Source organism: Adiantum capillus-veneris, chromosome 12 (assembly GCF_014529385.1).
Source record: "Adiantum capillus-veneris isolate H3 chromosome 12, ASM1452938v2, whole genome shotgun sequence".
Classification (NCBI taxonomy): Eukaryota; Viridiplantae; Streptophyta; class Polypodiopsida; order Polypodiales; family Pteridaceae; genus Adiantum; species Adiantum capillus-veneris.
Genome location: NC_140942.1, coordinates 14,607,046 through 14,751,224, shown reverse-complemented (window position 1 = coordinate 14,751,224; position 144,179 = coordinate 14,607,046).

Sequence of the window (144,179 nt, the reverse complement as noted above, 5' to 3'; positions counted from 1 at the left end):
CAAATGGATTTTGTTTGATCATTACATCTCTCTCTCTCTCTCTCACACACACACACACACACACACACACACTCGGTGTGGTTTGAGGTTCTTAAGAGCCAATGGGTGTACAACGAGGTGGTGGGGCCAAATCATGACACTAGACACAAAGCCTGTGGGTAAGAAGTCAATAGGAAACAAGGCAGAAACATTGACTAAAAGCAAGAGGTTCAAGTTGCAACATGGGGCTCTGCATAACGTGGCAAGCTCTGCCATGCATATTTGACTCAAAAATAGCCTCAATATGAAGGCACAGAAAAAAACGGCTTTTTGTTTGCATCTAGGAAGTCAAATAGATGTGAGGCATGACATGCTTGAGACTCCATGGCTCAAATATCTCTCTCTCTCTCTCTCTCTCTCTCTCTCTCTCTCTCTCACACACACACACACACACACACACACACACAATGTAGTCCATCTGTGTCTGCATTAGCCTTTGGAGGGTTGATAGAATGAGGTTTTCTTTGAGCTAGGGTGTGCTCAAATGTTGAGACACCTTCGGTGATACAGGTAGTTGGAGTTCCCCTTTAAGGTTCCCTCATCATAGGATATGTAACTGGATGGATTTTTATTCATTTGACGTTGAGTTGACAGTCACAAAATAGTGGTTTTGTGCAGTACATGCCCAATTAGTGAAGTTGGCACATTTATGCATATTTTGAGTTGAGTTTTGACTCCTCATATAAAGGAGACTCTGCCCGATTTACTTCCCCCAAGTTGTGACTTTCATTGTTGGAACTTTTGAGTCTATTTTGGTTGAGATTTTACTCTCGATACAAAGGTTACTCTACCCAAATCTGTGCAGATTCTCGCCATAGTTTGGCACCTCTCAAACCCTCTTGTCAGTGATGGATTCTTCTTCAGAAAAGGAGGAGTATTTCATTTGCAAGTTCGATGGCAGCAACTTCACCATGTGAAAAGAACGCATGAAAAATGTTTTGACAAACAAAGGCCTATCAAAACCATTGAAAGAGCGTGCAGAGGATGATGAATTTAAGCAAGCTTAGTGGGAGATTTTGAATGCGAGAGCCATGGCTACGATACATCTACATCTAGCCGAGTCAGTGTTCTTCACTATCATAGGGAAGGCAACAACCAAGGAACTTTGGAATAACTTATGTTCAGCATGGGAGAGAAAAAGTGCATCCAAAAAAGTTTTTCTCATGAAAAAGCTTATGAATCTCAACATGAAAGAAGGTAGCATAGTTTTTGGTCACTTAAATGAGTTCAACTCCTTGTTCAGTCAGTTGTCTCAGGGCTTTAAGGAGTTTGACGTCAGACTCAAGTCTATATTCTTGTAATGCTCTCTACCCAGTTCATGGGACATCTTTTGCACATCCATTAGCAATTCAGCTCCGAATGGCAAGTTAGTGTTCAGTTCTGTTAGAGATGCATTGCTCACTGAAGGGATTCAACGTAAATCCCTTGATGGTTCTAGTCATGGAGATGCATATATGGCTGGCAGCTCAAAGAAGGCAAGATTCCATGACAGGAACAAATACAAAAGCAAAAGTAGAGAAAAAAAAACTCGTAGTCCAAGTACAAATAGGAACTCAAGTAGAGACCACGGTACCAAAAATGTCGAGTGTTATTATTGCCACAAGAAGGGCCATTACAAAATGGATTTTTGTAGTCTCCTAAATATCATAAAAACATGCAGAAGGATAATTTTGGCAAAGGAAAAAGTACAGTAAAGATTGAGGAGCTCAATGTGGTTGAGTCTCCCATACCTACCATTGTAGTAGAGGATGCTCCTCCTCCAGTGATGATCATTATGTCAAACAGAGATTCATCTAGAGGGACAACATATCCCTCAATTATTTTCATTTTCACTTCAGATCTTACTTCAGATGCTTTTGCTGCACGGGATGAGGGTTATGCACAAAATTGAATTCTTGATTTTGGTGCAAGTTTTCATGTGACACTACATAGAGTGGTTTTCCTCTTATGCATCCATGCATGGCATAGTCAATCTTGGTGACTCCTATGAGCTTGACATTATTGGAATTGGTGATGTGAAACTTCAGATGCATAAGGGCGCTATGTTTGTGTTGCAGAATGTCAGACATGTGCCCAAGCTTACCAAGATCTTGCTTTCTATAGGGAAAGTGGATGATTTTGGCTACACTACAATTTTTGGTAATTGTTCTTGGGTGATCTGCAATAACAATCTTATTTGATGAAAGGTCATAAAAACGTATCCCTGTACTCTATGTTTGTTTTAAGAGTCAACAAACACTCTATCTATGTTGTGGAGCTGCCATCTACTGAGTTGTGGCATGGCTAGCTAGGGCATATTAGCCAAAAGAAAATGAAAACACTTCAACATTTTGGCTACTTACCTATGTTAGATTACGCGGACTTTCCATTGTGTGAGCATTGTTTATACGGAAAACAGACTAGGTTGACATCTTCGCCATTGAACAAGAAACTAGGCAAACCCCTAGACTTAGTGCACACTGATTTGTGGGGCCCAATGCCACATGAAACTCTGGGGGGGAAAACTACTTTCTCATGTTCATAGATGATTCTATCATAAAAGTGTGGGTGTATCTCCTTAAGTGTAAGGAAGAGGTCTTTTCAACATTCAAGAAATTCCTCGCCATGGTTGAGAACCAATCAGGAAAAAATCTCAAAGCTTTTCGCACGGACAATGGTGGAGAATACGTCTCCATGGAGTTCAAGGATTTTTGCAATGGAAGAGGGATTCGTCTGAAGTTTACTGCTCCTTACACACCCGCAATGAATTGCATGATTCAAGAGCGAGTTATCTCTATGATGTATATGGCAAAGCTTACTCCAGATTTTTGGGGGGAAGCAGTTCTCATAGCAGTACACATTATCAACAGATCACCTAGTTCTCCTTTGAATTTCAAAATTCTAGAGGAACTATGGACTGGGAAAACACCAAGCTATGAGCATTAACGTGTATTTGGATGTGAGGCATATGCACATGTGCCCAAAGAACTTTGTCAAAAGTTAGATCTCAAGTCACAAAAATATATTTTTATTGGTTATGGTGCAAATGGAGAGATGGGCTATTGTATCTAGCACCCAGAATTCAACAAAGTCATTCACAGCTGATAGGTGATTTTCAATGAATAAAAATGTACAAGAAGCCCATTAAAGAACTTGAGTACAGACACATTCATTTATTGCTCTGGAGAGAGTAGAGTCTAGCAGTCACTCTGTAAGAGTATCCCGTGCGCTCGAGTGGTTTGAGCCGGGTATACACCACATTTTGGTCACTAACAGTAGAGATCCAACTTGCTACAAAGAAGCTATACAAATGGATGATAGCGTTAAGTGGGAGTAGGCTATGCAATTAGAATACAACTCGATCGTGGCTAATGAGACATGAGATTTGGTTGAATTACCAAAAGGTAAAATGCTTTACCTTGCAACTGGGTATACAAGAAAAAGGATACAACAAAAGATCTCGAGCCTAGGTACAAGGCTCGTCTAGTTGCCAAGGGTTTCAAGCAGCAAAAAGGTGTGGATTTTGCTGAGATTTTCTCTCCAGTAGTCAAGATGACTATACTTTGCATTGTGCTTGGCTTGGTTGTTATCCAGGACATGGAACTTGTCCAAATGGACGTGAACACAATATTTCTTCATGGGGATCTAGATAAAGATGTCTACATGAAACAACTAGAGGGCTTCGTATGTGAAACCCAAAAGTCAACAAGGGTAGAATTGGTTTCTAGACTCAAAACGGCACTCTATGGCCTCAAGAAAAGTTCAAGACAATGGTATCAAAAATTCAAAAAATTCATGGAGTCTTAGGGTTACATAAGAAGTCAAGGGGATCACTGCTTATATACCAAATGATTAAACGATGGTTCTTTAATTATCTTGAACTTGTATGAAGATGATATGCTTATTGCAGGCAAATCAATTGATGAGATCAATCAACTGAAAAAGATCCCAACCACTTGATTTTCCATGAAAGATTTGGGAAATGCCAATCATTTTCTTGGTATGCAAATCAAGAGAGCAGGCAACGTGGAATTCTTGAATTATCTCAGAAAAGTACATCCACAAAGTCTTGCAACATTTTAGTATGTAGGGGGGAAGTCACTGAGTACCCCAATGTAAGCATACTCCAAACTTAGCAAGGATGATTCTCCAAGACAATTGCTGAGGAGAGAAACTAGAAAAAATTCCATATTCTTTAGCAGTTGGCACTTTGATGTATGCTATGGTAGCCACAAGACCAGACATTGCACATGCAGTGGGAGTATTTAGTAGGTACATTGCAAACCCTGGCAAGAAGGATTGGGAAGCAATGAAGAAAATCCTTAGATATTTAAAGGGTACAGCTAGCAAGTGCTTACGCTTTGGAAATAGTGATGCATCTATTGTAGGTTACACGGATGCGTATTATGTGGGTTGTGTGTATTTTAGAAGATCCACATATGGCTATGTGTTCAAATTTTCCGGAGCAGCTGTCTCTTGTAGATCTTGTCTCCAAGACTACATGTCTTCATCTACCACTAAGGTAGAATGTGTTGTTTCATCTGACACAAGAAAGGAATCCATATGGTTGGCTTGTCTAGTGAGACATTTGGGCATTTACAAGGTTCCAGTATTGCATCGTGATAGTCAAAGTGCCATCGCTTTGGCAAAGAATCCGATGTTTCACTCAAATTTGAAACACATAGTGTTCAGATACCATGTCATAAGAGATGCATTGGCTGTTGGCAAGGGCATTGTGCTTGTAAAAGTCAACACTAACGACAACTCCGCAAATGCTCTCACGAAGAGCCTATCCTTGGAGCAATTTACATATTCCATAGAACTTATGGGTGTAGGATGAAGCCTAGGTGATGCTTCATCAACTTTGTATAGACTAACTATACTGATGCCACTATTGGCCACCATGACCTTCAAGTGGGAGGTTGTTGGGGTGTAGGTCAGGTGGCTGTGGGAAACCACACTAAATATAGGGAGGAAAGTGAGAGAGTTGACTACTCTCTCATTTTCCTCTCCACTAACCCAACTCCCTAGGTGTAGCTTCTCCTTCATCCCTTCCCCTTCTCCTTCCCTCTCTTACACTCACCTCACGGTATCCCCAATCTCAACAAAACAGCTATCTTGTGAGGTCCAAAACAAAAATACAAAACTTGGCCCCATACCAAAAGTGCTACATCAAAAGTTGGGCCGAGGAAACCTAGGGTCTCAATGTTAGCTTGGTCAATTGCTAATAATATCTCTTATTTGTTTGACTTGACTGAAGGCTCTTCCACAAGTAGCTCTTTGGTCCACCCCACATTCAAACGTGTGTCATATGTGTGTTGTGTGGTGGTTGCATCGTACACCTTCTGTTTGGTGATTGGAGGGATTGTCAAAATGTTGTCCATTCTCTTGTTAGATAGATGGATTGATGAAAGTGTCTTATCATACCTGAAGTGTAACAACCTAAGAAAATTGATATCTCAGGGCATCACTCTCACTCTGTGAGCATGAGCTGTGAGGACGTAGTTGTCTTGGAACACCTCGATCAGAAAGTCCTTGGCTGTCTTGTGGAGATAGCCCATCACACTTCTGGCCCACCAAAAATCCTAATTCGCGCTCTCACAAATCTAGCAAACTACTCTTTGGAAGGGTAACTTAGGACTAGCTAGAGAGATATGCCTCTGGACTTTGCACATCTCAAGCACAATGCTTTGGTTCTGCTGGTATCTCCGACTATGCACTCTTGTCCAAAGATTAGGCAAGGTTTTTCCTGCAACTCTTGAGGATGAATTTTGGTTGTCTTGCAAGTAAACCTTTATTACAGTCTTCTTCATGCAAGCCATGGAAACAAATGTCTATATTGGAAAGCTTTGTGGGGAAGAATAAGAAGAAGAATGAGCAATAAGAAGGTTACGTCACAAAAGAGAGGCGAGGACAAAGGTCAAACAACAATGGGATATACAAAAATACAAACATTATATAAGCACCAAGGACATCATCATCATTACTAAACATGGGATATAACATAAGGTGGTGGCCACAATTATTGAGTCACTCATCATCATTGGGAAGAGTGCATCACCGCATAAAAGGAAATGTGGCATACTGCATGTCAATTGGGGCACCAAGTCAACTATGTGGTTTTTTCACGGCACAATGCGAGAAGGGGGAGTGTACCACAACCATGCCTCCTTATTGCGTTGTTGTGCAACACTCTTGATGGCTCTCCACAAAACGATAAAGAGTGTCGCACCACAACGTGATAGGGACCAACCATGTTGTGGTGATGCCTTCCTATCACGTTCTGGCATGACATATGGATGTCGCATAACAACGCGATAGGGACCACCCATGTTGTGGAGATAATACCTATTGTGTTGTGGCATGATATTTGGATGGCGCACCACAATGGGATAGGGACCACCTATATCGTGGACACGCCTCTCTATTGTGTTGTGGCACAACACTTGGATGTCGCTTCACAATGCTATAAGGACCACCCATATTGTGGACGTGCCTCCCTATCGCGTTGTGGCACAACATTTGGATTCACAATGCAATAGACACCACCCATATCATGAACATGCCTCCCTATCGCATTTTGGAGTGCAACATTTGAATGTCTCATCACAATGCGATAGGGACCACCCATAGCGCGGCACATTTCTGTCGTTGCACAACGCGAGCATATCAATGGATGTGTGACATAAACCTCCCACTCGCATTGTGGTCCAACACATTTTGATAAAAGCTTTTCCTTATAATCAATAACCAAAAAAAGAACCAAAGAGGCAGAGACAAAGGAACAAGATATGAAGACATTTGCATTATCTTCAAGGGATCCATTACACAAGACTAAGAGGTGATGGTTGCACTATCTTCTTTGTCCATTACAATTATTCTTCTTCTTCCTTTAATGTTGGTGGTTTCTTGGCCTTGATCTTTGCAGTGCTGTTTTCCTCGGCCTTTGCCTTCTGGTTTCCTTTATTTTTCTTCTTCAACTCCTTTCAAAGATCTTTTTCCTTAGCTAGCCTTTTCTTGGCCTCCTTCATTTCCGCCATCATCTTTTGGGAAAGCTTCACCTTTCCTCTCTTCTTGTCCTCCATACGTGTGTTGTGTAGATATGAGTGAGTTTTGGAGTGTGCAGTCAAGGTGCTTTATATAGTTACGATACTCACCCAACCAGGACACGTGTCATAGGGATGGTTAAGCTTGCCTCGATCTTTGTGATGCATTCATTGCACCGTTACAAATGCAATCATAAAGGGTGGTTGTAATGACCTGGTCAAGTTCCTGAGGAGTCTATATATAGGAGTCCCATCACTCTCCCCTTTGTACTCGCTAGTGTTAGCAAGTGCCTTCCTACCTTTACCCTAACCAACAACACAAGTTTTCTTACCTCTCTCCACAAATGGATCCCTTTCAAATCAAGATAGAGGAGGAGCTAATGTCTAGCAACAATGAGAAGGCAGGATTCAAAAGACAAGCTCTACCATTTTCTTTATAGAATTGGGCCTATTTCAAATCAAGATAGAGGAGGAATTCAAGCATATTTCAATCCTGCCTTATCATTGCAAGAGTTTTTGGCTTCTACGTCACATTTCCTTGCACAGTTTCATCAGACATACAAGCAATAGACAATCAGCGGCACATTTGAGTTTGGGGGTTGTCGATATTTTCATATGAAGGATATCAATTTTGATTTTTTAAAGAAAGATATTTTCTACGAGAGCAGCCTGAATTTGCCACTACAATCTTGCAGGAATGACATTAGATATCCCGTACATAATCAAAAGTGTTGAAATGCAGAATACTATGCTAGGTTCATGCTATTTTTGAATGTTATTCTGGACAATCATTGCAGCACAATAGAGGAGGACGAGAGAAATCACCATTCAATCACTGGTGACGACTTGGTGGGTGCTTTGTGTGTTCTAGAAGGTGTTTAGTTTCCAGAGGAAGCTTTGCCAACAAATGTGCTCCCTAAGTTTCCCATTGGTGATCATCATAATGTAATGCTTAATGACATCATGGAGCTGTTTGAATTCAGAGGGGACTACTCCCTTGCTATAGTTGCTCAAAATCTACAAGAGGATGACAGTATAATTGACCATGCCGATGACAAGTGTTCTGACATGGATGCTCATGTAACAATAGGTATAATTGACCCTGTCGGTGACAAGTGTTCTGTCATGGATGCTCATGTAACAAGAGGATGACAATATAATTGACCCTACCGATGACAAGTATTCTGTCATGGATGCTCATGTAACAACAGGTGAGTACATCAAACCAACAGAGGCACTAGCAATGATATACATGGATGCAGCCGCATGTGCTCCAACGCTTCCAGCAGAGTCAGAGTTCATGGCGGTACAAAAAAGGCTTGGAATCAGAGAGATGGGGAGAATTTCTCCATCAACAACATTGACGCCTTCCTCATCCTCTGCAAACTAGAGTACACTTGAATTATGGAATGCTGCATTACTCGAAGAAGATGAAAATTAGAAGTATACTACTATGTAGATATTTTTTTGCTTCTCTGTATGAGAGTTTCATGTGTATATACGAACACTTGGCTTTTATTTCTTGTAGCTTGTAGTCTATGATGATAAGTTAATTTCTTGTCCTCGTGGATGAGGTAAAGGAGACTTGGGAAATAATTCCTCCCTTGTACTTGGAGAATTTGAACGCTCCAAACTTCCTCTTCTTCCATTCTAGCTTCTCCGGGGACAAGGCTGAGTTCCCTCTTTTTGTATTGAAGACACTCTCAAGATATCTTGGAGGCGCTGCCATCAGATGGAACACAGACAAGATGATGCTGAAAACAAAAGCAGCCAATCATTTCACTTCTAGAAGAGGCCCTGCAGGTTGAGGCATCTGATTAGATCTAGTTGCTCGACCTCAATGTGCTTGTGACGGATGCTAATGACGAAACACATCATTCAAAGAGACCAGGATTGAGTGTTTGGTGGATCCAACGATCCAACACATGATAGGCGGATGCACACCAAACCCTGAAACACTCGCACAATTTTTTGAAAGAAGTTGTGTAATTCAGCTAATGATGATTTGTAATTGTAATAAATTCTAACATGTCGGCTCAGCTTCTCTGAGTCTACACCCTTGTAAGTGGCCGAATGGCCATGGGGTTCCCTTAACCCTTAAGTCAAAACCCTTGTTTGAGACTAAAGAGATATCATTAGCTTGAAGGAGTTTTTTAAACGTTCACTCTGAGAGCTTGTTGCTGCTACAAATTGTAATCCTCTTTTCTACTGGATTGGTAATCAGAATTCATTTTCGAATAGCACATTGTGTTCCTTGTCTCTTGCTCTACAGTTTAAGTATAACCATTCTTAGTTTTGCTGTGGTTCGCGACATGTTTCTTGTGAGATAAATGCATTGATTTGAAGGTTTTTTGATGTTTTGACCATGCATAAGTGTTTCTATTCTTGAGGGGTACCTTTCCAAGTAGTTCTCTTTCAGTTTTCTACACATTTCTATGATGGATCGTGATTTATGTACCTTTCAAGATGGTTGTAAAACTTGGTAGGATTGTGCCCCTAGGTGTTGTAATACTTCTCCTTATGTGATGTTGCATTCCGAATTCGTTTGGATGTCGAAAAGGCGTGATGACCTAGAGCGCTGAGATTGGACGCATACTAATTTTCCGACTAGGAATTGGTTGATTTGCTTTTGTCGTAGAATGACTAGTCCACTGAGTTCACTTCGGTGAGATTGATACTCTCATTAAGTCTCCATGCCCCATCCCGAGTCGCTTCCTTGCAGATTGCATTATGTTAGTACAAAAAGCTATGCTGCAGACGTCCGTCACAGTGACCCACTAACATTGGCGTGGATACTGCGAAAACCGATCTTTAGGTGATGAGTGACTCAATGTACAAAAGAATTCATTCCAAAGCTTTTGACACCAGTCCCACTTACATATAGAGAGTGAAGAAGCTAGATGTAGGTTTAGTGCTTAGTAGAGACTAGAGTCCGAGACTAGCCAATGCTACTCCTTATAAGCAAAGAAAGTTGTGAGTGAAGTACAAGAGAGTATTTTGTTCTCTGATTTTCCCATGCTTGGAAAGTATTGTTCCACCACGCACTTCATTGGTGTTTTTGTACTATTAAATTCATTTATGTTTGCAGATTTGTTTCAGTTCATAGGAGTAGGTTAGGTAACAAATTACACCATCATTTGGGGCCAAAAGAATCAAGGAAAAAATAGTCAAAAACCTTATTTTGGTGTTGAAGACCATAACTCTAAAACCTTATTTTGGTGTTGAAGACCATAACTCTAAAACCTTATTTTGGTGTTGAAGACCATAACTCTAAAAAGTAGAAAAAATGATGGTCAAAACCTCAAAACTAAACAAAACCCAACAGAACCTTCAGAAAGGGGATAGAAACACTTGCTAAAAACAAACTGTGTAGAAAATTTCCAATTTGCCTATCCAAAATAAATCATGATCCAAGTACCTTTTGTTGGGGTATAGGCATCTATGCCTTGCCCGGCCGCCCAGAGTCTGGGCGCCCACTGACTTGTATACCTTACACATAGCATAAGTGTATAGGGGGCTGCTCACTCTTTGAGTCTCCCCACCCACATCGTGTCGTGTGTCTCCTTCTCTCTCATACTCTCCGTCTGTGGTGCTCCCCGATCCCCTTCAATTGGTATCAGAGCATACAATCTCTCCATGCCGCAAAGTCTGACGTATCAAACACGCGCATCTGTGAGAGGTCACAATCTGATGGATCACCTGTCTCTACCATGAGCACAAGTAGCAAGGTAGATAGCAAAACCACCTCACCAACAACACCTGGAAACTGTCTACAAATATGGCCAGAAACACAGTGTAAAACCTGTGAGACACACTCCAAAATAGAGCTCGCGCAATGTCAATACAAGCCTCGCATGCTCTAGTATCACACTGCAATCTGTGAGCTAATCACCAAGCCCACACTGTGTGGTATCGATGCATACACACGTAAAAATCTCCCACCTGCAGAAAACACCGCACGCAAATGATGAGTGCAACCTGCAATCTCTACCTAGATCGCATAAATGATACACATAAAACTCCTGGGAAAATTTCACCAGAGTTTCGACGCACAATGGCTATCAACACAAAATAACCATTGTCCTGCAAGCTCAATACAATGAGCAATCAATGTGCATCAAACTACACTCAACATACATCAACGGAGTGACTGCGCATAAGCAAATGCCAAAAGATTTGCAATCCGGAAACTTGATCAATGCGAAAACAATGCTCTCAAGAGAGCTTACCGGCACTTGAAAGTGCTCGCCAAAATGCATATATAATGGGCATCAACCATGTGCCATAACCATATGCAAACCATCCGCAAAGACCATGAATCCAAGCACAAAATCACTGCCAAAGTATCCTGTGAAAACCAGTGAAAGAAGCTCCACCTGTGTGCTCCAAAAAACCTGCGTCTCTCAAGAGACCGCTTCGGTGGTGTGTTAACGCCTCCGTACTTCGTTGCCCAAGTCTACCAAAAAACCCTCAAACCACAAGCTTAACACAAGCTGCAATTGCATCTTCAGCTCAGAATTTATGCACTCAACTTCAAGCATCTCCCGTGCTTCCAAAAGTGCATCAAAATCGTACACAATGCGACAACAAAAAATCTGGAATTTTTGTATACAGTCAGTCTGAGATGAATATCAGCAAAATGGTGAGGAATTTGCAAAAAGTTTCTTCTACAAAGTTGTAGACCACGTCGAAACGGATGGGATTACGGACAGAATTCTCAGATGTGCATTCTACAAGGAGAAAAACGAATCTGAAAACAGTGCTGCTGCGCACACAGTTTTAGGGCGGCACCTTCACTGACACACAATCTTCCACACTCCTTTCTGAGCTTCCACAAGAGCATACATCACTCTCAACTGAGCTCACAAGCTTCCACCGAAAGCGAGCTCACCATAGCCAAAATCTCACTTCTCTGTAGCACTCCATCTGTCGCGAAGCCAAAGCTCTGATACCAATCGAGATTGTCTTCAGACGATCTTATGTCTACGGATTGCATATCGGATTGCACATTGTCTTCACATGGGTTACTAGATTCAGATGCTACTTTCCATGTTACGTCGCATCGTGAGTGGTTTAGCACATTTTCTAGTGGGAGACTTGGTTGTGTGCACATGGCTGATGGTGCTGTGTATGACATTGAGGGTACAGGAGACATATGTTTGTCCTTGCCCAGTGGTATGAGATTTACCATGCATCATGTGCGTTATGTGCCAGATCTGAGACGGGATTTGATCTCAGTCAGACAGTTACGGGATAGTGGATGTCCGGTATCGCTGCTTGAGCGATCTTTTGCGTTGCATTTGGGTTCGCTAGTGATTGCGAGAGGTGCTAGAGTTGGCACATGGTACCCATTGCACGTAGTACTGGTGCGAGATGGTCGAGTCTCAATCTTGTTACAGCCATGCAGAGAGCAAGAGACCCGGACAGTCTCTTTTGCTCATGGGTTGCAGGATGCTTTGCATGGAGTGCAGAGTAGTGAGCTCGTTGTGCACACAGTTGGGGCACGACTTGAGCAGTCACACAGAGAGGTGACAAAGTCAAACATGCATGCTTTGCTAGTGACTGAGCAAAGCAGAGAGTCAGTTGTGCGAGATACTTCTATGCAGGATAGACAGATAGAGCGGTCTTGGTCTAGTGAGTCACGACAGGAGGACGTTGTGCAAGAGTCTATGAATACGGAGTTAGAGCATGAGAGCTCTAGTGAGTCACAACAGATTGAGTGGTCATGTTTACAGTGGATGATTGAAGAGGAGGCTGAGATTTCATCGATTATGTAGTCATTCCTTTCTATGCTCGACAGTGAGCATGGGGATATAGTTGTGCAGGATATGTCTTCCAGCAGACACCTAGAGCAGCTGGTTTGCTCTGAGGTTGCACGACAGGTTGATGCGTCTTTTGCGGACAGTCAGGAGATGCATGTGGCTGACACGCCTTGTCAGTCAGAGATGCCTATTGCCAGGGATATATATGTTGATGCATGCTCCGTAGAGCTAGCAGGGCCCGCTAGCATTGCATCGGCATTCGGTGGTCTCATGTATGAGATGCTGATCTTGAGACCGGATATCGTAGCTACAGTGGGAGCATTTGCAGTTGGGGTTGTCAGTCGTTTGTTGATTGATGATGGCATAGTGCATGAGGGAGATATGTAGGTATTGCGTACATACTTGCAGTACGTGTGTGGTACGTCTGGTGGTGTATGGACTTACACGGGAGCAGGACAGCCGGATGCACATGATCACAGCCAGCCAGTGGGCATCGGTTGAGAGCAGTTTTCTCTCGCCTTTGGTAGTCTTTAGACTAGGTTCTCTTGCTTAAAGGCACAGTCACCTTTAAGTGGGAGGTTGTTGGGGTATAGGCATCTGTGCCTTGCCCGGCCGCCTAGAGTCTGGGCGCCCACTGACTTGTATACCTTATACATAGCATAAGTGTATAGGGGGCTGCTCAATCTTTGAGTCTCCCCACCCACATCGTGTCGTGTGTCTCCGATCCCCTTCACCTTTTTGGCAAAATGTGCTAAAACTATTTCCTTTGCTTAGAACAGGATCTCAGGCATCAGAACCTTGAGTTTGGTAAAAAATAGAGTGCTAAAAGATCACTAAAATCAAGAAATTGGGTTGAGCAGACCAAACCCTTGGAAATTGAGGAAAATAAGGAAAAAATAAACTTTTACTTATTCAAATTCAAAAAGGAAAGAGATTTGGGATCAAATAGAAACAGGGAACCAACGGAACCAAAAATCATGACTAGATGTTTCCCAACATGGATCATAGTTCATGTTCCAGGTAGCCATCTGAAAGTGAAATTTGAGCAGTGCACTCCTGATTACTAAGGAAACAACTTTTCCAAAAGGAGCCATAGACAAAAAGCAAAAAAACCTGATTAAAATACCAAAAAAGAAGTTTTTTACAAAAAACCGCAAAACAAAAACAAAATCTTGCTTTTGACTTGGAAAGAGTTGATCAAATTCAAAAAGATTTAGGGAATAGCATCACCCGACCTTTTGTCACAAAATCACAAACTATCAATCCAAAATCTTGCCAAACATGGATCACAATCCATGTACCTTTTTGGAATTTTTGAGCTGATAATGGGCAAGTAGAAAAATGATAACATTTGAAGCACTTTCTCCCAAGGGACCCTTATTAGAAAAGTTCAAAAAGAGAGCAAAAGGGGTAAAAATCAGATCCAAGGGGAAACCACTAGAAGAAACCCTAAAACTAACTTTTGGTTGACCGAAAAAACTCTAAAATATTCAAAAACCATATAGCCAATATCAGTAGGCCAAGGACTAGCTGTGGGACAAGTTTCAATGCATTATGACACTAAGGGACATGGATTGTGATCCATGTTTGCCTGACAAATTTTGACACCAAACTTGCACCATAGCTATAGGGCATCACATGGAGTCTAGTGGTCCTTTTAAAATTTAATTTGGATGCAAAAAACCATACCAAAAGCCCAAAAGTTACAGGAACTCTAGCAAAGTGACAGAATTGACCTAGATTCCAATCCAGAGATCCATGTCTTAAAAAATTGATACCACAAGACCTCCTAATCATGGTGAACCTAATCGTACCAAGAAAAATCCATCTGGCTTCCAAACATGGAATGTGATCCATGTTTGTTTGAGTGAGAACAGAAGCAAAATTTCATCACACAAAGAGCTAGTCCACAGGACCCTGGAGGCTCTTTCAAAATTGAAATTGGACCTAAACTGTTGATGTTGTATGAGGAATTGTGTGCTATTGAAAAACCTAGTTAAATTTTGTCGATTAAAAGATAGAACTAAGAAGAATGACTGTAAGCTCACAGCTATAGGAAATTTTTGACAGGTTGCAGGTACTAGAGGATACTACCCAGCCAGTAAGATCAAACGGGGGATCCAAACTAGCTAATGAGGTAACTCGGTTTGGATTGGCAATACCAATTCTTCATGAATTTGCAATTAGGAAGATTGTACCAGAATAGGAATCCCAGCATCTTTGACCAAGGGAGCAATCACTCAACGGAAGAAAGCGTGAATCAGAGACCACTACCGCCTTTAAAACCCATTTTAGAGGAGAGCTTCTCTGACACTTCGTCACAAAGATCATCAACCTCATGACTGAGGATTCTAACAAGTCAAACCCTAAAGGAAGAACTTTGATGGTAGTAGGTCCTTCTCAACCTGCATCTGATGTAAAATTGATGTATTTGAAGTTTCAATTTGAAAATGTTCTTAAAGCTAAAATTTATGAGGATGGAATGGAGTGCGACTGTGTTAAGTTGAAAAATAAGCTGAGTGAGTTCAAAGATCTTGGATCTTTGATTATGACGTGTATATGTATTTCGACAGAGAGGGAATGATGTACCTCGTGGTTCATAACCCCTTTATTGTGGATACATGTTGATTATGAAGGATATAGGTATTTCGACAGAGAGGGAATGATGTAACTCGTGGTTCATAACCCCTTTATTATGGATAAATGGGGGATGAATGGAACCAAGGACAAGGGATTATGAGCTGACTGATCAGTCACCCAAAATGGAGAAGCAAAAAGCGGTGCTCAGATGCTCGAATGAGATAGAGTGCCTTAGTATAGACAACACGTATGTAGGGCAATATAAGTTTAATAAGGGAGAACAAACACTCTATTATAGATGTGACGAACCCTAAATCAAGAAATTGACTAACCATAAAAATCTGTATGTTTTCACGTACACAGAGGGGGGAAGTATTCAGGTGGTCATAATAGACAAGTACGACCAAAAGTACTCTTTAATGGATCGTAAGGAACTAGAGAGATACACATATTTTAGGGGACCACTCCACCAATACTATGTAAATCCGGAAGAGGTAAAAACCACAACTAATCACACAAGACCTGAGACTGTACATGTGAGCCTAGTGAGAACCAGATTGGAGGAGTCATTTGGACATGAAAAAGTCCCAAACACAGGGTCTTTAGGATCAACGGTGTCTAGGGCTTCCATGAACACACATAGGGAAGTACTATTCCTGATGTCACTTACACCACTAGAATCCCCCCGACTATTACACAAGATCGACTTGACAAACATATATCGGATAGAATACCACTCGTAGTACCAAGAGGAGATTTTGAACCTAGGGAAGCCACACCAGGAGGACCATGTGTTGTCAGTATGCTTGCGGAGGCCAGCCGAATGCGACCATCTCAAGTGGAAAAATGCATACCAAAAAAGTATAGTGGATCAGGAGATCCGTATGCCCATGTTTTGATCTTCAAACAAGTGTTGAGAGTGGAACATGTAGCTGATTTCCATACTCAATATGAAGGTTTTGGGTTGACGTTAGAAGGGACTGTTTTGACTTGGTTCCAACCATTAAACAGCTTAGAATTCCAAAGTATTGAGCAACTTCTTTGAGACTTTGCTGAGGAATTCTCAAAGAGGGAAATCAAGCGTAGTAGTGTCTGCCAGATCTATGCACTTAGGCAAAAAGAGAAAGAGAAAGTGAAGGAAGCATCGCTTTGTTTCAAGCAGTATATAGAAAGATGTCGTTCTCAAGAACTAACTTAGGATAAGAGACGGTTAGTCCTTTTCATAGAAGGATTGCAAAATGATACGCTTAAAGAGGAATTGCACTTGAAGGCATGTGTAACTTTTGAGCAAGTCACGAAAGAGGCGTTGTATCTCGTAGATAATTGCAAGGCATATGGAGAGGTGACTGAAAACACAGATCAAGGAACGAGTAGCACCTCTTCAACCATTAGTAAGTCCACAAAGAAATTGGGCGGGCAAAACCCCAACTATGCCGGACGTTGATCAAATTATCGAGGAAGTGATCAGAAGGATAAACAAAGGAAACAGGACAAACCTAAACACACGACAACCTTCCACAGGAAAATGCGAAACTTGTGGAGGAGATCATCCAACCTTGTGATGCAGCCATTAACAAAGGCGAGGAATAAATGCACAGCAAGTACTGAAGTGGTGTGATACCGAGCAAAAATGGACAAACCATGAAACTCACAAATGTTTCTATAATCGGAACTATGTTAGAGAGAGACTATACGGACCACATGCAGGGCAACAATTTCCACTCCCTCCAAGGTACCAAGTAGGGCCAAATAATGCAGTCCAAGGGAAGGAAAAACCTCAACCTGTTTTGGGACATCAACCTCCTTTACCCTAGTAAAATAGGGCCATGGTAAGGAGTTCTCAACCCATAGAACCACCTTCTGATCAGAGTATGGTCCAAGTAGTCTCATATCAGGAGGGGATTGGATGTGAATGCGTATGCTCTGGAGAGAAAAATTCCATGAATAATTCTTGGAGAGATGCCCGGGCCCTCATACATAGCACAACCAACTAAAAACCATTACCTTGTGGATGGAAATATACTTATGTTCATGGAAAACCAGAACTACAAACCTAGGGGGTATCCTCCTAGAGCAGGACAACCGATGGGAGCTCCACAAGCTTCTCCACCACCTATAGGACCATACTATGAATGCGGTGGTGACCACTGAGCAAGGGTTTGTCCAAAAAAAGGAGAACAGGTTAAATTTTTTGGGTTCTGTGATGGATGTACCACTGGTCATCTCATTCCACACTATCCAAAAAACCCTTACAACAAAGGGAAAGCAACTATGAACAAGATGGGGATTGTGCCAAGATTAAGTAAATCAAAAAACATTCCAATAAATGCGATAACTAGAGCTCAAGTACATGAGGCTATAAGGAATGCCCCAGCGAGTCAAACCGAGATAGAAAATTTGTCTGTCCGAACCCTTAGGAAATCCTAGAAGGCAAAACGAGACAAGATGAAAGCCAAAAGAGAAAAAGAAAAAACGGAATTGGAAACCAAATTACTGTAAAGAAAGGAACAATTGAAAGGGAAGGAGACCTTAACGGAAACAAGATGGTAAAAAAATCATCGGTTATACCATTGGGAGGATCTGTCTTGGTAGACGAGGTTTTTGAACCTTTGGATGAAATTCTAAAAGCTTACGATGCAAGGCTAAAGCCTAACCAAACCCAAGAGGATAGGTGGTTAACATATCCTCATCCAAGCTATGAAAAGGAGAGGCTAAAGATGTGCAAGGAGATCATCCAAGCCACTCAAGTGCTTATGGAACCACCATGCAGTTCCGATTGCTCAAAAAACGAGGTATTAATCCATGAAAGAATTCAAGAGTTAGAGGGGCGGGGAATTGAAAAGGAAGACCAACGTGATTCCGCAAAGAAACACCATTGGATACGAGGTTGGTAGCCAATACGACACACGGAATGTATTCTCAAGCACCACTGCCAATTTCGAAAGTGGAAGAACAATGGCCCTAGGAGCTACAGGAACAGTTTAGGAATAGAAAATATGGAAGTGCTACACTTTTGTTAGCTCCTATCAGAGAGATCCACTTAGAACACGAGCTCTACCCAAATGACATCGATCATTGTACGGTGATGCAGGTACATCAATATCGGAAGACAACAAATAGAAGTCATTGAAGACCTTACCTTCATTTGTTGGTAACCATGAAACCCGATTGAAAATGAAGAAAGTACCATCTCAATGGAAGGCCAATCCTAAGATGATGGATACCAAAACTCTTCATGAGCTGATGTCATCCCCTATCCGTTGTACGTTAACTCTGTCAGAGTTACTACAAATCAAACCACATCTTTGGGAGGAGGTCGAGAAAAAATTGGAAAAAATAGGGCTGATAATTTCGCCACCCAATGCTTCTCCAATAGCACTGAAGATGCAATTATCAAAACAAACTAAACATGAGCCAGTATCAGTGAACAAGGTAGGGGAGTATTGTGAGGGTGAAGAATAAAATACTACCCTGTCGGTGGAGTACAAAGAGGTTAAGTTGATAGCAATATTGGATAGTGGGGATGACATAGCCATATATACCAAAGCAATGGGGGAACTTACCTGATCTTTGAAAGACGAGAATGAAACTTCAATTAGCAGATGGATATCTGGAAAGACCAATTGGCATCTTGGAGAAGATTGTGGTAACCTCTTGTGGAACTGCATATAAACACACGTTCACTTATGAATTTCGACGAGAGCAGCAATTTCAACATCACATTGGGCAAACCATTCATGCGTCAGCTCAAAATGGTGCAAGATTGGGGTTACAACTATATCTATCTAAGGAGCAAGGATGTCACTATGAAAATTAGTGTCACGGATCATAGCTATAGAGATGTAGAACGAGCCCCAAGAGAAGACCTAAACTTCACAACTAACAAATAAGGCGGAATACCGGCTTGGTTGCAAAACAAAGTTCACCATTTGACAGGAGAAGATTCCAAAGGTGGTAGTTTAAAAAGGAAAGATTGCATTCTCGATAGGACTACACAAGACAAGGCATATATACTAGAGCCTTTTCCAGAAGAGATGTTCAAACCTTTTGGATGGCAACAGATACTAGCCACTCTTGATATTTGTGTAGACAAGGTGACCCTCACAAAATTCTGCAATGAGGAGGGATATGATATCATTCCATTCCATATGTTGGGTGTCAGCCTAGATCTAAAATTAGAATGGGAATTGCCTGAGGAGGAGGGGGTTGCCGTGTGTCGACGCATAGTGGATGAAATCTCAGTAAGAGACCTTGACCATACGGATGAAGATGATTTCTAGGACTTGACTGATAAGCTGTTAGAGGATAACGCTGATGATGACCTGTCTAATAGATCAAGTCAAAACATCAAAAGGAAGGATCGACGGGCAATCTACTATGATTTCCCGACTCGAAGATAGAGTAGATATCGGAACAAACAAAGGAACAAATGAAACAAGCCCAATAAAGACTCAGTACCTCTGTTAACCGAAAAAACGTGGTACTTAAGGTTAGGAAAAGCAACAAATTGCCTCAAAGACGGGATATCAAAGAAGTACATGAAACCTGACTCAACCATAACAAAAACAAAAAAGAAGAACACACAAAAACAAAAAAAAGAGAGCAATTCCGAGAAATCAACGAAGTTGTCCAAAATGGAGTGCAAAATCAAAAACAATGTACTGAAACGAGCCTTGAAGGAAGTTTGGACAACAAAAATGGAAATGAACGAGGAATCAGACGATAATAAATTTAATGCACCTTCCCAATATAAGAAGTATACTATTCAAGATAGAAAAATCGTTGTGTAGAGACCAAAACAAGATCCCAAAGAACTAGGAACTTCATGATGGGCCTGAAAAAGACAAATGTATCAACTTAGCAGATCCAGGCAAGGAGCGTAAACCAGCATACATCACCACGGACCTCACTGAAGAAGAAGAGAGACTTCTAGTCCATATGCTCATACAATACAAAGATGTCTTTGCATGGTCATACAAAGATCTAAATGGGATAGATCTTGAGATCTGTCATCTCACGATACCCCTTAAGAGTGATGTCAGACCACGCACACAACATCCTTACACATATAATGAGACTTTTACCAAGAAAATTAAGGAAGAGATAAACAAACTTAAGGATGCCGAGTTTATCTACAAGATTGAACACACCAATTGGGTGTCCCCTATTGTGGTAGTATCCAAAACAAATGGAAAATTGCGTGTCTGTGCAAACCTCAAACAGTTAAATGCAGCCACAATTAGGGATAACTATCCACTACCAATAACGGATCATGTTCTTGAGAGGGTAGCAAGGAAAGAGTCTTATAGTTTTCTGGATGGATTCTCATGCTACAACCAATTGACAATTAAAGCGGAAGATCAACATAAGGCAGCTTTTACAACATAGTGGGGTATAATTTCCTACAAGGTAATGCCTTTTGGCCTGACCAATGCCCCTGTTACATTCCAAAGACTATTGAGTCATACATTCAAGGAATATCTTAGACAATCTCTGGAGATATACATGGATGATCTTTGCGTTCATTCTCATCAAAGAAGTGACCACATAACGCATCTAGGAAAAGTCTTTGAAAAGTGCAGAACGTATCGGATTTTCTTAAACCCGGAAAAATGTGTCTTCATGGTAAGACAAGGTAAAATTTTGGACCACATTGTCTCCAAAAATGGAATTTCCAGTGATCAAGAGAAGGTACAAATTATTGCCGCTCTACCGAGACCAATGAAGATGAAGGAAGTGCAGGCATTTATGGGGCATTGTGGGTACTACAGTCCTTTCATATATATGTATGTTGTAATAGCTAAGCCGTTGTATGCCCTCATTGCTAAGTTCAAATGGATAGAAGAATGCGGGCAGGCTTTCCATAAATTGAAGCAATAATTAATTTCTGCTCCAATTTTGCAAGCCCCTGACTGGAGCAAAATATTTCATGGTCATGTTGATGCATGAGTCTATGCCATATGATGCATACTAGCCCAGCTAGGAGAGAAGAAAATGGAATTTTCCATTTGCTACTCTAGTCGACAGCTAAACAACACAGAGAAAAATTATACCGCTATGGAAAGAGAAGGTCTCGGAATGATATATGTTGTCAAAAAATTTAGACACTTCCTTCTTGCAAACAAGTTTGTTTTCTTCGTGGATCACCAAGCACTACTATATCTAGTAAACAAACCTTGCAACACTGGAAGAATGATTCACTGGTTTATACTATTTCTTGAGTTTTTGACTTCACGGTAGTCGTAAAAAAGGGGACTATACACACACAACCGGATCATCTTTCACGACCATTTCATGGGAAAGCACCTGAGGGTATCGATGATGACCTTCCCGATTCTTATCTATTTAACATAGAAATGTTTCCAAGGTGGAGTGAAGAGGTCATTCCTCTACTCACAATGGGGTCATTATAAGGTAGAAAGACAACTGCACGAACTACAAGTCAGTTTCTTTTTGAACACATCTTTACAAGATATGGTCTACCCATAGAAATAGTGAGTGATAGGGGAACACACTTTTAAAATGACATCATTGAAAGCCTCCTTGACGAATTCATGGTAGTCCATTGAAAATCAGCACCGTGTCAACCGCAAGCTAATGGTCAAGCACAGAGTACCAACAAAATCTTAAGCATTGTACTCACCAAAATAGTCAGTGACTCAAGAAATGATTGGGATCAAAAGCTACACACAAAATTATGGGCTTATAGAGTAGCTTTTAAAATTTCCATCGAGACAACTCCTTTTAACTTGGTGTTTAGGAGTAATGTGATCCTACCATTGGAACTCTTAATCAAAACCCTACAAGTGGCAACACATTTAGGAAGGACAGGCCATGAGCTATCGAAGATACTAAACACCCTCAAACAATTATATGAAACCCGACTTAGAGCATAGCTGAGATATATGCTAAAAAAAAAACAGATGAAGGTGTTGCATGATCAGCATGTAAGGTGTTCCATGATCAGCATGTGATTAGCAAGGAGTTCCAAAAATGGGATTACATTTTTATGTATACCCTCAAACAACACTCCAGAAAACTCAAAAAGTGAGGGATGGGGCCTTTTGTAATACATGATATATCACAAAGCGGTGCCATCAAGCTTGCAACATTAGCAGGTGAGGAGATGCCTAATTGGACAAGTGTCTATAGATTAAAGAAATATCTTCTTTCACTGACACCAATAGAACTCAAAACAATACATGTAGTAGCTCCAACGCAGAAGTCAAGCACAGGACATTCGGGAATAGGCACACCAGGAAGCCAAAATCAAAATATTAAAGCGCAAAGAGCAAGTAAACTTTCAAAGAAAAGCACAACAGAACGATTGTATTGATACTCCTTTGATAGCATCCATACAAACAAAAGCTACATGGTTCGGAGGAATGGATCTACGCATTAATTTACAACTTGAAAATGGCACCACCGAGAGAGCATTAGTGGACACCAAGGCAAGAGCTAATGTTGTTAACTACTCCACTTGCAAAAAACTCACAAGGGAACCTCTAATTCCAAACACGATGGGACTCAAAGTCGCAAACAAAGGCACAACGGACTATCTGGGACACATAAATTTACCAATCACTATTGATGGAATAGTTTATCCGCATCAATTTCATGTAGTTGACGATCATGATCTTAATGAAAGCAGTTATTCAGGGAGTGCCATGGATGTGCACTTACCAAGCCACGTCAAAATGACTGGACAATACCTTACAGCTTAGATAAGAGGACCAATCTTTTTCCATGCCCTTTGTACAAAGAGACCATGTACGGGAACCTCTACCATCACCACATGCACCAGTTCGGCGATCTTATCCAACCATGGTAAAGAAAATATGGGTTAAAAAATCCATCATGCAAACCAATCCGAAGAAATTATGGATACCCAAACGACAAAGAAATACAAATTAGTCTACATTGGCTCCACAAGAATCCGATCTCGCCAAACCACCCTACGGCTTTTGTCGGACAACCTACGCCAATCCAACACCAACATCAACATCAAAAGAATGTCAAGTGGGTATGGAAACAAAAAAAAACTCGCTCACATGATGTCTTTTTTAGGGAATCCACAAGCAAGCAATTTCATTGGCAACCAAAACAAAGCCCTCAATCAACACAACCAGCAGAATCATAACTTCTGTAGGTCACTGTCAAACACAGAGCACATCTTCTACAATTACTACTATTCGGACCATGCAGCTTTAACGTGACCTTGCCGTCAGCAACTGAACATATTGTTCAGCACCCCTCTCTTGCACATCATTTTGTTTCCCCATGCATATCCTCCATCAGCATCATAGAGCCACACTATATGGCTATTCATAGACACATACTTTGTTCCCATGCACTCTAACACATGTTTGTCTAGGAAGACTCACTCTAGGAAGGGGGGAAAATGAAGCAGGATTATTATTTGTATATATTACTATCATACTAATTATTATTTTTTTATTTTAAAACAAGCTTTCAAAGTCGTTTAAACTCTTAGCCGGCATAATCATGAGCCATACCGACACCATGTAATACCAGGTTAAGAATATGTATGTATGGGGGGTTACACTAATTTGGCTAATTTCTGGCCGACTAATATGATTGTAAATAAATCTCTTTTACTAAAAAGCAAAAAAATGACAAATAATCAACAAAAATTGATAAGTCGAGCCAGGAAAGTTGGAATTGACTTTTGAAAGCAAACGTTGAAACTTCAAAGCAAGGACTTTGAACATGGTAAATATGAGAGATTCGGCATAAGAAGGATTTTGAGCCAACTTCTAAAGGATCAAAACTACAAATTGAACACCATTTGTCAACTGAACATCAGAATGAAGTATGGTTCAAACTGTAGGTAATATGAACAACAAGATATGATCAATGGAGGTAAGTATGAATGGAGAATTCCAGGTAGACTAGGAACATATAGTCAAAAGGCGCAACATAAGCTCATTTACATTCACATAGACACACACACACACACACACACACACACACACACACACACACACACACACACACACACACACACACACACACACACACACACACACACACACACAGGGACAGAGAGAGAGGGGGGGGGGGGAGAGAGAGAGAGAGAGAGAGAGATAGAAGCATAAAGTTTTTGGATCTCTTTCTGCCGGCTGCAACCACCTCGGTAGCTCTTACTACACCGGTTTTGACATGTATGATCATTAACCTTACCAAAACATTTGTGTATGCCCTGTAATGCATCAACATGGCCAAAACAATAAATCAAAGCAGTACAAAGTCACAAAATCTACAAACTAACAGGGCCAATGGGGAATTCCAAAACTCATCAAAAACGAAAAACCTTTCACCAATAGACCCCAAATAGCTGACAGAATTAGGCAGGACAAAAATAGCAGCAAAAGGTGTTGGAACATGGATCATGATCTGTGTTCCTTAAACCCTAAAATTAGAAAAAATTTTACAAGATCACCCACAGGTGGTCAGAAACAAACTCCTATAGTTGGAATTTCAAAATGCATCCCAACATGGATCGCGATCCATGTTCCTTTTCACCAAAATCAAGGCAGGAGTGGTTCACCAGCTGGGGAAGGCCAAAATATGACTAATGCTGCAAAACAAATCACAAAAATTTCTCTTAAGATCATGAAATCCTCCTGGTTTTCTACCTTCAGTAGTCTACAAATGGTCTTTTGGCCATTTTCAGAGGCAAAAGGATAGGATTCTAGTAAAAACTCATGGAGAGGATAAATGGTAGGATGCCAACAAAACTCATTCTTGAGAGGTTTTCAAATTGCTGCTTAAGCCAGTCGGGAGACTTCACACTCTCCTCAAAGCCTATCAACAAGGAAATGTAACTTAAGGATGTTTGTAGGATCAAAACCAAGCAAAAGATTACTAGCAAAATGGTGAAATTTTCTGGAATCAATTTGTCTCCTCAAATGGATTCAAATTCAGATGGAATTTGATAGGGAGCTAGGCAAAGCTATGGACTATAGGCCCAAATCATTGGCAATTGAGGCAATGACAGATATCAAGCAAAGCATGTGCCCATAAAATGGTTCCAAAAAATAGATATTGTCAAAATGAAAAAAACATGGCCATAAACTAGAAAATGGGGTAACTAAGAAAAAACATGTCCAAATTTGAAAAAAATTCACTAGTGACCTATTGGAACATTTGTGCAAAGAAACTGTATCAAAATTCATCCTAACATGGATTGTGATTCATGTACCTTTTTGCCCAATTGAAGAAAAACCCATATCATTTGATCCAGTATGTTCAAGAAATCCAAGCCATGAACTTTCAAGCTAGTTCAACTCCAAAATCCACTTCAAAATGCCAAGATTCTCTAAGTCTGCAAAATATTTTCAAAATTTAGCCCAAGTGTCAAACCATTGATCCAAATCCCAAATTTATGGACCAAGGCACCATCTAGATGAACCCTACCAGATGGTATCATCAAAATTTTAAAATGTTATCCAACATGGATCGTGATCCATGTACCTCAAACCCTAAATCCAAAGAAAATTATGCAATAACATCTCCATATTCCCAGGAATAACTTTCCCTAGTTGGAATTTCAAAATTCCTCCCAACATGGATCGGGATCCATGTTTCTTTTTACCAGAATCCATTTGTTACACTATATCCTTGCGACTATAGTAATCTTAGATGCACTGGTCAAATTTGGTCAAATTTGGGGTAGTTTTGACAAAGTTATGCTTTTTTTTTAATGGTCAAGTTTGCAACTTTTTGACAATCCTGATTAATGGCTAAAACCTATTTTCAATGCTAAAACTGACCACCACAGGATGCCTCGAAGGAAAGCACAAAGGGAGTGAAATGTTGTACGTTATGAGATAACACGTGTCTCCTCAAATGAGAAGGCTCATATCACAGAACAGGTACTCAAAGCAATAGCGACTAACATCTTCATTGGAATGTTTCAAGCCGCAGACGGAGAAATAGTGAAGGGCACTATCTTCCCACGGAAAATGTGGACACTGCACTAAAAGCCAAAATTGCAAGCAAGGGGCCGATGCCTACAGTTAGATAGCTTCCTACGATTACCTCCCTAGGGAACTAGGATTCAGACAAGCTCATGAGGTCATAAGTTTTATTCAGTACAATTGGGAAGCGACCTTGACTGACAAAGATGGGGCAGCGGTCAAGGTTAAGATCACAGCATAAATTATCAATGATTTGTCCACTTGCAGTAAGGGACATACAATCTATTGCAAAAGACAAAGGCAATAGACAACGATAAAGATTTCCTAAAGCGAAGGGTCCAAAGCTGACATATCAAGATTTGATATACTCGGAAATTGAATTGTCGTTGCGCCTTATATCGCAGCACTTCAAAATGCAAAAGCCACCCAGATATACATAACCATTGTTGCTTGCCAGAGAGAAGAGTGGTCAGTTGCAACTTCGGAAGTTATCTTCTCGACAACATTGTCGAAGAAAACCTGAAGGGGAGCCAAAAAAGCAAAGCCTACGTGAATGCGAGACAAATGCTGACACGAATTGCCTATCAGGCACTAGGGATGATTGATGATCTACCACCCGTAGAAGTGTAAATAGATATGATTCACAGGTCTAAAAGAGTAGTAAGACCATTGGCCAGACCATTGGCCGGGCCTTCCACCAAGCCAAAACCATAAGCTAAGCAAACAAGGAAAAGTGTAACCATAAGGGATTCTGACAACGAAAAGACAGAGTCGGATGCTTGGAGTAGCCAGGAAGCTGGGTCCCAATAGAGAGACATTCCTTTTGAGTACCAGCCAATACTCACTGGGGTATACACGATTGAGGAAGAAAATTGCCTGCGTGGCAGAAGCCATCCCAATTACTCATGCTAGGAGGACAATGAAAGAAGCGCATGCATTGAGGGAAAGGCTCCACCAATAGAAGCACGAAGAAAAAAGAACCCAAGGAACAGAAGATTATGATGAAAAAGAGGAAGAAGAAGAAGAAAACATTCCATTGCTATGTAGGCAGACAACGGCTCTGGAAAGGATCAAGTAGTAGAAAAGTCAGGAAACCGAGAAAAAATGAGAGATTGCTAGTGGAATGTGACAACGAATCCATAACAAGCTCAAGTGAAAGATGGAGCTGAGGAAAAAAGAAGAAGCAAAGAAACCACTCGTTGATGATCTTGAATCATCTGACGAATCTACTCAAAGTAAAAAGGAGAAAGATAAATCACAAAGCAAGGAAGAGCAAGACACGCTTGACCAGCAGGGTCAGAAGTTTAATTCTCCCAAGGACACTAGGGTACCTTTAGAGACTGCAATAAAAGAGAAAGAGAAAATGGAAGACCTCCCAAATCAAGGAGTAGAGAAGAGGTAGTGGGAACAAAAGACCGATCAGGAAAAGGAGGCAACACAACCAAAGCCTACCATAACGTTACCAACTGTAGAAGATCTTAAACTAAAAGAAAAAACGATTGATGAGGCTGAAATGTCTGATCAAGGTCAACCAAGCCAACAAAAGCCAAGAGCACAAGCTGTAATGGAGGAAAGAGTGGAAATTGTCAAGTCATTTGACATTGATGCTCACTTAGAGAAGATCAAGCTCCAGTTTCAATGCCAAAGGGCTCTTTACAACCTGCGTGGACTAGAATTGGAAGATACTAAAAGAGATGCGTCTAAGGCAGTTGAAGATGCCCTGTAGCTAAAGCCAAGAATAGAGGCATTAGAGAAATCACAACTCCAAGCCCAATCTGAGTTGCAAAGGGAACAAGAAAATGTAGCCTACTATTACAAGAAGGTGCAACAATTTAACGAGGCAAACTCCACACTGCAAGTCAAGCAGCAACACCTTGAGGAGGAACTAACCAAAGAAAGGGAACAGAATGAAAAGCTGCAAGAGTTGTACACTGTGGTTAGCATGAATCTGACTTAGCTCTTAGCCATACAAGAGACTCCCACATCCTCAACTGTGGCCACAAGATCAACCTCCTTGAACCAAGAAGTTAAAGATCTAAAAGAGGCCCTGGCTCAAGAAAAATATGATAGAAAAATCATGATAGCAGGATTTAGGGCACTACAACAAGCCAAGGACAAATAAATTAAAGAATTGAGGAAGCAGTTTGCTGAGGCACGAGGGGACTTGGAGACTCTCACGGCCAATTAGGCAAAGCATCAACAAACAGCCCCAATAGAATTTGAGCAAGCAGAAGGGTTAGAACACTCCACATTTGAGGCTCACCAAACAGAGGTGCCAACTACCAGCACTGGAAAAGCAAAACAGGAATCTGTAGATCCAACCACGACATCCACTTCAGATTCAGCCAAGGACAAAATTTAGTGTTGGATCTCAAAAGTCAAGGATCCCTCGCACAAAGCATATCTTCAGTATGAACTAAAAGTGTTGGAATCGGTTGCCCTCCTCATGATTACTCTAGATGAGGTGGTAAAGAACCTCAAGCATGAGATGATCGACCTGCCCCCACTAATGCGGTAAGAGGCTAGATTATGGCAGCAAAGAATGCTTCCAAAAATTGAACCAAACATCCGAGGGGATTACAAAGATGTTCCTATCACTACAATTCAGATTCAAACCATCATTGACAATCAACCCCTCTGGGAAAAGAAATGATTTGAGCAAAGACCAGCTGATGAAACTTATTACATGAATGCTCCCTAACACCTCAGGATCGACCCAACTTATTGTCACATCAAAGAAGGAGATCCTGGGACAACTTTCACTCTTGGCAAAGCAAAAGGCCGACGGTTGTGAACTACCCAGGTATCACAAAGTGTTGGAGGATACACCGCGACGGACGTCAGCACATCGAGAACTCACCTAACAAGATTTGTCAGCTAAGGACGAAGATCGACCTGCAGGCGCGTGGAAGCAAGCATAGGGTGTCAACCTACACTCGACCGACTCTTGACTAATTCCTATATAGGTCTCTATCCAGTGTCTAAGCTACAGCCTTTAAGAGTGCATAAGAGGAGATTTCGTACAACTCTTCCAAGAGCCAAATACCCATCAAACGTTCTGGAAACGCCACAGAACTTGAAGGAGACCCTACTAACACCAGTAGGTTGCTCTCCCTAAGGTCCATGAACTAAAACCCCAACCCTAAACACCTGGTGCAAAATTACGTAGGATGTTTGGTCAAAATTTGCAGGTCATCATTTCCAAAAACTAAAGTGCCTAATGTGTAGCTCTACTCAATGCGAATGCGTGGATATGTTCAAATGCGAAAAAAGACAACGTATGCTCATCGAATCACCAGATGTCGCTCATGGGTCGAGTTCGCAAAACCAGACCATACACCCACAATGTAGATATCACCGTGTAGCTCTTGTCAGGGGCAACACGATGCACTTCTCCGCACTCGATTCCGACCACCGGTGCGCACGTAACGTCAAGATGAAACTCTCTCACTCTCTCTCGTACATAGTACGGTCACTCACAGACAGAACTTTTTTAAACTGACAAAGGTTTTTTTCATTAAGTTCAAAAGTGGTATAAATACCATACAATCTCAAACCCTAATGTTCCCATTTAACCAATCTAAATGTCAAAAATGGGATACAATCTGGAAGCTTCAGCAATCCCCACTATTTACAAGGTGAAATATCGGTCTTTCTCAATTAAAGAATAATTACAAAAAATAATACTTTGCTGAGCAATCTTTCTCCGTAGGGTGTGTCCAGCTGCTAACACTCCCCCCCTCCTTGTTCATGTCATCCCCGACATGGAACTTGAGCTGCTTCTTCAGTGTAGATTTCTCACATCTTTACAAGGGACTCATATCTCGCATGCTGAGCCAGTAGCGTCGGGCCGAATATATCTGTGCTAATGGTGAAGAAGCCAGTCTAAAAGGCTTCTTCGAATGCCTTGAGGTGATACATAGGCAAAAACATGATTCTCTGATAAAGCGCATGTATCACCTCATGAGAAGGCTGAGTAGACAGATTGCATGTATCTTGAAAGAAAAAGATATTGTCTGTCGCCTGGCTTGGTTTGAAGGTTTCGAAGACTGCCAAAATGGTTTTACATATTTTTCTCATCATGATGCAAGATAGGTCAGGCGATCCAGTGAACAATTTGATGGCACTTGTTAGGGTTTTCACCATGTATTGCTCATTTATTCTCTCGCCTGCCTTGAAGCCTGGCAGCTTAGGGTAATTGAGCCAAGTGGGTTGTCTTCTTTGCAACAGCTCTTGGGCTTTCCATGTCCTCATCCTTGGTAGAGAGCAAAAAATGAGGTTATTTTTTTTCACTTTAGGTGCCTCTACCAGATGGATTAAATATTGAGGATATTTTGTGAGCCATGCCTTTCTCCACCTAGGTTGAGAATCCACTATCAGCTTGACTCTTTCAGGCTTGGAGATATCTGCTTTGTACAATGGCACTGTTGGCTCCTCTTTGATCCGTTTTTTGATCGTAGCATCTTCATACTTTAGCAGAGGATATGGGAGAGATGGTTGTAGCCATTCACGCCGAAGGTTACTGGCATCTATCTTCTGAATGGTCATCAACTTAAACACCCTCTGCTCCCACTCCAATGCTTCTCTAGATGTGTATTTTACTGCCGCTTCTATGGCCTTCTGCAACTTTTCTTCTTCTTCTTGTGTCAGATCTTGGGGTTCTTGAGAGGTTCCCACAAGGATGTCCTCTTGCATGGTGGTGTCCACTGGATCTGACACATTCTCTATGTCAATACCCTCCATAGTTGTTGGCCCGGTGCTAAACTGTTGCTCTTCCGTTTGATGATGGCCTCTCAGCTCTTCTATCTACTTTTGAAGTGTCTTCTTTTCCTCTTCCCCTTGCTCTCCCATGTTTACTGGGAGGTCGTTTAGATCTGCATTTATCTTTTCGGCCTCCTCAAGCTTCCTCTTGATGGCTTCGTTTTCTGCTTGCCATCTCTGAAAATCCTCATCCATCTTTCTTTTATGGCTTCTAGCTCATTTTGCATGGCTTTGTTCTCTTCTTCCAGGCGGTTCTACATTACCATAGATCCCTCAGCCAGCATCAGCCTCTGCTTCTTCTCCTGTGTTAACTCCTATTGGAGCTCCTTCATTTGTTCTTCATATAGCTCACTCTCTGAAGTCATGCTAGCCGAGCTAGCATCTCGAACTCTGGCTGGAGATTCTCTTAGCCGTTGGATGGTCTGATATTTTACTTTTATCTGGTCTTTCAGTTCTATTACCTCATCCTCGCTTGCCTCCTGTTCTATCTCTACCTTTTCCTTGGCATTCCTCAGTGTTTCCACTTCTTTGGACTCTTCAGCAAGTTGTAGAGTCAGGTTGTCCCTTTCTCTCTCTGCATTTGTCAATGACTTGCTGATTTTCTAGTATTCTTCCTCTGCTCTTTGAAGCTTGTGTTCGGCTGCCTGATTCTCTCGTTCCATCTCCTGGAATCTTTGTAATACCGCGTCCAAACTAGCTTCCAGCTTTGTTTGTTTGTCCATATTCTCTTGGCTTTCTTTTTGTAGTGAGTCGACTTCAGCCTTGATCTGAACTTCATTGGTTTTGATATTATCAATCTCACTCTCCGTGGCCATTCATCTTGCTCTGAGCCCGCTTAGCTTTTGCATCACCACATCCCAGTCATTGGTTGGTGGCTGTAGGTCCACTGTATCAGTGGCCATCTCTTTCAATTCCATTAACTGGAGGCTCTGCATCTATTCCTTGGGCCTTGTTCTTGTCAACTCAAAGGCCACAATAGCTACCTCTTCTCAAGAGTAACCTGCAGCTAGTAGATGAAGAAATATTCTGAAATTCTTTTCTTCAGGATCTAGCTTCTCCTCTTTTGGTTCAGCTTCTTCTTTCTGCTCTTGCTCTTGGCTCTTCTCTTGCTTGGAATCTTCTTGTTCATCCTTCTTTTGTTGGGTTTGTGGAGGGCTAAGGGGAGGTGGTGATGGCGGTGTGCTGGATTCCTTGCTTGACGGTGGAGTTGCTCACTTCTTCTTGAAATCTCTGTCCACCTTGGTTTTTCTCTCTCTTTCTTGGCCTTCATGCTCTTCTAGCAGTTGCCTTCGTACTTCGTCCACTTCTTCTTCTGTAAAATGGACATTCGAGATATTTTCCATTGCAGCATCTAAAATCTCAAAGTTTTTGATGTAGTCTTCAAACCGATCTCGGTGCACCCTTCGAGATGATCCCAACATGGCTTCTACGGATGGCTTGCGCAACTCGCTTAGATCTCCCTTGAGTGCTCTTTCGGCTCTGAAGATTTCCATCGGTCTTTCGAGCCACGCTGATTTCTGTGACTTGGTCTCTTTGATTGGCACTTTTAGACTTTCTTTCTTTCCTTTCGTCGACTTTGGCAGCTCTTCTAGCACGGTCTCTAACCGGCGCTTCAATCGTGTGGCTACCCTGGGTGCTTTGGGTGGTTCCTCTTCTTTATCTTCTTTTAGCTTTAGCCAATCATTACATGAAGGAGGTTCAGGCCAGTTTCCCTTGGCATGCAGTGCTCCATAAAACACTTTTGTTATTAGCTCACCCTGTACAATGTAGGTGGGATTTTTGTTCCCCATCTTCACGGGTTGTCATGGATGTAAGCAGCATAATTGATCACTTTTGGTTTTCTTTTTTGCATTGCCCAGGTGAAGGTGGTAGCAATGGCTCCAAGTGGCATCCTGTACTTGTGTGGCCGCTTTGTACACATGTGGAAGTATTGGTTGTAGAGCTGGCTCATGATGGCCACTTTTGGGTTTGCAATATCTTCAAATGTGTAGTTGTTCTTCTTTTCTGAGTAGACTTTGACTTCATCTCTCCTCTTTGTCACACTATCTCCCTTGTTCGAGATGTCAAGTGTGGCTGCCACCACCCTCTCTATGATGACAATCATGGTATCTGGCTTGCCTTGCAGATCAGTGACTCGGGCCATTCCATCTTCTTTGATAGTGGTTACAAATTCCCATACTCTTTTGATGTCAATCTCTGCTGGCAAAGCTTCAAAGTAGTTGTGTATGTCTAGCTTCTCGAGGTAATCCCCCATCTTGCTTCTGACAGATTCATTGAGTTCCTGTGGTATCATGGGTAGCTCCACTGCATTTCCTTCAGGATCTTTGAATACGCCTTGGTAGATTTTCAAATCATTGGACTCTAGCAAATCATCCTGAATCCATGTGGTGGTGGGCTTCAGGGTTCCTTCTGGGATCACAAACCGCTCCACTTCTTCTAAGTAGTCTTTCATTGTCATCCTCTTCTTCTTTGCAGGTGATTTTGCAGCTGCCATAGATCCTGTTGTACTCAGTAGTCCGAAGCTAGCGTTTTTTCCATATTAGCTGAGAAACTGAGATCTAACTATCCAAATGACTTGAAAATTGAAAATAAAACTTAAAAGGAACTAGGGAAACTCTTCATGTGCTCATAGTAGCTTTCTGACTAAAATTTATCATTTAGACATCCTACGCGTAGGATGTCTACTTTGCCTATTTTTGGTGAAACTTGGTTGGCTGGTGGTCCTTGACCTGTGCAACATGGCTATGTGATTGGAATTGGGTTTGGGCATCAAAAAGTGCAATTCTGGGCAGATTCAGGCTTTAGGCTCACAAATTGGGTAGAATGTCCTCAACAGAGGAAAAATGATATTCAAATGGGTTGAAATTTGATATACAGACTTCTTGCACCATATTAATGGCTCCCATGAAGTCAGACTTTGCACAGTAGGTCAAAATCACACTAGAGACATCCTACGTGTAGGATGTCTTTTTCATCAAAATGACTTGAAATTGATTCTGGGGTTAGCCCTTAGCATGTGGAACATGGCTCTGGTCTTGGATTTTGATTTGGACAAGAATTGGTGTTGGTAAGAGCATGTGTAGTGTTTTTGGGCTCAAAAAGTGCATCTTGGAGGTGTTGGGGGGCAAATGTGATGGGAATGGCTTGAAAGTTGATACATGGGCTCATGAAGGTGTTATAGAGAGATTTGGAACTCAAAAATGCCAGCTGGGGGCCAAATTGGTCATTTAGACATCCTACACGTAGGATGTCTATCTCATCATTTTTCACATATGACCCCACAGATAGTTTGACAATGTGCTCATGAGTGTATTGTGCAAGTTTCATGTGATTTGGACTAGTTTTGGTAGATCTATGGCCCCTTATTGCCTCTATGCTTTGACTTTGCGTTTTTTGGTGCACATGAGGTCAATTTTTGTCCAAATGTGATGAAACATGGTGGCTAGCATGTACAGGCTATTCAAAAACTGTGTGTGATAAGAGATGTTGAGTTTGGTCCCCGGATTTGGCCTTGAGACATCCTACGTGTAGGATGTCTCCTGATGAAATTTACATTGGAGGTGCTACAGGTACCTGCCCTGAGCCCCCCTCAGTCCCTTTTAAGCACTATTTCAACAAAAAAGTCAAATAGATAGAAAAAAACTCCCTGTGTGGATTTCAGAGCCTCTAAGATGTTTTTTGACTCTTGGAGTGCTTTTCGGAGATGAAATTACTTGATGTTGGTCTCCATAACTTCACGGTCCCTTGGGAATCCTCGCCATACATGGTTTTTTTCGACTTTCGCTTCACTGGAGCTCCGTTTGGCAATTTGTCGCTCTGGAAGCACCTGTGGTTGCATTTACATGTCTTCGAGGACTTGTGGTGGTCTACCACCATAGGACTTGGTTGTTGATGGTCTAGGAAAGCCGCTCGTGAAGTTTGGTGGCAAACGGACATGCGGTTTGGCCGTGAGAGCTAAGTGACGCTTTATGTGTCCGATGCTGTTTCTGAAGCTTAGTGCCACTTCAGGTCGCCTTATGGCCATGTGGGATATATAGAATTGTCGATCATGTCAAGATGCCCCTATCCATGAGTTTTGGTAGCATTTGGGCGCGTCCCTGCCGATTTACCATTTGGTGGCCTCTTGCAGGGCTCTAGAAGTTAGGGTTTTTTCGGAGGGTTTTCTACCGCCTTTGTGCATCCAAGAGTGGTCTCCTATGCTAGGGTAAGCTATCGATGAAGCCTCATTGCTTTTGGGTTAGCCGTTAGGTGGCCACTTCTACCTGTAGGTCTCTACTGCCCTCTTCCCATGTGAACCCTACGCTAGTTTTCGCGACAAAACAACCAACATGCGCGAAAAGCTCAAGCTGGTGAGTCTACCTCTCATGTCAGGAGCCTGTCGGGTGGTCATGCACGTCGTAGAAGCCGCTGGAAGTCCTGTTCGCTCTAGGTGGCAAGAGCTCTCTCTCAAAAGGCAATAGTAGAAATGAGCTTAAAATGAAGTGGAAAAATCTTATAATGACGGTCCCTGAACCACTTTTCATGAAATTTGACATGTGCCCCCAACTTCTTGCGAGATGCGGTTTAGGCTCAAAAATTTCTTGATTTGGACTCCATCTGCCCAGTTTCCGAGAAATTTGACGTTTCGGTCAAAATCTGGCCAAAACATGCTTTCCGCTCCATTCACATAATTGCACTCCCATTGTACCATAGGTTGTCCTATAGTCATTGATTATCCCCATATTTTTTGTTTCTCATTACGACCGTTTTTTACCTGCTTTTTGTATTTTTGAAGTTTTTCTGCCGATAATTAGTAAAATTAAAAGAAAAATAGAAAATCAAACCGAGAAAATCCCCAAAAATCATAATAACTCAAAAATATCACCACAAAACACTATATACAGTCACATGCAATTTTTATGGCCGGATTTCTTCGTTTTACCAATATTTTGTCCAAAAATGGCTATTTTCCCCTATATACACACACCTAGCGGCTTGATTTGGCGTTTGGCCCCATATATTTGTAGATTCATGTTGTATAAGGGCATATGTACTTGGGTTAGTCTAGAAAAATTCTCAATCAAACGACAACCCTTTAAAATAGTCGAAAAACATGACCTTTTTTGCTCTTTTTTCCATTGGGTCCGCATTTGAGAATGCCTCCCCTCCTCCTAGCCGGAGTCCTCCCGGACGACAAGGTATCACCTTGGAGTATGTGCCGTGCATGGAGTGAAAAATTGTGCTAATGCTCGGCCATGTAATGTGGCCCTATATGATGCATACTCGGTCAATGCATGGAAAAATCAATGATGTGCAAGAGGAGGGTATAAGCAAGATGCTTATTGGAATTCGCCGATGAGGTTTCCTGTTGGTTGTTGATTTGGTCGGTAGATTTTCTTTGCGGGTAAAATTTGTAACTCCACTGCTCTCTGTTTGATCATCTTTCTGTAACTCCACTGCTCTCTGTTTGATCATCTTTCTGTAACTCCACTGCTCTCTGTTTGATCGTCTTTCTTGCAAAAGCTGTTTGGTTTGATGCTAAAATTGATATGGCCATAGTTGTCTCCTTGGAGAGAATTGTCGTGGCGGAATTGGCCATAGTTGTTGTCTTTTTTGCTTTCCATTGGTAGCTTTGTTTTGGAGGTCTTTGTAGGTTTATTACTACTTCCGTGGTTGTCATTGTTGTGTTGCTGATTGGCACCCACATAGATCGGTTGGCCAGTTTCATATGTTGTGTGTGTCAGCATGCCGATGTTGCTTGTACTGAAGGGAGTTCCTGTTGCTTTGGTTTCGGGATCCGAATGCAACTTGCACTAAAGTTGTTACTGAGCATTCTCTTTGGGATCCATATCTTTTTTATGCGCTTGTTTGTTGGTTCAACTCTTTTCTCCTTTTGATTCCTGCTGTTGTATTGTGGTTTGTCTGCCATGTCACCTCTATCCTTCCGCACCCATACTTGTTTTTCACGGGTTTCTAACCTTGATCTTTGTAATGCTGTCTGTGTTGTTTTCTGTTGGGAGTGAACATGGGTGGTAGTTCCCTGTTTGTTCGCCATGGGTATTGTGTTGTTCTTTAGCGGCACCCATCCTTTTGGTTCCTTATCCAGTGATTGTGTTGCTTCCATCTAGTTCTTCCGGGGTTGCTGAGCAAAAGCTATCACCTTTGTTCTTGTGCATGCTAAATTTTGACTGCATCCGCATTCCTATCTATCTGCACATTATACTCTTTTTGCCAAGGTTGTCCCAACAACATGGGGTGTTGTGTGCTTGCATCCTCTACCACATAAAACTTGTGTGGGTAAATATATTGATGTATTTGTACATGCAATATAGTCCAGCTTAATGTTTTCAACGAATGTGATGTACTACTTTCCAACATTTATGGAATAGGATGTAGTTGACCTTTGGGCTTTTGCTATTTGTATAACCTGTAAGAGATCAAATTTGCTTGAGCTCCAGAATCAAGCCATGCCGTTGATTCAACTTGATTGCTACCCACTTTGACTATACTTATTGGCTCCACTGTGTCTTCATCAAAATTCGTTAGTTGAATAGCATTTATTCACAACGGTGATCCACATTGTTGTTGTTGTCGTAGAAGTCGTCTTTTTGCAATGGGTTCTTTTGCTTCTACTTGGGCTTCTTCTTGTACCCTCTGTTTCTCCTTCATCCGTTGTTTTTCTTGATGGATTTGTTGAAGCATATCCTGTGTTAGTGGTAAATGATATTTTTTTAATCGGTACCCACTAATCCAATTTGGCATTTCTTCACCTGCTAATGTAGCAAGCTTGACAACTCCACTTTGTGATAAGTCACTATCACAAAGGGTCCCATCCCTCGCTTTTTAAGATTCTTGGCATGTTGCTTCAAGGTATAAATAATCACATAATCACCTGTTTTGAACTCTTTCGTGCGCACATGCTTGTAAAAAAACTCTTTTTGTCTTCTCTTTCTAGCATAGATCGAAGCTATAGCTCTTAAGTGAAGTTCATCTAGATTTTCAAGATCATCCACTATTGAAGAAAGCTCAAGTTTCGCTACTCGTAGAGTTGGAATTACAAACTCTATGGGTAATATAGCGTTTAGGCCAAACACCATGTTGTACGGTGTTGTTCAGATTGATGTTTTGTAAGCTACCATGTATGCCCATAGTGTTGAGTGTAGCTGTTGATCCCAGTCTGTTCTTGACTCTGATACAATTTTAGTCAGAATAGTGCATAGTGTTTTATTTGTGGCCTCAACTTGTCCATTTGCCTTTGGATGATATCGGGCAGATTTTCTATGTATGACCATGAATTCCTCTAGAAGATATTCAATGACTTCATTAAGAAAATGTGTTCCTCGATCACTGACAATTTCTATTGGTAACCTGTATCGTACAAAGACATTCTCATACAAAAATTGTACAGTGGTTCTTGCGTCTGCTTTTTATGTTGCCTTGGCTTCCACCCATTTTGTGAGATAGTCCGTAGCCACAATGATATATTGGGTATGGGTGTGATATGCAGGGGGTGAAATAGGCCCCACAAAATCAATGCCCCATTTTTCCAATGCTCTTGCTCCCATCATTGGCCTTAGTGGCATCTCATCTCTCTTTATCAACACTTTGGTGCGCTAACATGCGTCACAACACTCTACGAATTCCTCAGCATCCATATGCAATGTAGGCCACCATATTCTTGCGGTTAAGACAATTTTTACCGTCTTATCGCCTGAAAAATGGCCTCCACTTATGCCTCCATGTGCGTGTTCTAGAATCAACAGGTATTCACTTTTGCTTGCACAGATTCTAAGTTGATTATCCTTTCCTTGATTATAGAGTTGATTCTCAATTAAATTAAAGTCGTGAGCCTCCAGCTCTATAGCCCTTTTCCGCGCTTTTGTTATGGTTTTAGGAAATGTCCTTGTGGTTAAGAAATCAATGATATATTGACTCATGCAGGTGCAATGTTTACTTGAAACAATGTCGCGTGATCCTCTGGTCGTTTGGCACTACATATAGTATAATTGTTAACATAAGCATGTGTGTCAGTATACATAGTTCGCCAATAAACCCCTAATTTTTTCAGTCTCTGGTGTGTTTTCATTGTTGAACAATGAAATGCACAATCCTGGACATGTGCTTCTTCAAGATAACACTCGAATTCCTACAGATTTATATATAATTGTAGAATTTGGTCCGATCCTAGATGATACAGTCGTCCTGCAATCAACTGAAAGTTTTTTGTTTGTCGAATTGTTTGTTGTTTGGGTCTATCTTCCCTATTATCAAATCTACTTTCAAAGGAAAGAATGCTAACAATTTCCTGAGACCATTTGGGTATCATTTCAATATTGAAAAGATAAGCATCAGGTATGTCATCGTCTACTCCTTCAAGAGCTTCCCCATTTTGCAGCCTTGAAAGAAGATCCGCATGTAGATGAGTTTTACCCTTTTTGACTACCACTGTGAATTCAAATTCTAGCAATATAATAAACCAACGTACAATTATCCCAGTATTGCATGGTTTATTTTCTAGATACAAAAGAGCTTGATGATCTGTGAAGAACACAAATTTGTTTACGAGCAAATAATGCCGAAATTTCTTTACATCATAAATCATTCCTAAACCCTCTCTTCCAGTGGTTGTGTAGTTCTTTTCTACACTATTTAGCTGTCGGCTTGCATAACAAACTAGAAAATACATTGTTCCGTCTCCAGGTTGAGCCATAATACTCCCAATTACATATGCAAAAGCATCAATGTGAACATGGAATATCTTTTCCCAATCTGGTGCTTTAAGTACAGGTGCTGATACAAGGTTTTCCTTAAGCTTTTGGAATGAAGTTTCACACTCCTCAATCCAATCGAAACTGACTTACGATATAGAGGTTGTGCAATGACTGCATACATATATATGAATCTTTGATAATATCCACAGTGTCCCATGAAGGATTGTATTTGTCTCGCATTAGTAGGCATGGGCAAGTCTACTATGACTTTGATTTTGTCTAGGTCAGTGGTTATGCCATTTCTTGAGACAATATGTCCTACGATGCGGCCTTGCCTAACCATAAAAATGCACTTTTCCGGGTTAAGACAGATTTGATATGTTTTGCATTTTTCACATACCTTTTCTAAATGGTCAATATGTTCTTCTCATAGAAGAGAGTGTACACATAGATCATCCATATATATTTCAAAGAATATTCTTAGGTATTCTTTGAACGCATGAGTCATTAACCTTTGAAAGGTAGCTGGGGCATTGGTTAAGCCAAAAGACATAACTCTATACGCATTTATTTCCCATTTGGTGGCAAACACTGTTTTGTGTTGATCCTCTATTGCAATTTCCAGTTGTTTATACCCTAAAAACCCATCTAAAAAGGAATAAGCCCGTTTCCCAGCCACCCTCTCAAGTACATGTTCTATGATCGGCAAGGGATAATTATCCCTTATGGTGGCTGCATTTACTTTTTTGAGGTTCACACATACTCGCAGCTTTCCGTTCTTTTTGGGGACAACCACAATGGGTGACACCCAATCTGTATGTTCGATTTCATAGATGAATTCAGCATCCATAAGCTTGCCAAACTCCTCTTTGATTCTTTTAGCAAATGTGTCATTATATATGTAAGGACGCTGTTTGCTAGGTTTGACATCTGATTTCAAAGGAATTGTATGTTGGCATATCGATGTATCAACTCCTTTGAGGTCTTTGTAGGACCATGCAAACACATCTTTATACTTCTTGAGAAGTTGTGTTAGCTGTTCTTCTTCTTCAGGCTCTAAATCAGTTTCTATATAGACCGGCTGCGGATTTTCACAATCCTCTGATTTGACAAGCATCAGATAGTGAGTTTTATCTTTTATCCTGAGCATAGGGTTCTCTCTCATTTTGTTTTTTGCTTGTTTTTTCCTATAGCATTCCTGGCGTCTAGGGTGTTGATTGGCAAAATCATAAAACTTGATATTTGTTGTTTTCTCCCCATGCTCGCTTGAGCTGTCTGAACACTTATTATTTGCATCGTTATTTACCTCCAGATGCTCAGAGGAGTTATAAAACTCTTCTTGTTCTGGTGGTTCTACATTCTCATCCCCTACTGGTATAAGACTGACCATGTAATAGGGTAGCACATCATAGCCGTCCTTATCTCGCAAATTTTTTTCGTTGGGCTATCTGTAATGGCACAGACATCCAATGTTGCTAGTATGTGTTCCCATTCGAGAGGTTCTAAGGCATCTTCAGGAAAAGGTTAGGGAATATAATCCTTGTCCTAAATAGCTATTTCTAAGACGCATTCCTCTCTTTTTAAGTTCCCACAATGTGAAGCTCCGCACATCCATAGCTCTTTTTTTTCCCTAACCATGCTAAGAGTTCGGACCCTGCCAATGTAGCTGAATCAAACTCTTCCACTGGTGTCTGGTTCACATCTTTGTACCTATGGTCTTTCAGGTGTATTTTGGTTGTAGTCTTGCCATGTATGAGGTATATGTGGTCGAAACCCCAATCCTGGACCATCTTTAATTGTCTCATGAACGGTCTTCCCAAGATGATCTCGTAATTGTTCTTTTTGTTGAAATCGACTATTGCAAACATATGCTCGATTCCACACGATGTGACAATTACTTTTTCTAAGAGTCCTAGAGGCTTTTCCATAAACCCATTTGCCAAATGCAATGTCATTCTGGTAGCTCTCAAAGCCGGTTTTCCCATTTTTTCCAAATTTCCTTGGTGGCGATAGCGACTCCTGCTCCACTATCAAGAATATCTCTGGAAACTACTCCTTGGAATTCTACTAGTAGCGTGGTGTTTCCATCTTCTCCCTCGCAATACTCTCCAAAATTGTTTAAAGGTATTGTCCTAGTGTTTAGTTGAGGCTTGTCCAATTCTCTGATCCCTTCTTGAAGCTTCGAGGTGGGGTCTTTTACTCCAAATTTTTCTAAGCATTTTCCTATTGTGGTCCACATGTTTGGTCGTAACCTCAGGAGTTCGGAGAATGTGATTGTGCATGCCACAGCGGTGGACAATAACTCAATCAACCCTTGTGAATCCATCACTCTGTTAGAAGAATGTCTTTGAGATGGGATTTCTCTCACCTCAGACTTGGCTTCATACTCCCCTAGGTAAGAGGGTAGAGTTTTTAACGAGTCTGGTTGGCTGTGCCCCGAACTAATTGACCCCTGGTCTCCCCCTTGTGAATGTTTATCAAAGTTCATATGTGATCTTGCCTCAAATTCTTCAATAGGAGGTAAGATCTCATTTTTCTCTTTTCTCGTGCTATTCATGTGGTAACTTACCGTCTTAGCTTCCTTGGTATCACGGAGTTGCTTCCACAGGTTATCTAGAACGTTACAATCCTTACCCATTTCTACAATGTTTTAGGCTGAAATCATAAATTGTCTCATGTGTTGTATTTAGCACTATGATAGGCTCTCCCCTAGACTCGGAGGTAGTCGTGAGTCTCTCCTTCGTGTCTACTGGTTCCTTTAGAGTTGGTTTGATAGGGGTTGGAGCTGATACTTCATGCCAACTTGCACGTTTACCAAGCGGGTTTCCTATCAAGGATTGAGGTATTTCAATCATCTTTCGACACATTTCCAACAACTGTTTTTCTATCTCAGCATAAGTCATCCATCTTTGCTCTTGGGTTTGGTTGTTTTTGAGTATGGCTTCATAAGCTTTTAAAAGTGCGTCTAACTACTCATTTATCTTTTCTGCCAACATTGATCCTCTTGATCCTGCACTTTTGGGTTCGGCTATTTCCTTGGGTGCTAGGGTTGACGCAGTGTGTGAGCTTAGACTAGCTAGATCCTCTAACCGCTCTAATCTATCCTTTGTGTGTTTAAACTCCTCGGATAGAGCCGTTTGCTCTCGTTCTCTCCTGGCTTTGATACGCGCCTTTCTAGCTTTCCAAGTGCTTCTCTAATTTATCCTTTTTGAACTTGGGGCATTGGTTTTTGGCTCTTCAATTATGGGTTCATTTGTCATTCTTTGAGCTTGGAATTGTGTCCATGCCTGAATAGGTATTACTGTCTCGTTTTCCGACCCTTCACTGGAAGGCACTGCTTCCAGCATGTTCAAGGTAGTTTTTGATCCTTTGCTCGGGTTCTCAGGGAAATCAAGAATCAAATGAGTAATTCTACACTCGGTGCAATATGCGTTGGCTCTAATGATTTCTTCATGAGGACAGTCTCTTAGCCAATGGTCTCCACCACACTTGTATCAGGGTCCCTTAGGCTATTGAGGACCTGGTGCTCCTTGAGCTCCTCTTTGTTGTTATACATGTCTCTGCCCGCCCATGCCTCCGTTGGCTATGAACCACAATGTTCGTTCATCCAAGCTATATCTTCCTTCTCCTGCTACCTGTGCAGCTGTTGGTTGTCCTGCACTTCCTATCATACTCCATGGTTCTGGTGTTGAGGGTTCTTCCGTTGGATAATAGACAGGATTTGCAGCATATCCATTGGGATCTTTGTAATATGCATGTGTAGGCACCAAAGCCTTTTCTTTTGGTTTGGTTATTGTTGATGTGTATCTTATGCCAATTGGCCATAATCCTGGTAGGGGTGGTTGCTGCTCCAACACTGGTTGTGGTCTTTCTACACCTACAGGTCCTGGTAGATTGCGTGCTTGATACCTAGGCATCGACGGAAGTTGAGAAGATGCTACCCAAGCCTGGGGAGCATAAGGTCGTTCTCTCACATACCCCTTGTTATAATAACATTCCTCCGTCCCATGGTTTGTCCACTTTTGTTCAATAGCACACCACTTTGGCTGTTTAGCATGAGGCTTGGCGTACATGTTAATCTTTTTTAGCACTTCTTCCACAAGCTGCTCTTGGCTTATAGCTACTTCTCCTTTCGGTGTTGTCTTAGCGGACTTGATTCCACTTTGTTGTGAGGATGAATCGTCGTCAAGATCCTTGAATTCACCCTCCTTGTAGACCGCACATTTGTATACAAGGTAAAGATCCTCCTTAGTTAACTCGTTTAACGTCGTGCTCCTCTTCATATGTAAGTCCTTCTGGAGATCTGCGTTTCTTAGTCCTTGAATAAATATAAGCATAAGTCTCGACTGAGTTGGCAGTTCTTCCCACAGGGTAGAACTTAATATATCTTTTTAGTCGTAGGTCTACCTTTCGCACAGATTCCCCTTCTTTCTGTTTGAATTTATGGATTTGTGAGATTGTATTATGAGCTATCCCCCTTTGTGAGAATTCCTCAATAAACTCGTCAAACACCTCCTGCATAGACTCAAAGTCTCTACGCTCCACAGAGTCAAACCAAGTAGCAACATCCTCCTCTAGGGTTAGTCCAAACCCTGCAAATTAGGTAGGGAAATCTAACACCTCTTCAGATCTAATTACACGCACAAAAGCCACTACATGATCCCTAGGATATCTGTTTCCCGTGTATTTCTTGTTTACCCATTTTTGCACATGAGAAGGTCTAATTCTACAATGGTCTACAAATCTCATCATTGGATCTCCTCGTCCTAATCGATATACCTCCTCTGGACTTCGGTAGTGAGCAGGTTCCCCTCCTAGTGGTGCTCCTAAGCCATAATTTTTGACTCTTTTTGCAAGAGATGGTTCATCTCTTTGAACTCATTCTATGGGTTGTCTTCCAAGCTCTGTTGACCCTTGAGTTTTTGGCTTGCTCTTGCCTTGATACCATGAATAGAGTGGTGGTTCTTTTAAATCCCTTAGCCCTCGTGCGGTTGGATAACCATCTCGGTTTTGGTCTTGTTCTAATGTTGCACTTTGTTGAAGCCATGCCTACAATGATGGCTGAGTTGCTGGTTGGTTTTGGTAGTTGAACGTCTGTTGTCGGGTAGAGTGTGAGGTCGCGTCATAATCTTCTGAAAAGGGATTTTTCGACTTGTTAGGGGTGTAGGTGACCCTTGGCACTTCTTCGGGGGCATATGTTGATGCTTCTGGAATTATTGCCTTTTCTACCTTCTCTGGGAGAATACGTTTGTATTCTCACTCGTACCTATCAACAAAAAAAATATCCTTCCCCATAGCAATTTCATAAGAGAATAAGTAAAGAACCTTGTCTTTGCTTAATGTTTTTGGGTAGGTTTCTTTGCAATGAAAGTAGGAGACTATTCCCTCGCTCTCATGCTTGTAAATCCCCACATTCTCGTTATAGGTTGAGACCCTGGTTGTTTTCTTATCATACATAAAAAGAGCTCTAGGTCGATCGATGTTTGGAGGCGGTTCTTGAGTCTCTGAAACCTTTTTTCTTTTGCCACGTTATCTCCATATCTGTTGTACTCCTCAAGGTTACTAACTATCAGATAGTAGTTCCCCTTTTTGTCTCGGAATCTATCTCCATCATCATAGACTCGAATTATTTCCAGTCTCTGAGCAGGCCTTTCTTCAATACAAATACATTTGCGTCCTCGATAGTCAGAATAAACTAGGGCTCCCCTAGAGTTTGTTCCCTTTAAGAAGATTATAGTGAACTTGGAATCGTTCAAAGTATTTAGGGAGGTGCTTCCTCCTGGCATTGGTCCTTCATTGGAGAAACCTCCTGGCTGTTGACTACCCATCACGAAGAAGGATTTATCGGAGGAAGTGTCAGTATCACTACCCTCCTCAATGATCGGTGCTAATGGATCTTGCCTTGCCTGAGTTACACTCTCTTCGGTGGACACTAAGCTACCCTGATTCACCTGCTACCTTTTGATCTCTAAGAACGTGTCTTCCTGATCTTAAATTCATCAAACTTAGCAATGCAACTTATCACAAATCCAACCACTCACCTGGCAAAGGATCAGTTTCCGCTCAACTTCTCGCTTTGCCGCTGAATATACCTATACACAAGCATTTAGTTTCGGAAATTGAATCAAAGAATTTAACCGCTAGAGGTGGTCTTAGTAATGATTGGTATAACTGGAGGGTTAACCTCAACCACCACTGTATTTTATACACTTCGGATGTTCTTGATTAGATCTGCTAATCTGGAATAGTACTTCCCTCGGATGTTGGTTAATTTACATGGAAAGTCTTAATTCCATCTTTGCTCCGTCAAAAGGTCAAACAAGGTCCAAATTCACTTCTGAAAGAAGTTCTGGAGCTCTGAATTCAACTAGAACATCACCCTATGTCCTCAGTTAGCTTTTCTCTTCACTACGCCTTTGTAGACATCCTACACGTAGGATGTCTCCTGCTCTATTTTGCCTCGTTTTTGCACTATGGATTCCCCCTGATGTGCCGAGTCCACAACTGCCTTTACTTTTTGATTTGGACACCTACAAGCTGGTCAATTGATCAAAAATTTGTTCCGGCAGCATGATGTTGGTCTAACCAATCAAATCAACTCCAAATTGGACCAAACTTGACTAGGAGGCTTACCTCAGGCTATACAACACCGTGATATGCCTACAATCAGTTTCTCGCTCTAATTTCATGCATTAGACATTCTACACGTAGCATGTCTAACTGCTCAAAATGGCTTCAGATGCAAACCACAGACTCCTCTTTAGGTGCTGATCACTTTGGTATGCTCAATGATGGGTTTGGAGTGCTAATTCACACAAAACACATCCTATATATAGGATGTCTATTTGTCCCGTTTGACCCCAGACTTGAGCCATAGCTTTCCCTTGATGTCAGCAACCCAATGCTATGCTTAGATTTTAGTTTGGATTTCAAAAGACCCCAATTTTATCTATTCTAGCCCTTTTCAGTAAAAGATGCTAAAGTCTGCTTAAAACCCAATTTTCTCACCCAATTGAGATGAAACCTTTCCTAGGCACTCAATAAATCATGCAGATCATGCTCATGAAGCCATCCTATGGTTTTGGTCTTAAAATAATGCCTTGGCACAATTTGGGTAGGATGTGTGGAATTTTCTGTCTATTTGGCCTTATCCTGTCAAGATATGGTCAAACTTCCACTTTCCAGGTGTAAATAGGGTAGAATCTACCTTTTGAACACACTGGTCAACTCAGAATTTCAAAATTTCCACCAGATCACTCTGTAGACATCCTAACGCGTAGGATGTCTCCTGGCTTAAAATTTAATTTTTTCCTGACAAAAATGCTTCTGATGCTTTGCAGCTCTCTCAGAAACACTCACAACAACTTTTGAACTTCACTTCAACTTTCAAACACTCTTTTGCATCTTTTACAACCTTGTGATGAACCTAACAGCAAAGTATAACATGCATGAAGTGCTCCAGATCATAAATCATGATGTCCTACTTACCCTACTCCTGCTCATCATATGAAATGGTGATAATGGTGTCTTGGTTGCTTCCTGGCTTCTCCGGACTCTCAAGCTATCCTTCCATCGCTTCTACCACTCAAACTCCTACTCTCTACACCAGAACTCAACTAGTACCTAAAACTACCTAAGTCTACCTAAGTCGAAGGATCTAGGCTAGACACACGCTCCCTAGACTCCCTCTAAGACCTAAAGAGTCCTCCACCCTCTCATCCTATCTAAATGTAAAACGAGACTTTGGCAAGCCAGAGAATCCCTATCCTCAAGGAATATTCTCAGTCACTTACCTAGGGTTTTAGTCCCCAGCAGCGGCACCAATGTTGGCGGATACGCCGTGATGGACGTCAGCACAACGAGAACTCACCTTATAAGATTTTTCAGCTAAGAATGAATCTCGACCCGCACGCGCATGGAAGAAAGCATAGGGTGTCAACCTACACTCATCCAACTCTTGACTAATCCCTACAGAGGTCTCTATCCAATGTCTAAGCTACAGCCTTCAGGAGTGCATAAGAGGAGATTTCCTACAACGCTTCCAAGAGCCAAATACCCATCAAACGTTCTCGAAATTCCACAGAACTTGAAGGAGACCCTACTAACACCAATAGGTTGCTCTTCCTAAGGTCCATGAACCAAAACCCCAACCCTAAACACTTGGTGCAAAATCACGTAGGATGTCTGGTCAAAATTTGCAGGTCGTTGTTTCCAAACACTAAAGTGCCTAATGTGTAGCTCTACTCGCTCTACTCAATGCGAACGCGTGGATATGCTGAAATGCGAAAACAGACAACGTGTGCTCACCGAATCACCAGATGTAACCGGTGGCTCGAGTTTGCAAAACCAGGCCGTACACCCGCAATGTAGGTACTAGCGCGTAGCTCTCATCAGGGGCAACACATTGCACTTCTCCGCACTCTATTCTAACCATTGGTGCGCACATAGCGTCAAGATGAAACTCTCACTCTCTCTCGTACACAGTACGGTCACTCACAGACAGAACTTTTTTAAAATGACAAAGGTTTTTTTCATTAAGGTCAAAAGCGGTATAAATACCTTACAATCTCAAACCCTAATGTTCCAATTTAACCATCTACTCAATCTAAATGTCAAAAATGGGATACAATCTGGAAGCTTCTGCAAGCCCCACTATTTACAAGGTGAAATGTTGTTCTTTCTCAATGAAAGAATAATTACAAAAAATAATACTCCACCAAGCAATCTTTCTTCGTAGGGTGTGTCCAGCTGCTAACACAAATCCAATCAATAACAACCCACCATCGGAGAAGTACATGGTTCAGACTCTCAAAGGGGTCATTAACATGATGAAGGAGATCTTGGATCACGCATGCCCGATGCTTGTGAAGATTGCCAAGATGCTAATTGTTGAGATATAGAGAGAAAGAGAGAGACAAGACAAGAGACACACCGTGTACGCTCCCAAGGACTGATTCATATTGAGGACAAGATATAAACATATAGGTGAGAACAAGTTGAGTAGAGTGAGCAATATATAGATCCAACACCCCCACTCAAACAAATGTCTCTAGCTTTGGATGAAAAAACCCTTGGGTAGTTCAAGGGAAAAACCCAAGCCCCTATACAATGTGAAAACATGAACCAGTGATGATGATGTGAAAGTGAATTGTGTATCTACGTAAAACTATACAAGTGACTCAGAGATCACAATGTGAAAATGTGGAGTGTTCATGCCAATAAACTAAGGACATCCAATCAAGTTAGCCTAACGTTGATTTGTGACAAGTTGACCACCATTTTTAGAAGTGTTCTTCGTAGAGCTCACAAGACAAGGTGTGTTGGCCAAATGTGCAAATTCCGTACCAAATTTTTGAATAGTATCTGCAATAAACTTTGACTTTCGAAGGAATAAAATACCTTTTGTAGGGTTTCGTTGGATCTGAATGCCAAGACATAAGTGAATTTCTCCAAGATCCACCATATTAAACGCAGAAGACAATAACTTTTTCACTTGCTGAGGAAATCCCAAATCAGAATCACAAAACTGCTAGCTTGGTTTTTTATGTACAAGTTAGGGTCTGAAGAGCAAGAGATGAATCCTTTAGAGGTGAGAAAAATATCAAATTTTGTATACCATGTTCGCAAAGCTTGTTTGAGACCATATAGTGCCTTATGGAGTTGAGCAACACGGTCTTCTTTACCTAGAATATCAAACGCTTCTGGTTGTTCAGTATAAATTTCCTCTTACAAATCACCATTAAGAAAATCAATTTGCACATCCATTTGATGAGCTTCTAAATCAAATTGAACAACAAATTCCAATAAAACTTGAACACTTGTTATGCGAACAACTGGTGAAAAGGTCTCTTGATAATCAACACGAGCTACTTGGGAGTAACACGAGCTACTCTTGATAATAACCACGAGCTACTTGGGAGTAACCTTTTGCAACTAAATGTGCCTTGAACTTGTCAAAAGATCCATTTTATTTTACTTTTGTCTTATACACCCACTTACATAAATAGATGTACGACCAGGAGGTAGTTTAGTTCGTATCCATGTACCTTTAGAGATAAGAGAATCGTACTCTGCTTCCATAGCCTCTTGCCATTGATCCTTTTGTGGTGAAGATATAGCTTCATCATAAGTAAAGGGATCTTCAAAAGTAGAGAAATAATTATCAACAATATCAATGATCATAAACATGACATGAGACGTGTTCAAAATCAATAGGCAGATCAACAACATTATCAATATCATCATTGGCAACATTTGGAATGGATGGTTGTGAAGAGGAAAGCTACTCTATAGGAAGAGTTTCATCATCTGAAAGAAATGGAAAATCTTGAAGCAATGATTTAGTATCATCAAAATCATTCATGGACCATGAGCCTCCCATAAGCTGTTCGCTAAAAGTAGCATCACGATTCACAATTAATTTCTCAGAGGAAGGGTCATAGAATTTGTAGCCTTTGGAAGTGCCATAATATCCAATAAAAATAACTTTAAGACCAGGAGCATCAATACATCCAAAGGGTCAAAAATGAGATACAGAAGGAATGCCACATATCCATGCTGTGATGGGTATCTTACCAGAGGGTGCAGTAGTAGGAAGATGATTCTGAATAAATGCTACTGTCAAAGTAGCTTCAACCCAAAAAACAGGAGATAAACCAGAGTGAATCAGCATATATCTTATAGCATTGAGAATAGTGCGGTTCTTTCATTCAACAATGACGTTCTATTGAGGTGAATATGGAATAGCGTGTTCATGATGAATTCCACTATCAGCATAGTAACTCACAAACTCTCGAGAAACATATTCGCCTCCATTGTCACTAACAAGCTTCTTAAGGCGACAAACAGTTTGAAGTTCTGCAGCCTTGTGGAATTGTTTGAAAGCAGATAAGGCCTCTATTTTTATCTAAGTAGAAATATAGTCGTATATCGTGAGAAATCATCAATGAAAGTAATGCAGTAACTCGAAGAAGGTAGAGGTACATATTTATCAGTATGAACAAGACACAATATGTCATGATAATGAGTTGTATTTGAAAGAGGAAAGGGTTTACGATTATGTTTTCCAAGAGCATAAAACTCACAAATTCCCATATGGGGATGAGCTTTAAGATCCAGGCCATGAACAAGATCACGACGTTGAAGATCAAGGAGTTTTGAGAAATCAGCATGAACAAAACGGTGATGCCATACTTTGCAATCATGATCACCTGGAGCAGTGACAACATTGCTATAGCATCATTGAGAGAGAGTTCAAACAAATTACCATTTTGAAGAGCAGCGGATATAATATGTCCATCTTTTCAATTTGGCATTTGGTATGATCAAATCCAACAAAGATACCAAGGTCAACAAGTCTAGCAACTGAAAGAAGATTACGTTGAAGATTTGATACATGTAATACTCCTCACAAAATTTGAGTGGAAGAAGATAAGGTGCCAAGATATAAATCTCCAATACCCTTTACTTGAAAAGTCGTATCATCTACAAGATAAACAACACGTTGAGCTCATAGTGGATGATAGTTATGGATAGTTATGGATCCACTTAGACTAATATGTCATATTTCCTGTAGCACCAGAATTGACAATAAAAAATGATCCATCACGTATATGAAGTATCCTATCTAAGGCAATTGAACATATGACGCAGCTTGTTTTTGGTACAATATTGTTTTGATGTTCAATAGCATATGCTCTATTAGGATCTGTGTCAAATTGATGCTTATAGTACACATGCGTGGGATGATGAGATCGTCCACAATATTCACAAGAAGAAGAAGAAGAGTCTCTAGATAAACTTGGTTGTTTTGTGGTAATATTGTGTTCTTATTCATATTGACCTGACCAACAATCATCTTCAGTATGTCCACTTCTGTTGCACTAAGATCATTGCTTATTAGGAAATTTGAGACGAGAGAAAATATTACCGTGATAGCCACCTCTGCGGTTTCCTCGTTGAAATGGACACCTTCGAGCATAAAAGCATGCTCCATCTATTGTGACTCAGTCTTCTCTTGTGAAATCATAGTTGTATCATGACCAACATTATATCGTTCTTGACGTTGAGAGTATTCAATTAAAGACATGCAGACTTGGTCAAAATCAAGACCATATTTATTAGAGAGAATAGTAACAATGTTTTCATAAGAAGAGTCCTTCACCGTATCAAGGATAAGTGTAATCAGTTGTTTTTGTGGGACAGGATCAACGACAGACAACAGCAAGTTGATTAATAATAGATTTGAAAGACTCAATATGTCCCGTCATGGTAGTAGCAACTTCATATTGTAACTTGTTAAGCCACCCTCGCAAATAAAGTATTTCTGTACGAGATATCTTCTGAAAATTATCAATAAGGTACTTCCATACATTGTGGGAATTAGGCAGTTCATACATATCAAGCAAAAGAAAAAAAGTAAGAGAAGAAAGAATATATCAACAAGCTTCTTTATCACGTTGTTGCCAGTCCGTATACGTAACATTCCAATCTTCAAATATAGGTCCTTCAATGATAAACACATTATCATGATCCATATCAACCCGCTGAGGTGGACAAACAGGATTTCCAAGGACAACATCCAAGAGTTCATTGCCTTTAAGAATTAACAACATCTTTTCTTTCCAGCCTGGAAATCCTTCGCCTTGGAAAGAAGAAATAGAACGTTGACCAGAAGGAAAGCCATTGACGAGAATAATCATAGGCTTATCTAGTTACGAGAAGACGTATAAAATAAGATCGTAGAATACTCTGCACACCATATATGATGAACGCCAAAAAAGCAGGGAAATGGAGACGTTAATAATAAAAGAGTACTCAAAACAGAGTGACATGAGATGCAAGATTGACAGCCACAATATGAATAGCAAAAAGCTAAATTTGCTCAAAAAATTTGATACCAAAATTAGAAAAACGATCACGGACGCTTCACGAAGATGCACGAGGATGAAAGTTGATTCAAGCTCAATTACAATAAAAACAACAAACTTTCTACTGCGAACTCCGATTGACGCAAACCTAGAACTCAAAAATTAAATAGCTTGAGGAGACGAACAAGATTTGGATAAAAAGTGCCATGTATGATGTGCTCCATAGCGCTTTTCTTCTTTCTCCAAATTTTGAGCAGAAGATCCACCCCCAAAAATTGAGACGAAGTTCAAGATATCAAAAAACAAATCAGCAAGAAAATGTAATCAGTGATTCATATATCAATTAGCAATAAACACCACACAAAACACTAATCATATTCTTCTTAACACAAAACAACCACAGTTAACAAGAATCAATCCTCAAAAATAGAATTTGTAGCAATTTTGAATCTTGCATGCAAATCGCATACACATACTGTTTTGTCACCATGAGTTGAATCGGCGTGTGATCGTTAGTGCTCTGATACCATGTTGAGATGTAGATAGAAAGAGAGAGACACACCATGTATACTCCCAAAGATTGATTCATATTGAGGACAAGATACAAATATATAGGTGAGACTAAGTTGAGTAGAGTGAGCCATATATAGATTCAACACTAATCATTTGCATAACAACTTTTAATGATATAGAAGCAGCAGAGCATCCCTGAAAAATATTTGTGGAAGGCACAAGAGGGCTTTGCTGGAATATGGAGACAGAAATCCCCAGCAAGAATGTTATCATGGGATTGTATGCAAGAGTCATGTTCCTGCCCTCTCACTACATGCAGATTTTTGAGGCATTCATGACTAGCTTCTTCAAAGTGGACTCCTCCATATTCAATCCCATGACGAAAGATCTTTCAGCGCGCCATATAGCATATCAAAGTACTCTAAGCAACAACCCTTTCTGAGACCTGGCCATAAAAGTAGAGATTGCGGCAAGAGCACAGAAGTTTCGACACCTCACTGCAACGCTCAAATGAAGACAGTAGACCAGACTCATAGAAAGATTGCACGAGGACGTGTATTAAATAGGAAGGGGGAATGTTTGGTGGATCCAATGATCTGACACATGACAGGTGGATGCACACTAAACCCTTGAAGACCTTGAAGTTGGTGAAGTAGATATTGAAAGAAACAAGAAAAATATGTTTTGTGGCACAAGGAGATGTAGTGTAGTCACTTATTTGTATTGTTCATAAATCATATGAGCAATTTTATAAAGCACGAATTTGTTTACAAATGGTAGGCTAAGAAATTTACAAAGTGTCTACATATCTTTCCTAGAAATGTGGTATTGTTAGTTGTGGATTTCATTGAAAATTACATATTCAAAGAGCAAAATGAGATTCAATTCATGCATTGGTTTTCTAGCTAGGTCACAATCTTTGTCCACATCATGTATGTGTGGTTTGTAGGTAATGTCCAAAAATACTATCACTCCTGTATAGTTGATGATAAATCCATGATACTATTTTTGTCCCACATTGCTTTATGATCCAATATGTATGGTTGAAAGGGATAGGAATATCATTGAAAGAACATTGGGTGTGGTCAAACGCTGCAGCCTCACAACTCAAAGTGAAGAGGCCTTTCTAATTTGTTGCTCAATATGGAACTCTGACAAGTTTGAAAATGACAAATCACTTTTCAAGTTTAGGTCATGGGAAGGGAAAACATAATGGTACAAATTCTATGATTGAGAGGCATGTAAAAAAACAGCAGCTAAAGCCACACAGTCAAAAAATAAATGTGCAACAGATGTGGTGCCAATTTTGAGAGAACCATGTCCAAAGGGGCTGGGATTTTGGTACGAACAAGCTAAAGAAAATCCCTATGAGCTCAAGCTATTGAATTATAAGCCTAAAGCTACCATGCAATCCCACTTTGTACGAACTATTAAGTTTCCAATGCAAAAAGTGGGATGTCAAATAACATTCTTGATTTCTTCGTAAGTGTATGAGGCTATTTACAATAGCACCCATTTTGATGTATAACATTCCTAGTTCTTATCCAAGCTAGTTTGAATTACCGTTTGACACCTTCCTTGTCCTTGATTGTAAAGTTTTTCAAAGCATATTTAGTCAAGGCTTTTGTCTATGATGCTTGTATCTAAACCTAAGATGTTTTTTGCAAATTTTAGAGAGTAGATGCAAGTAGAAAAAGGGTAGCTACCATGCAGACAATGAGCTACTAATGATATTGTGGTTGCTACCATAGATATCCTTGTAGCTACCAATTATATCTTGGTATCTAGCAATACTATTTTGGTGGCTACTTGTATTATCCTACTAGCTCGCTCACCAAGAGCTATCAAGATGAAAATAGTATCTACTAGTGCAACTAGCAAGACTATGCACTAATATACACAAACTTGTAGCTACTATGTAGACTAGTAGTTACCAATACAGAAAATACAAGTGGGTACCACTATTAGACATTGGTAGTTGTTGTTGCTTCCTAAGAGTAGAATCAATACAAGGATTGCTCCTATATAGAATCGTGGCTACCAATAAATACTTTGGAAGCTACCACTCAATGCATGAACTTGGGAATTTCAATGTATGTAGACCTCATACCCATAAATATTGTAGATGCTATTGGTGGTACTCAATACATAGACTCGAGGCTTTCAATGTATGCAAACCTCGAACCCATAAATAGCATGAATTTTAATTTTTGATAGCTTGTCACACATAAGTGACTACAATTCCTACAAACCTTGCAGAAGACTTATTGTTTGAGATAAGTACAAGAAAGGGGTTTTTATCGACTCGTTCAAAAAAAGAAGCAAGAAACACATTTCCCACTTTAAAAAAAAGGAGGAAACACCCATACCCTTTTCCTTGTCATTGTGTAGGTACAGTGATAAACCATTAGGAAGAGGATGGGGCCTAGGAGGGCCTCTTTATTTTCCATGAGCTTATGGAGGTGATTAACATTTTGACCAATAGGTATACACCATGTGTGCAAGAATGGTGGAGTGTGTAATAGATGTGTAAGAGTGGACAAAAGACACACTTTTCCCCCCAAAGAGGAGGTGGAAAAGTTTATGATTTTTTGCCTTCCATAACTCCCATATATGATCTCCAATTTGAGCGGAGATTATAGATCTATAATCCACGCCTTGAGAACTTTCCATAGATATGCGACATGATATGGTTTTACCTACTGAAGCGGTCCGGGGCGGGCAACAAGAAGAGCAACCTCTAGACACCCTTCAAGGCTCCCGTGCTGCTCAATGGGGCTGGGGCACAACACAACACAAACCAAAACAACAAACCCCCAGCCAAATCCCAACTACACAAGGGGCACCACCTAGTTTAAGAGTGAACTAGGATGCAAAAGAGGAGAATCGTTAGAGCAACCCTCAAACAAGCAAGGAATTTACTCTAACCCTAACACCAATGGAACACTCTCACACACTAAAACACGAGAGAGAGAGAGAGAGAGAGAGAGCGAGAGATGGTGCTCGGGCTGCTTTGAAGTGTATCGTTAATGATCAAGCAAACATAAATATATATATGTAAGAAAGAGAGAGAAGGGGGAAGGGGGTTCTTGTTGCACTAATGCCTTCTTAAAAATCTGTCATGACCAATCAAAGAGAGATTAGTATTTGTTCAACATAGACTGAGTAAATTACACCACAACACATCACAAGAAAAAAGCCACCCCAATCACTGTCTTAAGGCCAGGGGAGTCCTCTCCACCCTGTCGCCCTCTTACAGCATGTGGGATTTATGGCTAAATTGATAACAATACCCGGAGACAAGCTATCAAGAACTTACATAAAACACCAAGACACTTACACATCATTATTGTCCATGACTTCACGTTGGAAGGGAGACAAGGTATCCATGCTTAGTCCAAATTCACCCTCCTTGATTCAGCAAATGTTGGGCTTACTCTAGTAGGAGAAATGATAGATTTTGTACTCTCAATTTAATGATCACTCTCTCTTACAATGGCATAGAGTTCCCTTGCTAATCACCCCTAATACAACACATACATACGCCTAATGCCGAGGAGATTCCACTCAAGAGATCCTTCTCAAGAGGTTGAGCTTGGCTTCTCAAGCTATAGCATAGTGCTCTTTCTTCTCCCCCCTTATTTGTGCTAGCTACACCCTCCTTTTATAGCAATTTTGAAGGCTAGGGTTACTCCTCTAACCATGGTTGGGTTAGATTTTCAGCAATTTATCTAATTTCTTTTGCTTGGAATTATCAAGAAGTTGGTGGGGAAAGAGAGAGGAGAGAAATGGAGGTGATAGGACTTTTCATAGTGTGTTAGTGTTAGTAGAGTTAGTATTAATTTACAAATGGAATTGGATATTTACAATGGGAGTATCCATGTAGGATACAAATAAGGAAGAAAAACTCTTATGAGGTAAGAAAAGGTGGATTTCTTACAAGGTTGATGCTCCAAGTATCTTGAGTAGGGCTAATTTTGACGCTTGATGATGGTCCACTAGCTTTGACGGTACATTTTTTCTCCACTCTTGACCTTCCTTGAGAGACAAGGTAATTGAAGCTAAGTAATCAACCACCATGATGCTGTCTTTTAAGAGAAGAGGCTGAATTTTGTGGTTTTTTTGATAGATATGGGTAATTTGGAGGAGGAAAAATGAGACTAGGTGGTCAATTTTGGAATGGAATTGTGTGTGGGAGGTATGAGTTCACCATGGTTTCTCTTACTCTTCAAGGTTGAGGAGAAGGTGAGTAGGGTGCAGAGAGGAGTGGTGAGAGGTGGGGATGATGAGTGGAGAAGTGTGTGTGAAAGAGGAAAATGATAAAGTGGAAGAGAGAGTGTGGCTGCATAGCATGGGAAAACTGGGGTCCACTAAAAAAATCATAGCTCAGAGCTCGTAGCTTAAAAAAATATGAAAAAATATGAGGCAAAAGTTCAGGCCACGAGCTACAACTTTTGTTTGTATCACCTTTTCAAATTCGGAGAGCAAGTGAACTTTAAAAATTCAGCAAAACCGACCGTTTTTTTCCACTGCACAAGGTCCTTGTGGGGTCCTTCTTTGGATGATTCTTTTGAATACCTCCAAGAGTGAGCCCTCCATAGTGCATGTATGCATGCCACCTACCCTTGACCTTATTTGGTAGGTCTATAATTGAAGATATTGTTGAGATCATGATATAAGTGAATAGTACAACTAAGAAAATCAAATATTGAGGGGTCTAAAAAATATGTACATGTCAAATATAAATAATATAAGTGGAAAAAATATAAAGGGGTCAAAAGAAATCTCTCTCATTATGAGGCTACCATAAAAAGATAAATATTTTTGGTGTTCTAATTTTTTAGAAAAACAACAAAATAGATGTAGCAAGGGAAAAATCACAATAGTGAAAAAATATACACATAAATAAAACTAGTTTTTTTGGATTTTTGTTGGGGTGGAGTTACACCAAATATAAGAGAAGCTTACATGAAAATATTTCTATATGGAATAAAGAGTATGAAAAATGGTAAGAAAAATTGTGGTAATGGTGAGGCAATGTACAGAGCATAAATAACACACACCTAGGTAGAAATATTTAAATAAATACCAAAATAATTACGAAAAAAATCTTTTATTTAGGCCCTATATACAAAGAAATATTTACATACGCATGGGCCATAATATACTTATATTTTTTATTATTTATTATTTTTTTGGCTCAACTAGCCCAATGCCTAGCTAATTGAGGGTTTTTTATTTCAGTAAGGAGATATGGGGAAAGTCCCCTAACTCACACGCACCTATATACAGTGAAAGGGTGAGGGTAACCATAGCGTTTGGGTGAATTTGGTAGGGTGGAGTAACTTACTATGGCAATTATGGAGAGCCGAAAAACGGCTATCACTACTATATTTTAAATTTCATTTTGGGTGAAATTTTTGAATTCAAATAAACTAGCCGTTTTGCCTGTTTGAATTCAAAAGTTGTCCTTTGATTACTTTCATTATACTAATGGTTTGACATCCTCAAACTTCCAAATAGAGAGGCCCTCCTAGATCCCATTCTCTTCCTAATGCAATGCAAAAATGTAAACAAGTGTATAAGGCGACCAACTCGCTTTACAACATTAAGCACTTAGAATTTTACCTCTTGGTTCATTACAAAACAAGACACATCACTATTCCCAATGACCAAAATACTCTTTAAGACATTAAGTACTTGATTCTTTACATAGGTTATCGTGATTACGCGTTAAAATAGAGTGTCTAGTTATCATACTAATTGTGCCATTTCTTGCAATTTCTATGTTCACGTTATCAATTGATCACGGTAATGGTGAGTGGAGGGAGAATCGGAGGCGTTCTTTGGCATAAAGCTAAGATATGATCCAGGATCTAATACTTGTTGTAAGATATTCTTGAATCTCAATAGAATCATTTTCAAATTCTTGAAAAAAATCATATACGCAAAAATAGATCTTTTCATTTGCTTATCAAAAGCAAGCGTAATTACCATGGATATGGTGTTCCCCAACTCATTAGCATCTGTGTACATGGCTTCTTCCCTATAATTGAAATAAATTCTCTTTTTAGGGAACTTCATAGTGGCAACCATGCGAGTGAACTATGGTGCCCCAAGGATAACATCCTCATGTTTGAGAAGTGAGATGAAAAGGTCTTCTTTGTTGATATAGTCTTGGACATGAAGCCTCAATTTCCCAATCAAGGGAGTATTTGCGGCTTCTTGTCCCTTGAAATCTCCATCAGCCTCAACGATGTCTCCCATTTGATGAGATTGTATGTATTTGCGGTTTCTTGTCCCTTGAAAGCTCCATCAACCTCAACGGTGGCTCCCATCTCATGAGCTTGTATGACTAACTTAATGTCCAACTCCATCGATATGAATTTTTGAGTAGAGCCAGGGTCAAAAAGGATAAAGGAATCATGCTCCCTCACCTTTCCCCAAGCATAGGAAAGGGACAATCCTTTGCAATGAGTATCCTCTTTTGGAGCTTGAACCATGGAAGCTCTAGGAGTCTCATTGTGAGAATTTATTTTGGGGCAAGAACGATAGCCATGTCCTTGCTCCCCACACTTGCAACATTTATGTTCTTTGCAAAAAGCCTCTAACTCTTTAGGAAAGATTTGATTTTTACCTTTGTAAACTCCTTTCTCCTTGTTGTTGTTGTTTCTATAATTACCTTTGGAATAATTTTAAGCATTCTTCTTCCCTATAGGTTCATTTTGACCTCTAGTTTCCATGGGCTCCAAATTCCTTTTAGCCCCTTGCTGGAAATTGATTTGTGAAGCAACCATAGTATAGTGAATAATTTCAGTGATAGTGCTGGGCCTTTTAGAGTTAAAATACTCGGACAAATCTTCAGGTAGTCCCACACAAGATTGTTACTTTTTCTTGGCAAAGTCTATCTTTTGGTAGATTGTAGCTTTGAGATGTAATTCCCAAAACTTTTTCACATACTTGTGGATAGACTCACTGGGAGATAGCTTCAAACTTTGCTGTTTGGTAAAGTACTTTGTCTTTGGCATCACTTGCAAGAAACTACTTCATTATGGAAACTCGTAGAGTTTTCCATGTATTAGGTGCTTCGTCATTACCTTGCAAACTAGCCCACCGTTGTCTGGAATACTTTTGGAAATGCATAGCTACATCGTGTAGCTTAGAGGACATCGTGAAGCACTCATCTCCAAAGTCCGCATCAAATTGTTGGATAAAGCCTAAGACTTTGTCTCTGGCACCAAAGGTGCCATCATAGCTGAGAAAAGAGATGCTTTTTACTCCCTCCTTGAACCTCTTAAGGTTGTCGGACCTTTTCAAAGAAGCATAGGATTTGAAATGTCCTCTGCTCTTGTACTCTCCAGGAGAAAAATTGTTGATTTCATTGAAAGAGGAGGAAGATGATGAATATGGAGACGAGGGTGACCTCCTTCTTGCCTTTTTCCTCTTTTGATTCCTCTCTTCTTTTTCAAAGTGACAAAGAGACAAGGACAAGGATTATATGATGATCTTTTCTTCTTGGGAGGAGTTGGGGATCGTCTTGATCGTCGTCTTTGCGGAGCCACATCTTCCAAAAAACTTGGAGATTCACTTCTTTCTCTTTCATAGGATTCTTCCTCTTCTCTCATCGGAAAGAGTCTTCATTTTGAAGTATCTACTAGAAACTTCCTAAGTTATCTCTCTTCCTAGGGAGTTTGAGAATCCCATGGGTGCAAACCTGTTGGGTAACTTTGTCTTGTAAAGCGGGGTTGCCCATGGCTTTTTGCAACCTAGTAACAAGATAGTTCACAAACATGGGGACATCATTAGTAGCACCTTAATGTGAAAAATAATAGTCTTCAATACTCATTCTACTCTCTTTATTATTGATAGTCATGCTAACTAAATTTATAATATGCTACTTTGTGTCTTGGAAACCTCAAAACTTTAGTTTCTATTCTTCTTAACTTTTGAAAATTATCTCTAAATCAGCCACACCCATGGTTTAAAGACTAATGATTGCAAAGCACCTTCATGTGAAAAATAATAGTCTTCAATACTCATTCTACTCTCTTTATTATTGATATCCATGATAACTAAATTTATAATATGCTACTTTGTGTCTTGGAAACCTCAAAACTTTAGTTGCTATTCTTCTTAACTTTTGAAAATTAGCTCTAAATCAGCCACACCCATGGTTTAAAGACTACTGATTGCAAAGCACCTTCATGTGAAAAATAATAGTCTTCAATACTCATTCTACTCTCTTTATTATTGATAGCCATGCTAACTAACTGTATAATATGCTACTTTGTGTCTTGGAAACCTCAAAACTTTAGTTGCTATTCTTCTTAACTTTTGAAAATTAGCTCTAAATCAGCCACACCCATGGTTTAAACACTAGTGATTGCAAAGTGTAGTGGAGAGGGTCTAGAAGTGCTCGGCTGATTATGGTTCTTGTTGAGGTTGCTAGTAGATTAATAATGGTTAAGATAAAGGCAAGCCCCAAAAGACTCCATTATTAGTGTATAGTTTCCAACGGGTGTACTTCAAACATAGTTCATTCCAACCAAGATAATCAATCACTGTCCCACTTATCCTCTTGTAGCGAACAACTCCAACCTTTCATGGACAAATTTAGGACCTCTCCTCTTAAGCAAGAAGAGAAACCAATAGCTATGATACCAATGTAACGAAATATGGATAATAACATTGATTCTAGTGGAATTAAGTAACAATAGTGAGCATTTCCTTAAGGGGATTCTTAATGAGCATAAGTCGAGTACTTGATTAAGGGTAGTAAAATAAAAATTATACCTAGCTAATTTGGCATGAACAATACTTGCAAAAGAGAGAAATAATTAGATAACTTGACAACATTTGAGGACCAAATTTACTTGTATCCATTCCCCCTCCAAAAGAATTTTGTATTATAGATCCTCCCTTATAGAGAGACTTGGTACAATACATGCTTTGTTTTCCTTGAGACCTTGTTGATGGCATGAAGATGGTAAGCTTCATGCACTAGTATCATGCTCCTAGCTAACTTGAAAAAACATTAACTTTTCCCCGGCCTCAATCCCAACACCTCCAACACCTTCAAAGGTGGAGAGAGCTAGCAAGGAGTGAGTAAGATGAATATAATAAGTTGTATCTCTGCAAGAAAGAAGTAGTCTCCTCACATATAATCACTCTTAGAGCATAGCTTAGCATAGTGATAATGAAGATGGAGAGATTGATAAGCATTTCTTTGAGCATGACTCTTGGTTGGATTTGCATTCCATTGCCAAGGGATGTTGACGTAGGCTTTCCACTACTCAATCTTGGAGAAGGAGATGACTTGTGCTCATAACACACAATGGGGGAGTGTGTGTGTGTGTCTTGTAGAGTATATGAGAGGGAGAGAGGATTATGTTTTTCTAATTTAATCTTGCTACAAGACTATTGGCGCAAGACTTGGGCTAGCGAATGAATGGATCTAGTCATAACAAGCAAAGGGTGTAGCATTTGGACAAGTGTTCTCCTTTCCCCCTTTGAGAGAAAGACCTTAATTATTTAATTGTAACATTTAAACAAGTGTCCTCCTTTTCCCCTTTGAGATAAAGATCTTAATTATTAATTGAATCTAAATTCTCATTGGGCCTTCCTATAGGTCATCCAATAGGATTCAGACACATCATGAGAAAAATATTGCTAGGGACCTCACATGTGTCCTTAATGCCTCTTGAGTCTTAGCCTTGTCTTGAGTGTGTGTGTGCGAGTGTTCTCTCTCATGACCCTACCTTTAGGGCTCATCTTTTTTTTTTCTGAGAAAAAGATCCTTCTATTAGTTAATGAAAGCTACTCGTAGGGCTACAACCACCTCTGCAAGAGAGGGCTACAACAAACATGATGGGGAGACTCTCCCAATGAAAGAACAACATATGTACAATGAGGATAAATCAAGGGATGGGAGGAGGGAAGAGCCACACAGGTGGTCGGTAGTGCCATCTGAGCACACCCTGGACAATGGTATAGAAAGGCCCAAGGCGCCAGAGTCTAAGGAAAGCCTCGTGACGCTCCCGCATGCGGTTGGAGCTGCCCTCAAGTTCCTCAAGATGTCCTCTGAGAGTATGGATTATTTGTAGCCAAAAGTCTCTGCTGGCGGCACAGAGCGGGCCTCAAAAATACAAAAACAGCGGGCCCGCTAGATGAACCACAGTGTCAGGCCACTAATGAGCTCCCAACACTCCTCTCTCTCAGTGCACCACTCCTATGGAGTAAGCTTTGTAGCAGGCTGGAGTGTAGGATGCCCCCCCTGTATCACTATCATCCTATTGGTGGAAGATAGCTCAAACTGAAGTGCCAGGCCCGTGAGAGTGGACCAAGCCACTACCACCTAGGTGTATTGTCTAGTCGTGGAGAGAGTAGGCATTAGCCAAAGAACTCGTAGCCACACCTGCTGGGCCGAGGGACAATCCCAACGACAATGACGCTGACTCTCCACCAACTGGTCACACGATGTACATGTGGCCGAGATACCACTATGCACAAGCCAGCTCCCTACTGGTGTAGCTCTGTGTGCAACCAACCCCACTGAAACAAAGTGACGCGTATCGGCTTTCCGGAGTCCCACAGCCTCTTCCAAAAGGCTGCCAAGAACTCGACTGTGAGGCCCTTCTCCTGCCAATGACGTGTTGCAATGGGGCGGGCCTCTCTGTGTGTTGCAAGTATATGACGTCCAAGCCAAACAGTGTATTGAAAGAAGGGGACTCTTGGGTGGTCTGTAGAAGAGAAGGAGTCCCTCCATAGCCACTCACTAGGATCCCACTGTATTCGTGCCAGTGGAAAGCACTCCCAAGCCCATAGCCTCTAGTGTCCAGTCTCAAGAGCTGTTGGGTCAGAGTATATGACGCAAGTCCTCCCACAGATGCCCACAACTCAAATCCTTTGAAAAAATCACTCTGCTACCTGCGGGGCCTCTACTGCAGCTCACTGTAATCGTCCCCCACCCTGAAGCTCGAAGAACATGGTTGGGACAGTCTTTCAGCAGGCCGTGACTGAAATGAGAACCTCCACTCGTGTGAAGGCTCCCATCCCCTAGGGTGCTACTGGCTCGAGAGGCGTGAGCCACTCAGCTGGAACTGACTCTGAGATGTCCTGACACATGCTCTGCACCCCTCTTATGCCCTGCAGTTGGAAACCCTATACCTCCTCTGACAAACTTGTGAACTCTAGCCAGTCACCTAGAGAGCGCGTTGGACTTGCTACCATGGGACCCCAGGAAACATGAGGTTGACTACCAACCAAGTGGCCTCTCTGAGTTCTAACCATGGGGTTCCAGACGAGAGACTGCCATAGGCGCTCCTCTGTGCACATCTGTTGTCGCTGCTCTAGGCCACGCCGTAAGATCTCCCAAGAAGGAAGCAAACTCACAGTGAAGCGGTCCTCCAGTCTCCTGCTCAAACCAACTCGGTGCATCTCTGTAAAGATCCATCTGGTTGAAGGTTGCCAAGGGCCTCCTGACTGAGGCAGCGTGGCATGAAGCCTCTGCAACAAGAAATCCTTCTAGGGCTCCTCACTTGGAAGAAGTCCTCTCACTATGAACTTCCCTAGAAGGGCTTTGCTCTACTGTGCTGGATCAATGATCCCAAGCCCTCCCTGAGAACAAGGAAGCATGATGATCGACCAAGCCACCTTGGCTCGGGCCATCTGAGTGTCACGTCTTAACCAAAGAAATTTCTTGATCAGCCTCTCTACCTGGCTGATACAAGAACTCAAAAAGATCCAGTAGGAAGTGATGTACCACATAGTCACCAGAAGCACCTGGTTGGCAACTACTACTCTACCAGCCAGCGAGACAGACGTGCTGAGCTCCAATGTAACATCTTTCTCCTGATGGACAGGAGAAGAGGAGCATTCTACTGCTCGGGAGACACGTTCAAACCAACCTGACAACCCAAGTATGGAACTGCAGTCCCTGGGGGAATCCACCTGAAACCCTCTCCTGGCATCCAATCTGGCCCAGGAGCACTACCAACTAAGAAAGCCACTGTCTTTCTCCAGCTGATCAATGTGCGCAATGCACAACAAAAGTTCTCCAGAGCTTGCTCACATCTGTGAAGATTGGCCTCCTGGCCATCTAAGTACAAGGCTGAGTCATAGGCAAACTCAGCGTCCAGTAGCTCCTCTCCCCGAATAGGGAGTGTTAAGCCCCGAAGACCAACCTGCTGTGATACCAAAAATCTGCTCATCACCTCCGCATAGAACAGAAAGAAAAAGGGGGCAAGAGGACAGCCCTGTCTGACCAAGCATGTGAGCATGAAGCGCTCACCTCTCCCCCCTGCCAAAAGCACATGACTGTGAGCCTGTCTGTACAAAGCTGACACCCCACTGATCGAAGCATCTGAGAAGCCCATCCTACGAAGAGTGCCCTCTAGAAAGTCCCCGTCAACTCGGTCGTAGGCCTTCTTAAAATTGAGAAGAATAATCACAAGGTCCTCACCATGGAGCCATGCAAGGGCAGAAGCCTCCCAAAAAGTAAAGATGTTGTCAAGGATACTGCGTTTGTTGACAAAACCTGTCCAAGTCCCAAGTATAAGGCTCTCTAAAAGTGGCTGAATCCTCAAACTCAGAGCCTTGGCAAGAATTTTGTAGGCTGAGTTGAGGATGGTGATGGGGTGCCACTGTCGAATCTCATCCAAGGAGCCACCCTCCTTGGGAATGAGGTAGATCAAGCCCTCACTCATGCTGTCAGGCATCACTCCTGTGTGCAAAAATGTACTGAAAGCCACTACAAAGATCTGAGCCAAGCAGGTCCCATTACTCCAAGAAAAAGCTGGGAGTCAACCCATCCTCACCTGGACAGCTACCATGAGGGAGGGCCCTCAGAGCTGTGTGCAGATTCTCAAGCTGAAGTGGCATCTCTAGCCTCTGGTGCATCTCCTCTCTCACAAGATATGGCATCTGTGCCCAAACCTGCTCCCTACATGCATCCTGCCGCTCTGACTGAGACTCGACCGACAATAACTCATGGTAAAAATCAATAGCGACTGCACGCATATCCTCGGGCTCATAAGCAACTGACCCATCGGGCCTCCTCAACTGGCTGACCTTGGCATGCGAGTGCTGAGGCCCCATTGTCTCAAAAAAAGCACGAGTCACTCTGTCACCCACCTAAGTCCACTCAGATGCCTGTCGGTGGAAGGCAAACTCATGACGCCTCTCCTCTGTGCTAGTGATAGCTGTTTTTCGGCTCTTTGTAATTGCCACAATGAGTTACCTCACCCTACCAAAATCACCCAAACACTGTGGCTATCCCTACCATTTCACTGTACATAGGCGTGCGTGAGTCACGGGACTTTTCCCATATCTTCTTAAAAAACCCTCAATTAGCTAGTCATTGGGCTAGTTGAGCCAAAAAAATAAAAAATATAAAAAATATAAGTATATTATGGCCCATGCGTATGTAAATATTTCTTTGTATATAGGGCCTAAATAAAATATTTTTTCATAATTATTTTGGTATTTATTTAAATATTTCTACCTAGGTGTGTGTTATTTATGCTTTGTACATTGCCTCACCATTACCACAATTTTTATTACCATTTTTCATATTCTTTATTCCATATAGAAATATTTTCATGTAAGCTTCTCTTATATTTGGTGTAACTCCACCCCAACAAAAATCCAAAAAAACTAGTTTTATTTATGTGTATATTTTTTCACTATTGTGATTTTTCCCTTCCTACATCTATTTTGTTTTTTTTTTTCTAAAAAATTAGAACACCAAAAATATTTATCTTTTTATGGTAGCCTCATAATGAGAGAGATTTCTTTTGACCCCTTTATATTTTTTTCCACTTATATTATGTATATTTGACATGTACATATTTTTTAGACCCCTCAATATTTGATTTTCTTAGTTGTACTATTCACTTATATCATAATCTCAACAATATCTTCAATTATAGACCTACCAAATAAGGTCAAGGGTAGGTGGCATGCATACATGCACTATGGAGGGCTCACTCTTGGAGGTATTCAAAAGAATCATCCAAAGAAGGACCCCACAAGGACCTTGTGCAGTGGAAAAAAACGGTCGGTTTTGCTGAATTTTTAAAGTTCACTTGCTCTCCGAATTTAAAAAGGTGATACAAACAAAAGTTGTAGCTCGTGGGCTGAACTTTTGCCTCAAATGTTTTCATATTTTTTTGAGCTACGAGCTGTGAGCTATGATTTTATTAGTGGACCCCAGTTTTCCCATGCTATGCAGCCACACTCTCTCTTCCACTTTATCATTTTCCTCTTTCACACACACTTCTCCACTCATCATCCCCACCTCTCTCACCACTCCTCTCTGCACCCTACTCACCTTCTCCTCAACCTTGAAGAATAAGAGAAACCATGGTGAACTCAAACCTCCCACACACAATTCCATTCCAAAATTGACCACCTAGTCTCATTTTTCCTTCTCCAATTTACCCATATCTATCAAAAAAACCACAAAATTCAGCCTCTTCTCTTAAAAGACAGCATCATGGTGGTTGATTACTCAGCTTCAATTACCTTGTCTCTCAAGGAAGGTCAAGAGTGGAGAAAAAATGTACCGTCAAAGCTAGTGGACCGTCAACAAGCGTCAAAATTGGCCGTACTCAAGACACTTGGAGCATCAACCTTGTAAGAAATCCACCTTTTCTTACCTCTTAAGAGTTTTTCTTCCTTATTTGTATCCTACATGGATACTCCCATCGTAAATATCTAATTCCATTTGTAAATTAATACTAACTCTACTAACACTAATCCACTATGAAAAGTCCTATCACCTCCATTTCTCTCCTCTCTCTTTCCCCACCAACTTCTTGATAATTCCAAGCAAAAGAAATTAGATAAATGGCTGAAAATCTAACCCAGCCATGGTTAGAGGAGTAACCCTAGCCTTCAAAATTGCTATAAAAGGAGGGTGTAGCTAGCACAAAGGGGGAGCCATAAGCAAGAGCACTATGCTATAGCTTGAGAAGCCAAGCTCAACCTCTCTAGAAGGAGCTCTTGAGTGGAAGCTCATTATCTTATGCATGTGCATGTGTTGTAATAGGGGATTAGCAAGGGAACTCTATGCCATTTGTAAGAGAGAGAGTGTTCATTCAATTGAGAGTAGGAAATCTATCATTTCTCCTACTAGTGTAAGCCCAACATTTGCTGAATCAAGGAGGGTGGATTTGGACTAAGCTTGGATACTTTGTCTCACTTCCAACGTGAAGTAATGGACAACAATGATGCGTAAGTGTCTTGGTGTTTTTTGTTAAGTTATTGATAGCTTGTCTCTAGTGTTGTCATCAATCTAGCCATAAATCCCACATACTGTAAGAGGGCGACAGGGTGGAGAGGACTCCCCTGGCCTTAAGACAGTGATTGGGGTGGTTTTTTTTTGTGATGCGTTGTTGTGATACCTTCTCACTTTGATTTGTCATGACAGATTTGTAAGAAGGTATTAATGCAACAAGCACCCCCTCCCCCTTTCTCTCTCTTTCTTAAATATATATTTGTGTTTGCTTGATCATTGCCGATACGTTTCAAAGCAGCCCGAGCACTATCTCTCTCCCTCTCCCTGTCTCTCTCTCTCTCTCTCTCTCTCTCCCTTTCTCGTGTTTTAGTGTGTGAGAGTGTTCCATTGGTGTTAGGGTTAGTGTAAATTCCTTGCTTGTTTGTGGGTTGCTTTTACGATTCTCCTCTTTTGTGTCCTAGTTTGCTCTTAAACTAGGTGGTGCCCCTTGTGTAGTTGGGATTTGGTTGTGGGTTTGTTGTTTTGGTTTGTGTTGTGTTGTGCCCCAGCCCCATTGAGCAGCACGGGAGCCTTGAAGGGTGTCTAGAGGTTGCTCTTCTTGTTGCCCGCCCCGGACCGCCTCAAATTGGTGCCTCCACGGAGGAACGGCTTGTGTATTTTTGTGTAGAATCAACCTTTAGCATAGTCAAGTAGTTTGCATGAATCACGAAAATTTGTATGATCCCTTCATTCCCATTGCAAGGCAAAAGGGACACATAATTGTTAGTACTAAGTTGCAATTTCAACGTGTCATTCGTAGAATTTTAGGTCCTCTTAGGTTGGCCGAGATAAACGCTTCAGTAAATCCTTTTATTTTGCCTCTCATTAGGTACGACCTTAGTTTGGACGTCTATATTTTTGTTTTGTTTTAAGCATTAGGTCATGCATAGACCATGGATAATGGCCCAGGAATAGAGGTTTTCCCCTTCCATTTCACTCCACACATTAGAATAAACATTGCAATTAGTAGGAAAATCCATTTTCAACAACGTATGGTGTTCATGTTTGGTGCCCAAAGAGTAGGAGAAATTCTTGCATCACCAAACCCTGTCATTCTACCTCTCATCAACTACCACACTTCTTTTGATGTACATGTGTTCATTTTATTTTAAAATGAAGCGCAGCCTGGCAAAATAGTGTGTCTGTTTGTTTTTTCTTTGTCCAAGTTGTTACAAGAAACAAAAAATGATCATTTGTTCTAACTGGGAATGTGTGTGCAGTGAAAGTTCAATCCTTAGAGATCTAGCTCTATTACCAATTGAGTTGCAGGAGCAAGTAGTAAGGCGTCTCCCTCATAACAAGAGGGTGGTGAAGTTAAGACGGAAGGTCCTACGCGTGGATTCCATTTTCCTCTCGTTGTTGGGCACTAAGGAAGACCGCGCATTCATCCAACTAGTGTGTGCCCTAAGATTGGTAAATAGAGTGAAATTTGGCGTTTGGCGAGTGCATTTCACCATTGAGGAAGACTCTTCAGGAAACTTGCGGCCAGAGTTCATGCTTCATAGACTCACATTTGGTGAATTTTTCCCTCATTTGCGTCTTATTAATAGTCTTCCTTTCGCTTTCAACAAAGGAGATAGGGAGCTATTCAGAGCTTGTCTTAATAAAGAGAGCATAGAGAAGATTGCAAATTTGTATAAATTCTCATCCTTCTCTACTTTCTATGACACTTTGTTCATAGAGACATTGTAAATCTCTTTATGCTTTTGAATGATTTAACCATAATCCTAAGGAGTTTCTGTCCAAGAATTTTGTAGCACAAGTGGAGTCTTTAAATCTTGCAAACTTGATTGGACTTGATGAGGATGTTCTTTATGAAATTGTGAGAAGGTTGCCTCACTCCGATTGTGTGGAACTCGAAGGAAAGGAGCTCCTAGTCAATTGCTACTTTCTCACGGCCCTCGACGAGCATGAAGATCTAGTTTTTATACAAACCGCTTGTGCGTTGGGAATTGTAGAACAAGTGCAATTTATCACTTGGGACGTGGTTGCTCTTTTGGATCCAAAAAATGAAGTTCTAGAGATTTCTGTTTATCGCCTTAGCTTTGAATAATTTCAACCCTTCTTAGAGCTCATCAATGGTCTACCTTTTTGTTTTGATCAAACAAATCGAGACCTCATTGAAGCTTGGATAGCTGAAGAAGAAAACCTAGAGTGGTATTTTCTTACTTCTTCATTTACAGGCGAGTGGTTCTAAATCTCTATTGTATCCCTTATTGTAACTCGTGTTGTAATCTTTCATAATAATGGAGAGCCAACGCCAAATGTCTGGATATCCTCTTTTCTTTGGAGAGCCTGGAGAGGATGCATAATTATTTTTAGCAAATTTCAAGATGTCTTGCCGTATCAAGAGGATAGTAACCGATCAAGAACGTGTAGAAATGTTTGAGGTGGTCCTTAGGAAAGATGCTAGTACTTGGTTTGACTCTTTGCCTGAGGAAGTTAAGGGGAATTACACAGAAGTTTTGAATCGTTTTAAGAGATACTTCTTTGATCCCCAAAACACTCAAAAACTATGGCAAGACATTGTTTCTCATAAGCAAAAAGACTTAGATGACTACTACTTGTACAAGCAAGAGTTTCTACGTCTTTGGGCTCTATGGATACGAAATGTTGCTAACCCTGGTGATGGTGCAGAATTTTTAAAGGAGAGGTTCATAGCCGGACTCTTTCCTGACCTTAAGGCAAAAGTTGAGGCGGGTGCACCTGCTACTTTTGATGCAGCGGAAACTAGGGCTGCTGAGAAGTATAGGAAACTCAAGTGCTTAAGGGGAGAGGTTCCAATAGAAGGTCTTAGACCCAAAGGTAAGTCACAAGCATCAACATCTAGGGAGCTTCCTGAGGTAATGGCTGAAGTGATTGAGAAGTTAAATGAATCTTTAAGCAGCCTGTCAATTCACCTTGCACAAGCTGTAGGTCCAAAGGGACAAGCAAAGAAGTCAGAAGAGAGAGAGCCACGAACTAGGAGAGTCTTGCAATGTTGTAATTGCGGAGAGTCTGGACATGGGATGTATAATTGTCCTTGGCCCCGTGGAGAGCCAGGGAGACCTAGCTTGAATTACCCAGTAATGAATTCAGGAGAAGGAGCTGGTCAACAACCAAGGCTTCTACAAAGGCCAAATGGACCAAGACCACCGCCACAAGGGGTAGAAGGAGTTCCACCTTTGCCAGATCCAAATGTGCATGTGGTAGAGGTGACAAATTCAAATGAGGTTGACATGGAAGCCAATGGCATTAAGCGTGGCCGAGGGAAAGGTAAAGAGAAAGAAGCAGTCACATCACAGAGTGACCATGGACAAGGCAAGAAGGCAAAGGAGACCAAGGAAGCTAAGAGGACTCGACGTCGTATCAATCTCCAAGACTTCCCTCTTGGACATGGTATGGCTCCATACAACCTATTGGAAGACATGCGAGGTAAGGGTCCCGATATCTCATGGCCTCAGTTTCTTGCATTATGTCCACAAGTTAGGAGGGATTTAACAAAGGTAGTTAGCACTAGGAGAAAGGTAAAAGAGAGTTTTCCTGTTGTAAAAATTGCACATGCTGAAATGAACGAGGATATTACACCTGTGCTAGATTGTTACATAAAAGGAAGATTGGTTAGGAAAGGTCTAGTGGATGGGGGTGCACAAATTTGCATCATGACAGAAGGGCTCATGCAAAGACTAGGCATGCACATCCATGAGACACCTGAAATCAAAGTGAAAACGGCAAACAATAGCAAGGCTAGGTGCGTAGGCATTTGTAAAAATGTTTTTGTGGAGGCCTTTGGCATTAAGAAGGCAGTGGATTTTTATGTTATGTCGACCAAGGGAAGTGGTTATCCATTTATCCTAGGAAGACCATGGCTAATGAAAATGTGAGCTTTGCAGGATTGGGAGAGTGGGAAATTAATTTGCAGGAATGACAATCATAAGAAGGTTGTCTTTGAAATGAAGGAGCAACGCCAAGAGGAGCTCCATGAAGAATCATATCAAAGTGAGACGGAAGAAGGTTGGACCGATAGCACTTCAGAAGAAGAAAGTAGCAGCAACATTACTGAAGAGGAGTCTTCCATCGAAGTCATGGGGGTAAGGTTTAAGCCAAGCAACCAAGAGACCTCTTGTCGAGGTTTGGAAGAGGTAGGTTCCCAAGAGAACCAAAAGGTGGAAGATGAAGGAATGTTAGAAGGTATGTTGTCTACAACACTTACAAAGGATGAAAGAGAGGAGTTCAAATGTGTGCTAAGGAAATTTCCGAGGCTTTTTGCTAAAGACTACACCGATGTGTGTGGAGTAGATGTTGTTCAACGAGTTGAAGCCAGACGCCACACCTAAGGCTCAAAAGCTACAAAGGGTAGGAGTCATTAAGGAGCAGGCTCTACTCAAGGAGGTAAGAAAGCTTCTAGCAGCAGGTTTCATTTATCCAGTGGAGAATTCAGAGTGGGTCTCTCCTGTTGTTGTCACTCCTAATAAAAATGGCAAGTGGAGGGTGTGCGTGGATTACCGTCCCCTCAATGAGGCAACAAAAAGAGATCACTTTCCCCTCCCATTCCAGGATGAGATACTAAATGAGGTAGCTGGTCATGAGAAGTACACTGTGTGTGATGGTTATTCAGGTTACTTTCAAATAGGGATTGCATTGGAGGATCAATTGAAAACAACCTTAATCACTCCTTGGGGTTGTTATGCTTTTAGAGTCATGCCATTTGGTCTGACAAATGCTCCTGCAACATTCCAACGTTTCATCAATATGGTGTTTCAAGCATTCTTTGGAAAGTCAATTAGGGTGTTCATTGATGATTTCTATATTTATAGCTCAAAATCATTGCATCTACAAAAGGTAGAAGAAGGTTTAAAGAAGCTCTATTACATGGGAGGTCAACTCAACCCCGATAAGTGCCATATAGGTGAGGATGAAGTAATCTTGCTTGGTCATAAAGTTTCTTACAAAGGCATTGAAGTGGATCCTTCAAAGGCAAAGGCTCTTATTGAGCTACCATCACCCAAGAGTCTTAAGGAGGTCATCTCATTCATTCAAAAGGTGAAGTATATGTCACGCTTCATTCACTTAGCCTCGGAGTTGCTTCATCCTTTGCAAAAGTTGACACAACAAGTAGAATTTGCATGGTCTGATGAGCTTGAAGAGTATTTTTGTAACATTAAAGTCATTTTGTCAGAGCTACCAACACTCATGCCTCCTTGTTGGGAGTACACATTCTTTGTTAGCTCTAGTGTTGGAAGGGAAACAATTGGTGTTGTGTTGCTACAACAAGATCCCCACAGTACAAGGATGCGACCCATCTACTTTGCTAGTAGGGTCATGAATGCTTTGGAGAGAGACTACACAGAAGCAGAACTCATGATGCTTTCTCTCATATTTGCGGTGAGAAAGTTTAGATCCTACCTGCTACCAAAACCTTTTGTAGTTCTCACTACAGAGAATTTGTTCCCTTGGGTGTCATCTCAAATGAATCTTAGTACTAGGATCTCAAAGTGGATTATGGAGTTGCAAGAGTTTCAATACTCTCTCAAGGTAGAAAATAGTGTGCGTGCACAATTGGCAGGGATTCTCACTTATAGGGTGCATGAAAAGGAGATTAAGGTGCCTGAAGTAAAGACCCTACCATTGCCACCACCAAAAAGTATTCCTAATGCTTTTACCTTGTTCTTTGATGGAGCTTTTCGTCGAGCCACAGGAAAAGCAGGGGGAGGGCTAGTGTTGCTCAACCCAAGTGGAGAGGTGGTCATGAAAGAGAAGTTCAATCTACCAGGTTCAACTAGCAACAATGAAGCAGAATACAACACTCTACTTCATGGTTTGAAGATGTGCATTGGCCAAGGGATAGAACGCCTCATGGTAAAGGGAGATGCACTTCTCATTGTTAAACAGATTTTAGGCATTTGGGCATGCAAGAATGAAAGCTTATGGACAAAAGTTCATGTCATTCGTAGATTGTTTAATCAATTTGAAGAAGTGCAACTATATCATATTCCTAGGAAACAGAATGAAGATGCCGATTTACTTGCACAGCAAGTAGTTACATGTGTTGAGAAAGAAGTGCAGGTCAATATGGTGGCAGCAACTGTCAAGCAACCGAGATACCAGGGATTGGAGTCATTGACTCCCATTATTAGCTACATTTTGGAGGGCGAGTTTCCACAAGACTTCACGAAGGCTCAGAAGAGGAGACTCATGAAGAAGGAAAGCGCATATCTCTTCCTAGAAGGCTCCCTCTATCAAAGAGGGAGGGATCAAGTATGCAGAAGAGTACCAACTATTGAGGAAATTCCAGCCATTCTAAAAGGTTTGCATGAAGAAGCATGTGGTGATCATTTTTCCCAAGAATTAACTGTGAAGAAGATTTTGCTTGCGGGGTATGTTTGGCCAAGTCTGCATGTGGATGTCCAACATTGGTGTAAAAGTTGTCACAATTGTCAGGTAAATGGGAATAGAAGATTGGTTTATGGTCCAAGGCAAATCGTGCTTGCAAATGGACCGTTTGAAAAGTGGGGCATTGATGCTATGGGTCCTCTGCCTAGGACAAAAAATGGTAAACTCTACATTCTAGTGGCTGTAGACTATATGACTAGGTGGGTGGAAGCACAAAGTGTGGCAAAGGTAAATGAGAAGACAGTGAGAAAATTCATCTATACTCACATTTGTTGTAGATTTGGCACACCTTTGGAGATTGTTTCTGATAATGGTCCAGGGTTTAGAAAGGGATTGCTCACAGAAGTCTGTGAAGAACTTCACATTCTACATCGTCACAGTACACCCTACTATCCCCAATCAAATGGTTTGGTAGAAAAAGCTAATGGTGTCATTGCAGGCATCATTAGAAAGATGGTGACAAACAAGACAAAGTTGTGGGATGACTTCTTGGATGGTGCCTTGTGGGCGTATCGAACCACATATAGGGAAGCCACGGAGTTCACACCATTTCACTTGGTCTATGGTCAAGAGGCTTTACAGCCAATTGAGCTAAACATTCCAACAATGCGACTTCATGGAAAATCAGCACAAGATGATCAAGAAGCATGGATGGATCGACTTCTTACCTTAGCTGAGCTTGAGTGGAAAAGAGAAGCAGCATACGAGTGATACAAGAGGAAAGCTACGCAGGCGAAGGAGAAGCTTGACAAGAAACTGAAGGACAAAGGCATCAATGAAGGAGATCTTGTGCTAAGGTATGACAATCGACTCGATAATCGTTTTGATGCCAAATTTGAAACAAGATGGCAAGGGCCATACATAGTCAAGAAGGCTTTCAATTCCAGTTACTATCAGCTTATGGACTTGAATGGTAAATAGCACTCCAGGAAAGTAAACGGGTATCGCTTAAAGCCCTATTTGAGTCGCCTTCTACCAAAGGATCTACCAAAGATCTGTCAAAAGGCCACTGTCTCATGTAAGTATTGTTACATGAAGCATGAGTGTAACTCTAGCCAAAATTCTGAGGGGCCAAACAATAAAAATCTCGTCAAGGACTCTGAAGCACTCTCTTTGGAAAAGATGCTCTATGATGGTACATGAATATACCATCATCCAGGGGGAGGGCTAATGATAGTCATTTTTCGGCTCTTTGTAATTGCCACAATGAGTTACCTCACCCTACCAAAATCACCCAAACACTGTGGCTATCCCTACCATTTCATTGTACATAGGCATGCGTGAGTCACGGGACTTTTCCCATATCTTCTTAAAAAACCCTCAATTAGCTAGTCATTGGGCTAGTTGAGCCAAAAAAATAAAAAAAATAAAAAATATAAGTATATTATGGCCCATGCGTATGTAAATATTTCTTTGTATATAGGGCCTAAATAAAATATTTTTTCATAATTATTTTGGTATTTATTTAAATATTTCTACCTAGGTGTGTCTTATTTATGCTTTGTACATTGCCTCACCATTACCACAATTTTTCTTACCATTTTTCATATTCTTTATTCCATATAGAAATATTTTCATGTAAGCTTCTCTTATATTTGGTGTAACTGTTGAGAGAGAAGGAGAGAGCACAGAAGTAGAACCCCAAAAGTGTGTAGAATACACACATGAGATGACGTATATATAGAGGGGACCTGGGTGCCATATATAGAGAAGCCATATATTGAGTAGCTTCACATATAAGCTCAACACCCCCGCTCAAATAAGGGTCCCTAACTGTGGATGAAAAAACCCTTGGGGGATCAAGGGAAAAACCCACAGCTCTATATACACCCACCGTTATATTATAAAAATCATTAAATATACAAATGTTTACGAGGAGCTACATCACTTCTTTTACAATGAATGTTTTATGAGGAGTTACATTACTCCTATCCTATCAAATACAATAATGAATACAAAGGTTCAATAAAGAGGTATAAAAGCTATCGATTAGCTTATAATCAAAAGTGTCTCCGTGAATCTGCTGTGTAGCTTGTCATCAATATCGCATCACCAAACATGTCTTCATGTTGTCATCAATATGGCATCACCGAACATATCTTCATAAATATTTTATTGTCACCAAGTTTGTCTTTATAAAATCAATTCTTTGATCAATCCTACATAGATCATAGACTCCAAAAAGAACATGTCATGAAAATTATTAGCATCGTTAATGAAATAATTACGTTCACAATGCCATAAGAGATGGTTCGCGACGCCACTCTTTTGACGACATATATACGCACGACAACATATGGTACATAAAGTATAAACGTAAAAGTACAAAATGTGTGATTACGTGATACAAATGATATGTGTATATACTACCTAAAACAATATTTATCAATGTAGTGATCAATGAATACCATCAAAGTATTAACAAAATATCATCATTATATCAATAAAAATGAATAAATGACCATGGTATCAACGAAAAGCATCATGATATCACCGAGAATAATCATTGTATCAACGAAACAACATCATGGCATCACCGAGAATAACCATGGTATCAACGAAACATCATCATGGCATCACCGAGAATAACCATGGTATCAACGAAACAACATCATGGTATCACCGAGAATAACCATGGTATCAACAAAACATCATCATGGTATCAACAAAAATCACCATGGAATCAACGAAACAACATCATGGCATCACTGAGAATAACCATGGTATCAACGAAGCATCATCATGGCATCACCGAGAATAACCATGGTATCAATGAAATATCATCATGGCACCACCGAGAATAACCATGGTATCAATGACATATCATCATGGTATCAACGAAAATCACCATGACCAAAGTATTAACAAAACATCATCATGGTACCATCAAAATCACTATGGTATCAATGAGAAATTATCAATAAAATGACGTAAACTATATCTCTAAAAGAATAATTATACGAGAATCAATGAACGAGTATATCATATAACAAAAGATCATGTACCAACAGTAGCTCGATAGAATTTGGACGATCATCAACGGCTCGACTGAATCGGAACGATGTGTAACTGGCTTCTGCAGCAAAGTTACGTCAGTAACAAATATATGATTGATGAAGAAAAATATAATTGAGAACTTTTCAATTATGAGAAAAATCAAAAGCAAAAAGTAAAATTTTGATTTTCAAACATATTCGCAGTCCGAGACGATAACCCAAAATCGGTGCAGAATTTAGAGAAACTTTCTTCTGCAAAGTTATAGACCACATCGATTCCAATCCCCATAAAGGGTAGTTTCTTCTGCAAAGTTGTAGAACACATCGATTCCGGTCTCTCACGCGGGTAGTTTCTGCAAAATCGTTTTCAATAAGCAGAAAAATAAAAAACAAAAAACGGAAATTACTTTTTATGTATGTACGCAGTCCGCGAACGATAACTCAAAATCGGTGCAGAATTTGAAAACACTTCCTTCTGGAAAGTTGTAGACCACATCGATTCCGGTTTCTCTGGCGAGTAGTTTCTGTAAAATCGTTTCCAATTAGCAGAAAAATAAAAAACAAAAAGTGGAAGTTGCTTTTCAGGTATGTACGTAGTCCGTGAACAATAACTCAAAATCGGTTCAGAATTTGAAAAAACTTCCTTCTGCAAAGTTGTAGACCACATTGATTCCGGTCTCTATAGCGAGCAGTTTCTCCAAAATCGTTTCCAATTAGCAGAAAAAGCAAAAACAAAACGCGGAAGCTGTTTTTCAGATATATACGCAATCCGCGAACGCTTACTCAAAATCGGTGCAGAATTTGAAAAAACTTCCTTCTGCAAAGTTGTAGACCACATCGATTCCAATCCCTTTAGCGGGTAGTTTTTGCAAAATCGATTTTGATCAGGAGGAAAATCAAAAACAAAAACGTACTTCTCTGATACCATGTTGAGAGAGAAGGAGAGAGCATAGAAGTAGAACCCCAAAAGTGTGTAGAATACACACATGAGATGATGTATATATAGAGGGGAACTGGGTGCCATATATAGAGAAGCCATATATTGAGTAGCTTCTTATATAAGCTCAACAGTAACTCCACCCCAACAAAAATCCAAAAAAACTAGTTTTATTTATGTGTATATTTTTTCACTATTGTGATTTTTCCCTTCCTACATCTATTTTGTTTTTTTTTCCTAAAAAATTAGAACACCAAAAATATTTATCTTTTTATGGTAGCGTCATAATGAGAGAGATTTCTTTTGACCCCTTTATATTTTTTTCCACTTATATTATGTATATTTGACATGTACATATTTTTTAGACCCCTCAATATTTGATTTTCTTAGTTGTACTATTCACTTATATCATAATCTCAACAATATCTTCAATTATAGACCTACCAAATAAGGTCAAGGGTAGGTGGCATGCATACATGCACTATGGAGGGCTCACTCTTGGAGGTATTCAAAAGAATCATCCAAAGAAGGACCCCACAAGGACCTTGTGCAGTGGAAAAAAACGGTCGGTTTTGCTGAATTTTTAAAGTTCACTTGCTCTCCGAATTTGAAAAGGTGATACAAACAAAAGTTGTAGCTCGTGGGCTGAACTTTTGCCTCAAATTGTTTCATTTTTTTTTTAGCTAGGAGCTGTGAGCTATGATTTTATTAGTGGACCCCATTTTTCCCATGCTATGCAGCCACACTCTCTCTTCCACTTTATCATTTTCCTCTTTCACACACACTTCTCCACTCATCATCCCCACCTCTCTCACCACTCCTCTCTGCACCCTACTCACCTTCTCCTCAACCTTGAAGAATAAGAGAAACCATGGTGAACTCAAACCTCCCACACACAATTCCATTCCAAAATTGACCACCTAGTCTCATTTTTCCTTCTCCAATTTACCCATATCTATCAAAAAAACCACAAAATTCAGCCTCTTCTCTTAAAAGACAGCATCATGGTGGTTGATTACTCAGCTTCAATTACCTTGTCTCTCAACGAAGGTCAAGAGTGGAGAAAAAATGTATCGTCAAAGCTAGTGGACCGTCAACAAGCGTCAAAATTGGCCCTACTCAAGACACTTGGAGAATCAACCTTGTAAGAAATCCACCTTTTCTTACCTCTTAAGAGTTTTTCTTCCTTATTTGTATCCTACATGGATACTCCCATTGTAAATATCCAATTCCATTTGTAAATTAATACTAACTCTACTAACACTAACCCACTATGAAAAGTCCTATCACCTCCATTTCTCTCCTCTCTCTTTCCCCACCAACTTCTTGATAATTCCAAGCAAAAGAAATTAGATGAATGGCTGAAAATCTAACCCAACCATGGTTAGAGGAGTAACCCTAGCCTTCAAAATTGCTATAAAAGGAGGGTGTAGCTAGCACAAAGGGGGAGCCATAAGCAAGAGCACTATGCTATAGCTTGAGAAGCCAAGCTCAACCTCTCTAGAAGGAGCTCTTGAGTGGAAGCTCATTGTCTTATGCATGTGCATGTGTTGTAATAAGGGATTAGCAAGGGAACTCTATGCCATTTGTAAAAGAGAGAGTGTTCATTCAATTGAGAGAAGGAAATCTATCATTTCTCCTACTAGTGTAAGCCCAACATTTGCTGAATCAAGGAGGGTGGATTTGGACTAAGCTTGGATACTTTGTCTCCCTTCCAACGTGAAGTAATGGACAACAATGATGCGTAAGTGTCTTGGTGTTTTTTGTTAAGTTCTTGATAGCTTTTCTCTGATGTTGTCATCAATCTAGCCATAAATCCCACATACTGTAAGAGGGCAACAGGGTGGAGAGGACTCCCCTGGCCTTAAGACAGTGATTGGGGTGGTTTTTTCTTGTGATGCGTTGTGGTGAAATGTACGCAAGCTATGTTGAACAAATACTAATCTCACTTTGATTTGTCATGACAGATTTGTAAGAAGGTATTAATGCAACAAGCACCCTCTCCCCCTTTTTTCTCTCTTTCTTACATATATATATTTATGTTTGCTTGATCATTAACGATACACTTCAAAGCAGCCCGAGCACCATCTCTCTCTCTCTCTCTTGCTCTCTCTCTCTTTCTCTCTCTCTCTCTCTCTCTCTCTCTCTCGTGTTTTAGTGTGTGAGAGTATTCCATTGGTGTTAGGGTTAGTGTAAATTCCTTGCTTGTTTGTGGGTTTCTCTAACGATTCTCCTCTTTTGCGTCCTAGTTCGCTCTTAAACTAGGTGGTACCCCTTGTGTAGTTGGTATTTGGCTGTGGGTGTGTTGTTTTGGTTTGTGTTGTGTTGTGCCCCAGCCCCATTGAGCAGCACGGGAGCCTTGAAGGGTGTCTAGAGGTTGCTCTTCTTGTTGCCCGCCCCGGACCGCCTCACTAGCAAGCTCCTGTGGAGCGTGTTGTAACTGCTTCTCCAACCGTGGACTGTCTGGATGTTGCTCCTGCATCCTCTGTAGTGAAGCAATTCCCCATCTAAGATGCTGCTCCGCCTCTCTCGCTACAGCCCGGCGAGCCAGAGACTCCAGAAGAAAAAAGTGGCTAAGTTGAGCTAGGCCTAAGGCCACTCTGTCTATAGGTGAATCCTGTCTCTCCATGCCCTCTGTCTAGAGAGCCTCTACTCTCTCTTTGAGTGCTAAGTCTAACAAGACCCTCTCTCGGATGCGAAGCATCATGCTCCCACTCCTCTGCCTGTCTGTTGCCACTGTGAGGATCAATGGTGCATGGTCCGGGAAGGAAGTCCCTGCCAGGCTGCCCACTAAACCCCCCAAGTCAGTGAAGTGGTCACTAGTGTAGAAGAAATCTATCCATGATAGATTCACTCCTCCCACTCTGCGGCTCGATCTAGAGAAGGCAAGACTATCTCAGGGACTCACAAAACCAGAGTGCTGCCATGTATCAGAGACCCTCAAAGTCATACAAAACCTCTCCCAAGCTCCCAACTCGACTCCATGCACAGTAGCATGGCTGCCACCCATCCTGTCAGAAGGGTCCTCCAACATGTTGATGTCCCCTCCTATACACCAATGATCGGCCTGCGGGCAAAGACTCAACAATCTGTGACCAAAACTCTGCACGATCACTTGCCACATTGAGCGCATAGATTTTCAGGAAGCCCACAAGGCCACCCTGAACCTCCATAGTAATCCACTGAGCCCTGCGTGGCACAATAATCTCTCTGCCCACAATGGCCTACTGCAGTGAGTCCGCAATAGTCATACATACCCCTCCCTGGATGCCTCCATGTCCAAAAGTAGCTGACCAAAAGGTATCATAACGTCTACGCAAAATATGGCCACAATGCCAAATGCGGCTCTCACACAGATGGTGCTCTTGAAGCATAAGGAGATCAATCTCTCCTCCCACAAGGAAACGCTGAAGCTCCTGACGCAATCTACCCCGCTGTCGCTGAAATTGGGGCCCACCTAGTCCCTGCACGTTCCATGAGACGATCCTCATGGGGAGCGAGAGAGAACAGATGGTGCCGCAGCACCAAGACGGGCTATCTTGGAGGCAGGCTTGGATGGGGAGTAATCCGCATCCGAGCGCCCTCTAGATAGGTGTGACTGTAGTGAGTGCCTAGCCCAAGCCCAAGCAGAGTGAGCTGTGCGTAACGCAACCTCTTTTGTCCAAGAATCCTCATTAATGTATACATAGCAAGGCAAACACTGCGTATCAGCAAAGAAGTACACCACAATGTGCCTACATCCTGCTGAGTTTGGGGGTGTCACCACAAACTTGGCCAATGGCCACAAAGTCTATAGCATATCTGTAAATCCAAGTTCTCCCATGTGGTGAGAGAAATCTAAGACCTCTGTATGCAACCATCCCACCACTGAGTCGAGGGACCACTCTGTGTCGACCGTACCACAGAGGGGGAAGGAGAAACCGACTCCTGAGTCTAGGGCCTCTGTCCCCCTAGCGGGGCGAGGAACAAAATTTGGACCCTGAAACAGGCTGCATCATGGTCTGCTGCGGAATTACCGAGAAAATGAGTGAACCCGTAGTCGAAGAAGTCCCTGCAGCGTCAGATATCAATGCTTGTCAGCCCACGAGGGATGGCTGCAAGGGAGGATGTCTGAATCTATAGAGGGGGCCGCAAGAAAGGCTGTCTCTCTCTCGCTAGGTGACTCGCGGCAAAGGCACTGCCAAGAGATCTCCTAGCTACTAGAGAGAGACCAGTCTTCTGAGCTGACTGAGGAACTGGAGCAGGAGGGGGGGGAGAGGGAGCTGGAGAGAGTGGAGGAGAAGAGAGGCGGGATGGGGCGACAGAGGTAGAGGGGCAAAGTGGAGAGGCGACGGGAGCAGAAGGCGGGGAGGATGCGACAAAGGGGGGAACTCTGGGGGGGAGCGGCTATCGAGAGAGAAGCAAAGGTGGGGGCTGGCGCAGGGATCTCCTTCTGCTCGAGAGACAAAAATGGTTCCCCGTGGGAACCCACTGCTGCTGAGTAGGCACCTGAGGGCCACTCTGAGTGCCAGGCTGACGCTGTGGCCCCTGGCGGCGTCGGCGGCAACGGGCCTGCTGCCACCCCCCCTCCACTGGAGCCCCACGCTCGGAGGGTGGCTCTGAATCTATACGCTGTGCCGCTGGCTGTGGTGGCTGCGGGCCAGACCTGGCAGGCTGGGGCTGAGGATGTGGTGCAGGTCGCAGCGTCCTTCGTGGATAGGCCTTCGCTAGATGGCCCATCTGTTGGCAAATGAAGCACTGATTCGGGAGGCCCGAGTACTGCACACTCTATCCAAACCAACCCCCACTCACCCGAGGTAAAAGGATAACCTTCGAGAGTGTGTGGGTATCTCTGACCAAAACTCGAACTGAGGGAATGCGAGCCGCCTTGGCAACTACTGATGCTGCCGTGCGAGGTGTCTCCAGGATAGTCCCAATGGGGGAACCGAGCTTGGAAAGAAGTGGTAGGTACTCCCTCCGTAAACTCGAAAAGCAGACTGACATGTCTACCTCCTCTACTAGAACATCCGAAGCTGGGTCAAAACCATGTCTCCACTGTCGAAAGTGGGCATGTGAGGCTCGGATGGCCAATGGACTCATAGCTATGACCTTGGAAGCCATCTCGGAGGACTCAAACTCGATCTGATAGTAATCCCATCCGAGAATCTGGACATCCAAAATATTTCCCACCTCTACGAGAAGGCAGGCCTGGAGAAGGTCTCGTCGCTCTCCTCTGCTAAGTCGGGTGCCGAGAATCTTGCAGATGACTGAGGTCGCTTGCAATTTCTCTACCTCTGCAACAAGGCTCCCTTGCTCTGTAGGCGAGAGAGCAATTCGAATGGTGGGCTCAGCGGGGTCGGGGGAGGGGGCTTCTGGCAAGTCCCTCTGTGGCGAAGCTGGAGCCTCCATCTATGTCTACTACTATGGCATAAGAAGGGGACGACGGGAGGGTGCTGCAAAATGGCTCCCTTTAGGGCTCATCTTTGACTTTCACACCTCAAGAACCTTGGTCATCAGGCAGGACAAGCACCTCAAGAACCTTAGCCATTAAGCATGACAAGCACCTCAAGCAACTTAGTCATCAAGCACGACAAGCACCTCAAGCACCTTAGTCATTAAGCACGAGAAGCACCACAAGCACCTTAGTCAATAAGCACCAGAAGCACCTCAAGCGTCTTAGTCATTAAGCACGACAAGCACCTTAAGCACAACTAGCTTGCCTAAGGTCTAAAGTACCTAAAGGTCCTTGGTCTAAGAATTTTTAATACTAATCTTCTGAGGCTTTAATGAATCTAACCCCAAGGTATTTTAGGCTCCATTAGATGCATGTTTCTCTTTGATAGACTATCTCCTTTTCGACCCCTATTGAGATATAACCATCTCTCCTCCTTGTCCCATGGTGAAATAAGTCTAGAAGCACTTATTTCACATTTCTCTTTGGTAGACCATCTTCTTTTGGACCTCTATTGAGATGCAACCATCTCTCCTTTTGGTCCCTTGCTGAGATAGGTTTAGAAGCACATATCTATATCCTAACTCTTGTTCCCCTTTAATCTTCCATTAGGAAGAGAATGGAGTTTAGGAGGGCCTCTTTATTTGGCAATTTAAGAAACTTAAACCTTTAGGATTAAGAAAGTAATGAAAGGACAACTTTTGATTTCAAAAAAGAAAAACGACTAGCTTATTTGAATTCAAATTCTCACTCCAAAGTAAAATTTAAAATCTAGAAGGTAAAACCATATCATGTAGCATGTCTATGGAAAGATCTCAATTATCCACCTCCTTTTTGGGGAAAAGAGTGCATCCTTTGACCACTCTTACACACCCACCATTCCTGCACACATGGCATATAACTATTTGTCAAAATGTTAATCACCTTCATAAGCTCATGAAAAATAGAGAGGCCCTCATAGACCTCATCCTCCTCCTAATCTTCATATTAAATGATTAGTTCAATATGAGAAAATCATTTGGTAAAGTTAGACATTAGATTTTATGACAAACAAGTCAAGACGTGGTACCCTATGCATTGACATCAATCTTGTGCTAATTAAACGTTGCATGTTTATCCCTGTGCTTGATGTGACATTTGAAGTTAGATGTACATTACCAAAATTGGTATTTTAGAGTACCAAATTTGGTATTGTAGGGCATCACATCACATTGAATATATATCTCAACAATTTTCTCTTATGTTTGTAACATTTCACATAAGAAAGGAGTATCCTCAATAAATCAAGTTTTATTACACAGCAAAAGACTTGCATGAGAAGAATAAAATGGAGGAGTATCCTCAATAAATCAAGTTTTATTACACAGCAAAAGACTTGCATGAGGAGTATGACCTCACTCTAGAAGAAAAACTCCCTAAGGACTTGACTGATGAAGAATTGCCACCTCAGTAGTGGTTAACTGTACAAGTACCAAAAGAACAACAAGATCTATTTCAACCATTTGTAGCCACATCTGGCGGAAGATTGCAGTTTTCTATTCTCCAAAGTTTATCAAGGTTCCCCTTCATGTGGTGAGTTCACCAACAAATTTTCTAGGTGTTACGCTTTTGAGAAATTCCATGCAGCAAAAAAGGACCTAGCACGGCATAGAGTAGCATGGGCCCAATTTGGCAAAGAAGTGTTGCAGATGATATCATCTAGGAATGATAGGCTTGACCGTAAAAATTGAGGCATGGAGGAGAAAAAATGGTTACTCCATTGGAAGTGTCCTACGTTTAGATAAGAAGGCACGGATGACTCCAAGTGGCAGTAACATCTGCAAAAAACTAGAGCAAGCTAGCAGAGGGATAGTGGTTGACTACCTACTTGATTTAGAGACATTGCAGCAAAGACTGCTAAAATCGATGTCACATCTAGAATCAACAAACCTAACAGGTATAAAGGCAAGTACCAACTACTGGTATATGAAGGTAAAGAGGGTGTAGAGAAAATTTTGATGGAGGATATTAATATCCTCGAAGCACGCATTGTTCTACTGCAGCAGTAACTTCCTATCCTTGATGACAAGATCAAAGAGGTTGAGGCGGATCTGGGAGAAAATCAGTGCTTGTTAGGATGACACAGGGTTTTCAAACATGTTCATAAGCTCTAAGCTAGTGAGGTTCAATAGTAGGAGGTATCATATTTTTGGCTTATTGCATTGTGTATGACCATTGAAAGTGTGTCTTTTGTGGATGGTTTGGTGATGTGGCATGTTTGAAATGAGTGGTTTATTTCATGACATTTTTAGGTGTTTTTGGTACTTTCTTGAACTATTTTGGTTCTTTCTCTAACTATTTTTGTAATTTGATTAAGACTAGATGTTGTCCATATATTTTCCTTGGTACTTTAGGGTGCTTCCTTATTTCATTTCGTACTTTCTTGAACTTCTATGGTACTATCTTGCTACTAATTTTGAGCCTTATAAGGTATTGGCGGTTTTGTCCTGGGTGCTATGTTGGAACAATCCATGGTACTTATGCTGCATTTTTGCTCATATGGTAATTTTAAGTACTATTCTGAAACTGTTTTGGTACTTTCTAGAACTATTTTGGTACTTTTTTAAAACTTTAAATGCTATGTTGGTACTTTCATTGTTGACAAAAATTTTAGTCCTTTATTACATTTGGTAGTCCATTGGACTATTTTGGTACTTCTAGTAGGTACTCATATACTGTACATTTTGTGTTGTTATCGATGCTATATTGGCACAATCCTTAGTACTATGGGTGCTTTTTTGTTCATTTAATTTGCTGTTGTTTTCACCTCCTTTGGTATTTCTTTGGTACTTTCTAGCTATAGTTTTTTTGGCCTTATAGGTACTATTGGGTTTGACTTTAATACTATATTGTTAATGTCTTTGGTACTTTTGGTGCTTCCTTGTTTCTTTTGGTGCTATTTGGAAATATTTTGGTGCTACATTGGTACTATTCCGGCACTGCTAAATATGTTCCATTGGTTATTGCCTCAAGACGCAAACCTACAAGAATTAGCTGTTGCAACGGCATTTTGTACTTCCTTCTGGCTTAATATGAAATAACAATCCATCTTGCTTATGTCAATGCGTTTGGTGTCATGAAAGATCTCAATAAGTTTGTAATTTGTCATGTCCTACTTTCACATCCTAGTGTCAAAAATTGGTAAACTTATGGTGCCTAATGTCCAACTTTGCTATTGCAAAAGTGTTGTGTTCTTCTAGTCATATAGTTTAGTGATACTACAACGAGGGATAGTTGGTGGCTAAATGAAGAACGACTCAATACATCAATGCCGGCAAATGTAATGGTGAGCTATAGGCACCTTGGTGTTTTGGATGTCAATGGAGTGCTACAAAATGATTGTGTTGAAGAACCCAAAGATTTGTGGAATATCCCATTCCCAATGAGATACAGGCCCCGAGGTGTGCAAGTCTTTTGATACAAATATTGTGCAGTCACACTTGTTGTGGAGGACTTCATCATCAACTTGAGGAACCGATGCTACTAATCATGTAGCCAAAGGAAGAATTTAATGACCATATTGAATGCTTGCTTCCCTAAATTGATGAAGATGAAATACCTCTTTTTAGGTATTTATTCCTTAACTCTTGGTATTGTTTATTGTTGTGTATATAGAATTTTATACTCTTTGTGTCTTTGGTTTTCTCTCTCTACGGTACTTTGGTACACTGTTTGGTAAGTCTGCGTACACAACTTCCTGTTGTTTTGTACTTTGGTTCTTTACTCATTCGGTATTGTGTGTTTGTTGCTTTGGTACTCTTATTTGTATAACTGCTCTAACTGCTTAGATGCGTTGTCAGAGATAATTTTGACCCATCTCAATGTGAGATATGGGCTCCCACACTCAGAGATTTGCCAACAATTTTGAAGAAGTTCGGTGATAGGCCTATTTTTCTAAATCTCCTAAGAAGAGTGTGGTGCAAGCATCCATAGTTCAATGAAGCGAACACCCTCCTTTTGGACGACACGAGATATGAGTCCTTGAAGAATGATTACGACTTGTGATGCTGCATGCGTTCATATGGGCCAGAATATTATGACCCAAAAAAGATGAAGTGTTTTATGGACGTCATTTTTCCATGGATTTGTGGATGGCTAGATGAGAATTTTTCCACTAGCTAAAAGAAAGGGATGTTGGTACAAAATTCGTTGTCCTTGACACCACCAAGGCTTGGTGGGTTCCTTAGTCGAGCAAGCCTAAAGTAAAAGAGGGAAAAAGAAAAATAAAGGAGAAAATGAAATGCAACATTCTCAGAGGTTTACTACTTTAGTATTCGTTTTTGACACGTCACGTAACAGATCGACGTGGGTGGGTGGGTGAAAGCATGTTAACTTGTCATACTTTGTCATGTCCCAGACAATGCTAACTAGCACAATTTTGACATATGCTAACTAGGACAATAACATGAACTACATCTCCAAGATCTATGACATATGATATATCAATAGAAATCTCTTGAAACAAGGAATCCAAATGTACAACCTCCGACAAATTATGATATAAGTTGTAAAAATTTTACTGGACACCCAACTTTTAAAAAATGTGCTTACTTGAAAATGCTAACTAGCACAAAAAGCGCGACACGTTAACATGCTTTAACCCAGGAACAAGATGTGGGTGGGATTTAGATTTTTCTTTTGTGTGTGTGTGTGTGTGTATGTGTGTGTGTATCTATCTCTCCCTCCCCCCACCCTCTATTCCCTGTGGAGAACCATATCCCTCCCTCCCCTCTCTCTCTCTCTCTCTCTCTCTCTCTCTCTCCCTCCCTCCCTCCCTCCCTCCCTCTCTCTAGTTTTGTCTCCATGGAAGTTGAGGCCAGTACCATTTCTATAGAGACAATGTTGGAAGCCGATCGCGATCCCTTCAGCAATATCGAGTCAAGGATACCTACATTTATAAGGAAACTCTAATGGGAACCACGAGCATTCATGAACCTATGAGCAACAATTAATTTCTGCGACGCTATTGGGCACAAAAGAAGAACGAGAAACGATGCAAGGAGCACAACCTTGATAAGACAGTTGGACTTTCTACAACTAGGTCAAGGATCAATACATGCAAAGCCATGGCTGGATGTTGGCATTGACAGATGCAAGGACTAACAAAAAGTCAACAACAAGAACTTATAGATCATATCATGCATCATCAACCATTTTCCAAGTTGAGGAGTTGCCACTTACTGCTTGTCATTGAGAATTGCCTCTGTAGACAAGTATCACAAGTGAGACTAGAAAATTGGCGACCGCTTGTTGGAAATCCGAGACGAGAGTCTCACCTAACAAAAAGGATATTTGCAAGCACAGGATCAAGGAAAAATGTGTTTTCAAACATCCCATACATTCTCTATATTAGGCAAAATTTGGACTCACAAAGGGGCCCTTTAAGGAGTTTAACTTTACCTCTCTCTACCAAAATGGGCGCATGGATAATTTTTTTGCAAACAAACTCCAAAGTTGGCGGAGGTTTGACAGTTAGAATGTGCTCTTCAAGCTCTATCTGCTGATATATAGCACGCTATGAGATTCCTCATATTTTCGAAGATTCTTTTTTTGATTCACTTAGATTCCGACAGAGTTGTCACATTATAGGTGACTCAAAAAAAGAATCTTCTAAAATATGAGGAATCTCATGGCGTGCTATATAGCAGTAGATAGAGCTTGAAGAGGACATTCTAACTGTCAAACCTCCGCCAACTTTGGAGTTTGTTTGCAAAAATTTATCCATACGCCCGTTTTGGTAGAGAGAGGTACAATCAAACTTCTTAAATATGTTTTTCCTACCATGCAATTATGGTGGCCTTGGATTCAATTGGATTAGTGCTCACAAAATTTTCAGTCTTTAGGCGGCATTCAAGTTTGGCTATACAGTACCAAATTGGTAGTTTTCTTTTCAACAATCACTCTAGGTCAAACTATACCAGATTGATACTTTTTGGGTAACTGTCACAAGAACAAAATAATAGAGATAGACAGCAAAAGATAGAGAAAGAGATCTTTTGATTGATAGAGTTTTGATACAACAGAGGAACAATAGAATATATGGGCGCACTCCGTTGTACGGAGCTCGAACCTCCCGACCACCCCCAAGCTTCAGTTTGCTTGCATGCAGCATCTCACTCGCACTCACACTCGCAGAAGAAGAGATCGGTGAATGATCCCCCAAAACGCACCATCCGTCCTTCTATTCTAATTTTTCCTCCAAAAGCATGCGACCTCTCAAAATAGCCGTTTTTCTATTTTTTACGTTCGGTCGACTCGACTTGCGCGCCAAGTATACTTGCGAGAATAAGGTAAGAACGTGATCGCGAAGCGATCCGTAAAGGTGAGATTTTTCAGTTGTCTTCAACTGAACATAACTCCCAAACGGAGCTAAAATAGCCCAAGTCCGTGTCACACAATCTTGTTGCCCTCGTTGCGTTCTTCGACAGCTATGTGATGGAAAATTTCCATAGCCTGCTCTGATTTGCTGAAATTCAACCTGCAAAACAGCATTTTCTACAAAAACGATGCAAAAACAGCAAATCCCACTTTTTTCTTAATCTTTGGCCCTCAACGAGTGTCAAAACATCAAAATCTCTAAAGACTCAAAGAACCAAAGTTGTTCCTTATAACACAGGCTTCAATCGCTTCATACAACACGTTTCCAAAATCCCATGTTAACACCTTCAAAAATGCCCCAGAAAGTGCCTTCTGGATCAAAAATTTTTATTGGACAAAAACAATGCACACATCCTTCTACACAGTGGACTAACTTTAAAACGACCAAAACTTCCTAGAAAAACAAAATTTATTGCTAAAACACCTCAAAATCAAGTCGTGTTACAGTTACAGCCACTGTAGGTACCATTTCCTAGGTCCATAGTACCAATTTGGTGGTTTTTTGGATTTTGCACTGTTTCAAAGAGAATGAACAATACATTTTTTTGGTTGCAATGCTTGCAGGTGGATGCACATTCTCAGTTTGGTACTTTTGATTTCTACCTAGACATGGTAGTGTAATATCCAACCAAGTTTTGAAAACAATTTTGGTGCCTTCAGTATATCTTGCAAAGTACCAAGCTAGAGAGATTATACCGATTTTGTCTCTTTTTTGTATTGAGAAAAGTTCCCAATTTGGTACTTTCGATCCAGTTTCAATAATCCAATATAAAGAATAGTATCCAATTTGGTACTATGCAAGTTACTTTAGGTGTGTCTGTATACTACCTTAAGGGATCCACAATACGAATTTGATACTTTTGGGAGCTTCTTACACTCAAATATATAGTACCAAATTGGATTTCTGGTGCTTTTAGTGTTTTGTGCAAAGTACCAAACAAGATGCTTAACACCAATTTTGTTGCTTCTTATAAAATAAAAAGTATCCCATCTGATACAACTAAATTACAGTGGCACTATGAGGTATGTAGAAAAGTTATTGTTTGGTGCTATGAATTCAATTTGGTACTATGAAGTGTAAGGAAATGTACCCAACTTGGTACTATGAAGGGTGCTTTGAGTTTGCCTACATATCACACTCTCAATTTGGTACTTTTGGGCACCACTCACACTTGGTAGTGATGGGGGCTTTTCACAAGCCAAGCTCCCATACCCCTCTTCTCTCGTCCCCACCCCATGAAAACCCCCTCTTAGGGAGGGAGTGATAAAAGACATTGGAAAAAGTAAGAAAAAAAATAAATTATGATTATGTAAATATATAAGAAAGGTAAAATAGGCCACCTCATGCGTGTGGGGTAGCCCATCCCCACCTTGCCTCCTTTTTCTTCACTGTTGCCCCACCGGGTGTCCCTTTTCCTCTCCTCCACTCCAAAGGTCAACCCCCTCTCTCTTCCCCTTGTCCTTTCTCCTTTCTCTCTCCCCTCAAGCTTACCCACCTCTCACCAATAATGCATTATAACTCACCAATAATGCACCCTTACTCACATGCAACTTACCCTATCTTCCAAAATAGTATACCCCACCCCCTCTTTCTCTCTCCTATCATATCCCATGACCCAAATACCCCCCTCTCTCTCTAAAGGGCACCATGTCTCTTGTCTTGTAGCTAAATAACCTCTCCCACACTCACACACACTCAGTTTCACTGAAAAAGGTGCCCACAGACCCATCCCCACCCAATGGTTACCTGATTTTTCTTGTGTTCACACACATCTGCACACAGATTCACCTCTGAACACACTCCCCTCTCTCCCCTCTTGTAATTACTTTATTCTCCATGTCACCTCTCACTTTTTTTCATCAACCCATCTCTCTCTCTTAGTCTCTCTCTCATGAGACTGATGTTCTGGCACATATACACACAGCCAGACAAGTGGGGCCCACAGTCACATGGCCTATGTAGATAATGATTTCTTCATTTCTAAATTCTAGAATTTCTCCCCCCTCCTCCCCTATATAAAGAGGGGGTCACCATCACACTAAACACACACAACATCACCAAAGAACACACTATGCACTGTGTGTGCCTAGTGCACACACACACACACCCACACCATCACCATCACCATCACCGCAATCACCATGCTTGTCTTGAGCATAACCTCTACACCCTTGGCTATGGAAGATGAAGGGCAACTAAATGAAGGATGATGGCCATAATCCTCGTGCGAGTCTTCGCCATCAACTCCCACCTATCCACCATGTGCTCTACCACTCTCTCCCTTCTCATTCCCCTACCCTATGCTCCCCATTTCATCGCCTAATTCTCTAAATAAAGCTTGAGATTTTGTGAGTATGTTTTCTTGCAATGTTTTGCCCATGTGAGGTGTGCGGAATCGCCACCTAGTCTTGTGTTTTGGAGTGAGCTTGTGTATGTGTGAAGGGTGTGCGGATTCGCCATCCTTTTGTGGTGCCTAAGTACTAAGCCGCTATACCCCCTCCCTCACTCTCTCTCTCTCTCTCTCTCTCTCTCTCTCACTTGATCTCATTCCCTTTCCTCTTCATCATTACTCCCAAGCATCCATCTCTCTTGGATGAAAACTTTGTTATGGTGGTGTGTTGTTTGCGTCCTAGCCGCTGAAGCTAGGTGGTGCCCCCCTGTTTGCTTTACCATGACAGGCTCGAGGCGCGCCATTCGGTCCCCGATGTTTTAGAGGCCGTCGGGGGTTTGGGGTTCGCTTTGTTCCTGTCATTTGGTGCCCCCACTGAGGATCTTTTCATGAAACCTTTCAGTTTACAAGACTGAAACCCCTAAACTATTGTGAATGGATGAATGGCTAGCAAGATTTGCTAATTGGACGAGAGAAGAAGAAGAGCTCCAAGCAGAACTAGACGAACTCCGCATCTCCATCGAAGCTCGAGTGCCAGGCGTAACGGTAATCGATTTGCAGTGGGAGAGTCAACCAACACGCCAAACCCAGTGGATATACATAGGCCAAGTGCCAAGAAGAAGAAGGAGAAGGTCAAAACCATGTCCGCAACCTACAACCAACCCACAACAACAAAATGGAAGGAGCTCTACAAAATAGAGAATCAACACTATTCTACTTTGAGAATTGGGTAACTCAAGTCACCGAGGTAATTACCACAGTCAGTTTTCAAGTCGCACCTGATGCTGCAGCACAGATAACGGAAGCATTGGCTCACACTCTCACTAGAGAAACTAGGGATCTACTGAGTTTGTTTCAGGAAAGAACACCACCCTCTCCCACAAGCTTGGACAGTGACTAAGCACCTCTAAGATTCACATGAATCAGTAAAACCTACCTCAAGACACATCACACATACCAACACGTGTACACTCAATCAAGGTAATAGTGGATTTGAAGGCTCACTACCAGCACGTCATTGACACCATGCCGGGTGGGGAGCGGTTTTTGGAGGTTCTCGCATCAGATCTACCATTTGTCTTACCTTTGGTACAAGGCAATGTACCGTTTGAAGTTTTAATCTATGTCCTAGTATAAGAGGGTATACACGTCTCCTTGTAAAGAAGAAAAAAACTTTTGCAAGTTAAGCAGTGTGTCTTTCTAGCTCTCTCTCAGTAATCATGGCAAGTGTAGCATTTCCAACATTTAAAGGAAAGAAGGGGGAGGATTTGGTAACAGACTTCCTAGATGACTTTGAAGTAGCATGTGTAGTGAGCAACAAAGATACGGATGAATCCCGGGTTAGAATCTTTAAGTATCTCATGAAGCTAGAAGCTAGATCATGGTACAATGCACTTCCACAAGAAACTAAGGATGACTAGGAACCCTTAAAAACCTCTTTTAAGAGGCGCTTTGGGGGAGGTACCACTTCAGAAAAGTTGTGGGACAAGTTGATAGACTTGAAGCAAGAGGGTCTTTTAGAATATGCCACCTATGAGTCCAAATTTGTGGATTTGTGGGAACGGTGGGTTGAGTCACTGGCTAGGGGGGAAGCTGCACCCGATTTCCTAAAAAAAGATTGGTTCACGCATGGCTTATGGCCGCTTCTCAAGGAGAAGGTGAAAGGTAGATTCCCGGCTACGTATGAGTTAGCCGTTGAGATTGCTCGCCTTAAGGACAAGAAGCTGCGAATGAAAGCCAAAGAAACCGAGTCAACAGAAGCAGGAACATCGCGTCGACCAGCAACTACGACAACCACCATACCACCACCACTGGCTCTTGGGGTAAGAGATGACCAACAAGATATGTTGGCCCATATTACTGACCAACTGCAGAATTTGTCTGTCCACTTAATACAGCAAGGGAGGAGTCAAGAAAGAGATCAAGACCTTGGAAGAGCACGACGACAAAACAGGGAGTATCATTGCTACAACTGCGGAGAAGACGGTCACGATATGTACTACTGTCCCAAACCACGACAAAACTATAATAGAGGAGGTAGGAGGAACCAATTGTCACCCCCTAGAGAAACAACACCCCCACCCCGAGCACCACCCCCACCAACAAAAATTCTACGTCCACCCCAGACACCACTACAAGCATCCATCCCACCTCTTCCACCAGCCCCACCACCTGATCGCCCTGTAAACATCATAAGGCTAGAAGAGAAAGGAAAAGCTGTAGTAGTGGATCCACCCAGAGCAAAGGAGAGGGACAAGGGTAAGGAGAAGGTAACCTTTTTAGAACCACTTGAAGCCATGAATGTGAAAAGAGCTAGGAGGGAGAAAGCTACACAATCAGATGATGAGAGAAGCATGAGAGGAGAAACTAGCAAGAGGCCATCCAAGCCACGACGGAAATTGGGCATCACCAACTTCCAGCTAGGGGAAAGTTCTAAGCCCTATGATCTAACATTGGATGTGGCAGAGCAAGGACCGAAGATTACATGGCCACAAATGCTACATCTTGTACCTAAAGTAAGGCGACAATGGTCTAAAATGGTAAGTACAAGACGCTCCAAAACAAAGGTAGCCGGAGCAATTTCGGGATGCAACATGGATGACATCCTTCCAATTGTCGACGTAAACATAAAAGGAAAGAGGGTTGGAAACACCTACATTGATGGAGGTGCACAAATCTGTGTAATGAGCGAAGCTATGATGCTTCGATTAGGGCTCGAGGTTGACAGGCCTTCTCCATGCAAGGCAAAGATGGCAAACAAAGCAAAAGTTAAGTGTGTGGGTGTGGTAAGTTCCGTGAAAATCAAAGCTTTCAACACTGAGGTAGAGGTAGATGTTTTTGTGATGCCTACTAAGGGGGAGGGCTATCCACTAATTTTGGGAAGGCCATGGTTGATGGCCATGAAGGCAAAACAGGACTGGGGTACTGGCCTTCTACGCATGACCGGTAAGAAAGGGGAGACAATCTACTACGACATGAGGATTGGCAAGCAGAAGCAAATGAATCTGGAAACATCGGCATATGAAACCACTAGAGAATCTTCCAGTTCTGAGGAGGAGATCACATCCACCGACGAAAGTGACAGTTCCATTGATGTGATGGGTATCATTATGAAGGATCCACAAAGGTTAAGCACAACTGGTGATCCATCACCAGAAGAGCAATGCAATGAAGAGGAGAGCAAATCACTTGGCCTAGGAGGAAGTAGGTTGAAGGGTATGTTGTCTACGGAATTAACACTTGAGGAGAAAGATAGTTTTTTGCAAATGTTGATGGGATTTCCTAACCTGTTCATTGACAACTATGAAAGAATCACAGGCATTACAGTGGTGGAACATCATATTAAGCTGAAGGAAGGGGTAAAACCAGTTGTGCAAAAGCTACGACGACTGGGGGTCATACAAGAAAAGGCACTCTTGGCCGAGGTAAGGAAACTGTTGGAGGCGGGATTCATCTATCCTGTAGAAAACTCAGAATGGGTGTCACCCGTAGTGGTGACGCCTAAAAAGAATGGTAAGTGGAGGGTCTGTGTTGACTACAAACCACTAAATGCAGCTACAAAGAGAGACCACTTTCCTCTCCCTTTCTTGGATGAAATTCTAAATGAAGTAGCGGGTTTTGAATGCTATACCGTCTGTGATGGTTATTCTGGATACTTTCAAATACGCATAGCCTTGGAAGATCAGCTAAAAACCACTTTTATCACGCCATGGGGTTGTTTTGCATACAGGGTTATGCCATTTGGTCTCACAAATGCACCTGCCACGTTCCAGAGATATGTCACATATGTTTTTCAACCGTTCTTTGGAACATCCATAAGAGTGTTCATTGATGATTTTTGTATATATAGCTCCCGTATTTCACATTTAGAAAAGGTAACTGAAGGTTTGGCAGGTTGCAGGGCCTAGGTGGGCAATTAAATGTGGATAAATGCCACATTGGGGAGAGTAAAGTCATTCTACTAGGCCATGAAATTTCAACAAAAGGTATCAACGCCGACCCAAGTAAGGTGTCCGCACTCATAGCCCTCCCTTCACCAAGGACCACACGTCAACTAGTCTCTTTTCTACAGAAGGTGAGGTACTTAAGTATATTCAGACATCTACTATCACAACTTGTTCTACCACTGCAACAACTCACTCAAAGATCAACTTTCACTTGGGACGAGGAAAGTGAACATCACTACAACAAGGTAAAGGAGGTCTTAGCCACTCTGCCAACTATCTCACCACCTAAGTGGGATGAAAAATTCTATGTCACCTCAAGTGTTGGTGATGACTCATTGGGGGTTGTGCTACTCCAAAAGGATACGACGACATCTTTCATGAGGCCAATCTACTTCTCTAGTCGAATGATGACAGCAGGAGAGAAAGGTTTCACCCATGTGGAACACTTAGTCCTAGCTCTTAGATTTGCAACTACAAAGTTTAGGTCATATTTGCTTCCTAAGCAATTTGTGATTCTAACCACGGATGAAATATTTCCCTATGTTGTACAACACATGGATGTGTCTGCTAGAATTACTAAATGGCTAGTTCGTCTGCAAGAGTTTGACTACACGGTACAGGTAGAAAGCACGACAAGGGCAAGTTTGGGGGGACTCATGACCTACCAAGTCTTTGAAAGGAAGGATAAGCAATCTAAGGAAGGAGAAGTTCGATTACCTCCAGTACCACCGATGGTAGAAGGAGCATACTCTCTCTACTTTGATGGAGCCTACAAGCGAGCGTCTGACAAAGCAGCTGCAGGCATAGTGGTCTTTGATGACAAAGGGACAAAGGTATTTTCGTTGGGCCAATTGTTAGATTCACATTCTAACAATGAAGTTGAGTATGCAGCACTAACCAAGGGTCTACAATTGTGTGTCTCGCAAGGTGTACAACGCCTTGATGTATTTGGGGATGCTCTACTTCTGGTAAGGCAAGTAAATGGAGCATGGACATGCAAGAATCCTAGTTTAAGGACTCACTTGAGTGGTGTAAAAACCTTGTTGGGTAAGTTTGAATAAGTTCAAATACACCATATCCCAAGGGCTCAAAACCAAGAAGCAGATGCCCTAGCAAGTGAAAGACTACAGGAAGTGGTGGTTGGAGCAATAAAACTAAAGCTCCCTCTATTTCAAGGAAGTGATGCCTTGCCTGACATCATGCATTTTTTGGAAACAGGGGAATGCCCATTAGATTTAACAAAGGGACAAAAGCAATGGCTGACGCGGAAGGCCACAAGGTATCGACTCATCAATGATGGTTTGTACTGTAAGGGTAAGGACCAAATACTCAGGAAGGTCCCTCTCTCTCAGGAAATCACAGGAGTAATTTCTAGCTGTCACGATGGGGTTTGTGGTGGTCACTTTGCCCTAGACATAACAAGTAGGAAAATCTTGCTGGCGGGCTTCGTATGGCCTAGCCTCAACCGTGATGTACACCACTGGTGCAAAACATGCAAGTTGTGTCAAAAGGCCGGCACTAGGTCACTTATGCCAGAACCACAGACACCTATTCTCTCATATGGCCCATTTGAAAATGGGGTATCGATGCCATTGGGCCATTACCTAGGGCCAACTCAGGAAAATTCTACATTATCATGGGGGTCGACTACATGACTAGATGGGCAGAGGCTACAGCCACCACTAGAATCACAGCGGTAGAGGTAGCTAAATTTATCTACGAGTACATATGCTGTAGGTTTGGCACACCTTTAGAGATCATCTCTGATAGAGGGCCAGGTTTCAGAGCAGACTTGGTAGGAGAATCAATGTAGAAATTGGGCATTACAAGGAGGCACTCTTCACCATATTACCCTCAATGTAATGGCCTAGTTGAAAAGGTAAATGGAATGGTTTCTAAAATTATTACCAAGCAGGTAAACAATCATCCTGGAGACTGGGATAAGTATCTACTACCAGCTTTATGGGCCTACAGAACTTCATTTCGTACATCCTTGGGATTCACACCGTATCATCTAGTATTTGGTAAGGAAGCAATCTTGCCCATTGAAGTGCAACTACAAAGTCTCAGAGTAATGGCAAGCCAGCTTCAACAGCCCAACATGCATTTGAGAGATCACATCATCAACTTGGAAAGACTGCAGATAGACAGAGAAGAAGCAATAAATTATTATGCAGCACAAGCAGAGCATAGACGGCTTAGCTTTAACGAGCATCTCCGGAAAAAAGAATTGAAGAAAGGAATGTTGGTGCTCCGCTACGACAATCGCTTCGACACGCGCAAGGATAAGAAGCTCCTACTCCGATGGGAAGGCCCTTTCATCATCAGGAAAAAGTATGCCAATGGAAGCTACGAGCTTATGGAGGCTGATGGAAAACTTCATAAAACCAGGGTAAATGGCTGGCGACTTAAACCTTATTTTCTTCGATTTGACCAGGCTCCACCAATTGACATTCCAGATGAGAACACACCATCAGCCACCACCTCCGACGATAATGATCAAACAGATGACCTAGAGACATGAATGCCTCTAGCCAAAGGGGAGGGCTAATGATGGGGGCTTTTCACAAGCCAAGCTCCCATACCCCTCTTCTCTCGTCCCCACCCCATGAAAACCCCCTCTTAGGGAGGGAGTGATAAAAGATATTGGAAAAAGTAAGAAAAAAAATAAAGTATGATTATATAAATATATAAGAAAGGTAAAATAGGCCACCTCATGCCCGCGGGGTAGCCCATCCCCACCTTGCTTCCTTTTTCGTCACTATTGCCCCGCCCGGTGTCCCTTTTCCTCTCCTCCACTCCAAAGGTCAACCCCCTCTCTCTTCCCCTTGTCCTTTCTCCTTTCTCTCTCCCCTCAAGCTACCCCACCTCTCACCAATAATGCATTATAACTCACCAATAATGCACCCTAACTCACATGCAACTTACCCTAACTCACATGCAACTTATCTTATCTTCAAAATTTATACCCACCCTCACATCTGTCTCTCTCCTATCATATCCCATGACCCAAATACCCCCCTCTCTCTCTAAAGCCCATGTCTCTTGTCTTGTAGCTAAATAACCTCCCCCACACTCACACACACTCAGTTTCACTGAAAAAGGTGCCCACAGACCCATCCCCACCCAGTGGTTACCTGATTTTTCTTGTGTTCACACACATCTGCACACAGATTCACCTCTGAACACACTCCCCTCTCTCCCCTCTTGTAATTACTTTATTTTCCATGTCACCTCTCACTTTTTATCATCAACCCATCTCTCTCTCTTAGTCTCTCTCTCATGAGACTGCTATTCTAGCACATATACACACAGCCAGACAAGTGGGACCCACAGTCACATGGCCTATGTAGATAATGATTTCTTCATTTCTAAATTCTAGAATTTCTCCCTCCTCCTACCCTATATAAAGAGGGGGTCACCATCACACTAAACACACACAACATCACCAAAGAACACACTATACACTGTGTGTGCCTAGTGCACACACACACACCCACACCATCACCATCACCATCACCGCAATCACCATGCTTGTCTTGAGCATGACCTCTACACCCTTGGCTATGGAAGATGAAGGGCAACTAAATAAAGGATGATGGCCATAATCCTCGTGCGAGTCTTCGCCATCAACTCCCACCTATCCGCCATGTGCTCTACCACTCTCTCCCTTCTCATTCCCCTACCCTATGCTCCCCATTTCATCTCATAATTCTCTAAATAAAGCTTGAGGTTTTGTGAGTATGTTTTCTTGTAATGTTTTTCCCATGTGAGGTGTGCGGAATCGCCACCTAGTCTTGTGTTTTGGAGTGAGCTTGTGTATGTGTGAAGGGTGTGGGGATTTGCCATCCTTTTGTGGTGCCTAAGTACTAAGCCGCTACACCCCCTCCCTCACTCACTCTCTCTCTCTCTTGATCTCATTCCCTTTCCTCTTCATCATTACTCCCAAGCATCCATCTCTCTTGGATGAAAACTTTGTTATGGTGGTGTGTTGTTTGCGTCCTAGCCGTTGAAGCTAGGTTGTGCCCCCCTGTTTGCTTTACCATGATAGGCTCGAGGCGCGCCATTCGGTCCTCGGTGTTTTAGAGGCCGTCGGGGGTTCGGGGTTTGCTTTGCTCCCGTCAGTAGTATAATACCAAACTTGGTAGTACAATCACTCACACTTTGTAGTATAATACCAAACTTGGTAGTACAATCACTCACACTTTGTAGTATAAAACCAAACTGGGTTTTGAAACAAATTTGGTGCCATCAAAGTATCCTACAAAGTGCCAAACTAGATACGTATTTCCAACATTGGCGCATTTCCCTACCCAAAAAATCCATCTTGGTACTGGGGATCCAGTTTAGTACTATAGAGTTTACAGAAAAGTACAAAATTGGGTACTGGTATAGGGAATCCATAGTACCAAATTTGTACTTTCAAGCAGCATAGTACCAAAGATTTTATGCGTTTTAATTCTTTTGGTATTAGTCACTGAAGGTAGTATAATTCAAAAAACAGAGTATCTGCTTTTAAGGGACTTGGATAGGTCACATAAAACCAAATTTGGGGCTTTTTTGCACCGAATTTGATACTAATACCGTACTATAGTTTGATTTTTGACAAAACAAGACCAAATTTGGTATTTTAGAATGAGTTGGTGTCTTACAGTACCAAATTTGGTACTATAAACGTCTTTAAAGATTTACTCCTTTTTTGTATTATTGAGCTCTAATGTGGATTATTTTTTGTTTACAAGTGAAGCAATACAAAATATTCAAGAGCACATATCCTACACTGAAGTTGTCACTAGGTATTTTGAGACACTCAAACCATTCTAATCTCACTGATTTCAACGTCCAAAAATTGAAAGAACGTTGTGGGACGGGTGTCTAATCTCACTCCTATCTTATTGCAGACATAGCAAGAACCACAAATATAATTGTCAATTCATGGGACGAAGCTGACTCCACTAGTGCATAGAGGTTATGAGAGGTTGTCAATCTCTTGGAAAACAACAAACAACTTGCATCTATTTCCAACTACACTTAAATGATAGAAATCACCAAAAGCTAATCGCTCATCGGAAAACAACTCACATCCATTACGGCATCAAACGACATTTGAACATTACAAAACTTCTAGGACATGTTTATAAGACCTAAGTATACATGCCTATGGTATCAAATCTCACTTTAGGTCCAGTGCAAAAATTGCGATTATTAACAGCTGTTGCTGCTGTGAGTTTTTTACCTAGTTGTTTTCGACCCCGAATGATTGCCTATACTTATTTTATGATTTTGAAGCTTAAATTCCTACTTATGAAATTAGGCCGTAGGTCTAGGCCGCAGGTCGGTGATGCCAAAAGCTATGGATTGCCATGAAACGCTTACATTAATGCGTAGATCTCTTACCTGTAGTCGCAATGCAACAAACAACACTACAATGTGACAAACGGGAAGGGATTAGGAAGCATGAGAAGGACAGAAGTTAGGGCCATTAGCTCACACTGTGTTTCTATTATCGAAAGGCTTACAAAAATTGGCTTTTATACCTTAGCCAAGGTTTTGTGGTCAAAACTAATAATCTGGGAGCTCCAAATAAAGACAGGTTGATACAATCTGGAAGCTTGTAGCCTCAGCTCATCAATTACGTTGTTTATTTGGAAAGTAGGAGTTACAACATTCCTGAATCATAAAAAAAATAAGTTTTTTTACAATAAAAGCTCTGAAAAATGTTGTTCGAGTCAGCTTGTTGCTAACATTTCCCCCTCCTTGACTGTGTCGTCCCTTGACACAGCTTCATGGACTGAAGTAGTCTTCGGGTTGATGGCTGGCGAGGTGGTCTTTAAGCACGTGTAATGCTTTCTCATATGTGAGTTGTCTCTCTTTGTAAGGAGCTTGCAATAACTGCATGGTGACTCTGTTTTCAAGATCAATGGCAGAATAGCCAAAAAATTTGGATGTAAGGTTACTAATCACTAGCCCAAATATCTTTGTTTGCAAGTGAAGAAACCTGTTTAGAATGCTTCATCAAACTCCAACATATTGCTAGAGGGAAAAAACATGTATCAAGTGTAGAAGACATCAAGGACTTCTTTGGAAGGCTTGCCACTTATGTCCTAACAGAGACCCTTATTGCCTTTGAGGAAAGATATCCATGGCGCTCCAGCTTGCTCAGGCTCGTGAAAACTCACCTACTGTAAGAAAAATATTATATAGCATGGCACATGAGACGTCGGGAAGGCTTTTGAAGAAGGTCGTGGCACCCATTATGTTTTTCATGTATTCCTCTGTTGTCGGTCCCTCTTGTGGAGCTGGTAGACATGGATAGTTCAGCCATGTCGGCCTCTTCTTTTTTAGTGCTTCATATGCTTTCCATGTTCTTACCTTTGGTACAAGACAGATCTTGTTGGGTCTTTTTGTAGTGGCATGTACTCTTGTGAATAGAATTAAATATCTAGAATTCTTGTTTAACCAGCTTTTTCTCCACTTGGGGTGGATATCCTCTGAGCCTTCTGACTGCATATCTTTGTATAGTCTTTCCTTTACCTGTAATAGTTTCACTTTGATCAAGGGATATGGAAGTGATTGTTGTTGCTACTGTGCATTAATTTGGTTAGGAGTGAGTTGAGTTACATTGACTGAGTGAATAATTCTTAACTCCCAATCCATCGTTGCTTTCCATTTTGTGGGCGATTTGTTTCTTTAGTGCATCTTTCTCAGCTTTAGAAAGCTGGACCATGGATGCTTGTTCAGCTTCAATGAGTGGTACTTGAAAGTCCACTTCTCCTTCTAGCCCTTCTGTCGGCTATGTTTTCATCTTAGCAAAAGAGACTGAGGCCATGTCAACAGTTGGTTTCTCAGAGGCACCTACTTTTTCTTGATGTTCTGGTGGTCCCTCTCTCACTAGCTCATTGACTCTTTTTAATTCAACTATCTCTTTGAGTAGTTTCTCTTCTCTTTGGACCCACATGTGAGATCCCCAACTCGCCAATACCAAGATCGGGATGGGATCCTTGATAGGTCTCTAGGTCTGATAAAAATCAGAGTCTCTAAATAACAAAAATCCAAGGAATAGACCTTTACCATTGACAATGGCTTGGGCCTATAGCCTTAGAAGAAGACCTAGTCCTGTCTCGCAGCGAAAACGGGACAACGTATTAAAATTCCAAAAGCTATTTCGGCCCTATATCTTTCACAAATTGGGCTAAGGTATCCTCAACCAACCATTTTTTTCCCCTAACATATGTGAGGGCACAGCTGCTGGTGGACTCCTCTTCCAAGTGAAGAATTTTTCTAAACGTTCTAGTGCGCAAGGATGGATAGTTACCTGACTAATCAGGTCCACCCGTCCATGATTGACAACCTTAGTCAATCCCCACTCACCACCCCACACTCACACATGATTCTTTTGTTATTTAATTACTACCACGTTCTTATCACAATTAAAATAATGATTCCTTTTATCCTTCATAATAGAATTTTATTAAAACAGCCCTTGAAAACAGTATTGAAAACATTCTTTTAGCAAATAGACATCTTTAAACTTAAGACAGGGTACTGTCAATCAAAACATTCTCCATAATAACCATGAACAGTACTCTTCTTGTCTCAAAATCACCTAAGGGTGAAAAAACAACACCCATTTCTTGTTCACAATCCGGAGTGGATAAACCCCCACCCAAGGCTCCGGGTGCGGGTGCCCATACACCAAACTAGTTGCCCATACAACCGGGCAGATCCCCTAGGATAAAAATGGTATCCTAACTTATGTAGAAACATCAAGACATGACACGGAGTAGAAACTCATCGTTCATGGGGGTAACCGACTTATCCATGGCTAGAAAGCCATCATTATCATCACTTTATACCAAGGAGTCGGAGGTGTCTTGAGACAAGCTATCTTAAGGATGATCAATCATATCTTTCCTAATTCAACCAGATTTAACCCAAAAAATTCTTGCCTACTTTATAAACAAATGCACGTTGGTTTCTTGGAAGTTACCTTTTGACCAACTATTCTTTTTCTGATTCTTACTCCCTCCTTACGTATGCAATGTTAACTTATAAAAGAACTTAAACTATTTAAAGATTTAATTGAATAATGGAAAACCCACCTGGGACTGATCGGCCATTTGTTGTTGCGCTGGCGCCTGAAGACTCTCCTCCGTAGGCCTACTACTAGGCCCATCTTTATCGTCGTGTGATGCTCTAGTTCTCTTTAGAGCTCTGCCCTCATCATCAGATGTAAGATTGGCTCAGGTCCTTTTAGGTGCCAAAACTTCTTATTCTTATAAAAAGGACGTCTAATCATTAGATAAATTATTTGAATTCTAGACTCAACCGTAAGTTTGTAGTTTTAATTGGTAAATTCTTGACCTAGTAATTTCTTACTTTCTTCTATAGGCATGATAATTCTTTCCAAAGCTTCCCTAAGGTTTTTCTAAGTTATATCCTAATTTTCTTATAATTTTGTATATCTTTTTCTAATTTTCCCATCGAATTTAAAGCTTGGAATCTGCTTATTTTGAGCTTAATATTTATTCTATTTATTTTATCTTGAAGATTTTATTTCCTCAACTTTATATCATAATTCTACACTTACTGTAATTTCCTTTAAAAGTTTTGACCGCAAACTCTATTTATTTTAATTAATCTTTTGCTAAAAATAGGACTTTTGGTCAATTATAATTTCCTAACCTCACTACTTAAATATGGTATATTTATCACAAGTAGATAAGGCCATTTTTGACCTCTGGTAATTATCTTATTATTTTCCAACTTAATTATATAATTCTCCTTTACTTTTTAGCTAAAATTAGTATAATTTGACTTAGATAAATACCTATCCTAAGTTTGTAACCTTGACATAATTATCATGGCTTTTTCATGATGTAATATAGCTCTTCAAATAGCATGTAATCATCTAACATGGTTTACTATTTTTCCCCTTTTATTTTTCACTAAAAATAGTGTAATTCTACTGAGATAATTAGTTAAACTAATTATCTAAGGTCAATATAATTATCATAAGCTTTTTAAGATATGATTAACCTCTCATAATTATTTCAAAGCATTTTGAATCAATTTGCTATTTTCCCCCTTTTAATTTGTTCTAAAAACAGTGTAATTCGGCTAAAGATAATTAGGTAAACTAATTATCTGAGGTTAACATAAATATCACAAGTTTTCTAAGATTTGATTAACCTTTGATAAATATCTCAAAGAATTTTGAATCAATTTGTTATTTTTCTCCTTTTAATTTATCCTAAAAATAGTGTAATTATGCTAAGATAATTAGATAAACTAATTATCTGTAATTAAAATAGCTATCACGGATTCCCTAAGATGTTATTTAACTCTGATAAATATCTCAAAGAATTTTTAATATTTTTTTATTATTTCCTTTTTATTTGTCCTAAAAACAGTGTAATTCTGCTAAGATAATTAGGTAGACTGATTATCTGCTGTTAACATAATTATCAGGGTTTTTTTAAGATGTGATTAACCTCGAATAATTATCTCAAAGCATTTTGAATCAATTTGCTATTTTCCCCCTTTTAATGTGTCCTAAAAAACAGTGTAATTTTGCTAGTATAATTAGGTAAACTAATTATTAGAGATTAACATAAATATCACGGCTTTCCTAAGATGTGATAAACCTTTGATAATTATCTTAAAGCATTTTGAATCAATTTGATCATTTTTACCTTTATTTTTTCAAAAAAATAGTGTAATTCTGCTTAATTAATTATGAAAGTTAGTCAAAAAATTATAAGATATTTTCCTTAGCATAATGACACTTTAACACAGCTCTGATAATTATCTCAACTTAATCTAAACCTAATTAGTATAATTCCCATTAATTTATGGTTAAAATGAATAATTTCAGTCCTAATATGATATAATAATTAATTAGCTTAGTATCCCTAACCTTAATCACAATAATCAGCACAGAATATTTAATTAAGAGAGGATTTTTGAGTATACATAGGATTAATCTTCAATTAATTAAGAAAATTGTAAATAGGTTAACTTAGCTTTGCTAGTTAAGAAAGGTTAGTGCTAATTACCCGTTGATTAACCAACTAGAGCTTTTCTCTCTAGTGATTTCTATGTAGAGGTCTCTCTAGATGAGAGAGAATGTACCAAGGCTTTGAGTCTGTCTGAAATTGTGAAGCAAGGGTCATATTTATAGGTTTCTGGGCACTCACAGGCTGGAAAATGGTAGTAACTTGCATCTCAAGCAGCACTACAACTCCAAAAATGCCCCCTGCTACTAAATCTAGTCTGAGAAAGTTCATCATTACCCCACCAGCCCCCCAGATACACAGAATCGATTTTCTACTAGTTTCTTGAGTTTTAATTACTAATTTTTGGAAATATCTGCAATTTATAGAACCTTAGGATAAAACGTCTTTAGCAATAATAATTACTGAAACCATTCAATTTTACTTAACTAATTAATTTCAAAGTGTAACCTTTTAGAGCTCGTAACTTTTCCAGATTTTATCGGAATTCTATTTTGAAAATTTCTAGCCCGGGGTTTGTTGTGCTTAAGATTCCAAAAATACCAATATTTGTCATGGACGGACAATTCTACATTGCTTTTTCAATAATCATATCAGTTTGATTAAGCTTTATACAATCTTTAAGGTTTCAGAAACTGGAAACCTTACACCACATCAGTGCAAGGTCTCATCTTTGTGATTGCTCTAGCTTCAGCTCTAACTCGAGATCCTTGTTTCTCTTTTCTAAAGTCTTATAGAATTCATTTGTACCTTTGATCGAGCAACAACAAGATTTCTCTTATCTGTCTAAAAAAGGCTACCTGATCAGTGATCCTTTGCTCAGAGTACTGCAGAGAAGCCTTTGCTACATTGAGCTGCACTTGGATCTTTTGTACTGACAGAGTAGTGGTTGGGAGTTCATTTGTTACTTCTGTCAGCTATTGATCTTTACTTTTGCAGGCATCGAATAACTTGGTTAGAAGCTTTCCTAGCTCCTCCATTTATTTCTGTTGCTTCTCTTTTGCAAATTGGTGTTGTTCTGCTTCATCTTTCAGCTCTTTGATCTGTCTTTGGAGATCTCCAATAATGTTCATTAGGTCATCCAATTCTCCTTGTAGAGCATCAATAACTAATTCCAGCTCCCTAGCCTTAGCACCGTGGCTAAGTGCTCCTATTTGCATTTTTTGTCATTTGCTGCATCTACTTGGCATATTCATTGATCTGCATGATGAATTCATCATTTGTTACCATTCTTTAGGCTCTTTTTCAGAGGTTTCATCCGTTTTAGTGTGTAGATCCTTGGGTGGATCTTTGGTGGCTACTTGTGGTTGCAGCTGGGGTTCTACTTCTCCTTGAGGCATTGCAGTCGCCTTGACTGCTTCTGTTTCTTGGGTGGCTCTTTGGTGGCTGCTTGTGGTTGCAGCTGGGGTTCTACTTCTCCTTGAGGCGTTGCAGTCGCCTTGACTGCTTCTGTTTCTTGAGGCTTAGTAGATGCCCTAGCTCTTTCTAGTTGTTTGGTCATAGAAGATTCAGCTTTAGTTTGTTTTTTTTCTTTAGGTTTCTCAAAACTTGTTTCTACCTATTGCTCAGGATATTTTTCCTTGGCTTCTTCACCCACATTGGGTTTAGTTGTTCGTGAAGGGTTTAGGCTTGGCATTGGGTTTTGGAGACACATCCCCTTGGTCGTGATGTGACTCACCCTGTTCACTTGCCTCTGCCTGTCTTTGTTGTTTGGCCCCCTCCTCCTTTGCTTTTCTTTCATCTTCTTGAGCTTCTTTCAATTTTAGGGCTTCTGCCTTTGCATACATGCGTTCAAGAAACTATTACCATGCATGTGCACTATTGAATCCTCAATTAGGCAAACGGGTAGCTTCTTTGAAGGCCCACATGAGGAGCATTCACCCATCAAACACTTCAAGTGCAAAGAAGCTTCAACCACTAGCCATCGAGCATTAAACTTATTCCCAAAGCTTTGTAAGGTTATGGACTTTTTTTGTAAAAGCATTTCATTTTACATCTACATGCACCACAATTGTCAAATTGACAACTACGCTCTTTCCCATGCACACCATAAGAAACTTGCCTTATATGGGTTCAAGGATACCATCAAGAATGGCATTTGAGCATGCATGATGTAACAGCAACTGTGATTATCTTAAAGCTTGCGAATAAGTCTTTAGCTTTTCAAAGGTCCTCTAGTAAATTTGTACCTCTTGGTGACTTTTTTGAAAGACATAAAGAAATCTACCTAAAATAAATAATGATAATCAATACACTTATTGGCAAAATTAAAAGTTATTGTCAATATGAAAAAATGAGATCAATGTGGTGGGAGTTAAAATGAGGCTAGTAAGTGACACTATTGTGGTTTGTGGAAGGAGATAAATAACAAGGATGTGAGTCTATAGTAGCAAGCACTATAAGACTGGTGGCTACCATGCCATAGTACTAGGGATAAGTAGCTACCAAGTTGACAATGGAAGCTCCCTTTTAGACAAGTAGCTACACTATCAGATCGACAGCTACCAAGACTAGTATTGTAAGACCGATGCCTTCTTGACTACTAGTGATAGCTACCAGTACTACCATGGCAAATTGGTAGCTTCCAATATACCACTATTAACGAGTAGATACCACCCTCACAGTGGTAGCTACCTTTTGTAGACTACCATGGTAACTTGCACTATTAATCTGGTAGCTACCATTCCACCCAAACTACCATGGAAAACTAGGATCTATAGATATAAGATTGATGGCTACCTTAATGGTGATGGCTGATTTTCAGAAAACAAAGAAAAAAAAAAGAAAAAAAAGTTATTTTTTCCTCTGCCGGAGCGTTGGCAACACCATCGAAAGGCTCGACAATGCCTTGGTCCACCTCTTGGCCCTAGCTCGTCCATACCCCACCCTAGTAGGCCGCCATTTTTCCCTATGCACCTCCCTCTTCCCCTCTCTCCCTTCTCGGCACACACTCTCTTTCTTCATTCATATTTTATCTCTCTCTCTCTCGCTCACAGCCTGTCGGCAGCCCACATGGCATAGTGCTCGGCCATCCTCCCTCTCTATCTCCTTCGTTGCCTCCAAGAAGCCAAAGTCTTTCTCTCTTCTCCACCATATCTCTCTCTCTCTCTCTCTCTCTCTCTCTCTCTCTCTCTTATCTATACACACACACACACACACACTCAGCCGTACCTTCCCATTCCCCTGGCCCGCTACTCCATCTCCCCTCTCATCAACATCCCTTTGGCCTCACTCTCCTCCCCATATTTCCCTTGTTTTCTTCCCAGCTCTAGCGGACCACCAACCTACCACCCCCCCCCCCCCCCCCCCCCTATCTTCCCCCTCCCATTAGCTCTCACTCTCTCCGTGAGAGAGAGCGCCCTGTTAAGTATGGATCCTAATTTACCCTTGTAATTTTCTGTAAAAGCGCACATTTGTAAGGCCCCCATTATGAGGAGAATCCATCGTGCGTGAATGAAAATCACTCACCGGAAACCAAAAAAATTTTCACGGACAAGAATCAAGGGAAACTTTAAAGGCCTCGGGGGCGGAGGCCCCCGAGACTTTTTTCGTTGGAATATTCTTTTTCGCCGGAATATTATGGCCGGACGGCGGCCCGGAAAGTGGTCGGAAAACAACCGGTCGGCTGGCCGGTGGCCGGTAGTCAATGGCCGGTGGCCGGTGGTCGGAAGTCAATGGCCGGTGGCCGGTGGTCGAAAGTCAATGGCCGGTGGCCGGTGGTCAGAAGTCAATGGCCGGTGGCCGGTGGCCGAACTCAATGACCGGTGGCCGAATTTAAAAGCGGACTTGTCTTCTCAAGGGCGGCCACACATGGGCGGATTGGAGGGTTCGCTTTGGACTTATTCGCACAAGGACGGCTACACATGGCTGTCTCTCATAAGAGAGGGAAGCCCTTTTGGCCTATAAAAGGAGGCCATTTCTACACACATTTCATAGTGTGAAGTTGATGCAACAAGGTGAGTGTGAGGTGGTGAGAGTGAAGCAAGGCGGGAGCTCCATTAAGGGTATAATCCCTTTGTAAACTACTTCTTGTTTTGAAGTACTAAAGCCATTGAGTGGCTGCTTTCTCGTGGATGTAGCCCACATTGGATGAACCACGTATATCGTGTGTACTCTCTCTCTCTCTCTCTACTCTATAATCTCGTGTATATAAATCTGTCTCTCTCCATTAAGTAATCTACTTAGTTATTTATTTAGCTACATCTTATTTCCTAACAACTGGTATCAGAGCAAGGTTTGCTCGTAGCTAAATTATCTCAAGGAAAGGATTCCTTGAATTGAGTGGGAGTTATGGCGGAGGAAGGGAAGCTCAAGATTGAGAAGTTCAACGGCAAAAACTACCAACATTGGAAGATGCAGATTGAAGACTATCTCTACCAGAAGGACCTCTATTTTCAAGACCATATTAGGTATTTTGGTAAAAATCTCACATTATGGGAATCTCCAAATCGACTAAACTCATGTAATTTGGGAATTTTCCACTTAAAGTGGGAAAAATTGAGGTGTGTGGTTAGTAAATAAAGTGAAAATCTCATAGGATTGTGGTGTTGATAAACACCAAAAGTCAAGAGGATGTACAACACATAAATTTGAATAATAAGTATAAATTACATAAAACAAAGGAAGATACAAAAAAGATTTTTTTTACAAACTGACTAGTATAGTCACAATAGAAGCTCCACATAATTCTACTCCACATTTGATACCATATCTGAACTTTGATCCAAGTGTGGTTGATGTGCACGAGTGAGGCCTTCTTTGGCTTTTAGAGCATGCCTTTCTGGAATCCTTATTCTAGAAAATGGTCCTTCTTTGTTGGGTCTCCTGGACCAAACAATTGCATCTATAGTTTCCCACACTTGTGGGTCCTTATAGTGGACAGCCCAATAACCCTTCCAACAATTGCTGTAAGCTTGATTATCTGTCATCCCACTTTTTCTCACGCAAGGTTCCCAATATTGAATCAAGAGTTTTCTGTAGTTTGGTGATGTAGGCTCATTATCAATGTCAGATAAAGCCATTGCAAGCCACACTGGATAGATTTCTGTGTCACTCGGAACAAGCATAAGAAAGTCACCTTGGTGCACATCAGACATAGGGTCAAACTCTTCCCTTGGCCTATCTTGTTGAGGCCCACAAAAATGATCGTTCAACTCTTCAAGGCCTAGGAATATTTCTGCTCCTTGTTGCAAATTCATTGTAGTGCTTTGTAGGTGAGAATATTCTTGAGTTTTTGGCCAAAACATTTCATACAAGACTCCCTCTGATATGATTGCTTTTCCAATCTCTTCAATTACCTTACTCCAATAATCTATCACGGGTCTATAATATCGCGGTATACTTGAACCATTCCCTAAATTTTTCCAAAATTTTATATAGTTCTTTAGCCCCAAAATGAATTCTTCGTGGGCCTTGACATACTCCGCCATTTGTACTAGAGGTGGATCTCCATGTGGTAACATTGGCTTGCCTTCTGTGTCTGTTTTCCAAAGGCGAATACTTCCACTCCAACTTGATACACCTACATGTGCCTTATATTGCATCATTGGTGTCTCATCCTGCATAAAGAACCTGAACTGAAGCGGTTTGGAATGTCCAACAAGTATGTCTTGTCCATCACAAAGATAGCCATCACAATATTGCTTGAAATCGGGGATCTTTGTGAGAAAAAATGGAGCTGGAGATGAAGATGAGATGTTTCATAATGTATCCATCAAATGTGGAAAAGTATAGGTTTGTGTAACTCTCAGCTTCTTTGAAAACCTACTAAACATGGCGTCTATGTCCTCATGTGTATGCCCAACCATTAAAAATCCCAGCTGGCTGGTTTTGAAAACACCCCTTGCAACAAGCATTGACAAATAGGCAAATAAGTATCGATTTTTGTTTTCCCCTGCATAATTATCCAATTGTAGCAACAAGTTCTCTGGCAATCTGCGAAATGTTGACCCCAATCTCTCTTCTGCAATTTCTGACGACTGCACAATGGGCTCTTTTCCATCACTCAAGTGATGGTAGTCCAAAGCATCCCTTGAGTTCAAAGCATGTAGTAGTGAAATATTGCTCCTTGGAAGTCCATTTGTTACTAGATCACCAAGAGGATGCTTATCTATCCTCTCTAGGTTATGTAAACAATTAGCAATTGAGCCAATTGTAAGATTTGGATTAGCTGGCCACAAACCATTCAAGACAAAGTGTCCGTAATGACCTTCTCCATGTCCATGAGTGATCATGCCAATCAATGCCACCTGCAGATTATATCCTGAATCCACACCCTTGGGAACAATGAGTAATCTAGGAATGGCAGTCTTCTTTTGATCCATCTTATCATGGATTATGCATACATATTTTTGTGGTTGAGTTTCTGAATACGTGCGCCATGCATAATATAGGCTTCTACAACTCTTTTGTTGTGCCATGTGAACTTCTCTCTCCCTCAAGAGAAGAGCTCTCTCTTCAAGAGAAGGTTTAGCTTCTAACCTTGCCTTGATTGAGCTACAAATATTGCACTTAGAGAACTCACTCGTCTTTGTTAAAGTGACATGTGGGTACTCTTTGTTCCAAATTCTACCAAAAGAAGATTGGGATAGCTTCTTCTCATAGCCCATTTGGTCAAGTGTCGTGTTGATTTCACATAAAATATCCACTTGTTTGTATGTTGATGGAATCACCAATTGAGTCTCTCTTGAGCCATCTAGCAGTGTTCTACTTCTATGTGGCATCTTCTCAGAGTTGTTTTCCACAAACTCATTTAGTAGTGCTCTTGCTAAACTAGTATGTTGAAGTCCCCTTCTCAATGTACATGTGTTTCCATGTACATTTTGGTGCACACCATTTTCAAAGTTCTCCTTGTATCGATAAAATGATGTCTTTGGTATTCCATGTAGCTAATACCATGCTCTACAACAAACAATAGAGCCATTTAGCTTGAATTGGTATCGTGACTTCTCATCTTTCTGATAACATATAGAAAGAACATCATAAACATAATTAGTGCGTGATTTTTGAGACTCTCCCCAAAACTGTTGTCGTAACCTTGTCACCATATCACGATCTGCAAACTGGCAACATTTTTGTGCATAACAATCAATGCATGATACCCTTTGAATTGATTTGTTTGAAAGGTAAAAAGTCAAAGCTGGTGCTGCTTTTGATTTTTGAGTCCTGTTCATGAAAGTGTATCGTCTCTTCCTTGACAACTGGACAACATTACTCCCATCAAGTTTTTTTCCAACATTGTCATCGTTGGATACATCCTCATATGTAGCATGCATGCCATCAACAGGAACAAATCGTTGTAATGGGCTCCCATTCAACATTGTTGTCTGCTTGATGGGCCACTTTAGCAAAGTGATGCTACCCACTTCAACCACATCATCAATGCTTGCATTTTCTCTTTCAATACCCACACCCACACAATCAGGACCAAGTTCCTGAAAGTTGACATAATCATGTGAAATACATATAAGATGCCCTTCATTCATGGTTTGCATCATTGTGTCATCTTTTAAAAGGACCCTCTGATTTCTCCAAGACTCTCGAATCATTGCTTCAAATTTTGGGCTTGTCATAGGTATTGCATCTGTAACTAGAGGATCAGAATGATCATGTTCTTCATCACCATTGTAGCTTTCCTGTGGATCAATTAAGTTCCCATTTAATACAAAATATTGCAAAAGAAGCTTTGACCATCGAACAGCACTCCATAATGAGCCTTGGAGAGATGAAGTATCCATTGTAGGAAAAGGTAGGACCACATCCTTCAAGCATTCCTCCACTGGTATGGATACATTTCCTTGCCCTATCTTTGTACCACCACAAGTGGAATCTGGATCTATTCTACACACACAGCCAATACCAACAATTTCATTGTCAAGTATCATATGTACTTTCTTCCCAGATTCAAAGTCCATCCTGTAAGTGAAAAAGATTACATTGTTAAATCCATAGTTATAGAAAAATACTCTTCAAACAACAAATCATGCTACAACATGGAAAAGGTTTGCATAGGTTGGACAAGTGGTGAACCTTGAGACCAAATCCTCCTTGCTATATTAATGGAAGCAAGGTTGGAAATTATGGTGGATCTTGAAACCAAAGCATCCTTGCTATATTAGAGCATAGGTTGGACAAGTGGTGGACCTAGTTGTAATACCCACTGCCACCTATCAACTACTATAGGACTATGCTTTCCAATGTCCAAGTATCCCTTGAGGCTTTCAAGGTTGAACACGTGGTGGACCTTGAAACAAAAATCCCCTTTCTATATCAGAGCATAGCTTGCAAAAGTGGTGGACCTAGTTATAATGCCCAATATCCAAGGTGAAATACCTTAGGACCTTGCTACCTTGCTTTCCAATGTTTACATAGCCCCTCATTTATTTAATGGAAGTAAGGTTGGACAAGTGGTGGACCTTGAAACCAAAGCCTCTTTGCTATATGAGAGCATAGGTTGGACCTAGTTGTAATACCCACTGCCACCTATCAACTACTATAGGACTATGCTTTCCAATGTCCAAGTATCCCTTGAGTCTTTCAAGGTTGAACACGTGGTGGAGCTTGAAACGAAAATCCCCTTTCTATATCAGACCATAGCTTGGACAAGTGGTGGACCTAGTTATAATGCCCAATATCCAAGGTGAAACACCTTAGGACCTTGCTACCTTGCTTGCCAATGTTTACGTAGCCCCTCATTTCTTTAATGGAAGCAAGGTTGGACAAGTGGTGGACCTTGAAACTAAAGCCGCTTTGCTATATGAGAGCATAGGTTGGACCTAGTTGTAATACCCACTGCCACCTATCAACTACTATAGGACTATGCTTTCCAATGTCCAAGTATCCCTTGAGTCTTGCAAGGTTGAACACGTGGTGGACCTTGAAACGAAAATCCCCTTTCTATATCAGAGCATAGCTTGGACAAGTGGTGGACCTAGTTATAATGCCCAATATCCAAGGTGAAATACCTTAGGACCTTTCTACCTTGCTTGCCAATGTTTACGTAGTCCCTCATTTCTTTAATGGAAGCAAAGTTGGACAAGTAGTGGACCTTGAAACCAAAGCCTCTTTGCTATATTAGAGCATAGGTTGGACCTAGTTGCTATACCCACTGCCACCTATCAACTACTATAGGACTATGCTTTCCAATGTCCAAGTATCCCTTGAGTCTTGCAAGGTTGAACACGTGGTGGATTATTGAAACCAGAATCCCCTTTCTATATCAAAGAATATCTTGGACAATTGGTGGGCCTAGTTATAATGCCCCTCCTTTCTTTAATGGAAGAAAGGTTGGAAAAGTGGTGAATCTTGAAACCCAAAACCTTTGGCTATATATAGAGGATAGCTTGGACAAGTGGTGGGCTTAGTTGTAGTATCCAATGTCCAAGGTCCAAGGTGAACTATGTAAAGACCTTACTTCCAAAAACAAAGTCGTACAAGTGGTTCTCCTTCAAACCAAAACGTCCTTAGTGTATTAGAACATAGCTTGGAGAAGTCGCGGACTTAGTTGTAATGGTGAATGTCCAAAGCAAACTATTATAGGACCTTGCTTCCCAAATCAAGTTTGGACAAGTGGTGGATCTTAAAACCAAAACCCCCTTACTGTATTAGAGCATAGCTTAGATAAGTGGTGGACCATGGAAAATGTTCAATGTGAACTGCTACAGGACCTTGCTATTAAATGTCTAAGTAGAGCTAGCTTCTTTAATGGAATCAAGGTTGGGAAAGTGGTGCATCTTGAAACCAAAAGCCCTTTATTGTTTTAGAGCATAGCTTGGACAAGTGAGGGACCTAGTTTTAATGTGTGATGTCCAAAGAAAAGTATTACAAGACCTTGCTTTCCAATATTTGAATTGGTCAAGTGGTTAAAACTAAGTATAAAACTTTGACCATTTTCTTCTCGAATTGCCAAAAAGCTAGTTTTAGACACCCCTAAATGAAAATGGTTTAGGGTGGCCTTAAGCAAAGTTTTTTCAAAGACTTGAACAAAAGGGTTGCCGAAGAGTAATGAAAATTTATTATGGCTTGAAGTGCCTGAGTATGTGAAAACAAGCCTAGATTTTCCACGAGGCAAAAGGTGACATAATAAGAACATTGGAAACTTAGGATTGACCATGTGGCCTAAACTTTGGCAAGTGAAGTGGTGGCCAAGTTTTGTGGCACAGTGTGCACTTGGTCCTATATGTGTTGACCACTTGGCTAAATCTAGGACCATAAGGCGCACCTTAAATTTGGTATGGGACATAATCTAGAACTGCTATAGTAAATTAGTAGTATAGTTAATATGTTAATATTTGTATTATATTTAAGTATATGCTAAATATAATTTATGTTCAAAATTTCACTAATGAAGAATGTTCCCATTTAGCACTCCAGATGTGGGGTCTTAGGGCAATGCCACAATGGGGTGACAAGGCAGCGCTTCCACGTGAGGTTTGGGGTTAGCGCTCTTGATGGGGATGTGGAATATAGCGCTCTCGATGGCGGGGCTTGGGAGGCTGATTTTGGGATATTGTTCCAGGTGGGGTCAAGGGCGGCAGCCCCTTGTCGCCTCCCGGCGACTGCCGGGCGGGGTCCGGGCAGCGCCCGAGCGGGATCAAGGGGCGGCGTCCCCGCGGGGCTAGGGGCGGTCGAGGGGTAGCACCCCCACGGGCTAGGCGCAGCGCCCAAAGATTTTTTTTTTTAAAGTGAATTCATAGTATAGAGTTACACATGTTTTGCATATTTTCAACCATGATTCACTACAAGAGGCTCTTCACATTAGCGACGCTCACACAGCGACGCTCAAAAAAAAAAATCCCGGCGTCGCTATGAGCGTCGCAAATTTACAAAGAAGTTTGCGACGCTCATAGCGACGCTTATAGCGACGCTCATAGCGACGCCAGATGGGGTAAAAAAAATAACCGAGCGCGCCCAAAAACTCAGATCTCAGATCTGAGTTTTTCGGCGCCCTCAAGCAAAGAGCAGGTAACGCTCTCCCTCACTCTCTCTCTCTCTCTCTCTCTCTCTTTTTCTTTTACACACACACACACACACACACACACACACACACACACACACACGAGGAGAGGAAGGAGATCCAGGTATGCTCCTTCCCTCTCCTCATTCTCATGTTCCCTTCCCCTCTTTCTCTCTCCCTCTCTCTCTCTCTCACACACACACACATAGTGTTTTTGAGAGAGAGAGAGAGAGAGAGAGAGAGAGCGAGAGAGAGTGCAAAAACGCACACATACATAAACAAAAAATGCACACACACATTGAGAGAGAAAAAGAGAGAGAGAGCATGCATAAACAAAAAACGCACGCATTGAGAGAGGAAAAGAGAGAGAGAACATGCATAAACAAAAAAAGCACACATTGAGAGAGGAAAAGAGAAAGAAAACATGCATACGATCCAAAAAAACGCACACACATTGAGAGAGAAAGAAAGAGAAACTAAGGGAGCGTCGTAGGAAACTAATTAAAATTAAAAGACCTAAAGATCTAGCCGACGAGGAACTGAACTGAAGACCTATTATTCAAGAGAGAAATGGCATAATCAATCTATCATACTTGGCATGGGTGATAGAAAGGTTATACCATTTATCTCTTTTTATTGGCACACACATCCACACACGCGCACACACACAGGAAGAAGAGAGTTATAACGTCGTAGGAAACTATCTTAAAAGACGTTAAAGATTAGGTTATATGTAGACTTACATTAAATTAGATTTAGGTTTATTTTTAACTAGATTTACGTTTATTTAAGCTAGATTTAGATTTACGTTATATTAGATTAGATGCGGGTCTCCATAGACTGCGATGCCTGCATGAAGCGGGTGAAGACAAGCCCTCAATGGAATATAGGGTATTGCTGCCTTCACTCATGGTGGGCTCCGTCGATCCAAAAGTACTGGTGAAATGTCTTCAGAAGATAGGGAAGAAGGTGGATCTTCAGGGCAAGCAAGAGTCACTACATCCCCGACACAATGACCATCTAGACAACCTCTAATCATTAGACTTACGTTAAATTAGATTTAGCTTTATTTTTAGTTAGATTTACGTTTATTTAGATTTACGCTTATTTACGTTAGATCGAGTCCACACAAGAATTACTTACGGTTTAGGGTTTAGAGTTAGACGAACAGTGAAAAGATCTACTGTGAAAAGATGTTAAGATGAAGTGAAGTGCTACAGCTAGAGAAGAGGCAAAGGGATTTTGTCCACTACATGCAGTATCATGTAGACGTGGGTGTCTAGATTTCTTGTACCCACAAATATAGGTATTGACCAATAAAGACGAGATTATAACCCGGTTCTGATCTCCGTGCACCTCTAGACCGAGGTGTGCGGGGATTGGACATGACTAGAGAATGTGAGGTAAAGAGAGAGAGAGAGAGAGAGAGAGAGATAAGACGAAGAATGCCAATAGAATATTAAATTTGTTGTCCAGGTTATATTTTTATCCTCATTATGAGTAGCGACGAGGATGTGGGACCGTCCAACCGAAACACCTATCTCTCAACGAGGGTCTTATGTCCTTGTAATCAATGCAAGCATGCTGTGCGACGGACAAGACGTGTTTCTTTGCAGCACGTTCGCGAATTTGGCGAGTTCGATCCATCTATTATAGATCGAGTTGTTGCCAATTATAACTCGTCGGACTCTGACGCTAGCCAACAAGCAGCAATCTTGCAACCCAATAGACGTATTCGCAGGCGCTTTGGTCAAGCAGCATATGTGAGGCCACAAGATGTAGCCTCTGACAGCTCGGGGGATGATCATGCAGACACATTCCCAACGAGGCAATGTTTGAGCCCGAGATTGATGAAATGATCGAGACGATCATGGATTCAGAAAGGCTTATCTATGATGATATGAAAAGTGAAGCCGATACATCATTGTATAATGGAGCACGTATGTCTAGATTGAAAGCACTCCTGTTCTTCTCAACATGCAGGCAAAGTTTGGATGGAGTGACACTAGCGTCACAGCACTTTTCAGGTGATCTATTACAATTAGTTTACTTTAATAGAACTCTAAATGTATAATGATCTGATAGATTTTTACACGACTGTATCATATTTTTATGTTGTGTAGATTGCTGAAAGAGCACATTCTACCAGCTGACAATGTGATGCCAGATTCCCGAGATGAAGCAAGAAAGATTTTGCGAAACTTGGGGATGGATTACAATTCTATCCACGCTTGTCCTAATGACTGCATTCTTTTCAGAGGGAATACACAGACATGGAGAAGTGTCCGAAATGTGATTCCGAAAGATATCGAGTAGATCTCCACGGGACAAAAATTCCACAAAAGGTTTTGCGACATTTTCCTTTGCTTCCTCGCATCAAGCATTTCTTCGAATGTAAGTCCATGGCCGCCCTAGCATCATGGCATGAGGAGAATAAATCTTCGGATGGTGTGCTACGAATTCCTGCAGATTGCGCAGCCTGGAAACATATAGATGGAACATGGTCGGATTTTGCCAGGGAAGCTCGAAATTTGCGCTTAGGCCTGGCTATGGATGGCGTAAATCCATTTGGTCAAAGATCAACATCTTACAGTGTATGGCCCGTTGTCATCGTCAACTACAACATTCCCCCGTGGTTGACTACGAAGAAGGGGCACCTATGGCTAAGCTTCATTGTGCCAGGGCGATATAAAGTGGGGAATATGGATGTGTATCTTCGTCCACTATTGGAAGAGCTACAACAATTGTGGATTGGCATAGAGGTGGTGGATATGAGCCGACACACAGGACGACGGAATGCTTTGATCAAAGGTATTCTAATGTGGACCATGCATGACTATCCCGGGCTAACAGAATGCTCAGTGATCTATTGACACTCCTCTCTCAGACACTGTAAATCTTGTTTTTCCCCATAGTTGATCTATTATCATGTGTATACATGCAGGGCTTCAAACAAGCGGATACAGAGCATGTGTCACATGTGGACCTAGACTGAATGCACGTAGGGCACCCTCACTGAAGAAGCAAATCTACGAAGGTCATCAAGCGTATCTTCCGGAGAATCATGTGTTACGCGACGGCTTTTTGGTAAGAGAGCCACCAAGGATGTCTGCACAAGCATGGTTAGAGCAGAAGGAGATGTGCGATGACGGATTGCCTCCAGGGATGAAGAGACTATCTCTATGGTACGAGTTACCATACTGGCCCCGACTCGTGATCAATCACTTGCTCGATCCAATGCACATATTCAAGAATGTGGGTAATCTACTATGGGACCATTTGACCGGCAAGAAAGATACTTTGGGAGCCAGAGTTGACCTTAGAAATGTGGATCGTATGGAGCAATATTGGCCGCAAACAGCGTCTGATGGATCGATAAAACTTCCTAAAGCACCATGGATTTTCACAGGAGCCCAAGAACGCAAAGTAAAAGAGGCCATTCGATCTTTGCGGACCCCCACTGGGGTAATGCACTCGCTCCGAACGTGTTTTACTAAAGAAGGAAAGCTTACCGGTTTGAAGTCACACGATTGGCATAAAATGTGTCAGGTACGTTCATAGTGGACTTTAATATCATTGCAAAAATGTGGACTTTAATATCATTGTTGCACATACTTTACAGTTTATTTTACCGGTTGCCATTGAGGGATGTTTGTCTCTCGACATCCGTAACACAATCTACAAACTTGCAAAGCTGGTGCAATGGATCTCACAAAAGGAGATTGACGTAGACTCCATACCATTCGCCAAACTAAATGCTGCGGAGCTTGTGTGCATGTTTGAGAAACATTTTCCTACTACAATGCTAACCATTCAGGTGCATCTTCTTATTCACATAGTTGATGAGGTGGAAATAGCTGGCACAGTTCATTCCAGATGGATGTTCTTCTTAGAGCGTTTCATGAAAACGCTTAAGGGATATGTGCGTCAAAAGGCACGTCCGGAGGGTAGCATGGCAGAAGGTTGGTTGGTATCAGAGTCCCTAGTGTACATTGGAGAGTGGCTAGACGGATTTGATAAATCCCGGGACACGCTATGGCGAACCATAGATGATGAGCGCATATCTGGGATTGTCATGTGCAATCTCGGTGTGAGAAGAATATGACGGAAGATCCAGAGGCTAAAATCAACCGATTTTGCATGCTTCACAATCCAGTGATGCAAAAGTGATTTTACAATATGAGGATGCAAAGCAAGAGCGACAAAGGCACACGAATCGAGTGGAGACGGGGGGAAGACGACCACCGATGCACTATCCAGCGGTTCTGGAGAGCCTACCAACCTTCATGAGCTTAAGATGGTTGCACAACCAATTGAAAAGCGCACAACAATGCGGTGACGAAGTGACTGAAGAAGAGTGGGAGTACTCTCGGGGTTGCGCGACCAAGGTAAGTTTGCAATGTACGACTAGCAAGTGACTTTATTTATAAACGTTTGAACGGCCACTCATAATCTTTGTTCGTTGTAGTATAAGTCATACACAGCAGCATGGTGTAAAGGTCGACATTTTAGGGTGGAACGAATCGACAAAAAGCGTTTTACTCAAGATTGTGGAATCATGGCAAAATTTGAACAGTCTAGTCGACGACGTTCCTCTGATGCAGATCTCGTGGTGGCGGAACTCACTTACTTCGGCACGCTGCAAGAGATTTTGAGGATCGATTACAGAGGATTTTTTGTCGACTTGTTCGACGTGCAATGGTTCAAGATAATCATGGAGGGTCGAAACGCTACTGTGCGTAGAGGAGAGTCTGGTTTTCTTGAGGTGGATTCTACTAAGAAATGGACTGACCTAAGAGACACTTTCGTACTACCCGAGCATTGTGAACAAGTAAGTATATAAATAGTTAACATCCCCCTTTTACAAGTTATGTGCTTGAAAGCTCTCATGTAAGTTATGTGGCTCTGGCAGGTAGTATTTCATCCTACAAAGTCTACATCAAACTGGTGGTACGTCATAGAGGTAGCCCCTCGTAGTGCAAGGACGTATGAAGGCTACCATGTGCCAATCACAACGACATCAATGGAGGAGATCAGAGAAGATGCTCAATCAGAAGCCGCTGCGGTGGTGCCAGACGAGCATCAAGATGCTACTACTCTATATGGGGTGCATGCAGAGGAGCTACAAAACAAACAGAGGATATGTGTTTAAACGGAGAGCTCTATATAGATATAGGAAGTTATGCTGAGTTATGCGAGGATGAGAGAGAGATCTCTTAAAGCCACAAATATTGTATTTGAACAATTTTGCTCCGTGCTGTAAAAGCTCTAGCCCTCTAAGTACTTCCATGGTGTGTAACGCTCTTTTCTACTCGCGCTCACATCTTTTGATTGAAAATTCTGAGTTTTCGACTTGCCTCTTCTACCACTCGATTCATTGCGTCATTGTATTTATATGCGTCATTACGTCATTGTATTTAATGGTCTTTGCGTCATTGTCTACTCTATTCATTCAATATTAAGTTTAAATATTCGTGTGTTTAATGCAGGTATGGATGATGAGGAGTTTCTTTCTTCTTTGTCACCGCAGCAGAGACAGTGGTACGTGGAGCGTCATCGCTCTGGCGCATCATCGCGCGTTCCTACACCATCCGCATCTCCCTCTCTTTCGGAGCATTCGGCGCGCTCCGAAGCTTCGACGTCGACGAGACGAGCGTCACACTCGTCTAGACACCGGCGCTCTAGTGGTGGCGGTGGCGGTTGTTGTGGGGATTCCGCCACCGATGCCTCCACACCGCCTCGTGTTCGACGAGGCTCTTTACCCTCCCCTTCTTTGCCCGCCCCCACACCAGCCACAGCATCGCCATCTACGCCAGGTTTTGCACGGCTGACTGTTCCTAGAAGCTACACACACCTCTACCTACTCCGCCAGGAGCCACCCCACTCGACACTCCTCGCTTCGGGGCCCAGACGCCGGTGGAGACACCTGACGTCCGTACCCCCATCGACACGCCGCTAGAGACCCCTGCCGGGACACCCAGGTTCACGCGTCACCGGCCAGAGGGCTTGCCTTACTCCGTCGACATCAGCGGCGGCATCATCATGGATGATGACGGCAAGAAGGTGATCTCGCGCATGCGTGGTCTTTGCTCTCAGCTGTTTAGACACTATATACTAAACAAATGGAGTGAAGTACCAAGTGATTTAAAAAACAGAGTCATCAGCATACTTCATGATGAGTTTCCCGTTCCAACACGGGATCAGCGCTTCAATGAAGACCTGATGAAGATTCGAATGCGCGAATACTGCAAACACAAGCGTTCCGAAGTGCAAAAAGCAATCAAGAATGGGTGGAATAGGCCAGATTGGCTGGCCAAAGAAGATTGGAAGAATGCGAAGAAAGCAGCGCGCGAGAATCCCGACAAGTGGAAGCAACAAAAGGATGCAGCCAGAGCGCGAGTAGAGGCAGGGAGCTCGCACCACTTGGGGAGCGGTGGATGGGCATCATTTGAGGCCGATTTTGTAAGTCTTTTCACATTGCTCTTTATGCATGTTCGATAGTTTAGGGTTTATGAGTTTTTTAGTTCTAACATAATGAAATCTTTGTATGTTTTGACAGTGGTCGATGACAGGACGTGATCCCACACCGTACGAGCGCGAGTACGCAGGCAGGAAGGGCTTAAACGCCCTGATGGACATTCTCAGTTCTCGCGGCGGCATGGTTAGTATTAGGGTTTACTCTTTTTTATTTTTTGTATTGTTTTATAAATGTCGTTATATGTTTATATTTACTGAAAACTGTCTTATTGTCTTTTTTTGCAGAATCCGACAGATACGCCGCTTGGACGCGATGAGACGTCTGATTAGACGACGTCAGTTTAGCCGTAGCTAGATAGCATTAGTTTAGGGTTTCTCATAGCTTATGTATCATGAGACGGATTTTATACGTCTTTTTGAACCATGTATATTATTACATTTGTCACCGCAATTCCTTTTGCCAATCAATTCTTTATGCCTATGATGTTGTACGATTGTCATTATTACATTTGCCAATCAATTCAGTTTGTCTATGATGTGTACAATTGTCAATTTTGCAAACAATGCGTCTTGTGGGTGACTATTTTGGGTCTATTATTTACCTTTGCACTTTTTTTAAAAAGTGAATCAAGTACAATATGGTTGATGGGTGGCAGGGCATTCAATGCCCTGCCACCAAAAAAATATTCTCTCAGGCGTCGCTATAAGCGTCGCTATTTATGGCTCTGTAGCGTCGCTATATGCGTCGCTATACTCTTCTGTGAGAGCGTCGCTATAGGTGTCGCTATATAGCGACGCTCATAGCGACGCCTATAGCGACGCCTATAGCAACGCCTATAGCGACGCAGATAGCGACGCTCTCGTAGCGACGCTTTTAGCGACGGTTATAGCGACGCCGGGGGTTATAAAAACCCAGTGTATTTCCGTCGCTAAGAGCGTCACAAGAACACACAACCTCTTGTAGTGATTTCTTTCATTTTGGCTGTGTGAATTGGTTAATGTTTTATATTGCTTTTGTTTTTTTTAATCCTATGATAAAACATGGACTTGTAACATACGTGGCATTCTAATAAACCCTATCAAGATTAGGCACAGAGAGCGCACGAGCAACGCACACAGAGAAAGCAGGCGAGCAGCAAACACACAAAAAGCGCACACGGATTGCACACAGTTGGAGTATACGCGCACGTAGAGGAGCAAGCTCGACATCGTACACAACAAACAGGTGGAGCGCACAGGATTGAAAGTTCGGACACAAGATAAAGAATCAGCAGCGTACGTAACGCTTTCCAGAAGGGCAGGATCGGGCATAGCTTCTTCACACCTCACGAATAGAGAAAAAACAGGTATTTCTCTCTCTCTCACTCTCTGTCTTTCTCCATATAGAGAAGATGGTTCTCTGTAACTCTTCTTGCACACACACTCTCTCGTCAAAAGACAGAGATACGTAGTTTAAACATATCCCCGCACACATACACATATTCCTACACATCGTCTTCCTCTCTTCCACATACATAACCACAGTGAAATCTGTTATCTTGTTGTCTCTCTCTTGAAAATACATGCACATATTCCCACACATCGTCTTCCTCACTTCCACATACATAACCACAGTGAAATCTGTTATCTTGTTGTCTCTCTCTTGAAAATACGTGCACATATTCCGATACATCGTCTTCCTCTCTTCCACATACATAAACACAGTGAAATTTGTTATCTTTATCTCTCTCCTCTCTCTAGAAAACAGGTATTTCTCTCTCTCTCTCTCTCTTTTTATCTATCTATCTCTGTATCTTGCTATCTCTCTATTGAAAATACATGCTCATGTATGTGTGCGTCTGTGTTATCTATGTGTATGTATGTATATTTGTGTTATTTCATTGTAATACTCATACATAATGCAGATACACAATTACACTTAATTACGATATGCACACATAGTATATATACAGACATAAATATCACAAATAACTAACACATTGTAATACTAGTAAACTTGAATGGAAGACTTACTTGCGTGATCTGTTAAAGTCGATTCTTGTAGCGAGTTTTGGATGTATGCTGAGCTGATTTTCCTCTAATCCATTTGTAGATATGATTGTAACTTCTGTTTCTCAAAAATAGTAGTGTTGTTTAGTGATACACCTAATCGACATAAATGATTGAAACTAGGACATGTAGACCAAAAATACGTGTATTTCTTTGGATGAATATATACACTTTTTGGTGACCCTTACCACAAGTGGTGGACCTTGAGACCAGTGGACTATAAGGACCTCCAAACAATACCTTGTACACTCAATCCTTCTTGGTATCTAGGTTGGACAAGTGGTGGACCTTGTTCAAATTCTCTAACCACTCTCTCTAACATGGTGACATAATTTAGGTGTGATAAATTCATATCTATGCAAACTAATATCATTTTAGGCTTGTTAATTTGAATTTGTTTGAATTTATGTACAATATAATGATTTGAGGTTTGCATATTTGAATTTAGGTGGTATAATGATATCTTTTTGGGGTAAACTTGAATTTAAAATCAATTTCGCGTGGAATATTTTAAATTTAAGTGGTAAAATTTAAATTTTTATAAAAAAGTTTGAATTTTAAAATTTAGGCAGGATATTTTAAAATTTAGGCGGGATATTTAAAATTTGGGAGGGATATTTTAAATTTAGTCAATCAGATTTTGAATTTTAAATTTAGGCGTAAAGGTTTTGAATTTATAGCGAGATCTCCCTTACATAAGAGAGTATAGGTTGGACAAGTGGTGGACCTTAAAGCTACAGCATCCATGCTACTGGACATGATAGGTAGGGAATCTAGTTGAATATTGTATGTATAATATATATGTAATAGATCTAGCTTGGACAAGTGGTGGACCTTGGAGCAAAACCCCATGTAAAACATATCATGCACATTCCAAGTGGTGAGAAAAAATATCATTTAAGATATAGCCTTATAGGTTGGACAAGTGGTGGACCTTAACACCAAGATATTCTTAATGTAATTACATAGAGTGGAAAGCTGGTGAATCTTGAGACCAAACCATACTACTAGCAATAATAGCTTGGACAAGTGGTGGACCTTGAAAGTAATGCCCCCATCTACGAAATATCGTGGGTTTAAGGTATTTTGATGGAGCCTAGCATCTCGGAGACATGGTGCACCTTGCTTCTCTTCATGTTTCAATGGAGCCTATCTTGGACAAATGGTGGAGCATCCTTCTCTCCATGTTTCAATGGAGCCTAGCTTGGACAAGTGGTGGACCTTTGCTTTTCTCTATGATTCAAGTGGTGGACCTTGGAACCAAACCCCCATGTAAAACCTATCATGGTCACTCCAAGTGGTGAGAAAGAGAAACCTTTAAGATATAGCCTTATAGGTTGGACAAGTGGTGCACCTTAACACCCAAATATTCTTAATATAATGACATAGAGTGAAAAAGTGGTGAATCTTGATACAAAACCACTCAAACTACTAGCGATAATAGCTTGGACAACTGGTGGACCTTGAACGTAAACCCCCCATGTTTCAATAGACTTAGCTTCGACAAATGGTGGAGCATCGTTCTCTCCATGTTTCAATGGAGCCTAGCTTGGACAAGTGGTGGACGTTTGTTTCTCTCTATGTTTCAATAGAGTTAGCTTGGACAAGTGTTGGACCTTGGAACCAAACCCCCATGTAAAACCTATCATGGTCACTCCAAGTGGTGAGAAAGAATAACCTTAATGATATATCCTTATAGGTTGGACAAGTGGTGGACCTTAATACCCAAATATTCTTAATATAATGGCATAGACTGGAAAAGTGGTGAATCTTGAGAGCAAACCACTCAGGCTACTACCAATAATAGCTTGGACAAGTGTTGGACCTTGAATTTAAACCCCTCATCTACTACATATCATGGGTTTAATGTTTTTCGATAGAGCCTAGCATCTTGGAGACATGGTGCAGCTTGCTTCTCGTCATGTTTCAATGGAGCCTATCTTGGACAAATGGTGGAGCATCCTTCTCTCCATGTTTCAATGGAGCCTAGCTTGGACAAGTGGTGGACTTCTGCTTCTCTCTCTGTTTCAATAGAGTTAGCTTGGACAAGTGGTGGACCTTGGAACCAAATCCCCATGTAAAACCTATCATGGTCACTCCAAGTGGTAAGAGAGAATAACCTTTAAGATATAGACTTATAGGTTGGACAAGTGGTGGACCTTAACACCCACATATTCTTAACATAATACATAGAGTGAAAAAGTGGTGAATCTTGAGACAAAACCACTCATGCTACTAGCGATAATAGCTTGGACAAGTGGTGGTACTTGAATGTAAACCCCCCATGTACAAAATATCGTGGGTTTAAGGTATTTCGATGAAGCCTAGCATCTTGGAGACATGGTGCAGCTTGCTTCTCGTCATGTTTCAATGGAGCCTATCTTGGACAAATGGTGGAGCATCCTTCTCTCCATGTTTCAATGGAGCCTAGCTTGGACAAGTGGTGGACTTCTGCTTCTCTCTCTGTTTCAATAGAGTTAGCTTGGACAAGTGGTGGACCTTGGAACCAAATCCCCATGTAAAACCTATCATGGTCACTCCAAGTGGTAAGAGAGAATAACCTTTAAGATATAGACTTATAGGTTGGACAAGTGGTGGACCTTAACACCCACATATTCTTAACATAATACATAGAGTGAAAAAGTGGTGAATCTTGAGACAAAACCACTCATGCTACTAGCGATAATAGCTTGGACAAGTGGTGGTACTTGAATGTAAACCCCCCATGTACAAAATATCGTGGGTTTAAGGTATTTCGATGAAGCCTAGCATCTTGGAGACATGGTGCAGCTTGCTTCTCTTCATGTTTCAATGGAGTCTATGTTGGACAAATAGTGGAGCATCCTTATCTCCATGTTTCAATGGACCCTAGCTTGGACAAGTGGTGGACCTTTGCTGATCTCTATAATTCAATAGAGTTAGCGTGGACAAGTGGTGGACCTTGGAACCAAATCCCCATGTAAAACCTATCATGGTCACTCCAAGTGGTGAGAAAGAATAACTTTTAAGATATAGCCTTATAGGTTGGACAAGTGGTGGACCTTAATACCCAAACATTCTTAATATAATGACATAGAGTGAAAAAGTGGTGAATCTTGAGATAAAACCACTCATGCTACTAGCGATAATAGCTTGGACAAGTGGTGGACATTGAACGTAAACCCCCCATGTTTCAATAGACTTAGCTTCGACAAATGGTGGAGCATCGTTCTCTCCATGTTTCAATGGAGCCTAGCTTGGACAAGTGGTCGACCTTTGTTTCTCTCTATGTTTCAATAGAGTTAGCTTGGACAAGTGGTGGAACATGGAACCAAACCCCCATGTAAAACCTGTCATGGTCACTCCAAGTGGGAAGAAAGAATAACCTTTAAGATGTAGCCTTATAGGTTGGACAAGTGGTGGCCCTTAACACCCTCATATTCTTAATAAAAGTGGTGAATCTTGAGTCCAAACCACTCAGGCTACTAGCAATAATAGATTAGACAAGTGGTGGACCTTGAATGTAAACCCCTTATCTACGAAATATCATGGGTTAATTGTATTTCGATGAAGCGTACCATCTTGGAGACATGGTGCAGCTTGCTTCTCGTCATGTTTCAATGGAGCCTATCTTGGACAAATGGTGGAGCATCCTTCTCTCCATGTTTCAATGGACCCTAGCTTGGACAAGTGGTGGACCTTTGTTTCTCTCTATGTTTCAATAGAGTTAGCTTGGACAAGTGGTGGAACTTGGAACCAAACCCCCATGTAAAACCTATCATGGTCACTCCAAGTCGTGAGAAAGAATAACCTTTAAGATGTAGCCTTATAGGTTGGACAAGTGGTGGACCTTAGGACCCACATATTCTTAATAAAAGTGGTGAATCTTGAGACCAAACCACTCAGGCTACTAGCAATAATAGCTTGGACAAGTGGTGGACCTTGAATGTAAACCCCTCATCTACGAAATATCGTGGGTTTAATGTATGTCGATGGAGCCTAGCATCTTGGAGACATGGTGTAGCTTGCTTCTAGTCATGTTTCAATGGAGCCTATCTTGAACAAATGGTGGACCATCCTTCTCTCGATGTTTCAATGGAGCCTAGCTTGGACAAGTGGTGGACCTTTGTTTCTCTCTATGTTTCAATAGAGTTAGCTTGGACAAGTGGTGGACCTTGGAACCAAACCCCCATGTAAAACCTATCATGGTCACTCCAAGTGGTAAGAGAGAATAACCTTAAAGATGTAGCCTTATAGGTTGGACAACTGGTGGACGTTAATACCCACATATTCTTAATATAATGACATAGAGTGGAAAAGTGGTGAATCTTGAGACCAAACCACTCAGGCTACTACCAATAATAGTTTGGACAAGTGTTGGAGCTTGAATGTAAACCCCTCATCTACGACATATCGTGAGTTTAATGTTTTTCGATGGAGCCTAGCATCTTGGAGACATGGTGAAGCTTGCTTCTTGTCATGTTTCAATGCAGCCTATCTTGGACAAATGGTGGAGCATCCTTCTCTCCATGTTTCAATGAAGCCTAGGTTGGACAAGTGGTGGACCTTTGCTTCTCTCTCTGTTTCAATAGAGTTAACTTGGACAAGTGGTGGAGCTTGGAACCAAACCCCCATGTAAAACCTATCATGGTTACTCCAAGTGGTAAGAAAGAATAACCTTTAAGATATAGACTTATAGGTTGGACAAGTGGTGGACCTTAACACCCACATATTCTTAATATAATGACATAGAGTGGAAAAGTGGTGAATCTTGAGACAAAGCCACTCATGCTACTAGCGATAATAGATTGGAGAAGTATCGGCCCTTGAATGTAAACCCCCAATGTACAATATATCCTGGGTTTAAGGTATTTCGATGAAGCCTAGCATCTTGGAGACATGGTGCAGCTTGCTTCTCTTCATTTTTCGATGGGGCCTATCTTGGACAAATGGTGGAGCATCCTTCTCTCCATGTTTCAATGGACCCTAGCTTGGACAAGTGGTGGACCTTTGCTTCTCTCTATAATTCAATAGAGTTTGCTTGGACAAGTGGTGGACCTTGGAACTCAAACCCCATGTAAAACCTATCATGCTCACTCCAATGGGTGAGAAAGAATATCCTTGAAAATATAGCCTTATAGGTTGGACAAGTGGTGGACCTTAACACCCAAATATTCTTAATATAATGACATAGAGTAAAAAAGTGGTGAATTTTGAGACAAAACCACTCATGCTACTAGCGATAATATCTTGGACAAGTGGTGGAACTTGAACGTTAACCCCCCATATTTCAATAGACTTAGCTTCGACAAATGGTGGAGCGTCGTTCTCTCCATCTTTCAATGGAGCCTAGCTTGGACAAGTAGTGGACCTTTGTTTCTCTCTATGTTTCAATAGAGTTAGCTTGGACAAGTGGTGGACCTTGGAACCAAACCCCCATGTAAAACCTATCATGTTCACTCCAAGTGGTGAGAAAGAATATCCTTAATGATATATCCTTATAGGTTGGACAAGTGGTGGACCGTAACACCCAGATATTCTTAATATAATTACATAGAGTGGAAAAGTGGTGAATCTTGAGAGCAAACTACTCATGCTACTAGCGATAATAGGTTGGACAAGTGGTGGACCTTGAATGTAAACCCCCCATCTACGAAATATCGTGGGTTTAAGGTATTTAGATGGATCCTAGCAGCTTGGAGACAAGGTGCACCTTGCTTCTCTTCATGTTTCAATGGAGCCTATCTTGGACAAATGGTGGAGCATCCTTCTCTCCATGTTTCAATGGACCCTAGCTTGCACAAGTGGTGGACCTTTGCTTCTCTCTATGTTTCAATAGAGTTAGCTTGGACAAGTGGTGGAGCTTGGAACCAAACCCCAATGTAAAACCTATCATGGTCACTGCAAGTCGTGAGAAAGAATAACCTTTAAGATATAGCCTTATAGGTTGGAGAAGTGGTGGACCTTAACACCCATATATCCTTAATATAATGACATAGAGTGATAAAGTGGTGAATCTTGAGACAAAACGACTCATGCTACTAGAGGTAATAGCTTGAACAAGTGGTGGACCTTGAACGTAAACCCCCCATCTTTCAATAGAGTTAGCTTCGAGAAATGATGGAGCATCCTTCTCTCCATGTTTCAATGGAGCCTAGCTGAGAGAAGTGGTGAACCTTTACTTCTCTCTATAATTCAATAGAGTTAGCTTGGACAAGTGGTGGAACTTGAAACCAAACCCCCATGTATAACCTATCATGGTCACTCCAAGTGGTAAGAAAGAATAACCTTTAAGATGTAGCCTTATAGGTTGTACAAGTGGTGGACCTTAACACCGACATATTCTTAATATAATGACATAGAGTGGAAAAGTGGTGAATCTTGAGACCAAACCACTCAGGCTACTACCAATAATAGCTTGGACAAGTGTTGGACATTGAATGTAAACCCCTCATCTACGACATATCATGGGTTTAATGTTTTTCGGTGGAGCCTAGGATCTTGGAGACATGGTGCAGCTTGCTTCTCGTCATGTTTCAATGGAGCCTATCTTGGACAAATGGTGGAGCATCCTTCTCTCCATGTTTCAATGGACCCTAGCTTGGACAAGTGGTGGAGCTTTGCTTCTCTCTATTATTCAATAGGGTTAGCTTGGACAAGTGGTGGACCTTGGACAAGTGGTGGACCTTTGCTTCTCTCTCTGTTTCAATAGAGTTAGCTTGGACAAGTGGTGGAGCTTGGAACCAAACCCCCATATAAAACCTATCATGGTCACTCCAAGTGGTAAGAAAGAATAACCTTTAAGATATAGACTTATAGGTTGGACAAGTGGTGGACCTTGAATGTAAACTCCCCATCTACGAAATATGGTGGGTTTAAGGTATTTAGATGGAGCCTAGCATCTTGGAGACATGGTGCACCTTGATTCTCTTCGTGTTTCAATGGATCCTATCTTGGACAAATGGTGGAGCATCCTTCTCTCCATGTTTCAATGGACCCTAGCTTGGACAAGTGGTGGATGTTTGCTTCTCTCTATGTTTCTATAGAGTTAGCTTGGACAAGTGGTGGACCTTGGAACTTAACCCCAATGTAAAACCTATCATGGTCACTCCAAGTCGTGAGAAAGAATAACCTTTAAGATATAGTCTTATAGGTTGGACAAGTGGTGGACCTTAACACCCAAATGTTTTTAACATAATGACATAGAGTGAAAAAGTGGTGAATCTTGAGACAAAACCACTCATGCTACTAGCGGTAATAGCTTGGAAAAGTGGTGGACCTTAAACGTAAACCCCCCATGTTTCAATAGAGTTAGCTTCGACAAATGGTGGAGCATCCTTCTCTCCATGTTTCAATGGAGCCTACCTTGGATAAGTGCTGGACCTTTTCTTCTCTCTATGATTCAATAGAGTTAGCTTGGACAAGTGGTGGACCTTTGCTTCTCTCTATGATTCAATAGAGTTAGCTTGGACAAGTGGTGGACCTTAGAACCAAACCCCCATGTAAAACCTATCATGGTCACTCCAAGTGGTACGAAAGAATAACCTTTAAGATGTAGCCTTATAGGTTGGACAAGTGGTGGACCTTAACACCCACATATTCTTAATATAATGACATAGAGTGGAAAGATGGTGAATCTTGAGACCAAACCACTCAGGCTACTACCAATAATAGCTTGGACTAGTTTTGGACTTTGAATGTAAACCCCTCATCTATGACATATCATGGATTTAATGTTTTTCGTTGGAGCCTAGCATCTTGGAGACATGGTGCAGCTTTCTTCTCGTCATGTTTCAATGGAGCCTATCTTGGACAAATGGTGGAGCATCCTTCTCTCCATGTTTCAATGGAGCATAGCTTGGACAAGTGGTGGACCTTGAAACCAAACCCCCATATAAAACCTATCATGGTCACTCCAAGTGGTAAGTAAGAATAACCATTAGGATATAAACTTATAGGTTGGACAAGTGGTGGACCTTAACACCCACATATTCTTAATATAATGGACATAGAGTGGAAAAGTGGTGAATCTTGAGACAAAACCACTCATGCTACTAGCAATAATAGCTTGGACAAGTGGTGGTCCTTGAATGTTAACCCCCCATGTACAAAATATCCTGGGTTTAAGGTATTTCGATGAAGCCTAGCATCTTGGAGACATGGTGCAGCTTGCTTCTCTTCATGTTTCGATGGTGCCTATCTTCCACCAATGGGGGATCATCCTTCTCTTAATGTCTCAATGGAGCCTAGCTTGGACAAGTGGTGGACCTTTTCTTCTCTCTATGTTGCCATAGAGTTAGCTGGGACAAGTGGTGGAGCTTGGAACCAAACCCCTATGTAAAACATATCATGGTCATTCCAAGTGGTGATAAATAATACCCTTTAAGATCTAGCCTTATAGGTTGGACAAGTGGTCAACCTTAAAACCTAGATCTTCTTAATATAACAACATAGAGTGGAAAAGTGGTGAATCATGAGACCAAACCACTCATGCTACTAAGGATAATAGGTTGGACAAGTGGTGGACCTTGAATGTATACCCCCATGTACGAAATATCATGGGTTTAAGGTATTTCAATGGAGCCTAGCATCTTGGAGACATGGTGCAACTTGCTTCTCGTCATGTTTCAATGGAGCCTATCTTTGACAAATGGTGGAGCATCCTTCTCTCCATGTTTCAATGGAGCCTAGCTTGGACAAGTGGTGGACCTTTGCTTCTCTCTATGTTTAGCTTGGACAAGTGGTGGGCCTTGTAACCAAACTCCCATGTAAAACCTATCATGGTAACTCCAAGTGGTGAGAAAGAATAAAGTTTAAGATATAGCCTTATAGGTTGGACAAGTGGTGGACCTTAACACCCAGATATTCTTAATATAATGGCATAGAGTGGAAAAGTGGTGAATCTTGAGAGCAAACCACTCATGCTACTAGAGATAATAGGTTGGACAAGTGGTGGACCTTGAATGTAAACCCCCCATGTACGAAATATCATGGGTTTAAGGTATTTCAATGGAGATTAGCATCTTGGAGACATGGTGTAGCTTGCTTCTCTTCATGTTTCAATGGAGCGTATCTTGGACAAATGGTGGAGCATCCTTCTCTCCATGTTTCAATGGACCCTAGCTTGGACAAGTGGTGGACCTTTGCTTCTCTCTATAATTCAATAGAGTTTGCTTGGACAAGTGGTGGACCTTGGAACTCAAACCCCATGTAAAACCTATCATGCTCACTCCAATGGGTGAGAAAGAATATCCTTGAAAATATAGCCTTATAGGTTGGACAAGTGGTGGACCTTAACACCCAAATATTCTTAATATAATGACATAGAGTAAAAAAGTGGTGAATTTTGAGACAAAACCACTCATGCTACTAGCGATAATATCTTGGACAAGTGGTGGAACTTGAACGTTAACCCCCCATATTTCAATAGACTTAGCTTCGACAAATGGTGGAGCGTCGTTCTCTCCATCTTTCAATGGAGCCTAGCTTGGACAAGTAGTGGACCTTTGTTTCTCTCTATGTTTCAATAGAGTTAGCTTGGACAAGTGGTGGACCTTGGACCAAACCCCCATGTAAAACCTATCATGTTCACTCCAAGTGGTGAGAAAGAATATCCTTAATGATATATCCTTATAGGTTGGACAAGTGGTGGACCGTAACACCCAGATATTCTTAATATAATTACATAGAGTGGAAAAGTGGTGAATCTTGAGAGCAAACTACTCATGCTACTAGCGATAATAGGTTGGACAAGTGGTGGACCTTGAATGTAAACCCCCCATCTACGAATATCGTGGGTTTAAGGTATTTAGATGGATCCTAGCAGCTTGGAGACAAGGTGCACCTTGCTTCTCTTCATGTTTCAATGGAGCCTATCTTGGACAAATGGTGGAGCATCCTTCTCTCTCTCCATGTTTCAATGGACCCTAGCTTGCACAAGTGGTGGACCTTTGCTTCTCTCTATGTTTCAATAGAGTTAGCTTGGACAAGTGGTGGAGCTTGGAACCAAACCCCAATGTAAAACCTATCATGGTCACTGCAAGTCGTGAGAAAAATAACCTTTAAGATATAGCCTTATAGGTTGGAGAAGTGGTGGACCTTAACACCCATATATCCTTAATATAATGACATAGAGTGATAAAGTGGTGAATCTTGAGACAAAACGACTCATGCTACTAGAGGTAATAGCTTGAACAAGTGGTGGACCTTGAACGTAAACCCCCCATCTTTCAATAGAGTTAGCTTCGAGAAATGATGGAGCATCCTTCTCTCCATGTTTCAATGGAGCCTAGCTGAGAGAAGTGGTGAACCTTTACTTCTCTCTATAATTCAATAGAGTTAGCTTGGACAAGTGGTGGAACTTGAAACCAAACCCCCATGTATAACCTATCATGGTCACTCCAAGTGGTAAGAAAGAATAACCTTTAAGATGTAGCCTTATAGGTTGTACAAGTGGTGGACCTTAACACCGACATATTCTTAATATAATGACATAGAGTGGAAAAGTGGTGAATCTTGAGACCAAACCACTCAGGCTACTACCAATAATAGCTTGGACAAGTGTTGGGACATTGAATGTAAACCCCTCATCTACGACATATCATGGTTTAATGTTTTTCGGTGGAGCCTAGGATCTTGGAGACATGGTGCAGCTTGCTTCTCGTCATGTTTCAATGGAGCCTATCTTGGACAAATGGTGGAGCATCCTTCTCTCCATGTTTCAATGGACCCTAGCTTGGACAAGTGGTGGAGCTTTGCTTCTCTCTATTATTCAATAGGGTTAGCTTGGACAAGTGGTGGACCTTGGACAAGTGGTGGACCTTTGCTTCTCTCTCTGTTTCAATAGAGTTAGCTTGGACAAGTGGTGGAGCTTGGAACCAAACCCCCATATAAAACCTATCATGGTCACTCCAAGTGGTAAGAAAGAATAACCTTTAAGATATAGACTTATAGGTTGGACAAGTGGTGGACCTTGAATGTAAACTCCCCATCTACGAAATATGGTGGGTTTAAGGTATTTAGATGGAGCCTAGCATCTTGGAGACATGGTGCACCTTGATTCTCTTCGTGTTTCAATGGATCCTATCTTGGACAAATGGTGGAGCATCCTTCTCTCCATGTTTCAATGGACCCTAGCTTGGACAAGTGGTGGATGTTTGCTTCTCTCTATGTTTCTATAGAGTTAGCTTGGACAAGTGGTGGACCTTGGAACTTAACCCCAATGTAAAACCTATCATGGTCACTCCAAGTCGTGAGAAAGAATAACCTTTAAGATATAGTCTTATAGGTTGGACAAGTGGTGGACCTTAACACCCAAATGTTCTTAACATAATGACATAGAGTGAAAAAGTGGTGAATCTTGAGACAAAACCACTCATGCTACTAGCGGTAATAGCTTGGAAAAGTGGTGGACCTTAAACGTAAACCCCCCATGTTTCAATAGAGTTAGCTTCGACAAATGGTGGAGCATCCTTCTCTCCATGTTTCAATGGAGCCTACCTTGGATAAGTGCTGGACCTTTTCTTCTCTCTATGATTCAATAGAGTTAGCTTGGACAAGTGGTGGACCTTTGCTTCTCTCTATGATTCAATAGAGTTAGCTTGGACAAGTGGTGGACCTTAGAACCAAACCCCCATGTAAAACCTATCATGGTCACTCCAAGTGGTACGAAAGAATAACCTTTAAGATGTAGCCTTATAGGTTGGACAAGTGGTGGACCTTAACACCCACATATTCTTAATATAATGACATAGAGTGGAAAGATGGTGAATCTTGAGACCAAACCACTCAGGCTACTACCAATAATAGCTTGGACTATTTTGGACTTTGAATGTAAACCCCTCATCTACGACATATCATGGATTTAATGTTTTTCGTTGGAGCCTAGCATCTTGGAGACATGGTGCAGCTTTCTTCTCGTCATGTTTCAATGGAGCCTATCTTGGACAAATGGTGGAGCATCCTTCTCTCCATGTTTCAATGGAGCATAGCTTGGACAAGTGGTGGACCTTGAAACCAAACCCCCATATAAAACCTATCATGGTCACTCCAAGTGGTAAGTAAGAATAACCATTAGGATATAAACTTATAGGTTGGACAAGTGGTGGACCTTAACACCCACATATTCTTAATATAATGGACATAGAGTGGAAAAGTGGTGAATCTTGAGACAAAACCACTCATGCTACTAGCAATAATAGCTTGGACAAGTGGTGGTCCTTGAATGTTAACCCCCCATGTACAAAATATCCTGGGTTTAAGGTATTTCGATGAAGCCTAGCATCTTGGAGACATGGTACATCTTGCTTCTCTTCATGTTTCGATGGAGCCTATCTTCCACCAATGGGGGATCATCCTTCTCTAAATGTCTCAATGGAGCCTAGCTTGGACAAGTGGTGGACCTTTGCTTCTCTCTATGTTTCCATAGAGTTAGCTTGGACAAGTGGTGGACCTTGGAACCAAACCCCCATGTAAAACATATCATGGTCATTCCAAGTGGTGATAAATAATACCCTTTAAGATCTAGCCTTATAGGTTGGACAAGTGGTCGACATTAAAACCTAGATCTTCTTAATATAACGACATAGAGTGGAAAAGTGGTGAATCCTGAGACCAAACCACTCATGCTACTAAGGATAATAGGTTGGACAAATGGTGGACCTTGAATGTATACCCCCATGTACGAAATATCATGGGTTTAAGGTATTTCAATGGAGCCTAGCATCTTGGAGACATGGTGCATCTTGCTTCTCTTCATGTTTCAATGGAGCCTATCTTTGACAAATGGTGAAGCATCCTTATCTCCATGTTTCAATGGAGCCTAGCTTGGACAAGTGGTGGACCTTTGCTTCTCTCTATGTTTAGCTTGGACAAGTGGTGGGCCTTGTAGCCAAACTCCCATGTAAAACCTATCATGGTAACTCCAAGTGGTGAGAAAGAATAAAGTTTAAGATATAGCCTTATAGGTTGGACAAGTGGTGGACCTTAACACCCAGATATTCTTAATATAATGGCATAGAGTGGAAAAGTGGTGAATCTTGAGAGCAAACCACTCATGCTACTAGAGATAATAGGTTGGACAAGTGGTGGACCTTGAATGTAAACCCCCCATGTACGAAATATCATGGGTTTAAGGTATTTCAATGGAGATTAGCATCTTGGAGACATGGTGTAGCTTGCTTCTCTTCATGTTTCAATGGAGCGTATCTTGGACAAATGGTGGAGCATCCTTCTCTCCATGTTTCAATGGACCCTAGCTTGGACAAGTGGTGGACCTTTGCTTCTCTCTATGTTTCAATAGAGTTTTCTTGGACAAATGGTGGACCTTGGAACCAAACCCCTATGTAAAACCTATCATAGTCACTCCAAGTGGTGAGAAAGAATAACCCTTAAGATATAGACTTATAGGTTGGACAAGTGGTGGACCTTAACACCCACATATTCTTAATATAATGACATAGAGTGGAAAAGTGGTGAATCTTGAGACAAAGCCACTCATCCTACTAGCGATAATAGCTTGAACAAGTGTCGGCCCTTGAATGAAAACCCCCCATGTACAAAATATCGTGGGTTTAAGATATTTGGATGAAGCCTAGCATCTTGGAGCCATGGTACATCTTGCTTCTCTTCATGTTTCGATGGAGCCTATCTTCCACCAATGGGGGATCATCCTTCTCTAAATGTCTCAATGGAGCCTAGCATGGACAAGTGGTGGACCTTTGCGCCCACAATGTCTCAATGGAGCGTAGCTTGGACAATGTCTCAATGGAGCCTAGCTTGGACAAGTGGTAGACTTATAGGTTGGACAAGTGGTGGACCTTAACACCCACATATTCTTAACATAATACATAGAGTGAAAAAGTGGTGAATCTTGAGACAAAACCACTCATTCTACTAGCGATAATAGCTTGGACAAGTGGTGGTACTTGAATGTAAACCCCCCCATGTACAAAATATCCTGGGTTTAAGGTATTTCGATGAAGCCTAGCATCTTGGAGACATGGTGCAGCTTGCTTCTCTTCATTTTTCGATGGAGCCTATCTTGGACAAATGGTGGAGCATCCTTCTCTCCATGTTTCAATGGACCCTAGCTTGGACAAGTGGTGGACCTTTGCTTCTCTCTATGATTCAATAGAGTTTTCTTGACATGGTGGACCTTGGAACTCAAAACCCCATGTAAAACCTATCATGGTCACTCCAAGTGGTGAGAAAGAATAACCTTTAAAATATAGCCTTATAGGTTGGACAAGTGGTGGACCTTAACACCCAAATATTCTTAATATAATGACATAGAGTGAAGAAGTGGTGAATTTTGAGACAAAACCACTCATGCTACTAGCGATAATAGCTTGGACAAGTGGTGGAACTTGAACATAAACCCCCCATGTTTCAATAGACTTTGCTTCGACAAATGGTGGAGCATCGTTCTCTCCATCTTTCAATGGAGCCTAGCTTGGACAAGCATTGTACCTTTGTTTCTCTCTATGTTTCAATAGAGTTATCTTGGACAAGTGGTGGACCTTGGAACCAAACCCCCATGTAAAACCTATCATGTTCACTCCAAGTGGTGAGAAAGAATAACCTTAATGATATATCCTTATAGGTTGGACAAGTGGTGGACCTTAACACCCAGATATTCTTAATATAATGGCATAGAGTGGAAAAGTGGTGAATCTTGAGAGCAAACTACTCATGCTACTAGCGATAATAGGTTGGACAAGTGGTGGACCTTGAATGTAAACCCCCCATCTACGAAATATCGTGGGTTTAAGGTATTTAGATGGAGCCTAGCATCTTGGAGACATGGTGCACCTTGCTTCTCTTCATGTTTCAATGGAGCCTATCTTGGACAAATGGTGGAGCATCCTTCTCTCCATGTTTCAATGGACCCTAGCTTGAACAAGTGGTGGACCTTTGCTTCTCTCTATGTTTCAATAGAGTTAGCTTGGACAAGTGGTGGACCTTAACACGCACATATTCCTAATATAATGACATAGAGTGGAAAGGTGGTGAAGCTTGAGACCAAACCACTCAGGCTACTACCAATAATAGCTTGGACAAGTTTTGGACCTTGAATGTAAACCCCTCATCTACGACATATCATGGGTTTAATGTTTTTTGCTAGAGCCTAGCATCTTGGAGACGTGGTGCAGCTTGCTTGTCGTCATGTTTCAATGGAGCCTATCTTGGACAAATGGTGGAGCATCCTTCTCTGCATGTTTCAATGGAGCCTAGCTTGGACAAGTGGTGGACCTTTGATTCTCTCTCTGTTTCAATAGAGTTAGCTTGGACAAGCGGTGAAGCTTGGAACCAAACCCCCATATAAAACCTATCATGGTCACTCCAAGTAGTAAGAAAGAATAACCTTTAAGATATAAACTTATAGGTTGGACAAGTAGTGGACCTTAACACCCACATATTCTTAATATAATGACATAGAGTGGAAAAGTGGTGAATCTTGAGACAAAACCACTCATGCTACTAGCGATAATAGCTTGGACAAGTGGTGGCCCTTGAATGTAAACCCCCCATGTACAAAATATCCTGAGTTTAAGATATTTCGATACAGCCTAACATCTTGGAGACATGGTACATCTTGCTTCTCTTCATGTTTCGATGGAGCCTATCTTCCACCAATGGGGGATCATCCTTCTCTAAATGTCTCAATGGAGCCTAGCTTGGACAAGTGGTGGACCTTTGCTTCTCTCTATGTTTCCATAGAGTTAGCTTGGACAAGTGGTGGACCTTGGAACCAAACCCCCATGTAAAACATATCATGGTCATTCCAAGTGGTGATAAATAATACCCTTTAAGATCTAGCCTTATAGGTTGGACAAGTGGTCGACATTAAAACCTAGATCTTCTTAATATAACGACATAGAGTGGAAAAGTGGTGAATCCTGAGACCAAACCACTCATGCTACTAAGGATAATAGGTTGGACAAATGGTGGACCTTGAATGTATACCCCCATGTACGAAATATCATGGGTTTAAGGTATTTCAATGGAGCCTAGCATCTTGGAGACATGGTGCATCTTGCTTCTCTTCATGTTTCAATGGAGCCTATCTTTGACAAATGGTGAAGCATCCTTATCTCCATGTTTCAATGGAGCCTAGCTTGGACAAGTGGTGGACCTTTGCTTCTCTCTATGTTTCAATAGATTTAGCTTGGACAAGTGGTGGGCCTTGTAACCAAACTCCCATGTAAAACCTATCATGGTAACTCCAAGTGGTGAGAAAGAATAAAGTTTAAGATATAGCCTTATAGGTTGGACAAGTGGTGGACCTTAGCACCCAGATATTCTTAATATAATGACATAGTGTAGAAAAGTGGTGAATCTTGAGAGCAAACCACTCATGCTACTAGAGATAATAGGTTGGACAAGTGGTGGACCTTGAATGTAAACCCCCCATGTACGAAATATCATGGGTTTAAGGTATTTCAATGGAGATTAGCATCTTGGAGACATGGTGTAGCTTGCTTCTCTTCATGTTTCAATGGAGCGTATCTTGGACAAATGGTGGAGCATCCTTCTCTCCATGTTTCAATGGACCCTAGCTTGGACAAGCGGTGGACCTTTGCTTCTATCTATGTTTCAATAGAGTTTTCTTGGACAAGTGGTGGACCTTGGAACCAAACCCCCATGTAAAACCTATCATAGTCACTCCAAGTGGTGAGAAAGAATAACCTTTAAGATATAGCCTTATAGGTCGGACATGTGGTGGACCTTAACACCGAGATATTCTTAATATAATGACATAGAGTGAAAAAGTGGTGAATCTTGAGACCAAACCACTCATGCTACTAGCGTTAATAGGTTGGACAAGTGGTGGACCTTGAATGTAAACCCCCATGTTTCAATACAGTTAGCTTCGACAAATGATAGAGCATCCTTCTCTACATATTTCAATGGAGCCTAGCTTGGACAAGTGGTGGACCTTTTTTTCTCTCTATGTTTCAATAGAGTTAGCTTGGACAAGTGGTGGACCTTGGAACCAAACCCCCATGTAAAACATATCATGGACATTTCAAGTGGTGAGAAATAATACCCTTTAAGATATACCCTTATAGGTTGGACAAGTGGTCGACCTTAACACACAGATCTTCTTAACATAATGACATAGAGTGGAAAAGTGGTGAATCTTGAGACCAAACCACTTATGCTACTAGAGATAATAGGTTGGAAAAGTGGTGGACCTTGAATGTAAACTCCCCATGTACAAAATATCGTGGGTTGTAAGGTATTTCAATGGATCTTAGCATCTTGGAGACATGGTGCAGCTTGCTTCTCTTCATGTTTCAATGGAGCCTATCTTGGACAAATGGTGGAGCATCCTTCTCTCCATGTTTCAATGGACCCTAGCTTGGACAAGTGGTGGACCTTTGCTTCTCTCTATGTTTCAATAGAGTTATCTTGGACAAGTGGTGGACCTTGGAACCAAACCCCCATGTAAAACCTATCATGGTCATTCCAAGTGGTCAGAAAGAATACCCTTTAAGATATAGCCTTATAGGTTGGACAAGTGGTGACCGTAACACCCAGATCTTCTTAATATAATGACATAGAGTGGAAAAGTGGTGAATCTTGAGACCAAACCACTCATGCTACTAGTGATAATAGGTTGGACAAGTGGTGGACCTTGAATGTAAACCCCCCATGTACGAAATATCATGGGTTTAAGATATTTCAATGGAGCCTAGCATTTTGGAGACATGGTGCAGCTTGCTTCTCTTCATGTTTCAATCGAACCTGG